Source organism: Ovis aries, chromosome 5, assembly GCF_016772045.2.
Source record: "Ovis aries strain OAR_USU_Benz2616 breed Rambouillet chromosome 5, ARS-UI_Ramb_v3.0, whole genome shotgun sequence".
Taxonomy (NCBI): domain Eukaryota; kingdom Metazoa; phylum Chordata; class Mammalia; order Artiodactyla; family Bovidae; genus Ovis; species Ovis aries.
In genome coordinates, this window is record NC_056058.1 from 85,363,628 (window position 1) to 85,507,806 (window position 144,179).

General features: G+C 37.8%; 1 protein-coding gene across 10 annotated transcripts; it reads right to left on the reverse strand.

Moving 5' to 3' along the window:
* Positions 1-29,077: 29,077 nt before the first annotated feature.
* Positions 29,078-101,687, reverse strand: TMEM161B (transmembrane protein 161B). 10 transcript variants are annotated; one of them, XM_004009075.3, is made up of 12 exons: positions 101,564-101,687; positions 78,494-78,597; positions 64,823-64,906; positions 62,629-62,726; positions 59,036-59,192; positions 40,551-40,702; positions 40,079-40,139; positions 39,441-39,581; positions 36,688-36,801; positions 32,908-33,082; positions 31,551-31,647; positions 29,078-30,374 (listed from the first exon to the last, which is right to left on the reverse strand). In XM_004009075.3, exons 1-12 carry the CDS (start codon positions 101,564-101,566, stop codon positions 30,097-30,099), a joined length of 1,464 nt encoding a protein of 487 aa, XP_004009124.1. In that variant the 5' UTR covers positions 101,567-101,687; the 3' UTR covers positions 29,078-30,096. The 10 variants fall into 10 exon arrangements, with proteins under 10 accessions (XP_004009124.1, XP_042106670.1, XP_042106669.1 ...); XM_042250736.2 differs by having other exon boundaries at positions 92,096-101,687; XM_042250735.2 differs by having other exon boundaries at positions 82,709-101,687.
* Between the last annotated feature and the right edge of the window lie 42,492 nt (positions 101,688-144,179).

Here is a 144,179-nt window from a genome sequence, read left to right on the forward strand (position 1 = left end):
AACAAGAGATAGGGCGCAAAGCAATGTCCTCTGGCGGAAGCAAGAAAGCCGTCCCCCTTTCCCCGGGTCCCACCGGGTCGGGGCGCGTGGATGGAGGCCTGGACCCGGGGCCGAGGGCGGGCGTGCCTGACGCCTGCGCCTCTTCCCTAGGCACCGGGTCGGGCCCTCCCAGCCCTGGGATCCGAGAGGCAACTTCACCCTCCCCTGCTCTCCGCAGGACAGGGAGCGACGCGAAGCTGTCCCAACTTCCAGGAAGTGGAGGGCCAGTCCCCGCGCTTCCTTCGGGCGACGGTCCTGAGTCTTTGATCCCGTTGGTCACGCGGGCCCGAGTTCTCCGCAGCGAGTTGTACTCAAAGCCTGGAGCCCCAACCCTGAGATCCCTGGCAAGGGCGTGGAGGGCGGAGAGGGGTGGCACCCTGAGCCCAGCTCTGGGCCCAGGGTGGCGGGGCGCGTGGGGCTGGGGGCGCCCAGGGGATGGTCCCTGCACTTACAAGTGGACCCCAGCTTTCTGCAGGGCCTCCAGAGTGGGACTGCATCAGTGGCAGTAACACCCTCCCGAACCCAGACTTCTGGAAGAAACTTCAGGTCGGAACAACACCGCCTCTTCCCAACCGCTGAGTATAGACCATGAATGAAGTTGGGGATGACCCTTCTCAGAAGTGCCCCTGTTTTCCAAAACAATAGCAGTTCTAGAGGAGGCAACGATGCCCCCACGGGACAAGCTGAGAATCTACGTCTGGGTTTCTCAGAGTGTGAGCCCCAGACCAACAGCCACACCCGCAGAGGCAGAGATTAGGGCCCCCCTCCATCCACAGACGACTCTGCACAGAAGGTTCTCATACACAGGAAATGTTGCAATATTAAAATCCTTCCTAATAGCACCTAATTTATTTCCTATTTGTTCTGCTTGTTGGTGTCTGATTCATGGACTGGAAACCATTTGATTTTTAGCAAATTGATCGATTTAATAATTCAAAAATTATTTGTTTTCAACTAATCTTTCCTGGAAAATGATGTCGAAATTGTTTCTTGAAGTTAAAGCTTCATGAAAATTGCTTTGAAAATTCCTTGAAAAAATAAATAGACTCTATTTTTACACTATTGAATTAGAAATTGATGACGTTTTAAAATGTATAGATATTAGGAATATTTATACTAAAGAGGTTTTCTGATTTGACAAATATAGTTATAAGCATTTATTAATTTATTTCCTTATTTTGCTACATAATGCCCTAATATTTTGGGGTAGAAATCAGAGTAGATGTTATTGACAGGGAATGGTGCCCTTTCAAAAGTTAAATTTGTCCTTTAAATCTACTCTTTTCATAAAGCAGTTTGAAAGCTCAGTGCACACACACACATATATATGCATAAAATATAAAATTTTCTGTGCTGTAAATTAGCTGGATGAACTCAAGTCTTTATGGAGATTGAACTAAATAATCTACAGTTCAAACTGTAGAGTTTATGAAGTATTTTACTTAAATGTAACTTGTGGTTACATAATAGCAAAATATTAATACAAAATAAATATTTTACACAAATAGCCTATATTTAAACTGGCTACTCTATGCAATATTCTGTTTTAACAGTCTAAGAGAACTTTCTAACATGATCCATTCCCCTTAACGGTCTAAGGGACCATGAATGTACAGGAAGGATCATAAAGAATTTTATATATTTATCAATATATCTGCTTCCCAGGTGGCACAGTGGTAAAGAGTCCACCTGCAAAGTAGGAGACACAGGTTTGACCCCTGGGTCTGGAAGATCCCTTGGAGTAGGAAATGGCAACCCACTCCAGTATTCTTGCTTGAAAAATTCTATGGACAGAGGAGCCTGGTGGGCTACAGTCCATGGGGTCGCAAAGAGTTGGACACAACTGAGCTGTGCACACATGCATATATCTACTCTTCTGTAAATGAGGCTATATCTTCCACTAAATTCCCAAAGAGATCCATGATTGTAAAAAGTTTAAGAATAACTGATCTACCCTGGAAGCATTCATAAGCAAAAACACAGCCACCACCGTCATTGCATTTGCATTCCTTTGCATGTATGAACGTGTTGCTTTTTATAGTCATTGAAGAGCACCAAATGTTATGTGAACTTCTAAAATAGCACTCCCTCTCACTGTGGAAACCATCCCGGGAATGATGTTATCTCTAAGACTTGTATGCCCCTAAAAAGAGCTTAAATCTTTCCTCTAGCTATTGAAGTTAGTGAATTAATACCTTTGATAACTTTACAGCAATCTCTGGAAGACAGCTAGTTTATTATAGCAATTATGAGAATCACAAACTACACAGAAACTACGGTCTCTAGAAAGTTCTCAAAGTTGTCTTTTTCTCCATCAATAATCTTTTTTCTCTTCCTCCTCTTCCCCCATCTCTCCTCTATTCCCAACACCCAGTCCATACTTGGGCCCATTCTTCCAGGCTGACATGAGCTTATTTAATCTGAGCAACATTTTCAGGACTCACCAGCAGCAAATTACACCAATGAGTTTCTTTTTTTTTTTTTTTAATTTGACCCCAAGTCTACAAAATTAATTTCTGTGCCAACCATTACAAGACTTCCTTTGGAAATATCAGTGACTGCACAAGCCATAGACAGATCAAGTGTAGGTGCTCCATATTCTGAATGGGGTTGGGTTATGTTTTCAATTGGAACAAGGTATTAAGTGATTAAACTGTGCCAAAAGACACAGCACTTTTATAAATCAAGCTCTTTTCTTTCCAAGCAGGCACAGAAATAGTCAATCTCTGGCCTGGAAAGTCTCTGAGGAAAACTTGGAATGCTTCAGGAAATCATGTTTGCAATTAAAGCACTGGCATTTTTGTCCTCATCACAGAATAAAGGCTGAATACCATTTTTGAAACTTTACACCCCCCCCTTTTTTTTTATTTCAATAAGCTGCTTAAGATCGTCTTGCATTCATTGACAGGATTTTTGGCACCATTCTGCTACACTAGTTCACAACCATTTAATTGTCAAATGTTAACAGATTACAAGTGACTTAACAGAGGCACAGTCAGAATTCCAGACACCATTATCTTAAATCCTACCACTGCCAGATTCACACAAGACAGAAGATCAAATACCGATTTGGGCACCATGTTTTGCCTGCCTTTTTGTTGACAGAGGTAGAACGCTGGTATGTCTTCACCTTATTCCCATCACCTTACCTGGCACATAGCTCAGAGAATAAATGAAATTAGCAAATTTTAAGGAATAAATGTGCAGGCCAAGCTACCTAATGTCTATCTGACTACTTGGAACCATAGGAGAAGTGGCAGCTTTTTAGTGATTCCTATTATGGTTCCTGTATGGTAAGTGCTCTCAAATGAAAAATATAAAATGAACACAATAAAATACTAAATACATATCATAAATCTGAAATAAAATTGTTAAGCAGTTCATTATAAAATTCTTTTTAAAAGTCTTCCTACTGATGGAAATGAGGTAAGTAAAATCTAAACTTCCTTGGGAAGATCAGAAGGCAATAGCGTCCAGCATTGTTCTTAGAGCTTGTGTGGATTATCTCAATCTCCCGGGAAAACCCTCTGAGACATGGACTATTATGACCATTTTACAGGCGAGGGAATTGAAACCGGTAAAGGCTAACTTACTGCTCAGCATTTGAGCATTATTTGATCCAGATGATTGGTCTATGTTGGAGCCAAGATTCAAAATAGAGGCACTTTAATTCTAGAGACAGAGCTCTTAGCAATTAGACAATACCTTGTTGATAGAAATATACAAACATGAAAACTACATAAATATTCAAAAATAGCAGATACTTGCTTCCAAGACTCCAAGGATCACACTTATCCTACTAATGGTAACTAGGTAGATAGGTAAGTAGATAGATTGGCAGAAAACATAGCATGGACTGGAGAGTCAGGTGAGCTGGGTCTACATCATTTTTTTTTTTCCTGCTCCATCATGCAGCCTACAGAATCTTTGTTGCCTGACCAGATTTTGAACTCTGGCCCTAGGCAGTGAAAATGCTGATTCTTAATCACTGGACTGCCAGGGAAATCCTATAATAATTTAAATTTTTAATCAAAGTAAAGCATATACCTGGTTCTACAAAACAGTACAGAATGACTTAAAATGAAAAGCCACAAGTCTCCTGTCCTAACTTACTCTACTTCCATTATAGTCCCCCATCAAGAGTCTCTTTAAATGTTTTAAACTCTTCCCAGTTGTTCTTTTTCTGATGATTACCACCATACTGTTAAACAATATGTTTATATAGCTATCATGGGAAATGCAGATATGGGTTACCTATACCACTTCCCATACGTTTCCCCATTTGTTTCTACATTGCCTTTTAAATTAGAAATAATAAATTTTCACATATATTTCTTGATACAAGCACCTCAGATAATATCCTTTGATTTCACACTTTAGCTCTCCTCCCGTCTTTCACTACCCAAAGAGAATTCTTTGTATTTTGCATGTCTCTTGCCAAAATGGATGACATTACCTTCTGCTTTATTGTTTATAAACTTTTTATGTTAAATATATAAAATTCAAAATCAATAAAGTTTTTAAATCATTGTGACAGTGTAAACATTATTAATTGTACAACCATAAGGATATTTCATCTTATTTTTGTTTATCTTGGAAGTTCTATTGTCTTTTTTTCTTCAATTATCTACTGCCTCCAAAAATTTTGCAGTATCTAAGATGGTATCGTATCTTTGGAATCTACTCTGTCTAAAACCTCCCTCCATAAGCCGCTCATTTTCTACTCCAATCCTGACAAATTTCTCTCCAAGTTTTCTGCACAATTGCCAGGCTAAGGCTAAGCAATTCTTTCATTACTTTGTGGGCTGTAGCCAATGTTTTCCACATAGGATGTCAAGTCATTCTTTTTATACCACTCCTGTTTGCTCAAAGTAACCTCCTCATTTTACCCCTCTCATTTTGCTCAAGTAACCTCCTAAGCTTGAGAATGCAGGAAACAATTTTTCTGAGTCCTTTCCTGTCTGAAACTGTTCATTATTAATTAATGTATCAAATATGAGTTTGCATTTATTCATTGTTCTCAACATTGAGTGGATACTTTCATGGCCTTCTCATACTGTTCGTGGGGTTCTCAAGGCGAGAATACTGAAGTGGTTTGCCATTACCTTCTCCAGTGGACCACATTTTGTCAGAACTCTCCACCATGACCCATCCATCTTGGTTGGCTCTACACAGCATGGCTCACAGTTTCACTGAGTTAGACAAGGCTGTGGTCCATGTGATTAGACTGAGACATTACTTTGCCAGCAAAGGTCTGTCTATTCAAGGCTATGGTTTTTCCAGTAGTTATATATGGATGTGAGAACTGGACTATAAAGAAAGCTGAGTGATGAAGAACTGATGCTTTTGAACTGTGGTGTTGGAGAAGACTCTTGAGAGTCCCTTGGACTATAAGGAGATCCAACCAGTCCATCCTAAAGCAGATCAGTCCTGAGTGTTTATTGGAAGGACTGATGTTGAAGCTGAAACTCCAATACTTTGGCCACCTCATGCAAAGAGCTGACTCATTGGAAAAGATCCTAATGCTGGGAAAGATTGAAGGCAGGTGGAGAAGGGGACGACAGAGGATGAGATGGTTGAATGGCATCACTGACTAAATGGACACGAGTTTGGGTAAACTGCAGGAGCTGGTGATGGACAGGGAGGCCTGGTGTGCTGCTGTTCATGGGGTCACAAAGAGTCGGACACGACTGAGTGACTGATCTGAACTGACCTGACTCATGGCCTTCAATTCTAGCTCCTGTCTTTCATCTTTTGTCCTTTGTTTCCGAAATTCCTATTTTGGGGGAGTTGGTTTTTGAGATTAATTCTTTCTTCCTTGCATTTCCATTGTATTTTCCTACTTGCTTTACTTTCCTTTAAATTCACTTAATCTTGGGACTTCCCTGGTGGTCCAGTGGTTAAGACTGCAAGCTTTCACTGCAGAGGTCATGGGTTTGATCCTGGTCAGGGAACCAAGATCCTATATACCATGCAGCCAAAAAAAAAAAAAAAACAAAAAATTCACTAATGTTCAACCAAATTTTTTTAGTCTGAAAATCACATTTTCAAATAATGAGACCATTCAGTTGATGCATAATTTCTTTTTCATAGCATCCAAATCTTTTTTATAGCATCTTGTTCTTATTTTATGGATGTATTACGTTTTCTAACCTTTCTGTGGTATGAATTAGAATGTTTAAGTTTTTGTGGCTGTTCTTCCGAGTTACCTGTTTCCTTCATAATACTGCCATTTCCCTGCCTGTTTCCCTTTTTTTTAATGACTGGTTTTCTTGGCCCTTTTCACTCATATTGCTGGCTTTTCTCAAGCAATTAGAGATACTTGTTTCTGTGTATAATTAGGAAATACTAAGATGACTCACTGGTAGCTCTCTGAACACTTTAGGATCCTGTTTACCAGCAGCTCAATAAGTGAACTGTGATTGGAAAGCTGGCTACTCTGTGGAAACGCACACACCTGCCACAATTGACGGGCCTTGTTCGGGGGTGTCACTGCCTTGTTCTGGGGTGTCACTGCCTTGTTCTGGGGTGTCACTGCCTTGTTCTGGGGTGTCACTGCATGCTTCCCTAGAGCCATTCTGGCAACTGCTCTTGAGAAGGCATCGTACAGCCTGAAAAATGGTATAATTTCCTGTACTCTGTGCGCTGGGAATGGGGGCTTTAACTGTATCCTATGTAATCAGTCAGATGCCTGGTTTCAGTTATACATCTTACGCCCACCCTCCCTCACACCTGCAGGTTCTGAGTTCTGAGCCTGTCAGGGTTCCACAGGGCAGATTTGCCCCTCTTTGCCTGCGTCACTTCTGCATATATTCTAGGTAATGGAGGTTTGCTCCCTGGAAAATGCATCAGGCCACTCCTGCATCTGTTTTTCAACTTTTGGAACATTTCAAAATCTCTCTTTTGCAGTTAAGACTCTTAATTTCTTTACTTTACACCTTTAAAGATGGTTTTCTATAATCTATTGTTTTAGGAGGGTCAGACTGCCATATTGAGTTGGATGTTTTTGTTTAAACATTTTAAAGCCTTTTCATATTGTTTATACTTATTTTGTACTACACCTGATTTATTGCTTTTTATTGGCAGTTTCCCATTAATCATGAACCTGAGTCTAATTTACAGTATAAATTGGAAAGTTCTAAGAAACAAGCTTTGATGATTTAAATGGCCAAACGTAACTCTTTTTCAAATTTATGCTTTGTAATATAAAATGGATATGAATGTTTATTTCTAGGGGATCCTATGTCAAGAGCCTAGAAGAGATAATGTTGGATTTATTAAAATCTATTTATACCACGCATATTTTCAAAAGCTACTTAAAGGAACTAAAAATCCTACTTGTAGCAAAAGCATATACACCAACAACTGGCGTACCATTACTAGACAGATGTAAATTTGCCTAGCAACACAAAATATTAAGATTCTTCCTCAAAAGTATCTTTAGTACCTTGACAATGATCACAGCATTTTACTTGATAATGCAAATGATACACATTCTTTGGCCCTCATTCATTTATTCACTTCACAGATGAGCTCCGCAGAGGCTGTGGTCACATCTATTTTTCACCACTGCTCCTCCAGTGCCTAGTGGATAAACATGCATCAAGTAAATGCTGAGTGAACTATGTGTCCAGACGAGGTTCTAAAACTGACAGTCAGGGTTGGGAAATTAGATGTATTAAGATGTATTAGGAATAAGAGTCTGCAGTGTGTGATAAATATCATAGGGGTCACCTGAGCAAGTGCAATAATAGGCATTCAAAGGAAGGAAAGATTGCTCTAAGCCAGGATGATTGCAATATCAAGCAGAAAATGAGGGATGAGATTTTGATAGGTAGAAAGAAGAAAGGAAGAGCTTTACATGGAATAAAGGGTTTAAGTCAAAATAATAATCGAGCTTATAAAATGTTTGTATTCATTCAATATATTTAACTTAAAAAACAAAACCCTGACTTACAGACTTCAGAAGTAATAGTTTCATAAAGAAGCACTGAATTCAGGCAGATCAGATTTTCTTCTTTAGATCAAAGTTACTGACTAGACATTTATACATAATCATTTTGGTATATAAAACCACATTCTTGAAGCAAGGGGAAAGAGCTTCATACCACACCTGCTTGGCTTTGAAGCTGGTTTAAAGTGAAAGTGAAAGTGACTAATTCAATATTCAAATGTCCCTTACTTAGGCTTTTTTGTCCACTTTTTGGAAATAAGAACAAATATCTCTAAGTATTCATTACTAATTTTTGGCAGTTTCAATTTACAACTCTTAAATTTTCTTAATAAAAACAGAATGCCAGGATGTTTTAATATTTGTTTACAAATATCTGGGTGCTTGCATTTTAATCAAATAAAACACAAACAGGGATCAGGCAGAGCTAAATGAAACTGGATGAAAATCCCCAGTAAAGCACTGCCTGCAACAAACTCTGACATTCAGAGCGGGTGGGTACACACACTTGCCACAGTATTTATTATCTGGTGCCCCCGTTGGAGTATAGCTGAGAGTCATCAGCAATTTCAATTTTTCTGATAAGAGAAAGTCGCATGTCAAAAAGACAGGCATACACATGGCTGTTTGGGGGGAAAAAAAACATAAAGAGGAGGAGGACATAAGAAAACAAATAATAGAATGGTAACAACAGTCAAGCATTGTAAGCTCTTTACATGTATAAATTCATTTAAGGAAAGAAGGCAAGCAGAAAGAGGCAGAAAATAAACTTATTTTCCTAGAGAGCACCGATCTTCAAACAACATATAATCTTCCCACTCATGTCCATAAGGCAGTATGAGGAACTGGGCCCTTCCTTACCTGTACTGTCATTCTGAAGTCTTGGAGCTTGTCAGAAGTCAGTCCTGCTTCATATTTTACAGGATAAAAGAGGCAGAGATATTCACTGGAAATTCCACCAAGACGGATGCGAAGAAATACTTAGTGCCTTTAAATTTGGGGGTCATGGGCACTCAATTATATGAATAAATCCCAATGCAAATTCTATTTCTTACACATTAAAAACTAGAATAGCATGCTGCTTTTTAAAAAATCTATTTATAGGCTATATTCTAACATGTTAAATCCTTTTCTGAAAGAGCTACCTCATGCTCTTAAATAGAATGAAGGATCAAGAGCATGGTGGTAAAAAGCAGACTGGTGAGAGAAGAGTCTGAAAAATGTGGACTCTACCCTTAGCTTTGGTTAAGAATCACCTGTGTGAAGTTACCACGTGGACAAAGGTTTTTTCAAAAACTTAGTGTTGCCAAATATTTGCATACTAAAGAGCTATTTAAAGGCCACCCTCCCCCCACTCCACTGTTGAATTGGATACGCTTTTAAACTGACTTCTCTGCATTTAGCTTTGTCCTGATGTAAGATTATGCTCTTAATGAACTAATTGAATTCTACAACTCTAGTTCTAAAGAATTAAATGTTGTGCCATTTATAGTCATCACATGGAGAAAATGTACTAGGCAGGACATCTCAGCTGCCTAAACCCATGTTAAAGGGCAGAATTATCCATGTGTTTTACTAACCCCACATTACAAGTCAATATCCAAACCACCTGGTCAGTTTAAATTTCAAAGATGATGCCTTATCTTTCCTATTTTCACATAAACAGGGCTTACTGACACTCTAAACATGCAAATTAAAGTCCAGCAAAACAGTGCACATTAATGGCAAAACAGAAAAATATGGTAAAAACCTATTACAGTTACCCACTCTCTCAAAAGTACTAGCTGTTTAAACATGAGTCTCTATGTGTCTCAAAGAACTAAAAGGTTATCTTCTCGTTTTTCAGTGTCTCAGCCACCTTGTCCACTCTTATCCCACTTGTTTTTCCACTCCTCATACACCTACACTCATTCAGACACCAGTATTCCAGTAGTTTTTTATACCCCCATTTTATAATTCTGGTAAAGCCGCACAACAGAAGGCTGCTATGGGGTTTGCAGCATTGCCAAAAGGACACCCATGTGTGAGCGCTTCTTTCGTGGTGTGCAAGTCTCTAGAACACAAGCTGTTAGCAATACAGTACCTCTGGGCAGAGCACTCAGAGCCCCTGCGGGTAAAGGAGCTACACCTGGGAAGACTAGGAGCGCATTTGAGGGCTGTGCATAGTACTAAAAGCTCTGCCGAATCCTTCCACTGCAGCTGTAGTCAGTAACAAATTGAAGCACTTTACAAAATTTGTCGCTCTTCAATAATTTTGAATCACTTTAAAGTGCTCATGCTCCAAAACCATAAAGTCTTTCTTAACCATTGCAAACTTATAAAAGGCACATCATCAGAATGACAGTAATCAACTCCTTCAATTTGAGGTGTGAAACTGTTCTGTGTTTTTTTCTCCTTGTTTTTGTTGTTCACCAAGTTGGAGGGAAAAAAAAGAGGTCATAAGGACACGATATAAAAAGCTTCTCTGTTTTTCAACAGCACCAAGTAATCAAAATTCTAAGATGTTCTCAGATTAAGAAAGACTTGATTTTAGGTAAGATTCCCCAAAAGGGAGAGAGAGAGTGTGTGGGTGTGTCTGTTACGTCTGTCCAGGAACCTAAATGAACAGAAAGAGGCCATTCACAGGTACAAAGAAGATTGTTGATGAAGTTTTGGGGCATGATCCTGCAATAACATGCTCCATGTTAGGGAGAGTAAGAGGTGAGATAGCAAAGGAAATGGGTTATGCACTTTACAGGGTATGAGTTTCTTTTTGAGTTAAAATTAATTTCCTACGGCTTAAACCACTAACTGAAGAGCATTAAAAATGTCATGTCAACACAATTTTCTAGTTTACTTTTGTCTTTATATTCTGGAATGGATCCCATTCAGATTACATCCTTCAAGAATACTGGACTGTATCAGCCCCAGTTCAAAGTTATTCAACTCCAAACCAAGTAAATCTGCACATTACTTTCTAAGTGAGGGCATTACACCAGACTAGTGTAATACTGTCTTCCATGACCTGGGACAGCTGGAAATTATTTTAGTTCCCTGACTAGGGATTGAACCGGTGTCCACTGTGATGAGAGCACGGAGTCTTAACCACTGGACTGCCAGGGAAGTCCCCATCACTAATTTTCTAAATCACACCAAGTGTTCGTATAGAACTTACTCTCGAGTCTAATATGATTTTTTTTTCAAACATAACGTGTTAAACCTTATTTTTCCTTCCTCTGCTTATATAGTTGGTGGAACTAGGAGAATTTTTTTCCCATCTAAACAAGAGCTCAAATTCATAAGGGCAAGACACAAGCAAGCTTTTACTCTTTTGAATCCCAATGTGCAATGGACTAAATATGTCCCCCAATTTATGCGGAAATCCTAACCACCAATGTGATAGGAAGTGGGAACTTCGGGAGGTGGTAATTAGGTCCCGAGAGTGGAACCCTCATGAACAGGATTAATGCCCTTATAAAAAAGATCCCCGAGAGCTCTCTCGTCCCTTTTCCCACAAGCCTGTGATAGGATACAGCTCTAGATGGCTGTCTGAAATTCCGTGGGAGAGCCCTCATCAGAACCCGACCACGTAGGTATCTGATCTCAGGCTACCAACCTCCAGAACCATAAGAAATAAATCTATTGTTTATACATTGCCACCCACTCTGTGGCAGTCTGTATAGCAGCCCAAATGAACTAAGACACAGTAGGAAAGATGGCTAGCCGAAGGGCTTAGCTTCTTTCTACTGCAGGTTGGCTACTGTTTACACCAGTGGTAAGGAAGGGGGATGACCTTATTTCACAGCTTGTGGAGCCTGGGGAAAACGTGACCCTTCCATGTCCAGTCAGAGATGGAGTACGGGCTTCAGCACCTCAGTAGGTATGACAGACTTGGGCCACCCAGGAAAGAACTTTCTCTACGGATAAGCCTGCTAAGTGTATCTCTGGCTCTTAATCAGAATTTGACTTGCCCAAACCCAAGTAATCTACCAATGTTCTGAACACTATACAGCTAACAAGCCAATAACACACATTTTATTTATGGTGTCATGCTGTGGCTTCCCAGGTGGTGCTAATGTTAAAGATGTGAAAGTCACTCAGCCGTATCTGACTCTTTGAGAACACACCTCCAATGCAGGAGACATGAGAGACTCAAGTTTGATCCCTGGATTGGGAAGATCCCCTGGAGGAGGGCATGGCCACCCACTCCAGTATTCTTGCCTAGAGAATCCCATGGACAGAGGAGCCTGGTGGACTACAGTCCATGGGGTTGCAAAGAGTCGGACATGACTGACTTAGGAGCAGCTGTGCTGTGCTCAGTGGTGTCTGATTCTCTGAGAGGCCATGGTCGGTAGCCTGGCAGGCTCCTCTGTCCACGGGATTCTCCAGGCAAGAATACTGGAGTGGATGGCCATGCCCTCCTCCAGGGGATCTTCCCAACTGGGGACTGAACCCCTGTCTCTTGCATCTCCTGCATTAGCAGGTGGATTCTTTACCACTGCAACACCTGGGAAGCCCCCTATATATGGTATTGCGGCCTTAAAATTAACATTGATAACCCAGGTGCTTCAGGCAGCTTTGTGTTTATGGCTCGGCATACTTCTTAAGAGACATTTTGATAACAGAAGAAAACCTCTTTTCAAAGCAGCATTTGGATTTGGGCCTCTGAAGCCCCCTCCAAAAATCAACAGGGGACATTTACCAACCCAAAAGCATGTAATTTTTCTTGATCAAAAAAGAACATTGATTTGACAAGGCTAATACACTCAATATAGAACCGACTGATGTAGTGGAACTGTTCCATGTGTTTCCATGTAAGTTAGTGTGAACCTAAGAATATAGCAGAAAACAGCTATTACATAAGTTGCAAAGAGCTCCAGGGGTTCTCAACTGTGGGAAGGGTGCCTTCCTAGGAGGCAGCTGGAAATGTGTAGGAGTTCTTTGGTTTTGCTCTTTAATCATCCCAAGTTTTTTTAGCAGGGGACCTTCAGTGGCAATAGTGAGTAGGGAGTCAGGGATATCAAATATCTTGCAGTGTGTGGGGCAGTCCTACAGTAAAGCATTTCCTGCCAAAAATACTGAACTAAACACATGCAAGATCTCCTGGAGAAGGAAATGGCAACCCACTCCAATATTCTTGCCTGGAGAATCCCATGGACGGAGGAGCCTGGTAGGCTACAGTCCATGGGGTGGCAAAGAGTCAGACACGACTGAGCGACTTCACTTTCATTTTCACTTTCAAACACATGCAACAACTTAGGATAAAATAAATCAAGCAAGGACTCTATTATATTTTTCTTCCAGTGAAGCAGAACTCTCCCTATCACATATCCAGAGAAATGCAGATTAGTCTGGGAGATAAAACACATCAAGAGACTGGAGAAACTTGAGATAAAAGTTAATAACATCTTACATTAGTGTTTAATTCAGACATTTAAAAAGTAGTCTTTGATCCCTTCCTCTTCTCAAATGAAGGCATTAGGTGGGCAGAGCAAGGTAGGCATCCGTGCTGGTAAGAGGGGGAGCCCTGCCATTGTCAGCATGTATCGACATATATTGATGGATATGAAAAGAAGTGATTGCATGTTGTGTATGTATGAATGTTTTCAAGCGTTAATGTCCTCATACTCCTACAGTCATACCTCTATCCCTTGTCCACTGAGAGAGCTTGGGGAAGATGACAATCCCAAAGCTAATGGTTTCCAAATACCATTCTCCACTAAAAGAAACCGGGAAGGTCCCATATGCCGGAGGACAACTAAGTCCATGAGCCACAACTGTTGAGCATGTGCTCTCGAGGCTGGGGGCCACAACTACTGAAGCCCGCAAGCCTTCGAGCTGGGTCTCCGCAACAAGAGAAGCCACTGCAATGAGAAGCCCACACAGCAACAAACACCCAGCACAGCTGGGAAAAAAAAAGAACAGTAATAATAATCTTTTTTTAAAAAGGTTTGTTATAAACTAGGCTATCTGCTAAGTCCTAGGGACGCAGTAGTAGGAAAAAAATCTGTTTTCTGCCATTTAATGTTTCTAGGCTGGCAGGGAAAATAAGAGTTGAACAAGTAACTATAAGTGCAAGAGAGGAAGCTGTTCAACTGCAGAGGTTGGAGGAAGGTCCCCCTAAGAAGGTGATCTTTATGCTAAGGATGTAATGATGAGCAGGATTAGCCAGGTGATGGGTGAATGAGTGTGTGTGCGTGCTGTGGGGCATGGAGATTTTTGGACTTTGGCAACAGGATATCGCTGATATGATAAAGCTGTGTAAAAATCACCAGACGTGCAGCAAAACTGATTTTTTATGATATCTACTACTAATACCAAAGGACTTTAAAGTGTAGATACCAATAATTTAAGCTTTTCAATAAATGATTAAAATGAATTTGAGATATTATTATTGTTTAACAATAATATAAGTAAAGTGAAAAAGTGAAGTGGCTCAGTCTTGTCTGACTCTGCAACCCCATGGACTGTAGACCACCAGGCTCTTCTGTCCATGGGATTTTCCAGGCAAGAATACTGGAGTGGGTTGCCATTTCCTTCTCCAGGGAATCTTCCTGACCCAGGGATCGAACCAGGTCTCCCACACTGCAGACAGTCTCCTTACCATCTGAGCCACCAGGGATATAACACATGTGGAAAGAGTAGATTAAATTTTAAAAGAAAAATGTTATGACATCTTGATCTTACGTAGCTCCTGCTGTCAAAGGAATTCAACATATTTTCACAAATTAGTCAAATTTTAAGCATTATTGTTAGGGAGTGGTTTATGTCTACTATTTTACACTTGGGAACACTGAGGCAAATGACTTGCTCAATTTTCACATAATTTTTCAGTTGCAGGGCCAAGACTATGTCCTTAATTTTTAACCTCCCACTCCAATGCTTTTTAAAATTATTTGTGTTTGAAAATATATCAGCCGTGTTATCACGGCAGGAAAAAGAGGAAATTATTTTCTATTCTTTTTGTCATAGAACTAAATATATTTACAAATTAAGAACAGTATTAAATACTCAGTACAAATATAGAATTACTTTAATCAATGTCCACTTGATTCCCCACCCCCATCCCCCCCAACTAGAAGCCTCATTCTCTTCTGTCCCAGTTCTTTTTGATGACTATTCTAGAGAATTTCAGACTTTTCCCTTTGAAACTCATTCTCAAACAGAAATGAGCTCCTACTTCAATGATTCTTAATCTATTTTTAGTCACAGATCAGAGAATTTGATAAAGTTACAAACTACTTTCTCCTCAAAATGTTCACACCCAGAAACATTTGCATGAAATTTTAAGAAGTTTGCTGAGCACTCTCCCTTCTCAGGGAGAAGGCAATGGCACCCCACTCCAGTACTCTTGCCTGGAAAATCCCATGGATGGAGGAGCCTGGCGGACTTCCGTCCATGGGGTCATGAAGAGTCGGACACAACTGAGCGACTTCACTTTCACTTGTCACTTTCATGCATTGGAGAAGGAAATGGCACCCACTCCAGTGGTCTTGCCTGGAGAATCCCAGGGACGGGGGAGCCTGGTAGGCTGCCGTCTATGGGGTGGCACAGAGTTGGACACGACTGAAGTGACTTAGCAGCTCCCTTCTCAAGGTCATTCATGTACCTCACACTATGAAGCCATGATCTCCTAGGTGTCAATCACTGATAATTTCATCTTTATTTTCTTAACAACCCTGCATGGAAGGTATTGTTTTTTTCATAAAACAGATGAGGAAACTGGGCCATATGAACTGGTATTGCTGGGACAGGAATCAATGTGTCTTTCTTTCCCCAGGTCCTTTCACCTACATATTCTTACCTACAAAAACAGGCTTCAAAACTCACTCAACTAAATCTAAAGGCTTACATTCAGCCTTCATCCATCCATCCAGTGTCAACATGCCAAACCATTTAACCATTTTCTCACTCGTCTGAGAAAAATCAAGTTGAGAAAAGCTGCCTGGCCTCACGGGGGCTACAGAATTATTATTCTAAGTTATCCTTGCGCTCTGTGGTCTCTTGCGGCAGCTTCCTAAAAACCAGTCCAACTTCTAGGTTTCTGGGAAACTATTTTTAAAAGTTCCTGTGAGGAATGGTTCCTTTGTCCACAGTTCCCATTCATAACTACCACACTGATGATAACTAGGGAAGTGGTTGGGCTTGGCTTTCTCAGCACTCAGCCTCCTCCTCCTGCCCTGTTAACCCCCTGGGTGACAAAGCACCCTCATCTCTAGAACCATTTCTGCACCTTTCATCCTCTCTCAATACTAAACAAAGAAGGAACTATATGGCAGTCAGGAAGAATTTTGGAGTAACTGGCTACACATAACTGAAAGTCAATCAGGTGAAAACACTACTTCAACCAGGCATTTCCTTTTTAAAGATTTGTATGTCTAAATGTGGAATAAAATTTTTTACCTTGTATTTCTATGTTTTAGCAGGCAGATAGACAAATGATTGTTGTTTGATTGGTTGAATACTGGAGCAGAAGAGTGAATGGTCTGCAGTCCCATAGATAAATTTAACATGGGTAGATTCAAGTTTTGTGGATTCTGAAGCATAAACAATTTGGGGGACTCTCTTTAAGAAACATATAAAACTATATATAGAAAATTAGATTTAAAAGTTAAATTATTGAGAATGAAAAATCATATCAAATCACTACTACAACCTTGAAAATAATACAAATGCCCCCAAATCCAGAAAAATCCCATTTCCATCAGGTGACATACCTCTGGCTGACATCTCATGCTGGATGAGTCAGCATAGTAGGAATTAGGAATATTCTAGAAGCCAGGCCTAGAGATGGCCAGCAATAGCTGTGCATGGAACAGACAGAAAGCCACATAAACACCCCCCACTAAAGCTGAAGGGTGTGTATCTATAATTCAGCTTCCCCTTAATTGGATGTCCCAGCCACTCCAACACCATTCAACCTCAGGTACAGTACAACCAAGGGAAGTCTGAGTCTGAGCCAGCCATCTTAAACAACTGCACATTTTGCAGAGAATGTTAACATTAAAGAGATAAAGGAAAACAAGCTGCTACAACTTTCTTTTGTCTATTAGCAAATAATTGTCTTTATCTCAAACTGTCACATGATTTTTGCCTTGGCAATGAATGCAGAAAGAGGCTCTGCTATTCCATTGCTCCTCTCTTCTGTTCAGGGCTCTGCCTAGACCCACCTCTAGGCTCCACTAGCTTTGTCTCTGGACAAATGTATGCCCTGTACATTTAGTGTTTTTTGCTCTGTTTCCTAAGCAACTACAAAGAGATTTATTGACTGATTTTCATGGAAATAAAATTTAAAAATCTAAATTTATATGGGACCACAATAGACTCCTTTTCTTTCTTTATTTTTGCCATGTCACAGCACATGGGAATCTTAGTTCCCTGACCAGGGATGGAACTCACATCCCCTGCAGTGGAAGCTCGGAGCCTTAGCCACTGCACTGCCAGTCCCTGAAAGACCCCTTTTCTGAGAAGAAAAAATAAAATAAAATAAAGCTGGAGGTAACATACTCATTGATTTCAAATTATATTACCAAGTTGTAGTAGTAAAAACTGGCTTCCCTGGGGGCTCAGCAGTAAAGAATCCATCTGCAAGGCAGGAGACTTGGAGACACAGTTTCAATCCCTGGATCAGGAAAATCCTGAGGAAATGGCAACCCACTCCAGTAATCTTGCCGAGAAAATCCCATGGACAGAGGAGCCTGGCAGGCTGTAGTCCATGGGGTTGCAAAGAGCTGGACAAGACTGAGCGACTCAACAACAGTACTCAATACAGAATGGTACTGGCAGGAGGATAGACATACAGATTAACAGAACAGACTCAAGAGCCCAGACATAAACCCACGTGTATAGTCCATTAATTTAGGACAAAGGAACAAAGAAGATACAATGGAGAAAGAATACCCTCTTCATAAATGGTTAGGGGAAAACTGGACAGCTACATGCAAAAGAATGAAACTACACCACTACTTACATCATACACGAAAATTAATGCAAAACAGTCTGAGACCTGAAATCATAGAACTATTAGAAGAAAACATAGGCAGTACTCTCATCGACATTGGTCTCAGGCAAGGGAAACAAAAGCAGAAATACATAGGACTATGTCAGATTAAAAAGGTTCTGCACAGCAAAGGAAACCATGAACAAAGTGAAACACAGCCTACTGAATGAGAAAAGATACTTGCGAATCATATATCTAATAAGAGCTTAATATCCAAAATATATAAAGAACTGATATAACTCAACAACAAAAAAAGCCAAACGATCTGATTAAAAGATGGGCAGAGGATCTGAAGAGACATTTTCCCAGAGAAGATACACAGATGCCCAAACACATACATGAAAAGATGTTCGATATCATCAGAGAAATGAAAATCAAAACCACAATGAGATACCACCTCAAGCCTTTTAGAATGACTATTATCAAAAAGGCAAGAAATAACAAGTGTTGGAGAGGATGTGGAGAAAAGGAAACCAACACACACTGTTGGTGAGAATGCAAACTGGTGTAGCCATTATGGAAAACAATATGGAGAGTCCTCAAAAAATTAAGAATAGAACCACCATATGATCCAGGTACTCCATTTCTGGCTTTTATACAGAGAATACAAAAACACTAATTTGAAAGATATATGCACCCTTATGTTCAACACAGCATTATTTACAACAGCCAAGATATGGAACAGCGTAAGTGCCCGTTGAAGGGTGAATAAAACAGAGGTGGTATTTAAGTATGTAATGGGCCACTACTCAGTGATAAGAAAAGATGAAAACTTGCCATTTGTCACTTGAAGGTATTATTTTACGCTACATATAACAAGTCAGACAGATTAAGACAAACATTACAAATTCACTCATATGTGGACTAACACCAACAAAATTTAAAAACCAAACAAAACACACACACAGATACAGAGAAAAACGTAGTGATTACCAGTGGGAAAAGGGTTTTGGGAGAGGGTGAAATGGTTAAAGGGGGCCCACTGTATGGTGACAGATGGGAACTAAACTTTCAGGGGTGAGCACACTGCACTAAATAAATACAGAAGTTGAAATAGAATGTCATCACACACGAAACTTACATAATATTATAAACCAACTTTACCTCAATTGAAAAATAAAACAAAATAAACAAAATTGACAAATTAGAAAAAAAAAAGTTTCAGGAGAGGGATTCTGAGATATATCATCTACTTTCCCCCCCTTCATCTTATAAGCACTCCTGCTCAAAGCAGGAATTAATTCAGATTCCCAGACTTCTCTAAGAGTCGTGTAAACAGTATTTCATATTGCTATCCCTCTCTCTGATTCTAGAATATATCTTTTCCTTTCAATATTATGCCAACTACTACGTTTGAGGTTTCAGCCCTGATTGCTCTTAACATTAAGAGAATTGATAACTCTTAACATTTTGATTTGCTTAACATTCAGCAATTTAGCCACACAAACTCTTTCAAGGCAGATTTTTGTCCTCCATGAAGTTTTCCCTAAAAATCAAACTTACATCAATCCTTAACAAAGCACTTACCATCCTGCATGGCAATCATGTCGTCCAACTAGATTAGGAGCCACTTCAAGGCAAAGACTATATTGTTCATTTAAATGCACAGCACACATTCCAGTGGAAAACAGTAACCACTAAATGTTTGCTGTGTAAACAAATACACAACTGAATGAAAGATACACATCACAAAAAAACATACACTCAGTTTATAGAGGTATGACTATTAATGAGAACACTTGAAACCTTGCCTTGTTTAACTCTCTATTGCCACATGCTGCTAAGTCACTTCAGTCGTGTCCGGCTCTGTGCGACCCCATAGATGGCAGCCCACCAGGCTCCGCTGTCACTGGGACTCTCCAGGCAAGAACACTGGGGTGGGTTGCCATTTTCTTCTCCAAGGCATGAAAGTGAAAAGTGAAAGTGAAGTCGCTCAGTCGTGCCAGACTCTTAGCCACCCCATGGACTGCAGCCCACCAGGCTCCTCCGCCCACGGGATTTGCAGGCAAGAGTACTGGAGTGGGGTGCCATTGCCTTCTCCCATTGCCACGTAAGGAGGTTTAAATTATTTTCAGATAAACTCAAAAGATTAGTCAGTGGAACTTTCAACTCATGTAATCCAGGAAGAAAAAAAAACCAAACCAGCTCATTCCATCCTAAAGCCCAACTAAAAACCCACGATTAATGCTTCTGGGGTTTCACTATGGGGAGATTTCTACCACTCACCTTCTGAATCCATTGCCTCCAGATGCCGTACTCTCTAGAGTCTTCATTTCCTACCTCACTGAGAGGGAGCTGATAATGCTCTTTTCTTGGACTCTGAACTTTGGAAGATTCTGGTATTTCCTTTTGCTGCTAGAGAACAGCTGAGACTGTGGGAACTCGGCTTTTATTTGGTTCTTCTGCTTTTAAATATCTCCTCTGCTCAAGAGTGCTAGAAAATGTCAGAAACCTATCTAGACTCTTAGAAGTATGTAGAGATAGATGTAAGAGAAACACCATAAAATGAGAGTATTTTGGTTCTATCCAGGAGGAGGAGCAAACTTCTGGAACAGTTTTCAGGAAATGAATTGGTGAAGTTTATGACTCTCAGACTTGGGGACTAATAAACTTTTTATTGTGGTAGTATAGTAAGTAGACCAAATCCACTATCAGCATCATTTCAAAGCAAAAGATATTTTAACATCACAAACTCAAGAAACAATCTTAAAATAAATAAAAGTTCTTTAAATTTTACCAATTCTGCTTCATGAAGAACATACTGCATTGTCAGTTACATTCTGAAACCTAACTGGGAGCTCTGCTCTTACTCACTTCTGGATTCTAATATTTATGTTATTTTTAAACAAACACTTAAATTTTAGAGCAATTTTAGATTACAGAAAAATTTCAAAGATGATACAGACAGCTCTATATACACTAACCCCAGTTGCTCCTATTATTAACATCTTACATTAGTATGGTACATTTATCACAACTAATGAACCAATACTGTACATTGTAATTACCTAGTAAAGTCTAGACTTTGTTCAGATTCTATTAGTTTTTACCAGCTGCCATTTTTCTTTTCCAGGATCCCAACTAGGACACCACATTTCATTTGCTATGTCTCTTTAGTTTTTGCTTGGTTCTAAGTTTCTCATAATTACCCTGGTTTTGGTATTCTTGACAGTTCTGAGACATACTGGCTAGGTATTTTGTAGAACTCTCACTTGGGATTTCTATGATGTTCTTCTCATGATTAGACTAGCGTCAGAGATTTTAGAGAGGAAGACCACAACGGCGAGGAGGCAGCTAGAAATTGTAGAAGAGTATCAGAATATCAGAGAGGAGAGCTGCAAAGAGAGTGAGCTCTAGAGACTGGCAGAGTTCTTTCTCATCTTCATCTGAGTTCTGATCAATAGATGTATCTGAGGAAATTACACAATGTTGGCAGCATAATCACCAGAAAGGAACAGGCAGAAAAATCCTTAGGACTCAAAGAGAGGTAGGAGTAGTTCCTGTTCCCATCAGACCAAAGTGAAAAACTGCAGCCATGAAATTAAAAGACGCTTACTCCTTGGAAGAAAAGTTACGACCAACCTAGATAGCATATTCAAAAGCAGAGACATTACTTTGCCGACTAAGGTCCGTCTAGTCAAGGCTATGGTTTTTCCTGCGGTCATGTATGGATGTGAGAGTTGGGCTGTGAAGAAGGCTGAGCGCCGAAGAATTGATGCTTTTGAACTGTGGTGTTGGAAAAGACTCTGGAGAGTCCCTTGGACTGCAAGGAGATCCAACCAGTCCATTCCGAAGGAGATCAACCCTGGGATTTCTTTGGAAGGAATGATGCTAAAGCTGAAACTCCAGTACTTGGCCACCTCATGAGAAGAGTTGACTCACTGGAAAAGACTCTGATGCTGGGAGGGATTGGGGGCAGGAGGAGAAGGGGATGACAGAGGATGAGATGGCTGGATGGCATCACTGGCTTGATGGACATGAGTCTGAGTGAACTCCGGGAGATGGTGATGGACAGGGAGGCCTGGCGTGCTGCGATTCATGGGGTTGCAAAGAGTCGGACACAACTGAGCGACTGAAATGAACTGAACTGAAAGTGAAAAAGCTTTTTAACATGTGGGGCATTGGTAGAGTACTCAACAGAGTACTTCCTCAGTAACAGGTAAAAATTATCACTAACTTAAAGGGTGCTCTCATTTTAAAAGCAAGTCTCAAAAGAATCAAACTACCTCCTAGGTTTCCAAGATCTTGGCTACATTCCAGAGCAAAGCTCAGAAATATTTAAAGGAATATAAAAATATCCAGCACCCAACAAGACAAAATTCAGTGTCTGGCCTCCAGTCCAAGATTTTCAGGAGGCAAACAAGCAAGAATATATGAACCCCTATGACAAGAAAACCCAATCAATAGATACAAGTTCCAGAGTGACACAGAAGATAACATTAGTAGACACAGACACTGAATCAACTGTTATAAATATATTTTATATGTTCAAGAAAGTAAATATGAACATGTTAAAGAGAGACAAGGAGAAAATAAAGATCCAAATTGCATCTCTGGATATTAAAAAAAAAAATCTGAACATGAGATAAAAAATACACTGGGTGAGTTAAATACCAGATTAGACACTGCCGGGGGAAAAAAAAAAGTGAACTTCAAGACATAGCAATAAAAACTATCCAAAATTAAACAGAGGGGGAAAAACAAAACTAGGGGAAAAAAAATGAGCAGGGTATCAATGAGTTGTGGGACACATTCAATTTTTTAAAATAACAGATTAAAAAAATTTTGTTTTGCAAGCCAGTACAAAAATGATACTTTCAAATTCTCAAAGAAAGTGACAAGATCACAGCCGTCTTCCATTAAAATGCTGAAACTGAAATCTCCTACTTCTGCCAAGAACTTTAATATTCTCAAGCAGAATCAATACTTTAAAAGGCAAAGAAAACTATTATAAAATTTATTGCATATGTTTGACGATGTAACTGAAAAGCCTTTTGTGGTTGACCCAGGTAACTTGTAAAGATCTACCATACTTTTCTTTCAACACTTTTTTCTGCAGAAAGAGCTATCAAAAAAATTATTATAAAATCCAACAATGCAATGCAACTGCATTCCTACTTCTTTCCTTAGTATGGAAAAATTAAGTCAGTTTTTAACTTGGCCTGAGGTAAAAACCTAGTGATCTAAGAAGCTCAACTGAACTCAAGCAATAAATGTAAGAAACGATAACAAGGGAGCATATTAACATTTTTACAGATTAAGTACTTTTTCACGTGCTTTTTAACTGTGAAGTTATCTATATTTCTTGCCCATTCTTTGTTAGTAGTTCTTCATTTATCTTGAACATGAGTCCTTTGTCTAACGTTTTGCAAATATTTTACCAAACTATGACATGCCTATTTTCTTAACACATTTTTTAATGAGCAGAAATTTAATCTCTATGAAATTTTACCATTAAACCTTCTGGTTAAAACAGTGTCCTAAGAAACCTCTACTTCTAAAATGATCAAATATTCTTCTATTTCCTTTAAAAACTTTGTATCTTTTACAGTGAAAACTATGGTCCCCCCTAATTTTTCTGTGTAGTATGAGATATAGATTCACTTAAAAAATGAATAAACCGTTTTATTCATTATTTTAATGTGGATACCCAGGTACTCTAGTGACAACAGTTAAAGTTGCATTGTTGCTCTTTGAAAATTTTACTATTAAAAATTGTTATTAAATTTTAAAAATAAATTTTTTGTTTATTACTATAATTCATTTTGATGGGATCTTCAGTTTCAACAGACTATTAAGTTGACAGGTCATCAACTTTACACATCAGTCACTTACCCAAAACAGGTACACAGACCATGGACTAGAATGACAGAAATTTAAATATGTGGGAAAAAACTGCATTTCATGTTTTAAGTAGTTGTTAAAAATAGAAAAGAAACAAGTATATACATATAAACAAAACACAATTACAGTAATTCCTAATCTTATCATTGCCACTTTTTTAAAGTAAGTCAACTAACAGGGTTTCATTTGTTTAGTCTTTTGGAATTTCCATTAAGTATACACTGTTTCACTGTAGAGTTTCATAAAGAGAATGCATTTCAAATAAACCAAATAGATGTTAAAGCCAGGTTTTGTATATAGAGTGCTCTTTTAAAAAATATATCTCCCTCATACTTAATTCTTTAGCAATGGGTACTTAATATACTCAAACTGTGCTCTATATTTAAAAATTTGATATTATTAATCCAAATTCATCATTAGCTATGTTACCTTTGTGTAACAGTATCTGATACTATGACTTTTGGGTAAAATCTGTCATACACACATCATATTGTCTACCAAATGGACACATCTTCAACTCTTTAGAAACCCTTTGCGTCTTTTAAGAAGTTCTACTGAAATAAAATGTTTACATGTCCAAATTAAGTTAAAAAGCATTTGACAGGAAAACTAGAAAAAGTAGACTCAGAAGATTATACTTATTGCGTATTTTAGTCCATTAGCAAACAAGAGGCATTTGATTAAATGGTTATAATCCTTCCCGTACCATGCACCAACTGAAAAGGGGAATATACAATACTGTTCATTTCTTATAATATTTCTTAAGTGACCTCACACTTAGCAAAATCCAAGTAATCAGGATGTTTTGTTGACCAATGAACCACAGCGATATAAGAAAAACACTATGATGGTGCTCATTTCCTTCAAAGCATTATTTAGAACTTTTCTTCTCCGTGAGGCTTTCCCTCAAGACTCTTTACAATTTTAACCCCAGCCCTCCAACTTCATATTCTTCCTTCCCTGATGCCCTACCCCCGATCCCCTACCCCCGATCCCCACCAAACTCCTGCTCAGTAGCTCAGTGAGCTATCACTCACTGTCTAACCTATCCCACATGTGATTCATATTCATCTGTTTATAATCTCCTAGAGGGCAGAATTTTGATGTGTTTACCGATGTATGTAGGGCAATTTCTGGAATACTACCCACTCACGCCTTTCACTGTGTGGATCACAATAAACTGGAAAATTCTGAAAGAGATGGGAATATCAGACCACCTGACCTGCCTCTTGAGAAACCTGTACGCAGGTCAGGAAGCAACAGTTAGAACTGGACATGGAACAGACTGGTTCCAAATAGGAAAAGGAGTACGTCAAGGCTGTATATTGCCACCCTGCTTATTTAACTTATATGCAGAGTACATCAAGAGAAACGCTGGGCTGGAGGAAGCACAAGCTGGAATCAAGATGCCGGGAGAAATATCAATAACCTCAGCTATGCAGATGACACCACCCTTATGGCAGAAAGTGAAGAGGAACTAAAGAGCCTCTTGATGAAAGTGAAAGTGGAGAGTGAAAAAGTTGGCTTAAAGCTCAACATTCAGAAAATGAAGATCATGGCATCTGGTCCCATCACTTCGGGAAATAGATGGGGAAACAGTGGAAACAGTGACAGACTTTATTTTGGGGGGCTCCAAAATCACTGCAGATGGTGATTGCAGCCATGAAATTAAAAGACGCTTGCTCCTTGGAAGAAAAGTTATGACCAACCTAGATAGCATATTCAAAAGCAGAGACATTACTCTGCCAACAAAGCTCTATCTAGTCAAGGCTATGGTTTTTCCAGCAGTCACGTATGGATGTGAGAGCTGGACTATAAAGAAAGCTGAGCACCGCAGAATTGATGCTTTTGAACTGCGGTGTTGGAGAAGACTCTTGAGAGTCCCTTGGATGCAAGGCAATCCAACCAGTCTATCCTAGAGCAGATAGATCAGTCCTGGCTGTTCATTGGAAGGACTGATGTTGAAGCTGAAACTCCAAAACTTTGGCCACCTGATGCGAAGAGCTGACTCACTGGAAAAGACCCTGATGTTGGGAAAGATTGAAGGTAGGAGGAGAAGGGGACAACAGAGGATGAGATGGTTAGATGTTATCACCGACTGAATGGACATGAGTTTGGGTAGACTCTAGGAGTTGGTGATGGACAGGGAGGCCTGGTGTGCTGCGGTTCATGGGGTTGCAAAGAGTTGGACATGACTGAGTGACTGAACTGAACTGAATTCATATTTATTGAACAAAGAATTAAATGAGAAGAAACCTAAATACTCCTGGAGAAAATATTCTTTGTAAAGTCATTCTCAACTAACAATAAATGAATGTCTTCTAACTAATATGATATATAACCATTCCTGAAGCCAAAAGTAGTTATTCATTTTTCTCATGCTAACATAAACAGAAGTTAATATCAGATTTAGAAATATACAGTTATATATTTAATGTAAACTATTTGCTTTATTTAACATATGATTAACCTGAGGTTCTCCCTGGTGGCTCAGACAATAAATAATCTGTCTGCAATGCAGGAGACCCGAGTTTGATCCCCTGGAGAAGGACATGGCAATCTACTCCAGTATTCTTGCCTGGAGGATTCCACGGACTGAGAAGCCTGGTGGGCTACAGTCCACAGGGTCGTAAAAAGTAGGACAAGACTGAGAGACTAACACACACACACACACACACACCCCTGAGGTCAACAGTGATGATAATTCAGTTTTATTTAATTAGTATGGATTGAATGTCTAGTAAGTGTAAAAAAAAAACACAAACAAACAAACTAATTGCCGGTAGAAATGGGATGTGAAGAAATGCTTCCTGATTCTAAGGTCAACATTCTTGCTACAAAATCATGCTACTTCATTTAATAAAATGGGTAGCTTTCTGCCAAATGGGAGAAAGGGGAGGAATAACTACATACAGGGAGTTTTAAAAGAAATAAAAAACAGAACAACAGAACAGAAAAAATGCAAACTCTCTGAATCATTAAAGATTAAAAAAAAAAAAGAAGAGAAAGGTTGACATCAGCTCTTTGATCATCCTTAATGCCTAATGTCCATGTTGGAGTTTTCATGGCATATAATCAGCTCAGCTATAAACTCAGAGTACAGACATAATGAGACAAATGGGAATTAGATGATGAGAATGTAGGACTATTTGAGACACTGGGTTCAATCTCTAGGACAGTGTGTTTAAATCTGATTCTTTAAGCCACCTAAAGCTCTGTGAAGACACAGGATGATCGACATTCAAAAATGACTTAGTTTTATTTTGCTGAATAGCCATATACCATGACAGACCATTTTCAATTATAAGATAGTTCAGAAAGTGTGTATAAATTCAGAGAATGTTGAGACCCCAAGCTTTCCAATACTGAGAATTTAATCTTTCACTTGAAAGAATAAAATCCACCCAGTTAAGTTCCCATTACAGACTTCATAATGAATTCTACTTATTGCTTCCTGGACCTATCAATTCCACTAATAGATGAATATCTCTTCTGAATCATAACTTAAGAAATGTCACTATTTTACCAATGATATTTATATCAGAAACAGTAAGACAATGAGTCCACACTGCAAGGATACATTGGTCATTTATGCATAACAATTGAAATTCTGGGGAAAAACCAAAGATTATCAAAATAACTACAATATTAAGATAGAGTTATATGCTTTTCATTTTGGACAAACCAATGGGAGTAGAACAGAGCTCTAATTTTAACAGTGCAATGGCAGGGGCTGGGGGCAGGAACCAACAAACTGTCAAGTAACATTATACAGATCATAGGAAGCAAGATTTTATGGGTTCCCAGTTAATCTGGCAAAAATATAAAATAAAAATAACTGATTTCTGAAGCATTTATACCGATTATAGAGTCCAATGTAAAAGATAGTTCTATTGACCTAATTTGAGATATTCAAAAATATTACTTGCAGTCTCTTTGCAACATGTTCATGTATCAAAAAACCACTGTTATACTACAACTTTCTATGAATTATATCTCGACTTAAAAATATCACTCAGTTTACATAAAGTACAAACCCTTTTGCATTTAATACAATCTTTGATACAAAGACAACAAGCTTAAATTAACCAGTTAGTAGTTACAATCATCTTTCTCTCAAAATTTGCTTTAAAAGGCTAAAAAAACTAAGTCCACCACTTCAGTTAACCAGTGGCTTCTATAAATTCATAGTATACTCAGGGAGAATTCAAGTTTAAAAAGAGTGAAATAAATAGTATTTCAGAAATACATGCTAGTCCATCTAATAATGAATTCTATTCCTTTCCCTCCATATAACTCCACTATACAATTTTTGAAAATCAAAATAACTTTAATTATAACTTTCATAATATAGCTTTTAAAATAAGAATGGTTATAAACAACAGGAGAGATTTTTTTCCAAGTCCAACATGTGAGAACTTTCATATACAAAATATGTGTCATACTTCACTGTAATCTTGTTATAAGATACTTATTTTAGTAATGCTGATATCTCAAGATATATTTGGTATGCTTCTTTTGGAAACACACATGAACTATCACTAGGCTATATTCACAATTATTCAAGACCTTTATCCAACTTAAGCACTTATTTTATTACTTAGTCTTATTCAAATATCAGCTATTTTAAAAATATTTAATCTATACCAAAAGATAGGAATTTGCTATACTGAGATTATTCAAATGGATATGAACCACAAGGCTTGAAAATAATGCCAAAAGATGGAAGAGTCTCAAAACTGCTTTCAACAGTGACAACAGCACTGAAACATAATACAAGCCTCACAAGATAGTTAAATGCAAGAATATTTACCAATATCTAGTCTTTTGAGGGGGGTTGGAACCTGTTTATCTTTTATATTCATCCCTATGTAAAAAAGCATTCAAAAAAATTTACTGTTTTTCTCCATTTTTTTGAATTTCTCAAATTACTTCAATTTCTGTCCTATTAAGTAAAAACACTGCAAATAAAATCTCTACAAAATTAAAACAAAGCAAGTCCTATATAACATAGGCTTAAATGACACCAGATTTGTCTAGAGTGGGAAAGGTTCTAATTTTTTTTTTTAATGGTAGAAAAAGAATTTTAGTTGGGGAGCAATCGCCTAAGTATTTATAAAATTGGAAGTACTCTCACACATGTGTGTGTGCTAAGTTGCTTCAGTCGTGTCCGACTCTGCGACCTTATGGACGTTCTCCAGGCAAGACCACTTCCTTCTCTAGACTCTCACACACAGGCAACATAAATAAACTGCTTACTCGGATGAATTTTCAAAATGTATTTTAATCTCATTCCAGGAAGAAAGAAAATTTCTAGATACAAACGCATCTCATTCAATCACATTTTGACATACATTCAGCAACTTAAAATATTATAAGAATCCAATATTTTCATCTTTTATAATCTCAATATATTATATATTTAATATATAATATATATATGTACAATACATACAGGTAGTCAGCAGGATTACAAAGTAATTTTTTAAAAGTCTGATCAACATTGATAAATACTTTTGGACTATTAAAAAGAACTATACTTAGGATCATAGAATAAAATAAAATATGGGAGGTCCAAACCTAATGGCAAGACTGCAAATGTTCATGTAGCCAATCATTTAAAAGATCCCTCAAGTTGGACAGAATGGATTTTAAAGCAATACTCTCGCTACTCTCAAGCAGCAGTACTTGTAAATATTAAGCATGTACATCTCCATTTAATTTAAAATTTCTATGCAGCTTTCTTTACTGTAATATACAGTAGCTATTTCTTCCTTTCTGTTGGATTTTGCCATTGTTGCTGTTTGAAGAGTGACTGGTATATTACCAACAGAAGTGACTTTAACTCCCTCTCCTCCCCTAAAGCATGGCTCAGTTTGAAGATTGTTCTATAGGCAGCTATTATGAATATCAACAGTACCTTAATACCATTAACAGAACCAATCAATAACTGGAGTCATATGAGAAGTTTCAAAGATTGATGGAGGTTTCTGTAAACCAAGGTCATCGGAAGTATTACACCTGCAGATAGCCCTCTCACATCCCTTAATGCGAGGAGTTAAAATTTCAACACCATAGTATAGCAGTTAACAACCTATTCTATAATTTAAAATATTAATATCATTAATCCACCCTGAGAATACAGAGGAAGTATTTAAAACAAGATATTCTGATATGGTTTCTTTCCTTTGTATTTGCTTTCTTCTGGTTTTAGTTGGCCCTTCAAGGGTACGATATTTGAATTCAAAGCGTGACTTTGATATCCATTTTTGTTAACTGAGGTTCATGCCACAGTGAGATACTGGTGATAGAAAAGCCCAAAAAGGCTTGTAGAAAAGAGACAAGCAGCAATCCACCAGGTCAGAAAAGACAGCAGTCCTCGAAAAAGCAGAGGAGTGAAAATGTTTTTTAAGCTGCTCAGTGCCACTGTTATTTGTGTAACAGTTACCTTCATCTTCCCATCAGCAGATGGTAATTCAGAGTGAACAGAACTGGAGGGTAGACTATTATCCACCGGCAAGGCAGACATAGATTCTGGATAAATCCCCCAGGAATGATTACCTAGAGAATTAAAGATGCAAATAAAATGTGAAGAGTAAGTAATTCCAAAGCTTCTTATTAAAAAAAAAAAAATTCCTTAACTTATATTTCAAATTAAGAACAAGAAGTTTAGTGGCACAACAAATTATTTTATGTTGAAAATAAAGTAAAATAATAAGCTTTCTACATATTTAGGGAAAATTCACTTAACTTGACCAGACTATAATCTAACCTTCTCAGTAGAACTACACATAAAAGCCAAAAACTAATTTATTTTTAATTAACTGCATTAAAATCTGGTAAAATAACAAAAACATTCTCTTCCCTGTATAATGCATGAATCAACTACCTCTACTGGAGCGACAGAACAGAGTCTGTAACTTCTTAGAATCTTTTCTACCTCTAGAATATCAGAGTAATTTCTTTCTCAGAAACTATCTATGATCCCAATGTGAGAGACTATTAATAGCTTCCAGAAATTTTTTCATCATACACTTTCCTAGTTGATAGGATATGAGTCATATAATTCACCAATGAGCCACTCTTTTCCATAGATTCCTGAAAGAGTATTTACATCTGTCATCAGCTCTACAGTATCTGTAAGTCCACGCAACAATGCTTTCAATTCTCTTGGGCTTCTAAAACCCCTACACTGGCAGACTGCCAGATCTAAGCAAAGAAATACTCAACTCGGTAATAGATAATTCTTGAGTAACACCACAGAGGGGCTTGATTGTTTAGTGAATAGACTTATAGAAGAACTTTGTTCTGCAACTGAGAAATCTTACTCTATCCAAGTTAAGTTATCTGAAGTAGAACCCACCAAAAGATCCAATTCATAAATTTAAAAGTACCTCATAATAATTTAAACATTATACACTAACACAATTCTAAAATACAAAATATTAAGACTAAAAAGTGCTTACTCAAGTTACTCAGAATTAACCTTTAGCAAACAATTCTTTTAACATTATAAAGATTTTCAAAATCTTTATAATCTTGATTTTGATTTTCAAAATCAAGAAGATAAATCAATGAATCAACTTCTAGAGCTTAAAGGTTCCCATGTTTCCTCGTAAAACTTCTAAAGACAGAATCAATTTTAAGAGGCATATTTCTTTGTAGGTAACAGAAAACATTATGAATTACAGGTAGAAAGTAGAGCAATGAGCTTCCCAGCTGCCAGGATATGCCTACCTAGAGTTTTCAAAAGCAGGGTTGTGTGAAGCAGCATGACCAGAGGAGCCACATACTGCAGCGCAATGACACAAAGGTAATAAAAGACTCGAGCGACCTGGAACAACATTTTTAAGTTTCTAACACAGCTGACATGTTATGAATGAGTTAAACTTTTGTATCAAACTTTTGAATCATCAAACTGAATCGCTTAAAAGATAAATAATCCTTCCATGGGAAGAAAGCTAACTGGAAATAAATTTGTACTTCATTATAAACACCCCCAGACTGACTTCAGAAAGGCTCAGTTTGAAGATTCTTTAAAATGTGAAAAAAGCATTAAATCCCTTAAAAATTGTTAAGTGATTAATACAAATTAGAGAAAACAAAATCAGTGAAATTCAAATGGCATATATTCACTTATTTCAAATATAAAACAAAATGCTAAAATTTCTGAAGACACCTAAAATATCAAAGTAAATAACAATAAAAGTCATAGAGGAACATAACCCCCTCATAAATAAAAATATTAATCCCTATTTACATTAGACTGAAGTAAAATTCAAAGTATGAAAATACATGAAAGGTAAAACATAAAAAGTTATTTGAATCTTGACAGAGTCAAGATGAAATTCCAGAGTAAAAAACAAAAGAGGATCTGACACCATGTTTCTTTAAAAAGACTTGATCAGCTTGTGGGTCTAGTTCATTACATCGGTGGATGGATTCCTAGCACGTTCCTTCTCTGGGCTCTCCATTAAGTTAAAATTTATGTTCCATGTTCAAGTACTTGGATTAACGTTAAAAGGAATACATTTAGTCACTAAAACTAGTATTTCCTATTCTTTAAGTCACAAAAGCTATACAATATACTGTGATGTCTTTCAGATCAGTTAGGGGAGTCCCATTTAGCAAACGTAGATATACCACAGCTTTGTAACCCAAACTGTCTGATACTTAAAAGTACTTAAGGCAGGAAGGGGAACTGAGACCCTTTCTTCACCTAACACCAAAATCAGATCAATGTCTCTGACATCTGTCAGTTTAAGATTATTCTATCTGTTCATAATAAGAATATCATGGAATGAAACTACTACTGAAGGAAATCAAACACTTTTATTTTTGTGCATGTGCATGCTAAGTCACTTCAGTCGTGTCCGATCCTTTGCAACCCCATGCGATCCTTTGCAACCCGCCAGGCTCCTCTGTCCATGGGATTCTCCAGGCAAGAACACTGGAGTGGGTTGCCATGCCTTCCTCCAGGGGATCTTCCTGACCCAGGTTCAAACCTAGGTCTCCTGCACTGGCAGGTGGGTTCTTTACTGCTAGCGCCATCAGTATTTGCTATTTTTCATTTTGGCAACAGTGTAAAACTTACCATTTTCTGAAGCTCAACTGTGCTTATTCGCCCTGCTTCTTTCTTCATTTGATCCACACATTTCTGGGCTAAGTTTAAGTAAGCTTGCAGGTGACTACGCATCATGGCCAACCGCAAAGCACAGAGCACGATTATTAACCAGAGTCGCAGAGTATCAAACGTAGCTTCTGTCATTCTACAGATCAAAAAGTTGATATGGTGCTCTCAAAGACCAAAAAATGCTAGCATGCTAGTTCTATGTGTTAATGTTCACTGGATAAGATATTTAATACAAGTAAATCTAGACTTGGTTACAACTGGAGACATGGAAAGTGTCCCACTCTATCACAGACTTACAGGATACTTTCATTTGCATAACAAATAAATGCATCATGAAAGGAAGAAGTACCAGATAAGTCTAAAAGAAAAAAGTAGAGCAATACTTGGGATTCCTTTCTCTATCCATCCTCCCAGCGTGGGGGTAGGGGAATGACTCTAAGCAAAAAGGGAAGTTGGGAGTTCTTAAACTGGAGACTACAAGAAAGAAGGAAGGAAACCCCAGGAGCTTGCCCGTGAACTATTGAGTTAACAACCCATCTGTTTCTGGCTACAGCTTTGTTTGATCACATAAACACCTGAGTAGGATCTTTCACTCTGCTGAATTCCTGACTGGGATCAAGAATTCTGATATAATACAATAAAATCAGATGCTCTTTAAAGGACTTTAGAAAGAAGAGGTAAACTCTGATGTCCTTTAGGGGTTTAACATTTATAAAAGACCATGGTTTCTGCTTAGATAAAAGATAACATTGTAATTTGAAGACAATGCTTATACCGAGCCTGGCTCTATTTAAATTTCTAGTACTATCAGGTAGTTAAACATGTGACTGTTGAAATGTGTCTAGTGATCTGCCAGACAGGATGTGGAACTTACAAGTGTCTCCCCCAAATTCTTAAAGACTATGAGGGTAGACTGGATGGCTATAAAGAAGAATGAGTGGGAAGAGATATAAAACCAACACTTTGTTCCCAAAATGGGCTCTATTATCATCCCCGTCTTCCGTCCAGTGTAAGCACCTAGGAAAGGGACTAAAACTACAATACAGAAAAAGCTGCCTGTGGAAATAAAGTTGAAAAACAGTACAGGAAACAGAAAAGGCAGAGAAGATGAGAAAGGATACAGTTTTGGTTGAACTACTTATGAAACAGAGGTGATAGAGGGATAGAGCAAAGGCTTTATTATGCATGCTCTTTACTGGTTTCCTTTTTACAAGGCCATGAGAAATGCACATTGGTTAGCAAGCATAAAGGCAAACTTTTATCAATACATTTACATTATAATAAACAATAAGATTAAAGCATCAGTCATGTGAGAATGAGAGTACACAAAGATTTAGGACCATCCATAGCCTTGAACCCTTCCAGGGCCTACAGACAATACTGTGCTCCCTGGTGTGGTGCAACCAGGGGGCTTGGCTGGTAGAGTTCTGAAGACAGCTAGTATATACACTTTGAGGATGACAGGTAATAGAAATGAAGGGAATGGTACGAGGCAGTGAATCAAAAAATATGTGCCCTGTTTACGAGGAGTTCAGGATTTAGGTAACAGTTCTGCTGCTAAGTCACTTCAGTCGTGTCCGACTCTGTGCAACCCCATAGACCGTAGCCTACCAGGCTCCCCAGTCCCTGGGATTCTCCAGGCAAGAACACTGGAGTGGGTTGTCATTTCCTTCTCCAATGCATGAGAGTGAAAAGTGAAAGTGAAGTCGCTCAGTCGTGTCTGACTCTTAGCGACCCCAGGGACTGACTGCAGCCTACCAGGCTCCTCCGTCCATGGGATTTTCCAGGCAAGAGTACTGGAGTGAGGTGCCATTGCCTTCTCCTTACAGTTCTACTAATAGTTACCTAATTAGTACCTCTAATTCAGATTGCTTACTTAACTTCCTAAGGATTTGGTCAGTTGATATGATAGGGTATCTCAGGAAAGAGTCTGAGCTGGGGCAAAATATGCAGGTAAAGAAAAGGCAGAAGAAATTCCTCCAAATTCTAGAAGACATTCTAGGTATCACTGTACAGGTTCTCTTTTGGTTTTCTTAAGAGGTTATAAGCACACATGGACTCTGCCTGCATTTCATTTCTTGATGCCCAAGCAGAACACATGGATGGATGAGTTTAAATACATTTCTGGGTGGAAACTACGTTCTCACCATTTTTGCCTCTCACTACAAATAAAGGCCTTTGACCAACCATTTACTCCATGTGACAGACAAAGGACCTGGGTTAATGGGCAGCCGTTCTTTCTCAATCTACCACATGGGCTTTGGATTTTAAACAAAAATTGAAAACCACTGCTGTCTAATCACTTAATGTAATTATCTAACAAATAAAAAAGGAATAAAATGGAGCACAGATAAGACTATAATTTTGTTTCCATCATTTACCAAGTAAGAATACTGGAGTGGGTTGACATTCCCTTTTCCAAGGGATTTTCCCGACCCAGGGATCAAACCTGGGTCATCCACATTGCACTGCAGGCAGATTCTCTATCTTAGTCTAGAACCCTACAATCCTTAGGATTAACTTTTAAATACTCAGAGTGAACCTGTCAAGTTGAAATTACCATTAAAGCTTACTTATGTGGGGAAAAAATGTTATGACTTCAAAGTATACTTTCTTAGTTCAATAAGGTTAAGTGTTAAACAAAAAAAAACATGGTCATCACTGATTCTATACTTATTCCAACACAAATCTGTACCAGGGTCTAAAAGAAATGCATAATGTAAAATGCATACTGTGGAATCAATGACTAGTCAAGTTTTTCTATTTTAATTTTGATAAGGCAAAGCAGTGGAAGGAACAATTATTAAGCACTTACTTCTAGCCAGTTGCATTACATGTGTTCTTTCATTTAATTCCAATGATAACCTTGTGAGGTAGATACTATTATCTTCATTTTCCAGATGGGGAAACAGAGGCTCAGTGAAGCTAAATAATCTCCCTCAAGTGACAGCTTTAGTGAGGATCAGAACTGGGGTTTGAACCAGCTCTGCCTGAATCTTTTTATTACTCTAATAGTTCCATAAGGCTAATGAGCTAACATATCAAGTACAGTTACTAATGCCTTTTAATAAACTGTTTATTTTCTTCTTCTCCTGTTAAAGTACAGTTGTCTAATTGGGGAATAAGGCCTGCTATTAGATAATAATGTTAAGGCTTTATTTTTAATTTTGATAGGTATGACAACACTGTCATGTAGAAAAATATCTTTATTTTTTAGAGAGGCATACTGAAGTTCTTAGGGGTAAAAATGTTATGCTTCTGGTTTACTTGAAAAGATACTTTATCAAAAAATAAAACAAAAAACTGAATACGGAAAATATTAATAACTCTTAAGGGGCTGAATATATGAACTTTCATTTATAAAATTTTCCCTTTATAATTTTCACAATTAAGAAAAAATAACAGAAATGTACGAAGTGTCTTAAAAACAAGTGCTATCAAAAAAAAAAAGAAAAATCTCAGATATCAACTGGACATCAAGTGAAAAAGCAGAAAAACTTACAACCGTATAAGATAATATAAGTGCAGAGTAATAATAATTCACAATCATACTGAAGATCACCAAAAGTTTAAATGATGACCTGTAATTTCCATTTTATGATATTTTAAAACATTTCTATTAATGTTTTAAAAATACACTCTTAATATTATAATTAAAAACATGAACACAGTAAAAAACATTTCAGAAAAGTTTTGATTATATAATAAAATAAAAATTAGCCCCCAAATACCCATACTTACAAAGGGACACTTTCTTTACCCAATGGTGGGTTCATAATGTAGTCTTTGGTGATGGGTTTTACCCAGAGCAGAACCATAAACAGAGGTGCCAAGAAGTTGATATGAAGTAATGTTCTGAAAGTATGTAAGAAATAAACATAAAAATCCAGAAGCAAAATACACTAATAAACTACAGAAACTTGGAACTTAAAAAATGAAGGTAGGAACTTTAATTTCAGTATTCTATATTAAGGTATTGTTGCCACCATTATTTTATATTAATCATTATCACTCAACACTAATTTGAGCCCTTATAAAAACACCTTATTATTTTAATGTTTCAGATGAGAACATTTAGATTGAGGAAAGTTAAATGATTTGCACATGGTAATATTACAGGTGAGAAAGAGATTATGCACTAAAATCTAAATCTGTTCACTCCCACTCTAGGGTTCTTTAACAATCTCCTACTGTATCCCTGATTTAATACACTGGTATTTAAATGATTCTCTAATCAATGAATCCAGTGGATTTTCAGGATAAGAGTCATCTTCTGATATTTTTCAGTCCAGCAGACACAAAGCAGCTTCTGATTACTTACAAATAAGAGACCTATTACAAGGTCCAAAATACCAGACGGGATATGGCAGGTGGAAGCCATTGCATTTGTAATGATCATGTATAATGTTTTAATTAATTGTTAAATCATAAATGATTCACATTTTTATTTCTTCTTGAAGAATTATGAATGTATCTGAAATTAATTTCCCTATCCTATACAAACCAGGAGAAATTCACGATACTCCCACAAGGCAGTATACCCAATACAGCAAAAGGTTTCAGGTGTGAGATGCAACGTCATTCTTAACTGTTGCCCCAAGTCTGTACCCTACAGAGACAGATGACTGATAAAAGACTGTCCTTGTTTCAGAAAGACGTTCTTCAGACTATTACCATGTACTGTTTTCATTACAAACCATGCGAGGAAGAGAGACTAAACTGCAGGGTTTAAATACACACACACACGCACACACTTTAAAATACCAGTGCAGTGCAAGTGATAGTGATTTCTGTGAGTAAGCGGCTGGCTCAGGAAACCATGAAGACCTACCTGACCAGGGAGAGGCGGAACTCTGGCCCTGAAGCGAGTACTACTGCCTGGCCCCGGGGTGACGAGAACGCAGCTCTTTGAGCCAGTCTGCTGCCCTCACTACAAAACTAGCTCGCCACACCCTGTATCCGGGCAGAGTGCTACAACACAATGTGTGTGTGTGAGGGGCCGTTTGTAATACACGGAAAATAAAACTCCAGATTCCCAAAGGGAAAAATTGGAAAAAGCTATATTTTTCTGAGAAGGAAAAGAAAATGTGCCCCCCCACCCCCCCAACCCTCAGTGTCTCCAATCCCAAACTACCACTAAATGCTTTAAATGTTTTCATAAAGTGATTCTTTCATCCCAGAGCCTGGGTAAACCATCGGGTGCGGGGGGGAAGAAAGCAGCAGTATTAGGTATGCAGTGTTGCTAGGGAACACTCTAGTATCAAGGAGCAGCCCACAGCGGTTTCAGTAGCTGGTGAAGGGCTCCCCTCCACCCACCCTTTCAGCTTATTTAAATCATAACACTGGGGTTAGTGGACTGAAGTGTGTGTGTGTAGAGAGGAGGGGGAGAACCAGGTTTTGTTTTAAAAGAAGCCATTAGAGAGACGGATGGTGGGAGAAAAGCAGGATGTAGCCAAGAGCATGCTGAGTAAAAGGAGCGGAAAAGAGGAATGAAGGAGTGTGTACTAGGAGGTGAGAATAAGTAAACACACACAAAGCATATGCAGGAAAAAAGGGAGGAGAGGAAAAACACAGAAACATTTTCAAAACTAAAATAAAGGAAAATGACAGAGGTAGGAGAGAGAAGAACGTGAAAAGACAGAGAATCAGCATCATTAAACGTAGGTTTTTAAAGAGCAGAAATGTTAGGAAAATGACTATTCAGAGAAACTTAATGCCTATATATACATATATAAAAATGGAATATTCCCAACTTGGGCTTCTATTGCAAAACAAAAAGAGGATTTGGAAATTTGGATCTGGATATGAAATGATGAAGATAAAAATCTGTTCCTCTGCCAAGGTGTCTACACCAAGAAAAGAATCTCTGACAATCACAAAGAATATAGTAAGTGGGCTCTGACTTACATGTAGAGATTCAAATACAATTTCTCTGTATTTGAAAACTAAAATAGCAAACTGTAATTTAACACCATACAGTATTAGTAATCCCAAAGTAAAATAAGCTTACAAACAGGTCAGTAATATAAAGAAAACAAACATTTCTTATGTGCACAGATTTAATTTCAAAACATTTTAAAATAAAATGCTTTAAATACAAAATTAGGTTAAATCAAATCATTTATATGAAATGTAAATAAGTACTTTTAACTTGAAAATTCTAATTTAAAGAAATTCCCATAGATCCTCAGATCAGTGGTAGAGATTATGATATCATAAACATTGAACTCTGAGTTCAAAAGAACATAAATATTAATATTTCCATTTTAACAGGAAGAAAAGAAATTTAATAATTAGTGCTTTTTTCTTATACAGGACTTAAAGTTTAGAAAAGAATGGAAGAAACTTGCTTATAGTAGAAAGAGGAAGCAGTGTGACATCAAATGGTTATTATTTTCAATACAATAATTTATGATTTCATTACAATAATATACCTTCATTAAGATGGAAAACATATATTTATCTGCATGTGCTTATGTACATTTTCCGCTTACTGTGTAATTTTTTCTGTTGCCAAATTCAGGGCATCCAGATGCATTTGAGCCAGCCGTAATCCAGGAAATGTCAAAAAAGCCCCAATGAGTGAACAGAAAATAGCCAGGAAAAATTTGAAAGTAAGTTTTGAAACAGGACCCCTAAAATTAAAAATTTTTAAAAAGCTGGTAAGTTTTTGAAGTGAACCTTCTAGAATTTTTCTTTTCTTCTAATTAATTACTTTATAAATCACAATAATACAAGTAATACAAAGTAAACTCCTACAGAAAGACAGTTCTTTATTCCACCACTGTAAGGGATTTTAGTGAATTATGAACTTAATCAGACATCTCTTAAGCAACACTTTTAACAATATTACCTACATATTCGGCAAAAAATAATGTGACTCATGAATTTCATTTACTGTCTGATGGAAGAGGAATTAAGTTAAATAAGAGCAAATTCAAATCCGAATTCTATAAAAGATACTAAGTTTATACAAATGTAAAAAATATGAGGATATTGCTAAAAGAGACAGTCCTACTTAAAAAAGAATTCTTTTCACTGATTAAAAACAAAGAACTACTTACAGTAAGTGCTATTTTACTAAAAATGGAAAAATTTAACTTGAATAATACTTAATTTTAAAAAAACTTACTGAGATTCTAAACCTTGCTTTTCAAGAAACTGCATCGCACTGTCTGAAAAATTTGTAAACCCTGTAGGGGGAAGAAAATTTACTCTTATCATAGGAGTAAAATACAGAATCTTCCTTTGGAAATAAAATGCTAGAGTATCTTAAATTCTGAAGTGACAAGCTTAGCTCTTTTATGTGCTAATTAGTATGTCATAATGCAATAAAATTTAGTTATTAGGAGAAATAGCCTTTGAAAACATCCCTTTGATATATATACATTCCATATAATTTGCATTAAAATCTGCATCTTTATCTATGTGAGTAAACATTAGCATTAGAAACAATTATTTAAGGAAAAAATGAGGAGGGGAGAGCATTTTTGGAAAAAGCTAGGAAAAACTTAGCTAAAAAAAAACACCTTAAGAATAATAAAGGTTATTTAGAACATTTCAGAATATAAACCTAATTTTAAGAACTTATATTAAATTATTACCTGTTTCAAGTCCGAATTCCAGATAGTTTTCTGTTACAATCAAGACAGCCATTGCTTTCACAAAGAAAAAAAATCCAAAGGTAACACAGACTGATCTTTCACCACCATCTTCTACTTTAAAATAGTGTGTAGTTAATGAAAATAGAACTTTGCTGCAAAAGGAAAAGTTCAGGAAAAACAACAAATAACTTTGTGGAAGTTAAACACAACCATCTTTACAGGACCTGAACTCCAATAAAATCTGACTACAACATTCATTTTGATTCTACAATATTTCTCTACAAGGTGTCTTTTGGAAGAAGTGAAAAACTAATGAAAATCTGATTAGTCTTTCAGAAAATAAAAACAAAGCAAATCTAAGAGAAGTTTGTAACATTTTAAAATAAAGCATGCACATATACTACACTGTAATTAGGAAAACAATGTATTTCCAGTTTCTCTAACTCAAATTCAGTAGGAGGTTATTACAATAATTTTATGAAATAGGGTCTTGGTGACATGAAAAGCATCTTAGGGAACTTCTTTTTATTGGGTGTGATTGTCAAGTTGTTTATATTTAGAATTAAACACACAACACAGGAATCATCTGTAAATCATCCACTAATTTAAACTTTGAGAACTACAAAAAATTTTTGTAACAGTCATTGGTAAGCTTCAGTACAAAAACTGAGCATCTGGGATCACCATTTCACACTACAATGAAACAAAAAACAGGTTTCTGTTGAGTACTCAAAATCAACCAAAGACTCAACATGCTCACCTATTTTAAAATATTTAAATTTTATATGAAAATACCAAATACATTATTTTATCTGAACTCCCTCTTAATTAATCAAGATCAATCAGTGGATGATTCACAGCTAGAATCCAGATTTCTGTTATATCAAATTGTTCTCCTGGGAAGCATAAACCCACCCAACAAAATAAGTTGTTTGGCCAAAAAATCTAGAAAAGCAACTTTAACGTAAATTATATGTCAAGCATGAAAAATAATAACAGCTGTCATTTAGTACTTGCCAAGTGCTAAGCATTAGCAATTATTTCATTTCATCCCTACATTAGCCAACTATTATCACTACTTTTCCAGATTGAAAAAAAATGTGGCAGACAGGTTCATACTTCTCCGGTGGTACCAGTGGTAAAGAACCCGCCTGCCAATACAGGAGACATAAGAGACAAGGGTTTGATCCCTGGGTTGGGAAGATTCCCTGGAAGAGGGCGTGGAAATCCACTTTAGCATGTTTTTATTTTTTAACACCAAAAACATTTTGTATTGGGGTATAGCAGTTAATCCCAATTAATTATAGCATTATCACAAATGAACAATGTGATAGTTTAAGGTGAACAGTGAAGGGACTCAGCCACACACACACACGTATCCATTCTCCTTCCCACCCAGGCTGGCACGTAACATTGAGCAAAGTTCCATGCGCTATACAATAGGTTTTTGCTGGTTATCCACTTTAAATAGAGCAGTGTGTAGTGTGTATGTTACCTTTCCAAAGTGCTTAACTATGTCCTCCCCACAGCAACCATGAGTTTGTTTTCTAAGTCCATGAGTCTCTGTTTTGTAAGTTCATTTCTACAATTTCTTTTTCGATTCCACATATAAAGAATGTCATATGATATTTCTCCTTCTCCGTCTTACTTCACTCATTCAGTATGACACTCTCTAGGTCCATCCATGTTGCTGCAAACAGTCTTTTTTCACTCTTTTTAAGGGCTGAGTAATATTCCATTGTGTGTGTGTTTGGGGGGGGCGGTGTATTCACACATCTTCTTGAGAACTATAACAAAAAAAATCTCAAAATCTGTATGGAGACAAAGAAGACCCTGAATAGTCAAAGCAATCTTGAAAAGGAAAACGGAGCTGGAACAATCACGCTCCCTGACTTCAGACTATACTACAAAGCTACAATCATCAAAACAGGATAGTACTGGCACAAAAACAGAAATACGGGGTCAATGGAACAGGACAGAACACCCAGAAATAAGCCCATGCACCAAAAAAGCCAACTAATCTATGACAAAGGAGGCAAGACCATACAAATGTGGAAAGACAGTCTCTTCAACAAATGGTGCTGGGAAAACTGGACAGCCACATGTAAAAGAATGAAATTAAAACATTCCTTAACTGCATACACAAAAATAAGCTCAAAATGGATTAAAGACCTAGACATTAGTTGGGCACTATAAAACTATTATAGGAAAACATAGGCAGAACACTTAGACATAAATCACAGCAAAATCTTTTTTAATCCACATTCCAGAATAATGGAAATAAAAGCAAAAATAAACAAACAGGACCTACTTAAAACTGAAAAGCTTTTGCACAGCAAAGGAAACAATAAACAAAAAGACAACACAGAGACTGGGAGAAAATATTTGCAAATGATATGACTGATAAGGGATTAGCTGCATAATCTTGGGCAGGTGCGTGCATACATGCAAAGTCACATCAGTCAAGTCTGACTCTTTGTGATCCCATGGACAGAGGAATGGATAAAGAAGATGAGGTATATACATATCCACTCCAGTATTCTTGCCTACAGAATTTCATGGACAGAGGTGCCTGGTGGGCTACAGTCCATGGGGTCACAAAGAGTCAGACATGACTGATGTGACTGCATGCACACACTTGACCAAGATCATACAGCTAGATTAGAGGCAGCTGGGATTTAAATCTAAGTTGTCTGGATCCAGAGTACATTCAGCTAACAATTTTGTATACTGTGTCTATGGAAATGCTTAAAGCACCTACGGTACAGGATAGTTTAGCAATAACACATGAAATCATTTTAAAAATAGAGCTGCCTTGGCAGCAGTAAATGGTTTGTTCAAACATTCTCATAGTCAGAAGAATTCTTATTCAGGATCAGATAAGCAAGGATAAGGACCCTTGTCCTTCCACTTTAAAAGGAAGCTGTACTTTGATTCTATTCAAAATATGCTAATATAGTTACTACCCATTCTCTATTAGGATCCTACCTAGGATACTGGATATAAACGTAAATAGAGTCCCAGCTGCTCTAGCTATGGGCATCTACCCTAAGTAAGCCAACCTGAAGGTAATAAAGACAGGTGATTTTTTTGATCTTCCAAATGCAAGTTGAAATAAATCTCTGCTAGAATGTAAACTTCGTATCAGTAATTCTTGTCTCTTGTTCTGCTCAGATGGAGCACCAAAAAGTGACTGGCACATAGTAGGTACTTCAGTTCAGTTCAGTTGCTTAGTCGTGTCTGATTCTTTGTGAACCCATCGACTGCAGCACGCCAGGCCTCCCTGTCCATCACCAACTCCCAGAGTTTATTCAAACTCATGTCCATTGAGTCAGTGATGCCATACAACCATCTCATCCTCTGTCATCCCCTTCTCCTCAAGCCTTCAATCTTTCCCAGCATCAGGGTCTTTTCAGAGTCAGTTCTTCACATCAGGTGGCCAAAGTATTGGAGTTTCAGCTTCAACATCAGTCCTTTCAATGAATATTCAGGATTGATTTCCTTTAGGATGAACTGGTTGGATCTCCTTGCAGTCCAAGGGACTCTCAAGGGTCTTCTCCAACACCACAGTTCAAAAGCATCAGTTCTTCACTGCTCAACTTTCTTTATAGTCCAACTCTCAAATCCATACATGACTACTGGAAAAACCATAGCCTTGACTAGACGGACCTCTGTTGGCAAAGTAATGTCTCTGCTTTTTAATAGTCTGTCTAGGTTGGCTATAACTTTTCTTCCAAGAAGTAAGCATCTTTTAATTTCATGGCTGCCGTCACCATCTGCAGTAATACTGGAGCCCCCAAAAATAAAGCAGGTACTTAAACAATAACAAATTCTGCCACAGAAATAATTTTTACATGCTAATCCAGGTAAGCTGAAACAGTATTAATTCTATGCTTTAATAGACCTTTAAATTGGGAGATATCCAGGGTTCAAACACTTGATCATTATACATATATATAACCTGAGTTACGGTGAACATAAGAATATGTATTAGCTCCTCTATAATTACCATTATTACAGCTCTTAGAGGGCTTCCCTGATGGCTTACACAGTAAAGAATCCACCTGCAATGCGGGAGACCTGGGTTCGATCCCTGGGGTGGGAAGATCCCCTGGAGGAGGGGATGGTAACCCATTCCAATATTCTAGCCTGGAGAATCCCCATGGACAGAGGCACCTGGCAGGCTACAGTCCGCAAGGTCACAAAGAGTCAGACACGACTGAGCAAATAAGCACACAGTGCAGGGGACATTTATTTCATCCAAGGATGGACATGAGAAAGGACAGAAAAGGTAAGGAACTAACGGAAGCAGAAGAGATCAAGAAGAGGTGGCAATAACACAAAGAACTATACTAAAAAGGTCTTAATGACCTGGATAACCACCATGTGGCCACTCATCTAGGACATTCTGGAGTGTGAAGTCGAAGTGGGCCTTAGGAAGCATTACTACGAAAAAAGCTAGTGGAGGTGACAGAATTCCAACTGAGCTATTCAAAATTCTAAAAGATGATAATGCTAACGTGCTGCACTCAGTATGTCAGCATATTTGGAAAACCCAGCAGTGGCCACAGGACTGGAAAACGTCAGTTTTCATCCCAGTCCCAATGAAGGGCAATGTCAAAGAATCTTCAAACTACCACACAATTGTGCTCATTACACATGCTAGCAAGCCAGTCCCAACACTTAATGGCAAACAGATGGAGAAAAAGTGAAAACAGTGACAGATTTTATTTTCTTGGACTCCAAAATTACTGCAGATTGTGACTGCAGTCACGAAGCAGAGATATCACTTTGCCTACAAAGGTACATACAGTGAAACTTATGGTTCTTCTAATAGTCATGTGCAGATGTGAGAGTTGGCTGAATGTGAAGAATTCATGCTTGCGAATTGTGGTACTGTAGAAGACGCGAGAGTTCCTAGCACTGCAAAAAGATTAAAACCAGTCAATCCCAAAGGAAATCCACCCTGAATATTCACTGGAAGGACTGGTGCTGAAGCTGAAGCTCCACTACTCTGGCCACGTGATGCAAAGAGCCAACTCACTGGAAAAGACCCTATGCTGGGAAAGACTGAGGACAAGAGAAGGGGGCGACAGAAGATTAGACGGTTGGATGGCATCACTGACTCAATGGACATGAGTTTGAGCAAACACTGGGAGAAAGTGAAGGACAGAAGAGTCTGGTGTGCTATATAGTCCATGGGTCGCAAAGAGTCAGACACAACTTAGAGATTGAACAACAACAATAAAGACCAACAACTCTCTGGGATAATATACTCAAAGTGAAAAACAATGAAGAAGAAGTTTTACTCTAAGATCTGTTTTCATCAGTGGTAATAACAAAAATATAAATTATTTACCACTCGGGGTTATAAATTTAAAGGATGTTCTAAATTTAAAGGCTTAGGCTTTGTATTCTTAAAGCTTATTTAGAAGACATTTCCCCCTTTTAAATGTCAAAAAAAAAAGTGAAGTACAAGACTAGCTCATTTTTATCCATCTATTCCTGGGGCAATCAACCCTTCAGAAGTGTGTGATGGGAAGCATCACTAATAACCACCCGAGTCACTTTTCAGGCAGTATTATCCCCTCTCCCAACTTTCACTGTTCACACCTCGGTTAATTCCACTCTAGCTAATCTTCCTTTCACATGAACTTCTCTTACTTTTTCTCAAATACCATGATTCAAGATAAACACTTGCTCATATTTATTTTCCTAACTACTTACTAGCAAAAACATTATTTTCTTTGAAAAATAACGTGGCCATGTGTGCTAGTTACAGATCAAATGAACTTTCATGGGCTAATCTGGGAGGAAATTCCTTTTTAGCATTATTTTTCTTAAAAGATTATTTTATTTCCAAGCATTTCAGAATACAATCTATATGTAAGTTGGAGGTACCATCTAAAAACTGCAGTCTTAACAATTTATCTGAACTCATTTTTGGCCATACTACATGGCATGTGGAACTTTCTGGACTAGAGATTGAACCTGCGCCCTCTGCAGTGGACGTGCAGAGTCTAAGCCACTGGGGAACCAAGAAGTCCTTATTTCAACTTTTTAATATATTTCCTTACAGACTATTATAAAGATATTAGTTATATTGCTACATTCTATGAAATACCTGATTTCCTTTTAAGACAAGAGAAAACCACGCATGAAAAGCTAGATGACAACTTCTGAACTTTTTGATTAAAAAGATCTCAACTTTGTAATAACAAATACATGTTTTAGGACACATATAATCAGAAATACATATACTGTAGAGCTCCAGCATATACCTTCTGAAGACATCTACCAGGCACATTACTTTCATTCTAAATGTCTTATGTTCACCATAACTCAGGTTATATGTATGTATAATGGTCAAGTATTTGAGCCAATTACTTCTTTAAAGTAAAAATTAAAACTAATAAACAAGCAAATGCCACTGGTTTACATTAGTTCCCCAACCAAATACTCAGCGCCCTGACAGTCTTGCTCAATTTAACTCTGCAGTACTCTTGGTTATAAATCAATACACAGATATCTCAAACCGTACTAAAGAGGCTAAACCTCGTAATAACAGATGTCAGTTTTTCTATGATACTGAACATTAGGAGAAAAGGGAAGCCAAATTATTTTCTAATAAGGGAAATAAATTTACAAGTCTTATATATCTGCAAAACTAACAATCTTTGCAAATTACAGTAAGAATTTAAAGAGTGATATTTACACTCTAGTTCTTACTTTGTAACGTAGAATTCTGTGCTATTCCTTCAAAATGCTTTCTTAAATCATCTAACATTATTATATAAGTTTTCCCTAAACATAGTTGTCAATCCTCTTCCTATTTTGGCTAATAGCTACTAAACCATTTATAAGCACCAAGAGTATACTGCATCACTGTAGAAGTTGGCATGATTTTGTTACATTAAGCCTAAGCAAGGTTGTCAAATTGATAGGATGTTAATTTCAATTAAAATGATTAATGGGTATTTAACAAAGCACATTTGGTTTCCATGTCATTTAAAGATTAAGTGAACTTCTAAAACTTCTCTATAACTTAATCATTGCATACACATCCTATTACTATTTTTTCTCCTTTTCAATTAGAATATCATTCATTTCAGAGTTCTTGCAGTTATGCTCTTACATGAAAGACACTGATAGTCTACAGTTGCTTAAAGTGGAAAGACTCTAGAGGGGGAAAAAAAATTAGGAAGATTAGGTATCCAGGAAGAAAATGACAGTAAACACCAGTTCCAGCTAGAGGAGATAAAGGCAGGACGTGCCCCACCCTCAGTGCAAACCCATCCCATTAACCTGGGTGAAGATATATTGTCTGTAATGGAAGATGCTTCTAAGAGGAGTTAGCTGTGAGTGCAGGTAGGAAAAAAGGTTACAAAGCATAACTCTAAGCCCTCTTGCATAATCTAAGCTCTTGAAATAGTTTCCTATTCCAAATTTTCTAATTAACTAAAGTAATAAACACTGCAGTTTAAATTTACATTATGATTGATTTTTTTTGGTAATTCAATTAATAAAGAAAAACTACAAAGTTAAGACTTCCCTGGTTAATATTCTGAACTCCTCAGAGGAGAGACCAGCATTATAAGAGTCTATACACAATTATTTTTGAAATTATGTAACTTTAAAGCACAACTTAATTTTACTTATGATTAAGAAGTGATATAAATCACTTCAGTAAGAATTGAAGCCAGGTTAAGTGTAAAAAATATGAAAGCAAATAACAAAGGGAAAATATCTAATTTTTAAACAGAGGACTACAGGATCTTTCCCTCATGCAAAGTGTAGCTTTTCTTATAACAAAGTGAAGTACCCAGTTTTCTAAGATAGCAAGTTAAGAACAATTTCACAAGTCTTAAACTTCATCTAACTTTTAACACGCAAGATGGAGTTTTATGAAAGATGAAACACTGTTTAAAAGTGGAGACATGGGACTTCCCGGGTGGCCCAGGGGCTGAGAATCCACCTACCAATGCCTGGCTGGGGAAGCAAGGCCCCACGTGCCAACAGCAGAGGCTGCCTGCCACAACTACTGAGCCTAAATATTCTGGAGCCCGCACTGCACGAAGGATCCTGCATCACGAAACTAAGATCCTGTGTGCTGCAACTAAGACCTGACACAGTCAACTAATTAAAAAAAAAAAGTGGTAAAGACATCCCAGAAAATAGATGCTCAAACTTTTCTCTCCAGGATATTCTGAATCCCATGCTCCTTATCTATCTCTTCGCCACAACTTAAAAATAAAACAAACAAAGCTAGTGGTTCATTTTATTAGTATCAAACACTATGGGTCCATCTCTTTCTTGGCATTCTAAAGAAGGGCTTACATATAAGGAGATAATAAGGGAAAAGGAGCAATATTTAAAATCACAACATAAAAACTCCAAACACCACACACAAAAAAATGCTTCTGAGGCTTAGCTATGATTTCTCTCATTGCCTGGGGGGCCCCAAGTCTAGGTTGGAAAAACATTGCTTCATTTTTACTGAAAATGGATACTAGAGTCTATAAAGAAGACAATTTCAAACTCCTTCACTTACACTAAAAAGCAAAATAACATCTTCAGCCAGAAGTGATATCAAATGACCAAAAAGAAATTTTTCAAAGATTATACCTACTGCCAAATTTTGATACCACAGAATTATTAAACAACTTATAAGGTATGTCAACGCTAAAGGAAGAAAAAACAAAATTAGATGCAATCAAATTCAGGTGGGAAGTATAATCATATATTGTTAAAATGTTAATACAACCCTATACCTCAAACACCTAAAATGTTATAATGCCTACACCCAGAATTCATACTAGATAAATCTTCAAACCGGTTACTTATTGAGCCCCATATTGGAACAAAACCTTTCCATAACCCATAATGTAAACACACAAACAAATATTCTGATGTAAAATACCATGCTCTGCCTAGGGCCAAAGGTTCAAGCTTTCATTCAATAGTTCACAAGCCTCCACTTAAATCAGAACAGTGTATTTACAATCTCCTAAGTGTAAAGCCTTTGACTGTGTGATCACAATAAATTGTGGAAAATTCTTAGAGATGGGAATATCAGTCCAAATTACCTGTTTCCTAAGAAATCTGTCAAGAAGCAATACTTAGAACTGGACATAGAACAGCAGACTGGTTCAAAATTGGGAAAGGAGTACGACAAGGCTGTGTATGAGCATTTTGCTTATGTAACTTATATGCAGAGTACATCATGCAAAATACCAGGCTGGAAGAAGCTCAAGCTGGAATCAAGATTGCCAAGAAATATCAATAACATCAGATATGCAGATGATACCACTCTAATGGCATAAAGTGAAGAGGAACTAAAGAGCCTCTTAATTAACCCCTGAGTTCTACCTGAATGGAACACCTCCTTTAAATGCTAGCTTATTTTGCTTTATAAGATCTTCATTTCTGAAATAAACAGAATGTTCAGTTCAGTCACGTCTGACTCTCTGCGACCCCAAGAACCACAGCACGTCAGGCCTCCCTGTCCATCACCAACTCCTGGAGTTCACCCAAACCCATGTTCATTGAGTCATTGATGCCATCCAACCATCTCATCCGCTGTCGTCCCCTTCTCCTCCTGCCCCCAATCTCTCCCAGCATCAGAGTCTTTTCCAATGAGTCCGCTCCTCTCATCAGGTGGCCAAAGTACTGGAGTTTCAGCTTCAACATCAGTCCTTCCAATGAATATTCAGGACTGATTTCCTTTAGGATGGACTGGTTGGATCTCCTTGCAGTCCAAGGGAATCTCAAGAGTCTTCTCCAACACCACAGTTCAAAAGCATCAATTCTTCGGCACTCAGCCTTCTTCAAAGTCCAACTCTCACATGCATACATGACCACAGGAAAAACCATAGCCTTGACTAGATGGACCTTAGTCGGCAAAGTAATATCTCTGCTTTTGAATATGCTATCTACGTTGGTCATAACTTTTCTTCCAAGGAGTAAGTATCTTTTAATTTCATGGCTGCAGTCACCATCTGCAGTGATTTTGGAGCCCAGAAAAATAAAGTCACCCACTGTTTCCACATCTATTTGCCATGAAGAAAAATGTCTATTTCTGCTTTATTGACTATGCCAAAGCCTTTGACTGTGTGGATCACAGTCAACTGTGGAAAATTCTGAAAGAGATGGGAATACCAGACCAACTGACCTACCTCTTGAGAAACCTATATGCAGGTCAGGAAGCAACAGTTAGAATTGGACATGGAACAACAGACTGGTTCCAAATAGGACAAGGAGAACATCAAGGCTGTATACTGTCGCCCTGATTATTTTACTTCCATGCAGAGTACACCATGAGAAACGCTGGGCTGGAAGAAGCACAAACTGGAATCAAGATTGCTGGGAGAAATATCAATCACCTCAGATATGCAGATGACACCACCACCCTTATGGCCGAAACTGAAGAGGAACTAAAAGCCTCTTGATGAAAGTGAAAGAGGAGAGTGAAAAAGTTGGCTTAAAGCTCAACATTCAGAAAACGAAAATCATGGCATCCGGTCCCATTCAGTTCAGTTGCTCAGTCGTGTCCGACTCTTTGCGACCACATGAATCGCAGCACGCCAGGCCTCCCTGTCCATCACCAACTCCCGGAGTTCACTCAGACTCACGTCCATTGAGTCGGTGATGCCATCCAGCCATCTCATCCTCGGCTGTCCCCTTCTCCTCCTGCCCCCAATCCCTCCCAGCATCAGTCTTTTCCAATGACTCAACTCTTTGCATGAGGTAGCCAAAGTACTGGAGTTTCAGATTCAGCATCAGTCCCTCCAAGGAAATCCCAGGGTTGATCTCCTTTAGGATGGACTGGTTAGATCTCCTTGCAGTCCAAGGGACTCTCAAGAGTCTTCTCCAACACCACAGTTCAAAAGCATCAATTCTTCGGTGCTCAGCTTTCTTCACAGTCCAACTCTCACATCCATACATGACCACTGGGAAAACCATAGCCTTGACTAGACGGACCTTTGTTGGCAAAGGAATGTCTCTGCTTTTGAATATGCGATCTAGGTTGGTCATAACTTTCCTTCCAAGGAGTAAGCATCTTTTAATATCATGGCTGCAATCACCATCTGCAGTGATTTTGGAGCCCCAAAAAATAAAGTCTGACACCATTTCCACTGTTTCCCCATCTATTACCCATGAAGTGATGGGACCAGATGCCATGATGTTCGTTTTCTGAATGTTGAGCTTTAAGCCATCTTTCCTCTTTCACTCTCCTCTTTCACTTTCATCAGGAGGCTTTTAGTTCCTCTTCACTTTCTGCCATAAGGGTGGTGTCATCTGCATATCTGAGATTATTGATATTTCTCCTGGCAATCTTGATTCCAGCTTGTGCTTCTTCCAGCCCAGCGTTTCTCATGATGTACTCTGCATAGAAGTTAAATAAGCAGGGTGACAATATTAAGCAGAGTGACAATATACAGCCTCGACGTTCTCCTTCTCCTAATTGGAACCAGTCTGTTGTTCCATGTCCAGTTACGGATGGAATACATTTTTGCTATCATGTGCTGGATATTTTTAAACTTCTAATTTAATGTCAACATTTTTCATACTGTAATTAGGCCGTAATTTATAGATACTGATACAAAAACAAGAACAGAAAAGAAATATCAAGGGCAGGTTGGAAGATTTACTTAGTAGGAAGTATTTTCAATAGACACATCTTTAAGCTGGAGATAAGAGCTTTCAAATAGCGAACAGGCTTATTTTTTGTTTTAAAAATGGTGAATTTCTCTCATCTAGGATAACAGCTTTAATAACATAGATGTGTTAAAGTACTACCATGTTTTAACTTAATTTACACCTTCAAGACCCAATTCTCGGATTAAGAAAATGTATCCTACACCCTAACCTCATATTGTTATTAAACAATATATTTAGATGCTCTTTTGAGACGGAAAGAAATACCAAGAAATCATATTCTGATACGAAATGTTGCTAGTTTTTTTTGCCAATACACAAATCTATTGCACAGTATCCAAAGGAATAAACAGAGAGGTTTTCACAGATGTTTCTCAAGTTTTTCACAAAATGTGTGATTATCTTTTAAAAATAGATCACATTTCCACTGTAAGCAATTTGCATGTACACGAAAAGTTTTCCTAATCTGTGAAAGATTATATTGTTGGGGAACACTAACAATAACCTAATGTTTTTTCCTATTCAAATGAGTAAACTTATCACATCTAGTTTTCCATAAGAAAAGGCAAACAAAATACTCAAAAATCACATCATACTTTGCATTCTTGCTGTAGAGAAATCGAGAAACTATACTAAGGTTCTGCTATAGAACATATTAAAAACTAAATTAAGTAAAGCAATAATCCTTAAGAGCTACCAAATAAAATCCTCTTATAATAACCTGATCGTATCTTCAAATGTTTAAAAAAAACAACAAAATTTCGATAAATTTTTAACTAAAACATTTTTTCATATTTTCTTAAGAGACAAAGCTTCAATTACTTTATTTTAGTTAAAGAGAAAAGAAACGAACCTAAAATTCTCAGATAAATAAAAGCCAAAAACTATTATGCAACTTTAAACCCATCCTATAAAATAGTTTACAGCCAGCCTCAACTTAATCAGACTGCGGAAAAATGATGACCAGATTTTTGAAAGCATAAAGATATTGGCTTAAAAAAAAAAAAAGCAAACAACAAAAAACTATTAACTAATCTTCCGATTAAAATAAAGCAAAACAATGACAGTTAGCCTTATATTTTTAGATTCGTAAGAAAAACTACCATTCCTAGCTGAAAGAATTTGACAGTATAAATGTCATAGAAAATCTCCAAGTTTGTTAAAGAATCAGGTTTTGACAAACTATGTATTGTCCAAATTTTCAAGACAAAACAAGTACCCTGAGTCTGTTCCTTTTTCACTGGGAAACATGATATCTTACACAGTTCACTGCAAGGTTTAGTGCTTCATTTTTCCTATTAATCTAAGGCAGAACATTTTTGTAAAGAATAATTTAGAGTCGTTTAAGGAATTCAGAAGTGGTGACTAAGTCATACTACTTTGTTGCAGTTGTCTATTTCCTATAGCAAACAAGTATAGCATTCAATCTGTAGACCTTTAGTTTACAAATCTACATACAGAACTGGATATTTAACACAGAAAACCTAAGAATTTATTTCAATTTAAACCATTCACAACTTTCTGATTTGCATAAAATCTGCATGTCTGGCAACCAAGGCAAATTCAATTTTAAAACACAGTCTTAAAAATTTATATCATGGGGTTTTGTACCTTAAAACATCCACACTATAAAATACAAGCTCTGTGGAAATGTGACTAATGATCCAGTTCTTTAACCAAATATAACAGGACTACTGAGAAGCTTTACCATTCTTTGTAGAACAGCTTTCTTCTCACTTAAATTCACGTAATTGACTCAGTATTACTCTGCAATACAGCTTATTCATAAGAAAAGGTTTTTTAAAAAAACCATCAATTGTACAATATTTTAATTTTTAAAAGTTTTATTTCTACCAAAGGATCTTCGAATTCTGCAAGCACCATTTTTACCTTTATACTTTTCTCTTTTTCTTTAATGAAAATATATCCTTCATATTATGAAATCAGTGGACATTTCTCCAGCAACTAAAACTTCAAGGGTCATCATATAGGAAAGACAATTACTACAACTGCTCCATCCTCATTATAAGGCTTTCTTTACCCTTTATCTTCTACATAACATAAACTTGGCATAAATGGAAGTAGAACATACAGCCTTGGATAAATTGTGGTTAGAATTACAAACTGGCAAGAGTGTAGAGCTGAGGATTAATATGGGCTTTGGAGGAAGACTGGAGGTAGGTGTGATAGCTTAGATGCGTGTACGTCTCAGTTGAGAAGAAAGCAGAGCTGACAACAAGAGATGAACCAGTTTTAAGTTCCAGGGCTCAAGATTTGAGTGTCACATATTTTTAAAAAATCATTCTTTTGTTTTTCAAAACTTTCAAGATTCTGTAAATATTATAATTGTTGTCCAACACAAGAATGTCAAATAGAAACTGATAAGAAGGAAAATAAGCACAAAAGTTAAGACAGTTTTCTTCCTAACTTTGAAGTGAACCAATTATTTAAGTTATATGGGTCTAATTTGCAGACCATTTTAACAAAGGCTATTTCATCAGTAACAACTGCAGAGAATTTCTGAATCGACTGATGTATGTGTGACTCTGGAATTAAGTGGAGCCATTGTCCTATGTAATCAATGGAGACATGTGTTTGACTAATAAGTAGGCACACACAATAAGAAAATAAAGAGAAGCCAGACAGAGGTCACTGCAGTTAGACTGTTCATAGGGTGTGAAAGGCATACCAGATATGTTATAACTAAGATAAAAGGCTATTAACAGACTCTTCTTTGGAGTTAATCTGGATATCAGGCATATAATTCTGGTTTCCTGCATGACACTGAAGGTAGCAGGTCATTTTCTCACATGCTACACATTCGAAAGAAAATCATGTACCCAAGCATATATACAATTCTACTTTCCTTCTTCTTCCCTACCCGCTTTGAGGAGGGTCAAAGTTGGCAGAAAATAGCTTGGATTATAAAGCCCTTCACCACTTTCTGTCCTCCCTAGGATGGAGAGACAGCCAGCGACCAGATCCCTGCAGGGATGCTATTGTTCGGAGCCTTCCGCAAGTGCACTACTTCAAACTGAGGAGAGCCAGTTCAGTGCTGAAGACTGCTTAGGACCTTTGCTCTCACATTATGGGGCATTACTGAGTGAAATGAAAGGTAAAAAATTTATTCACATAAACAATACTTTGAATAGCTATTAAGAAGTACATTTTTCTAATTTCTCTGGTAAGTAGACATTAAAGGCTGTATCACATTAAATAAAACTGGGTATCAAGATATGCATTTTAACATAAATTTGTCATAGCAACAAAAGAGAATGAAACAAAATCAAGAATATATCATAATAAACAATATTTCAGAGAATATAAAAACTCACAGTATGAAAAAAGTAATGACATATTCAGCTAGTGCTAATTATCATAATATTTTTAGTATGTTTAATATGACAATGTCTAAGGATGCTGTTCATTCTGACTAAATGATTTTTCACTTATTTAATACTATAGAGCTAAATAGTAATATTGTAAACCCTTGAACTTAACCTGCTCTTCAGTAAGTATACCACTGAATATCTGGGGGTCTTATTCAACTAACACACATGATCAGTATTTATATTCAGTACAATATAAATCTTGTGAAGATGTCAACTCTTGAGGCTTTGTTCTGGCTATTCTACTCTAAATTATACCTAAATCAATCCAAAAGAGTCAACAGAAGGATAGCACAGTGGTACTGAATATCAAATGGCATCATGTATTTTAAATGGTATCCCCTAACAAGTTTAAAAGACAGTTCAGTGGTCACTGGATTAAATAAAAAATGGAAAACATCTATTAATTCTCTTACTCCCCAACTCTAACTAAATAAACCACACAAGGAAGAAAGCAGAACTCCCCAAAACAAAGACTAGGAAAAGAAATGACAATAGAAAAAAATTACAACAAATTTTGGAAGACATTAAGTAAATGGACAAGTAGTAACTAATTTAGGCTTCAATTTTCTCTACTATGTGAGATCTACAAGGCAAGGAACCCAGTGAGAAGAAAGCCAATTCATTCATAAACCATGGTACAAAAGTCAGGAACTAGAGACAGCAGGGACCTCTAAAGGTAAAGCTGCAAAACGTAGGAAAACAAGATGGTTGGTTGAATGAACAGTCATTATTAGTAATAACAACAGTCTGTATTAGTATAATCAGACTTTCCAGATCTTCTGTTTTGTCGACTTACAGAGATTAAGGTGATGGCTCTCCCCCAGTTCTGGCAGAACCCAGAAGAATTAAATTTTAAAGATATTAAACCAGAAAAGACTGGGCTTGGGGGTATTAGGTAAAACTTCAGGTGACAATGAAGAGCTCAGAACAGGGGCAGGGGGAAGACCCAGACATGCATTTAAATCAATGCCTGCACACTGAATGTTGAGTCTCTGAGCCTTCCCCAATCAGCTCTCATAACACTAGTTGTCAGGCTTAGATCCCACAGATGGGACACGGCCAGCCCTTCACTCAATTAGCCACTAAAAAGCCTACCAATCAACAAGCTCCAGCCATCTGCAAGAAACTTCCAATTTTTAACCCCTCCTTCCGAATATAAATAGATACTCAAAGACCATAAGACATTCCAGAACAATTTTGAACACGACAGTGATTAAAACAAAAAGGGAGGAAGAGGGAGACTCAGAAAATAAATAATGCAAAGTACAAATTGAAGCATAAAAGCTATTAATGTTCTTAAAAAGATATTACACAACCATGACACATGACTGCTATGAAAATGGAGCTTTCAAAGAAGTCTTAATTTTTTTTAAGTTGATATAAAAATTTAACAAAAGGGTTAAAAGAGAAAAGTAAGAGAAAAATCAAGAAAACTGGATAAAATAAATGGAAAGGGAGAGATAAAAGTTAAAGAATCATTCAGAGAAATCCAACATCTCACTAAGTAGAGTTTCTTTTTACACTGTAGGGAGTCCTGGTCAGGGAACTAAGACCCTGCATGCCATGTGGCATGGCCAAAAAAAAAAAAAAAACAACACCCGACAGAAAACAAACTAGTGGTTATGAAAGGGGAGGAGCGAGGGAGAGAAAATTAGAGGTATGGGGTTAAGAGATACAAGCAAACTACTATGAATAAAATAGATATGCAACAAGGATATACCTGTTAACCAGACGTGGTTCAAGCCCACTCAGGGATGCGTTTCACCCTTCAGGTTTCTTTGGTGGCTCAGACAGTAAAGAATCTACCTGCAATGCAGGAGACCTGAGTTCAATCCCTGGGTTGGGAAGATCCACTGGAGAGGGGAATGGCCATCCACTCCAGTATTCTTGCCTGGAGAATTCCATCATCAGAGGAGCCTCATGGGCTACAGTCCATGGAGTCACAAACGGTCGGACACGACTGAGTGACTAACACTAATCTAACTAACCTAAGGATATATCACAAGGCACAGGGAATCATACCATTACCTTATAACAACTTCATACCGAATCACTATGCTATAAATATGAAACTAATATTGCAGATCAGCTATACTTCAGTTAAAAAAAAAAGAAGAGATGTATCTGAACTACTAAGGTTTAGAATTCTATAGAGAGTTTAGCTTCTATACAATAAGAATAGAAAATTGTTTGAGGAGGGTAACAAGATACTACAATGCTGAACTATAAATAATATTTTCATCAGTGTAACTGAAAGCAACTACTGATTTAAGTAAAAAGTTGTCTCCTAGGGTGGGACGAGTTGACAGGGTAGCACAGAAGCACACACAGTATCACATGTAAAAGACAGCTAATGGGAAGCTGCTGAATAACACAGGGAGCTCAACCTAGTACTCTGATAATCTAGAGGGGTGGGATGGGATGGGGAGTGGATATGTGTATGCCTATGGCTGATTCATGTTCCTATATGGCAAAAAGCCAACACAACACTGTAAAGCAATTATGCTCTAATTAAAAAAAAAAAAAATAGAAAAACGTATTATGTTAACTTTGATGTATATCTTCGTCTGAGAGGAGTCTAATACGACCAAGAAACCAACCTACGTGACACTATCAATCTGCCCAACTTCTTATTCTTAGAACATCTGTTAGGAATCTGAATATGGTAAAGTCCTCAGTGTTATTAGTAAACCTAGAGGTTTTATTGGAAAGTAAAAAATTCATTAAAAGTTTCTAGGAGGTCCAATAATGCCAAATATTCTTAGACACTAACTTCAACAATTCCAGAGTCAAGAAATGACCATATTTTTCCTCTATTTTGTTCATTTGATGTCCTAATTTCTTCTTCTATATGAACCTCCCAAGCACAAGCAACAAATTTCCCAAGCACCACTATCAGAATAACTTCTGTGTGTGTGTGTGTGTGTGTGTGTGTGTGTGTGTGCGGGTGAGTGTGCACACAGGTTCCTGCATTTAAAATAACTATTGGGCAAAATTTTTAAGTCCACATAGAGTATATTTTATGATTTCTCAAAAAAAAAAAAAAATCTCCGTATTTAGAAAGAAAAGAAGGAAAGGGAAGGAGGATAAAGGTGCAATAATATCTAAAATTTAAAAAACACCATTATCATGCATTATATAAACATGAGTAAGGAAAGCTGCAAAGAACTAACTAAAAGAGGTAAAAGGGGCTCCCTCTGTGACATGAGTCAGACAGAAAATGAAGGGGAGGGAACTGCTTTCTTTCCTTGTATTTCACTTTTTAAACTATCTACCTCCATTAAAAAAACTTTTTTCCAAGTATATAAAGAGGATTTCAACAAACATTCTCTAATGATCTAAAACCCTTTCTAAATCAGAGATGAGATCTAATAGTGTTAGCTGTAAAAGGAAAACAAATTCATAATTTAATATTAATGATGTTTTGAAGGATACATTGCAAAAGACAAAACAAGCAGGCACCAGACTAAGCTGATATTCATTTCTTGTGTGGGCTTCATAAAACTGTAGTAGACTTCAGTTACTAGATAGACAACTGTAGCAGCCACTGTGAAATCCACCAGCCACTGGTATTCTGGAAAGTAATGCAATGCTGAAAAATAAAGGTTTAAGAAAGAAAGTTTTACTTAAACTGAAAAACAACTTTAGGAAGATTTATCTATAATTAACTTCAAATGTGAGATTTTATTGTTTGATGATTTGCCATATAAGGTGTGCAAATATGAGAATCCAAAAATGTGAGAAATAGATTGAGAATATTGGCATCCAAAACTAAACTTTAATACACTGTAAATTAAATAATAAAACTGAAATGATTACCAAAAATTATTTAAATGGTTGTTAAAAATATGGTTGCAAAATGAGTTGGTATTTTTTTTAAATGATTAGCTTTCACAGAAATTATAAATCATTACTTTAAAAAAAAAGAATCTGAGCAATAATATTTTAGCTTTAGAATATAACTTGATAGAGTACTATACAGATTTACTTATATTCATTTCTATGAAACAAGAGAGTTGGGCTTCATGTCACATATTACTAACCTTACTAACGGAGGATTAGTAATTTTGTGAGTTACTGCAGGCTAAAATAATAAATTAAGTAAATATACTTTTTATTCTCTAGAAGAAAAGTTCAAGAAATGCCTGTCAATTCTCCATAAAACCATACTCCTTCAACAAACTATTCCATCCTTAAGGGTTGACATTAAAATTAACATTGTCTCAAAGTATAATTCCATTCCCTTTTCTTGGATATTCTGGTTTATTTCTGCCAGAGAACAGTCTCAAAGATCAATATCATTTTGCAAAAGACCTTCTAGAAATGTGGAAGTATATCATGGACCAGAACACCATTTCCCATGTTCTCACTGGCACATAATAAAATGATCTACATTACTCTGGGAAATTTTTAGTTGTAAAATGTAACACCTGAGGATATTTTAAAATCAGAATTTACAAAGAAAAAAAAAGGCTTTTAAAAATAAAATACCACTCAAAATAAGTTATTTAAAATATGAAAATAAACCAAATTTACATCTTCATGAGGTGACAGCAAAACTTCCACTTCCTTTCATAATTAGGTATATTCTTTAGTCATGTCAGTTTAACACACTTACTTTGCCTTCAAGCTATTTTAACTGCTTTAGGTTTTTTGTTGTAATAGACCTAATAACTTCTGAACATCAGTGTGAAAGATTTACCCTTAAGTAGTTGAAGAAATCCTACTCTGTAGAACCCTCTCCTCCCCTGTAGTCATTCAGTTGAACTTTTTAAATAACCTTCTGGAAGGACGGCAGAGAAAATGGATGGAACAGATAGACAAATATCTGTTTATCTACAGATAAAGTTATTTCAGTTTTCACTAACAAAAGTTAAAGTAAATGTTCTAATTCTCCATGCCTGCCCACATTCACAAAGGCTTCCCCCAGGGAACTCATTCACAGCAAACAGATAGGTGATGTTCAAATGTTCTTATGTCCTTTAAGAGATTTGTCTAACAGATAGCTAACACAAACTGAAAGACTTTTAAGATAGTTATTAGGCTATCAATAATACATACATTCAATAAAAGAACAAATTATATATATTCTTGGTTATATATATAACTCAAGTATTACATTCTTCTTTCTGTATTCAATAATGTAATTATATACATGCCTCTCAATAGAATACTGCACTAAAAACTGACGATTCATCAATTCCAGTGATTTGTATTAGCCTCCTGAGAGCACCTAAAGGGCAGGTAGAAAACCCTCTACTTTTACCTAAACAGAGAAACAGAGCATGCATTCACAAATGATTACATAAATATAAACATAAATAACATCTCTCTCTCTTACTCTGATTAGTATAATCTTGATGTTACACGATCAGTTATTTAACAAGTACGATTTGCAATTTATTGCTCAAAATTGTAAAACAAAATACTGAATAAGTATTTTGAATACTGAAGCCACATTACCCCTAACTTCAATTTTTTTAAGTTCATTAAGTAGCCTTATTCTCGCTAAATGTCTCTATCACATTCAGAGTTATTTAACTCCTTTATCTAAAAAGTTGGAGGAAAAAAAGTCAGTAATAGTTACATACCTCATAGAACTGTGAGGGCAACATAATACAAATAAAGCACATATAACAATGTCTGATAAGTAGTCAATTTAAACTATTATTAAGGTTGATTAGCTGATAATTATCCATTAAACATCAGTTATTAGTAAGAGCAGCAAAATTCTGTTTTAGAAATCAGGAAATGTGTGTAAGTATTCTTGTACAAGTACCCACACCTATCAGATTAACAAAACAAATGGGATAACTAATCAAAAAGTTCAAGTGCTTTTACATGTTTTAAATTCTGCATGAAAAATAGTTAAAAAGAAAAAAAAAGGGGATGAGGTAACCAGTCTCAATAGTCTGAATAACATTAGACAACGAATGTATATTGTTCATCACTGACACTTTGTAGGATACCCTTTCCATATATATATACACACATACATACAATCTTGTAAATGTAGCATCAACTTTCAAATGTATTGAAGCCACCTTGTTTCACGAAGTAATTCTTTATGAGGTGTGAAGTGAATCTATATATTAAGATTTTTCTGTGGTGGTGTGATTTAATCCAAGGACCAAATTACATAATGTTACATTATACAGCATTACCAAAATTACTTTTTAAATGTCATTTTAATTTCTTATCATGTAAAACTGTAGTTCTTAAACCTAGTCAAAAAATCAGAACCATGTGGAACATTTTAAAAAATACAAATTCCCAGAAACCACTCTAGATTTACTGAATCATCAAGTGTAGGTATAAGAGAATCTTTATCTTTAAAGAGCTGCTTAAGTGGTTCTGATATACAGCCAAGTCTGAAAACTAGTGTTTTAAACAATATCACATTAGATGCTTTTCACTTCTAGGATTTGAATAATTTCATATAAATTTCACTTTAAATTTAAAATCATTATAGTTATATAATTTTAAACACTAATATACAGGGGGAAAATTGATTGACTTATTCAGAGATATCCAATAAAATCTTGAATAAGTAAAGTTTCCTATTTCTAATCCAATTCATCATTCTAAAACCATTTTCCTTCCTACTAAATATAACATAAAGTTGAATTGCTTTAAATATAGGTAGCTTAATACAAACATACAGATGCATTTCTACAAGCAACATTATAAAACATGTAAACTGATACAGATGGCAACTTAGAATTTGAGATAGTAAAAACTGTAACCTCAGCATATACAAAAACTGTGTAACAAACTTGCATAAGACAGCCTCTTCTGAAAAATGGGGAAAAATAAGGCTTACTATAAGTTAGGTGGATAGAAAAACAAATTCAATTCAGATGAAGTCATTTTGAGCTTCTTAGCTCTGAGAAAGATTTCAGAGTCTATATTTGGACTTAATGATTAGGAAAACAAAAGAATCTAACAACAAAAGATAAATTCAAGTACTTTCACTAGCATAATATAAAGCTGAGATTTACAGAACACTTTACCCAGATTTCCCTTACCTAAAGTATCCACTTCTGTAACTGACTTTGTTTCTAGATGGAGATCAATATCCTTTGGAATGGTTAGTGGCTTACTTTCAATGTGACCATTATATTTCCTATAAAAATCAGACAAGTGACACAAAAAACAAGTTACCCTCACTGTTATTCAAGTGTTTGTATCAAACTAACTACAAATGAGGTTATATATTTCACAGCGAAAAAGAGGTAGAAGTTCTAATATTTTATCAAAAAGGAGGTAAGGCACTAAAAAGTAGTTTTCAAAAGGGGAACTACAAAATACGGATGTAAATTATTAAGATAACATACAGATTACCAGAAAAAGAGTTACCTATACTAGTGACAGAAACAAAACCTTGACTGCTAGCTTACCATTTCACCCCATTTTTCCTGCTCTCTTCTGGAGATTTAAAGATAGCCCTAACATCTCTTTCCTGAGGCACACAAGTAAAAGGAAATGAAGACAAAATGCATTTCACTTTGAAATTATACACGTACACACATACATACATATAAACAGACCTGTAGCTATAAACAAATCAGAACTGAAAAAAAAATATATGAAGATTTATGTGCATGAGAAATTCAGAAATGTGCAAGGCCAGTTCAGAGCTGCTTTTACAAAGAATCATGGGTGGAGGAAAACAACAGAATTCTTCAGGTCATGTGTATTATTTCCAAATTTAATTTTAAACACAATCAAACATAAATCAAAAGCAATAAACTAAGTTTCAGTAACAATAATTATAACACCAAGAAATGACTTTGTATTTATCCTTTAATAAGTATAAACTGGGAAAACCTCAATAAAAATTTTAATTCATGTCAATAAATCAAATAATAATTACTGCTACTAAAACAGGACAGTGTTGTTAATGTAACTTTTTGTAAATGTAAAGCATTTTCAACATATAAATATTATAAAAATAACAAAATTATTGGATACAAGGCATATAATAAAAATTCAAATGTTTATAAAATAAATACTATACTACCTAAGCTCACAAATGTTGACCATGGTAGCTGTGAGAGGCAAATGCAGAGCAGTTAAAAAGAAATGCAGAAACTAAAAATTGACCTGGATTAAAATGTGAACTTGAGCAATTCATTTAACACCTCTAAGCAACACCTTCCTTATTAGCAAAACATAAATTAAATTAATAATGAATATTTAGGGTTATTGCACGGATTAAATAAGACTGTATAAAAGTGCTCCGAAAATTTTAACATTTGACAGAAATATTTTATTAAAGAATATAACCAGTGGAATACAAAGGAGGAGGATTTACACTTAATATTCCAATGACCTTCATGGTGTATTTGTAATGATAAGTGAAAAAGAAAATGGTGGCCAAATCAGAAAAGAGACTTTCCAAATTTCCAATTTCATTTCAAATAATCATTAATGTTCAAAAAAACTTTTCAGTACCTATAAATCCATTCACCAACATTAATATAATTTTTATGATATACATGAGGAATTGGAGATAATAGGTTGTCACTGACATTTTACAATATATTAGAATCACAGATTCAGATCCTAAGACGTTCTCCCCAGTTAAGGAAACTAAGGCCCGTTTAGAGAGGCTAACTGACATGTACTTTCTATTTAGATTCAATATAAATAAGGACATAAAATTTTAAAGCTGGAAGAATCTTTCGAAATTACTATGTTTGGTCCTTCCCCTTCATAGATGAGGCTGCTGGAGTCTATTCAGTGAGGTTTATTGACAGGCAATTGTCTTTATAAACTTGGAATATTTAAGAACCTGTAAGGATCTAAGAAGTTACACTGTTCACCCTTTTTATTAGGGAAAAAAAATGAGAAAAGAGGTAAAAAGCAAATGAATTTGCCCAATTTCTGGGTGGTAGCAAAATCTGGAAAAGAACCCAAACCAAATGGTATCTTTAAATGAGTTGCAAAAACATGGGTTATGGGTCTCTCAACCCCCCATTAACAATTTCAAGTAAAATTATCATTTTTGTGCTTATATATTAGATTACTACATATTGGATGCTCAATATTCAATATATTGGGCAATTCAATATTATTTTAGATCATGGATTTTGATTTCAGATTTTCCAATTGTTTATAGCATAATCAGTATATGTTACTTTAACCAAAGTACCAAAATAGATTTCCATAAATTCTGTAAAATATTTAATACTTTACAAACTGAACAATGTAACTTACCTGTCTTTTCTGCTTTTCCCTTTTTGCTGCTTTCCTGCAAGAATTCTTAATTCTTCTTCTGTAGGATGTTGATACCATCTCAAACTAAGAAAAAAATTTATTCTTTTTAAATAAAGAATTAAGACCACCAGAATTATTCACTTACTCTACAAACATTTATTAGGTTCCTAAGTGGGAAGACACTGCAGGGAAATATCAGGTGAAAAACTCTAACCTGAACAGATACGACTGCTTAAGCCTTAAAAGGTTTAGATTCAAATTCAGCAAACACCCACCAAGCACTTACTAGATGCCAGACTCTACAATGTTGTTTGTACGTGTTTCTCTTACAACTGACACACTATTAATATACATTAAGATCCTACTGTCTTACTTTAACAATAAATGGTGTGAACTCTGCAGGCAAGCTTGCAGGAATACATTCAAATTCTCTACCCATCCCTCATTTATACAGAAGGAATTGTTATTTGTCTTAAAAAGAGTCCTCTGAATGCCCCCAAAACTACAAGTAGTCTTTGCTTTTCTTTCCTTCCTTAATTTAGCTGGAGAATTTTCAAACTTGATGTAAGAATTAGAGTGAATTGCTGTATTAACAAAACCCTTTACTCTTAACCATATCTAACCCTCTTTGGTTAGGGTTCCAGAAACATCTGATTGTATTTACCTCCACTACCCAGTCAAAATATCCAGACAAGTCATTTATTCCTTCCCAAGCACCCACCTGCTCATTCACAATTTCCTGTCTCACCTGAACTTCTGTCAGCCACCTAAGTTTGATATTTGGGTTTTACCTTCAACATGCCCTTTCCATATATTAGCATTAGTTCTGTTCTTTACCTCATAAAAGTTCCAAACTTCCTGAAAGGACCTCAGTTCAGCAGATCTTCCTCTCTAGCTGACTATAGCAAAACTCCTCGTCTTTTCCCCTAGACTCTCTCCTAAATGCATTCTAATCCCACATATATTTTTGTCCATAATGCAGATCCTATCAAGGCATATATGCTTGCATAAATCCTTTCCAAGACTCCTCACAGAGTAAAGAAGTGAGTAAGGAAGCTAAGCAAAGACACCAACCAATATCCTGTTGTGAAAAAGAAATAGACACTTTCATACTGAAAGATCTTCCAATTTTTCAACCACAAAAATTTAGATTTTTAAAGTGAAACACCTCAATTTAAAAAAAATGCTACTGCTGATTTTCTGTTTTAAAAATATTGCTGAACTGGCAATGTGAGTAATGAGCGAATATTTAGTGATACAAAGAAACTGTTAAAATTTTTTAGCTGTGATAATGGGATTACAGTAACTTTTTTAAAGTTCATATATTTTAGAGATATACACTGATATATCTATGAATGAAATAATATTTGCTATAAACTAATGTTGGGGGGAAGAGAGGAAGGGAGTACAGATGAAACAAACTGGCCACCAGCTATTGTAATGACTACATGGGAGCTCATTATATTTGTTATATATTCATGGTATCATTCTGTCTGTTCTTTGTATATGTTTAAACATTTGCATTAAAGCTAAAATACACATTACAATGCCAAATACAGAGTTTGTGACCTCTTATTTTAATAGCCTTTCACAATCTACTGTCTACTTCATCAGATTCAAGAATTCCCTTTTTGGGGGTGGGAGGTTCCAGAGGGAGGGGACATAGTACACTTATGGTTGATTAATGTTGATGTAGGCAGAAACTAACATGATATTGTAGAGCAATTATCCTCCAATTAAAAAAAGAATCACCCTTTTGAACATGACCTTCTACCTAGACTAAGTGACATTTATTCCACAAATTCTTTCATCCCTTGGCATTTTTGCATATATCCTTCCCTCTGCTTGAAATACCTGTGCTGCTACTGGCAAACTTCTAATTTACTTTTGATGCTTTATAAGGTAGTCTCTCTGTGGTATAATAAAGAATACATCTGGTTACTGCCCCACTTATAGCTTCAGGATGGAGGCGGGTCACCAGAAATACCACCCAATTAGAACTGGAACTTTCGGCCAGCTGACCTCCAGGAATGGGAAGGGTGTTGAAGATTAAGTTTCAATCATGGGGCCAACGATTAAAATCATGCCTATGTAATGAAACTCCATAAAATCTCTAGACACCGAAGCTCCAAAGAGCTTCCTAGCTGTTAAACATACTGAAGTACCTGGAGGGGGACACACCCTGATTCCGCAGGGAGAGGACATGGAAACACTGTGCTCCTTCCCAAACCTCATCCAATGTGTAATCTTTATATTAATAAAACTGTGATCACTGCACTTTCTTTGGTTCTAATTGTTATACAGAATTACTGAACCTGACAGGGTCATGGAAATGCTGGTTGTCAAGAGTATGGCCCAGGGATCCCAAGAACTTGCAGCTGGCATCCAAAGCCTGTGCATTCTTATGGAGGATTTTGCCTTTAACTGATAGAATCTGAGCTAACTCCAGGTAGCTAGTGTCAAAATTGAACTGCAGTTGGTATCAGACTGATTGGGGTAAAATGGAATATTCTTCTAGCTGACAGATCTTTGGAGTAAAGATTCTGTGACTTACTTGTTCCTGTACACTTCAAAACTAGTACAGTTACTGGCATATACTAAGTGCTCAAAAAGGATCAATGAATGAATGCAGTTCTCCTCTTAAGGGTTTTAAAATAAAATACAATCCCAACCCAAAATGCCCTAAACTATACTTAACATGGATAAGGAGGCACTTCCTGAAATTTCAGTCAAAGTCCAGAATTTTAACTTACAGTCGATTCTCGTTATTCGCGGTACTTATGCTCTATAAAGTCGCCGCGAACACTGAACCATTGCTCCTAGGGGAAATACACAGTTAGGTTCCCACGAGCCTCCAGTCACAACATCTTCAATCAATCAGTACAGACCCTTGTTTTATGTGTGTTTCTGTTTAAAGATACCTTAATATATACTGTTGATTCATTAATATTAAATTCACAGTCACCAGTAATAAAACTCGGGTGTGAATGAAACTTATCTAATGACTGTAATCTTAAGTATAGTATTTTCCTGGTATCTGGGAATATTTCTAGTGAATTGTCTCCATAGGGCACATCATAACCTTCTCGAGCTTAGGAACACTAGATATCAAGCACCGCAGCACTATACTTGGGGGCCATTTTGAATAGCAAAGTCACCAAAAAAGAAAAATGTGAAAAGGTGGACTAGTTAGACCACAAAAAGGACACCTGATTACAATATGAGACGTACAACAAGAGGCTTCAGCTGGGAACCTAGGCCTCAACTGGGAACCTAGACCTCAGCTGAGAACAGCCACTCAAATTTTTTACCACTCTGCATGTATTTCTATAAATGACTTCAAAAGCACCACAAGTATGACTTTGGGGATTACAAATAAATTTGCAATTAGGCAAGTCACAAGTACAAAATCCACAAATAATGAGGACTGAGTATGTAACATTTAGGAGAACACATAAGCAATAACTCATTTATAAAACCTAAAATTAGTTATTTTTTTGAGGAAATAATTCTCAGTGAAAGAATCTTAGTACTACAGGAAAACTTAAGTTATATTTAGAGTCGTACAATAACGAAATATTTTAAGACCCTACATTTTCTAGGATCTATTTTCTTCTAAAATATTCTCAGATTTAATTGTGTGAATCCATTTTTCTAAATACCTCTAATTTTGGTATTTAAATCCATAGGCATTAATAAGATCACCTAACAGGAAAATAAAACATCAGTTCAGTTCAGTTCAGTCGCTCAGTCGTGTCCGATTCTTTGCGACCACATGAATCGCAGCACGCCAGGCCTCCCTGTCCGTCACCAATTCCTGGAGTTCACTCAGACTCGCGTCCATCGAGCCAGTGATGCTATCCAGCATCTCATCCTCTGTCGTCCCCTTTTTCTCCTGCTCCCAATCCCTCCCAGCATCAGAGTCTTTTCCAATGAGTCAACTCTTTGCATGAGGTGGCCAAAGTACTGGAGTTTCAGCTTTAGCATCATTCCTTCCAAAGACATGCCAGGGTTGATCTCCTTCAGAATGGACTGGGTGGATCTCCTTGCAGTCCAAGGGACTCTCAAGAGTCTTCTCCAACACCACAGTTCAAACACATCAATTCTTTGGCGCTCAGCCTTCTTCACAGTCCAACTCTCACATCCATACATGACTACTGGGAAAACCATAGCCTTGACTAGACGGACCTTAGTCGGCAAAGTAATGTCTCTGTTTTTGAATATGCTATCTAGGTTCCTCATAACTTTTCTTCCAAGGAATAAGTGTCTTAATTTCATGACTGCAATCACCATCTGCAGTGATTTTGGAGCCCCCAAAAATAAAGTCTGACACTGTTTCCACTGTTTCCCATCTATTTCCCATGAAGTGATGGGACCGGATGCCATGATCTTCATTTTCTGAATGTTGAGCTTTAAGCCAACTTTTTCACTCTCCTCTTTCACTTTCATCAAGAGGCTTTTTAGTTCCTCTTCACTCTCTGCCATAAGGGTGGTGTCATCTGCATATCTGAAGTTATTGATATTTCTCCCGACAATCTTGATTCCACCTTGTGTTTCTTCCAGTCCAGCGTTTCTCATGATGTACTCTGCATAGAAGTTAAATAAGCAGGGTGACAATATACAGCCTTGACGGACTCCTTTTCCTATTTGGAAACAGTCTGTTGTTCCATGTCCAGTTCTAACTGTTGCTTCCTGACCTGCATACAGATTTCTCAAGAGGCAGGTCAGGTGGTCTGTATTCCCATCTCTTTCAGAATGTTCCACAGTTGATTGTGATCCACACAGTCAAAGGCTTTGGCATAGTCAAGAAAGCAGAAATAGATGTTTTTCTGGAACTCTCTTGCTTTTCCATGATCCAGCAGATGTTGGCAATTTGATCTCTGGTTCCTCTGCTTTTTCTAAAACCAGCTTGAACATCAGGAAGTTCACGGTTCACGTATTGTTGAAGCCTGGCTTGGAGAATTTTGAGCATTACTTTACTAGCGTGTACATAGTAGAAGGCTAAACAGTTAATAAGGAAGTGGGAAAACTGAGTTTATGAGAACAAGTATGTAATAAATTCAGCACTGAAGGAAAAACAGAGAAATAAGCCAAACCTAAGGAATGGATATGGGAGGGGCTTTGTTATTTAAAAAGGAAGGGAAGCAGAGTTGTGACTCCTGTTTATTTGTTATCTTTAATGGGAAACATTTTAAAAATGTGTGTGTATTAATAGAAATAATCCTACAGATATAAAGCAATTAATGGCATGGAAGACGGGAAATGGCCAAAGAAGCAAAGTCTGGGTGAAGGTAGAGGGGATGGGGTATACTTCACAAATGCAGCTATTGGGTCTTGATAGCAAGAGATTTCCTCCATAGGCCAAAATTAAAATATGCAAACACTAAAAAACAAAAAACATAAGTGGCATGAAGATGAGAGGGAGAACAAAAATAAAAAAACAAAGAGAGGCTGCACATGCAACTCGGGCTAGGGGTTTGATGGCATGAAGATGAGAGAGAGGGGGGGGGGGGGGGGGAGAGAGAGGTTCCTACTTTAAGAGTTTAGAGCGAGGCTGAGGCAGGAATGTGTAAATGAAGAGAGGTTTGGGGCTGAAAAGCTGTCTGAGAAGTACAACACACAAAGACCTCCAAGCTGCATGGAGTAGCCATCTAAGGATGTGAAAACAAAGGAAAACTTATTAATAAAGGTATAGTTACATACTTTTCTTCAATAGTCACTGCTTCGTAGAATTTGATTTCATATTATATGATTCCCATCTACCATACTTTAAGTTTTGGCCTAAATTTTTGGTCTTTTCCTTTGCAAAGAATGACTTGGAACCTGCTTCCCGTGATGCACTTTGTTGTCGTTCGTCAGCCGTGAAGTCATGTCAGACTCTTTGTGACCCCATGAACTGCAGCATGCCAGGCTTCCCTGTCCCTCACCATCTCCCTGAGTTGGCTCAAAATCATGTCCACTGAGTCACTGACGCCATCCAACCATCTCATCCTGTTGCCCCCTTCTCCTCTCACCCTCAATCTTTTCTAGCATTAGGGTCTTTTCTTCTTTGCATCAGGTGGCCAAAGCTCCACAGCTTCAGCTTCAACACCAGTCCTTCCAATGAATATTCAGGGTTGATTTCCTTTAGGATTGACTGGTTTGATCTCTCTGCAATCAATTCTTCAGTGCTCAGCTTTCTTTATGGTACAACTTACATCGACACACAATTACTGGAAAAATCATAGTTTGGCTATATGGACCTTTGTCAGCAAAGTAATGTTTTTCCTTTTTAATACAGTATCTAGTTTTGTCATAGTTTTTCTTCCAAGGAGCAAGCATCTTTTAATTTCATGGCTGCAGTCACTACTGTCCGCAGTGATTTTAGAACCCAAGAAAATAAAATCTGTCACTGCTTCCACTGCTGCTGCTGCTGCTGCCAAGTCGCTTTAGTCGTGTCTGACTCTGTGCGACCCCATAGATGGCAGCCCACCAGACTCCCCCGTCCCTAGGATTCTCCAGGCAAGAACACTGGAGTGGGTTGCCATTTCCTTCTCCAATGCATGAAAGTGAAAAGTGAAAGCGAAGTCGCTCAGTTGTGTCCGACTCTTAGCGACCCCATGGACTGCAGCCCACCAGGCTCCTCCGTCCATGAAACCGCTGCTTCCACTATTTCCCCTTTTATTTGCCATGAAGTGATGAGACCTGATGCCATGATCTTAGTTTTCTGAATGTTGATGTTTAAGCCAGCTTTTTCACTCTCCTCTTTCACGTTCATCAAGAGGCTCTTTAGTTCCTCTTCACTTTCTGCCATTAGAGGTATCATCTGCATATCTGAGGTTGTTGATATTTCTCTCAGGAATCTTGATTCCTGCTTGTGAGTCATCCACCCCAGCATTTCATGCATCACCGGCTCAACAGACATGAGTTTGAGTAAATTCCAGGAGTTGGTTATGGACAGGGTGGTCTGGCGTGCTGCGGTTCATGGGGTCGCAAAGAGTCAGACACCACTGAGTGACTGAACTGAATTCTGTATATAACTTAAGTAAGCAGGGTGACAATATAGAGCCTTGATGTACTCCTTTCCCAATTTTGAACCAGTCCGTTGTTCCACGTCCAGTTTTTTGTTACTTCTTGTCCTGCATACAGATTTCTCAGGAGGCAGGTAAGGTGGCCTGGCATCCCCATCTCATTAAGAATATTGCAGTTTGTTGTCATCCACATAGTCAAAGGAGGAGAAGCAGATGCTTTTTTGGAATTCCCTTGCTTTTTCTATGATACAGTATATATGGCACTTTGATCTCTGGTTCCTTTCCCTTTTCTAAATCCAGATTGTATCTGGAAGTTCTCAGTTCATGTACTGCTGAAGCCTAGCTTGAAGGAATTTGAGCATAATCTTGCTAATATGTGAAATTAGTGCAACTGTATGGTAGTTTGAACATTCTTTGGCATTGCCTTTCTTTGGGATTGGAATGAAAACGGACCTTTTCCAGTTCTGCGGCCACTGCTGAGTTTCCCAAATTTGCTGGCATACTGAGTACAAAAGGGATTTGATTTAGGTCATACCTGAATGACCTAGTGGTTTTCCCTACTTTCTGCACTCTGAGCCTAAATTTTGCAATAACTAGCCTGATGCACTAGGCCTTTCAAATATGGGCTTAGAAAACAGATATAAAAGTTTATTAGTCTTAGATTTGATGTTAAGGATAATGGTTACAAAAATACAATTAAAGACAAATGCTTCATGTTAAACAAAAGCAGCATGAGGTAAAATTACACATAAAATAATCACATCCATGAGGGGGAACTATGAAAAGATTAGAAGGAAATACAACAAAATTTACACAGAGACTGTCTTTAGCTGAAAGGAATACAGTTTGTTATCTCTTATTTTTTCCTCCTTATTAATTTATTGTCTTTTTCTACATCACAAGCATGCATTGTGCTAATAATAAAAAAAAAACCCAGAGTCAGTATTAATAGAATTTACAACAAAACCGAACCTCCTGCATTTTAAGTTAAACTGTATCCTCTGACATTTACTTTGGCTACTTTCACTGTAATTCAGACGGTCAAAAGTGTGTCAGATAACAAAGCCAACTGTGTCAAACGCCACTAAATCACTGAAATAATTTTTCAGTAATTTTCTTGCATAAACCTCTTACATAAGATATCAGGCTACAAACTTTCTTACGAAGGCAGTTTCAAGACCACTAAAAAAAAATACTAGAAAATACAGAATGTCTTGACCTAGATTCATAAAAACAAACAAAAATTTAAACAGTAATGCTATTTAAAGTGAACTACTTAAAAATTTTTTTAGAAGTAAAAATTTCAGAAATTTAAAATGAAAATCTAAACATGAACAAATATGGAAAAGCTGGGTACTGAGAGAAAGCTAAAAACAGCTTTAATACATAAATAATCATACAAAACTCTTTAACAAGATAGGTCATAACACAGTTTTGGTTTCTATTCTAAATCTCAAAGTAATAAGATGTGAAAAAAAAAAACTTAAGAGAAAACAAACACCACCTAAAACCTAGAAAATCTTTCAGTACAAGTAACTAAAAAATTGTTTATTACATATATATTAATACATTCTCTTGTTACTTATTGGAAACTTTACTAGATATCATGACATTCTGGAACAGATTAAGACAGCTAAGGCAGGAGAGCAAGGACCAGGCATTCCGTAAGGGTAGTAGCTGAAGGTTTGAACCTTTCCCTTAGGTCATAGGTCCCACCTACTGTGCATTTGAATAGTAGGTTTCTCTCACCAAAGGGAATTCGCAAATTCTTGGATCAGGCAACATTCGAAAGAGAAAAGGCAAAAAGAATTAAGAGCAATTGAACAGGGTGTTGTCACATCCTCTTTACCCAATATAGGGATGAGACAAAATCAGAATAAATCCAACCATAATATATTTTGAGTCAGGGACATATGAAGGGAAGTATCAGACCAAAGTGAGAGCCTAGGGGGATGAAGGGGTAGAGAAAGTGCATAAGGTTTGAGCTGAACAATCAGGAGAACAGAAAGCAGGTTCAGCAAGGAAGCTATAAAGGACAAAAAGCCAAATCTTGCTCCTCATGCAAAACCCACTATTCAAATGTACAAAGAATATAACCTAACCACTTACCTCTCCATGAAAAGAGGGGCCAAGCAAACTTCAAAACAAAAAGGAACTTTAATTACAATAGAAAGTAGAGAACACTCTGGCTACAAAGCAGTGGTATACTGGACACGATAAAGAACTAACATCTGCAGGTGATCTGAGCAATGGTTAGAACAAACGATCAGAGCAAAGGTACAGAGAAACCAACTTCCCACAATCCTTCCTTCCTTTGGAGAGGAAGGGATGGGAAGAGCAACCTGAGCACTAGACTCCACATCTGAGTTCTTCAAGGTCAGTAATTTGCTCACAGGTAACAGCAAGAAAGATGCTGTTTCATAAATTCTTTTTAAAGCAGGAATGCCTCAACAGTCTAATAAAAAGGCATGTAAAAAAAGGAGAATAACATTTTCTAGGAGAAAAACATTTTTCTATTATAAAAAAGTAGAAGGATGGAATACAAAATAATTATGACTTAGTAATGCGGAACACATTTAATCTCAAATGGTGAGGAGAGGTATAATTTTAACATGATATTTCTTAAACTCTAGTTCACACTTAGCATGCTTTTGGTAATCAGAAAAATGCTGATGTGCCTTTAAATTTAGAATAAAAGATGACTATAGTCCTAGAGAAGCCAGAAGAGTAAGTAAAGAGAAACCATATACTTCCTGTAACCTGAGGATATCTTCTAGAAGGTTAAGCACACTAGGAAAAAAGGTAGAAAAAAGAAAACCTGAAATAAATTACTCTGTAAACCGCCAGCAGAAGTCACAGTGGTTGTAGAAAAGTTTACCTCCACCAAATTCAAAATTCGGTTTAAGTACATTCCAGGACGAGGGTCTGGAGTTTGATGAATAACCATACATCAAATAATTATTTGACTATGAGTCAGACTTCCAGGGGAAGAGGCTGGATCTGTTTCACTGGGTAAGAGGCTGAATCTGCTTCACTTTTCAGTAAGTGAACATGAGTAAAGCTGCAATTTCTCATCTAAAAATGGAGACAATATTACCTACAACAAAGGAGGACTAGGCACTCATCAATCCTGCTTTTACTTTCCAAGCACAAGGAAAAGTGTATTTCCCAGCCTGCCATGCACTTTTGGTCTGAACCAGTCACAGGGCTCCAGACTATATAATGTGGGCACAAATGATGTATCTACTTCTAAGCCTGGCCCCTAGAATCTCCTGAAAAAAAAACAGAGCCCATTCTCTCTTTACTTGCCAACTGGCACAGTTCAGTTCAGTTCAGCTGCTCAGTCGTGTCCGACTCTGTGACCCCATGGACTGCAGCACACCTGGCCTCCCTGTCTATTACCAACTCCCGGAATTTACTCAAACTCATGTCCCTTGAGTTGGTGATACCATCCTGCCATCTCATCCTCTGTCGTCCCCTTCTCCTCTTGCCTTCAATCTTTTCCAGCATCAGGGTCTTGTCAACTGGCACAGCATCTAACAAAAAGGACTCCAAAGCAGCAGAAGGAACAGAAAAGCCACAAGACAGAAGCAGCAGCCTAGAATCCCTAAGTAACACTTGAATCATCAGTTTGTGAAGGAGCTACAGGGAGAGTTGCCCTACCCCTCTCAGGTACCCTCATTTGACCTTGATTCCTGTCCTGTCTGTGACTGACAAACTTTTATTAAGTTCGGACACTGAGATTTCAGAGGTCGTAAAATACCCCAATACATGTCTTCTTCCAAGTTCAGAGTGCAGAGATGCAAATGGGGTAATAGAAATAAAAATTTTACCAATACAAAGTTTTTTAACGTTGTAAGGGTAATATTAACAAAAATAAACCAGGCTAAAGATTATGCACTTAATAAAAAAAATACTTAGATATCTACAATGTTCATTGCAAAATAAAAATGTTATTTAACCAAGAACCAGAAAACTAGTCAATTTTTTAATATAAAAAATCAACAGGCTAATATATAAGCAAAAACTGTGAATTTCTTCAAGGTACTGACTTCAGGAAATTAGCAGGCTTACTTGTTAAGTCAACATAATAGAAACAGGTGCCACTTCACACCTTCCATTCTAAAAGAGACAGAAGTTGATGAGAGATATGGATAGAAACTAATTAACATGATAAAAAGAGAAGCCATAACTTTTAAGAAAAACATGAATACTTACAATCTGAATATATGATAAAATATTAAGTCAACAGATACCAAAACTAAAGTTTCTTCTGTCATACTTGTGATTGAACTACCGTGGTATCTACACCATCTATTCACTTGAATCTCTTCACTATAGCCACTCCCAAACCATCCTACACTATCTATAATTTCGAAAGTTCTCTCATAAGCTTCTCCCTTCAAATTTCTTCAAGCATTTTACAAACGACAAAGAACGCCCTCAGATCTTCTTCCCTTTCTCTTCCTTCGACTCAGCAACAACACATCGTTTAAAATATAAACTGTCATTTCTGATCAATATTTTTACATGAGCAATTTAGAAGAGATTTTAGATTGTCTTAATATTAAAATGGTGTCATTTCATGTCACAAAAGGTTTGTAAAACAGTAATTATTTCAAAATGATAAAATCAACATTCTTATTCAACAGAATTAGGCAACAACAGTCAGAATATAGCTTCATGACCTAAAAACTTCAGATTTAATATTAAAGAAAAATATCAATAGATGATCTTAAGAATAAAGAGCAAAACAAACAAAGAGGAAATGGAACTATAGCAGAAAAGAATCACTAGAAAATCCTGATTGGTATTCCTTGGAACTTGATTTGGAATTAGAGACAGCATTAATTAATATTAAAGTTAATCTATTTACAAAAGAAAATCAAGATCACAAAATTTATCAACTTCATGTTTATTTTTGAAGGTTGAGCTCCTCTTCAAATTAGCAATATGTATACTTACATGACAGATAAATTGTCAAAAGAGCAGCAATTTTAAATATAACATATTGTTTCAAAATTAACAAAGAGAATCAGTTTTCAATCTCTGGAAGTTTTAGTTTTAAAGAAACAAATGGACTGCAGATTACAGAAAACAGAAACTACCTAATGACTAAAAAGGGATAAGACAGCCAAGATCTTTAAAGCCAAAAGGGATAGGAAGGCTCCCTGGAGACAAAACCAGAAATGTGCAATTCTCAACAGAAAATAAGCTATCTTAATATGTATTTTATCTAGTTTATTAATTCAGATTCTATTTATTTAGAATTATTGGTACCTGCCCAGCAGATATTCACCCTTTCATGATCTACAAAAAAGGGTTTTTGCTAAGCAAAACAAGTAAGTAAGACTACACAGGGCATAACCCTACATAGTTAAAAACTAGTCACTGATGATTTACTTTTTTCACTTATGAATACCTTTGATGAAGTTTTAACTTTACTAAAACCTTAGTCATTATTTACTTTGCTAATAAAAAAATATATTTCTAAACCACTGTTCTCTCACACTTTTCATACACATGCGTGTGTGCGCATGTCAGTGTTCAAAAAACCTTTTCCGACAATCTGAATAGTATTTTCCTATATTTAAGCACTGATACGGAACACGCATAAAGCACAACAGAGTATACTTAAAACTGGAAAATAAATTAAGCTTTGTGGATAGAATGGCTTATTATTGGTCTTGCAGTATATGAAATCATTAAGCAGATAATAGCTGTCCATTGCTTTCTAACTTAAAGTGAAGGGAAAGTCGCTCAGTCGTATCCGACTCTTTGTGACCCCATGGACTATCCATGGAGTTCTCCAGGCCAGAATAGTGGAGTGGGTAGCCTTTCCCTTCTCCAGGGTTCTAACTTAAAAGGTCTAAATAGAAAACTGATATACAAATCAATAACAGAATCTATTTATTTATTAGAAACAAATAACTGTAGTAAAACTATTGTCATGGTACCAAACCTGTAATTTGCCTTTCATAATCACACAAGATTGCGGCATGTATTTCTATATGCAGTGTTTTACTGCTTTTGCCTCCTGATATCTGTATTTGACTGTATTTAACTTCTGTACTGTTTATTTTATTCTTTAACTTTCAGCAAGGTAACTTAGTTCTTCTCCATGAGGGGACAGCAGTAGTAGTAAGCTTACAGTACACTAAACAAAATTAAACGCCTACAAAACAACTTCACCCCCTCTTTGCTAAATTAAAGTTTAAAATTATTTATTAACAGTAAAACAAAGAACTCCTAACTCTCATAATACTCTCAACTAAGTCCCCAGTAATAGGGCAGGTGCTTTGAGTCATTTTTTCCAACAATGGTGAAAATTTAAGCACTTCAATTTACAGTCACTTCCTCTTATTGACCAACTTTTTTTAAAAAAGGTAACTAGAAAAGTCATGTGATAATTCCAGTGGCCATGTTCAAAAAGGGATAGAGAAAGAAGAGACTAATTCTTGACAATGATCATGCTATTATCTTTGTACTCATCAAACTACTACTGTCTCAAGTAAGAGAAATAAGGAAGCTGGATTTTCCCTGTAATTTTCCTTTTTCATGTTTTCAGAAAACTGGAATTAGCACTTAACTTCTAGGAGGTTAATCAGGCTGGTAAACAGAGAGGAGAGTGCCAGTCAGAATTAGCCTGTCCTTGTCTTACCTGCCATTACAGAGTAGCCATCGAGCAAGAGAATAGTGAGGTAGAATCTTCTGCATGGCACTGGCCATCACCATGGTAACAACCAGCTGTATACCTATCACACCCTGTGCAAAGAAACAAACAGAGGAGTTTAACAATGAATGAATTTAGATTTGAGGACACCGCTGAAAAGCTTTCTATACGTTCTGAAAATTATACTTTGTAAGAAAAATGGGTTTACTATCAAAACACCCATTATTCTGCCATATGGGATCTCACCTCATAATCCTCTACAAGTTATCCAAGGGTCACAACCATATTAACAAAAGTTAAATTAGGGAGCACACACATTCAAAATCTATTTCCAAGAAATCTTCTCCATTACCTGAGTGTACCAAAATGAAGCAGAAAATAGTGATTTTTTTCCCCCATCCTTTTCCAAATTTACTCTATTCAACACACTTAGATCACCAGCTTGGCTAGTTCTAAAAGCAGTATGCCTGTTTTTTAATTCTAAGGTGGCAATGAACAACTCAAGAGCATTAACTATACTAAATGTGATGCTGGAAAGTCACTAGAAAAAAAAATTTAATTCATCCTATCATCACGAACTTTCAATGGGTGGGCTTTTAACACGATCCAAAAATGCCCAGTTTATTCTCATCAGTCCCTCTCCTGTTCTCTGCAATACCTAATTCAAATCTTCTCCCATCTCCCCACACCTCCAACCTCCCTCAAACTTCTTCCTTCTTAAAAAAAAAAAAAAAAAATTCAATCATAGCAAAGTGATTCAGTTTCACACACATATATATACATGTACTTTACACACATTCTTTTCCATTATAGGTTATTACAAGATATTGAATATACTTCCCTCTACTATACCGTAGGACCTTGTTTTTACCTATTTTACATATAGCAAGTTGCATCTGCTAATCCCAAACTCCTCATTTATCCACTCCCTCCAAACTTCTCTTGACTCAGTAGAGGACAGCTTCCAGTTCACAGAGAATGAAACAACAGCATCAAATGAGAACTCTCATTTGACACTAACAAGCTCACAATCACTGGTATCTATACCTGTTTTCTTCTTCCACACCCTCTAGAAATACAACAACAGAGTATCTCCGGTGTAAAGCAAATCCCTCGGTGCTTCAGAGCCCATCCTCTCACGGATTTTCAGGAACCTCATCCAGTGAACAGCTTCCCTCCTGTTGCTGTTTGGTTGCTAAGTCGTGTCCGACTCTTTGCGACCCCACAGACTGCAGCACACAAGGCTCCTCTGTCCTTCACTATCTCCCGGAGTTTGTTCAGACTCATATCCATAGAGTCAGTGATGCTATCTAACCATCTCATCCTCTGCCGCCCCCTTCTCCTTTTGTCTTCAATCTTTCCCAGGATCAGGGTCCTTTCCAATGAGTTGGCTCTTCGCATCAGATCTCTTCTCTATTTAAATCCTTCCTATTAGTATTTTAATTTCACCTTTCTAAAAAAATAGCAATAATTTCTCCTTATTCTTAATTTTCTCTTCTATAAAATGAAGCTAATAATTCAACCGACCTACTAATCAAGCTGTGCCTGTTTCAGAGAACGCAGCCAATACTTGTTATTATCATAATTATCATTCTTATTAAGGGATAAGTTTTTTTTCTTTAATTTCAAGGAGAAGGCTTTTCAAAAAAGAACCAACGTTACTTCTATAAGAAATAAATTTAGAAAACAAAATAAATGGAATCATACCATAAAAAATAACATCAGTCTCCGAAGGGATAAAAGAACACTAAAAATTTTTTTGAAAAAATCAGATTTCACTGATTTTAACAAACTGTTCAATCAACCGTACATCACTATAACAAATGTATTATCATGATGTGGGATACTGAAAGTATGGGAGGTTATTCACATGCCAGGACAGGGGATATGGAACTCTCTACTCTGATCCATCCTGCTGCAAACCTAAAAGTGCTCTAAAAACATGAGATTTTAAGAAAAATCAAATCAAATTTATTCATAGAGAAACAGTGTAAGTAATGTCAAAATAATTGGAAAAGACATTTGTAACTCATATCATAAAGGGATAGTTTGTTGTTGTTTAGACTCCTGCAACTCCCTGGACTGTAGCCCACCAGGCTCCTCTGTCCATGGGATTTCCCAGGCAAGAATATCAGAGTGGGTGGCCATTTCCTTCCCAGGGGATTTTCCCGACCCAGGGATCAAGCCAGTGTTTCCTGCAGTGGCAGGTGGATTCTTTACCACTGAGCTACTTGGGAAGCCCAAAGGTATTATTTACTTGTTAGGTATTATAGAGTTCTTACAAGTCAATTAGTAAAAGAACAAATGCCTTCTTTTGTATGTACAGAGAGTTCTTTAAAAAGGGGAGCAAAATGGCTCTTAAACAGGACTGTTTTTAAAATGCCTTTGAAACCTGCCTCAATTCTGGTTTCAATGTGGATATTTTAATGCCTTAAATTCTACCAATTGGGTTAAGGTTCAGACCATTTTTATATTCTCCTAACATCAAAGGTTACATTTTTGTCTTTTTTCTTTCACATTTCCTATCACTTGCTTTTACTATCTTATTTTCTATATAGTTTGTGATAGAAGTTCTGCAATCTCCATACAGTGAATGCCATTACAAAGAACGCTTTCAGGCAGAACAAGGCCAAGAAATACATTAGCAAGTATGTCAGAAGGTTAGTCTATTTGAGATTACAGACGTAAAAGCAAAAGATAATTTTTTTAGTCAGGGAATCAGGGAAAGTTTTGTGGAAAAAGTGAACCTCCATCTAGCCTTGAAAGAAATCTGATAGTATCATAGAATCTTCAAGGTCATCTAGTACAATCTCTCACAAACATATATAACAATTTATTAGAGTGTAAGCTCCTTAAGGGAGAAGGCAATGGCAACCCACTCCAGTACTCTTGCCAGGAGAATCCCAGAGACGGCGGAGCCTGGTGGGCTGCCATCTGTGGGGTCGCAGAGAGTCGGACACGACTGAAGCAACTTAGCAGTAGCAGCAGCAAGCTCCTTAATAGCTGAAACTGTATCTTAGTCATATCTAATAAATGTTACAGGTATTAAATGGCATTTCAGAAAGACTGATCTGGAAGATATATATATATATATGATGGATTGTGATGAACTGGGGAAAAAAGTCATCATACCAAATTCTCTCCTCTTATTCCAAATCACTAAGCATAATGAGATACTGCTGATAAAACCAGGACTAAAGAATGTAAACCATGTGAAGTCCAAAACAAATAAAAATCAGTAAACCGGACTGACTAGCATAACAGCAACTAGGCTTTGCGATGATCCACACCAAAAAAGATAACGATTTAAATTACAATGGTATCTCTGGTTGTAAGAAGAAAAATGTATTCTAAAGATATTGTTGAAGAATTCAGAGAATGATGATATACTGAAGCAAATGAGGAACTAAAGAGATCAACCTCGTGAAAGGCAAACATCATTCTCAATGTTGTAGCTAATGTTTGACTAAAAAACATTCAAAAATGTAATTTCACTCTATTCACTTATCTTACTATGCCATTTCCATCTTTTTAAAATAAAGTTGAAAGTACTTTCTCAAAACCTCATCTGTTTACTGTTAAATATATAAATTTTCTTCCAACTTTCTAACAGAAGTCAATAAACCCTTCCAAGAATAAATCAGCTGTTAGGTAACTGTATATGTGGACTTAAAGAAAATGTTGTTTTTTCCCAATAGAAGAATCCACCTAATTTTTTTGAGAAATAATTTTTAAATTATGTGGGAAATATGTCCCCAAAGTTAATCCTTTTCATACTTATTTGGAAAAGAGTCCTTGGAATATATTTTCAAATGACAACCATTTTACAGAATTATGTATTATCAACTTAATATGTTGTTTGTACTAAACTTAGATCAACTTTTGAGACATTACTATACAACTGACAATCACAGTGTACATGCCAGGGATTAACATATTAAAATATATTCAACTCATTAATTAAGAGACACAATTATGTGAAATTTAAAAACAAATTTTAATAACCTGCTTTCACTGATCATCTTAAGTGCCCATGTATATCTAAGTTTATACAAAACAGAATTTTTGAAATGTTTAGTGTAAAAACCAAATTCCCTGAATATCTTTCATCATTTTTAATTAAAAGCTAATGCTTAAGTAAATTTAACCATAAACAAACATAAACTTCACACAAAAAAACTATTAAACTGAGCAGATACGCACCGATACAATAAAGTCCATCACGGCTGAAGTTTCAAGCACACAACCTTATGGGTCATTGGCCAAGTGGCCTTAATGGTTTTATTAGGCCCTCAAAACAATATCTTGACCAAAGAGATGGCTTCTGTCCAGATTGGTTGCCCCTAGGCTTCAATTCTCTTGATAACTGGAACTGGGAAAAGTCATTTATGAAATAGCTCGTAAGCTCCCAAGAAGGGTGAAACACTGGGGCAACTGAGGTTTCAACCTTTCCACATCTATTAACCTGAGGCCATGAAGAGCAAGAAAAAGTTATCTGCCTTTAGTTTATAGAAGAATGATCATTTCAATTTTTGTTAGTAATCATTTTTGGGTAGGTTAAAAAAATTCTTACCAAGGAAAATTAACCAATTCTCCAAGAAATAAAATATATCAAATAGCAGTATTTTATCTTGCTTGACAATACTGACAATAAAACCCCCAACTTAGAGAAAAACATGTTGTAATTTTAAAATTCAAACTTGGAACAATATTATGTCAACCTCAGTGGAGCTGACCTTTTGTTTCGTTTCACTAAACTTTTAGCTCTCCTGTTGACAAACAGACTGAAAGCAAAGTATACACTGTTTACAATCAGAAGGCATATCAGCAACATACTTGAACTCAAACCACCCCAGACGGTTTTAATTATCACTCACCCTCCAATAAATGAGAAGGGGGAAAAAAAAAAGAAAGAGGATATTACCCAATGACCTTCCCATTTTTGGTTTTTTAACTTTTTACATATTTTAGTGATAGCTAGACATGTTGAGACAGACTTCTTAGAGACGCTTAAATAACTTATACTACAAAAGAAGGTGTGAACTTCGTTATTTCAATCTAGATATACATAAAACTTAGAATTCACACATTGAGCATTTAAGCAAACCATCTCCCAACAATTTACAAATGAGGTTATCAGGGTCCAAACAACAAACACCATAGAACTACCCAGTCACAAACTTATCCAGAACCCAGATTCCTAATCCAACCTAATGTGTTTTCCTCTAAGTTGTTTCAGTGCATTCAATGAACATTTACTGAGCAACAAACTACATGCACTGAACCACTTGCACATAATAGGGAGAAACAGCACAGTCCCTGTCATCAGTGAGAAGTCAGGCCAGTAGGAGAGTAAACAGTTGCTGGTCAGTCGCTCAGTCTTGTCTGACTCTGCAATTCCATGGACTGCAGCCCGCCAAGCTTCCCTATCCTTCACTATCTCCCGGAGTTTGCTCAAACTCTTAACACAAAGGGATGAGAGCATAGGCAGAGGATTCTACCAGAATGCAACATGCATACTAAGGGACAAGAGCTGTGAAAGGGCATCATGGAAAGTAAAGACGAAGTTAAGACTCCGTGGACTCAGCTTGGTGAACCACCAGAGATATCTGCTTCACACAGGATGACAAGCAGGCCAAAACCAGATACTGAAGGGCAAAACCTACAGACTTAAGTTCAACCTGAAAACAATAAAGAAATCCATGAAAAGTAATACCACCACATCAGAACTTAAGAAAAGTCACTCTGGATACCTTGTAAACACCAGATGAGGGCTAGGCCAGCGGTACTAAGACAACTGCTCGGGTATGAAAGAAGGGCCTGCACTAAAGGCAGCAGCAGGAAGGAGGGGTGCAGACTCTCTTATTCTGGCGGCAAGAACTATATAGAAGCACTACTCATCATGTCACAAATGAGATAGGGTCTCGATCAAACAATGTTAAAAATCTATAAATTCAAATTACATCACTACAGAAATTATTTATATCTATAAACAGGAAAAGCAAACAAAACTTTAATTAACAAATACAGGCTGTCTGCCTAATACCCATCCAGTATCTTGCAGGCTAGTATTAGAAACTTGCCAGAGGACTTTTCTGTCCCTCTGACTACTGTTTATCTCAAATACTCAGAGCAACGACATTTAGAACAATTCGAAGGCACACAGCATGGCTGAATGGATGAATGACACTACTACAAAACAAACCGTCTTGACAGAACTTAAAACCCAAGATTATCGTATTAGGCAACAACAAACACATTAAGACAACTTTGGAGCACAAAATTGCATAGTACTATGAACAAGGGTTCAGGGTTATATAAATTCAAAAAATTGAACAGAAAAGTTTCAGAGTAGATGATTAAAATGAAACCAAGGAAGGTAATTCCAGGTTAAATGACAAATGGGAACAGAGTAACCATGGGACCACTAGGAACTTCCTTCAACCAAAGCAGACATCAATATGTTACAAAGAACTGTGAGATGTCAGACGAAGACAGAATTTTAGATTGTTAAAAATCTTTAAAATCAAGAGGATGCATTGATCTGAGGTATTTGCAAATGTCACATTGGAAGGCTTTTAAACAATCAAGGGTAGGAGAATAAAATAATTCAAGTAACATAGATGGAAAATTAGACATAATATACTGAGCAATCAAAGAGTAAACCTAAGACTAATAAGGTAGAAACAGTTGAAACTAGGAAGGAAAGAACAAAACTAAAAAGTATGTCAGTAGGAAACCAATCAACTTTGAGTATGACCGAACATGAAAAAGGAAAACAACTACAGAATAACACAGGAACGTCTCAAAGGTTATTTAAGAAAATAGTTTAGTTTTGGTGACTGGGAGAATCCTGGAGTCACCGACAGGAAAGCTGCAGACTGAAGGAAACTCAAGGAAGTGGACTGACAAGCCTCCCACAGGCCTCCCACTTAGGCTGTGCCCTCAGCCATTGAGAGCACACACAAAACATGTTTCTCTGGCACAATCGATCTACATCAGACAGACTGGCAATAATCAGGTTGGTAAGAGTTCTAACAATTAATATACAGTGAAAGCTACCAAGTTACCAAGTGGATCAGAGGTTCAAGTTCACTAACTGCACCACTCCATTACTGTCTTAATAATATGCTGGAAGTCAAATAATAAGCAGGCTGCTTGGTAAGGAGTGATTGAGAGCAAAAGGCAGCATTGAGGGACATTTCACTCAGGCAGTGATAAAGTCTGAAGAAATACACAGAACAGTCGTCTAGAACATAAAATACTCTCAACCCTAAATAGATCTGGATAAGTTATGTTCAATTCTGATTCTTAAAACGTGTTTTCCTAGACTTTCAAATGACAAAATTACTTTCCAATCCTACTTCTTCAGACAAAACCCTATCTAAAATTTTATCTATCTTTTGACATGTGAATATGATTGATTTGGCCACAATCTAGTCTAGCTTAAGTCTTGCAAACAATCCATATTTAAGTTCAAGGTGAGAGGACAACTTCTTCCATCACGAGTTGATCTTATCAAACTCTTGAAATGTTAACCACCATTCACTACCACCTACAAATAATATGTGATAAGTGATACGGTAGAGGTCAGTGCCCAGTATTATGGGTGCATTCCAACAAAGGGGGAGAATAAATCTACATGGGAGAGGCAGGACAGACTTGTTCACAGAGGTGACATCTAAACTAACGTTACAAGGTTAGAGTACTATCCCACTGTCAGAAAGGAAAGAAATACAAGATCTGATACATCCATTTGTACCAAAGCTAATGAAGGTGATGGAATTCTAGCTATTTCAAATCCTAAAACACAATGCTGTTAAAGTGTTGCACTCAATATGCCAGCAAATTTGGGAAAATCGGCAGTGGCCACAGGACTGGAAAAGGTCAGTTTTCATTCCAATCTCAAAGAAGGGCAATGCCAAAGAATGTTCAAATTACCACACAACTGCACTCATTTCGTATGCAAGCAAAGTAATACTCAAAATCCTTTAAGCTAGGCTTGAACAGTACGAGAACCGAAAACTTCCAGATGTTCAAGCTGGATTTAGAAAAGGCAGAGAAAGCAGAGATCAAATTGCCAACATCTGCTGGATCATAAAAAAAGCAAGAGAATCCCAGAAGAACATTTACTTCTGCTTCATTGACTATGTTAAAGCCTATAATTGTGTGGATCACAACAAACTGTGGAAAATTCTTCCAGAGATGGAATATAAGACTACCTTACCTGCCTCCTGAGAAACCTGTATGCAGGTCAAGAAACAACAGTTAAAACCGGATGTGGAGCAACGGACAGGTTCCAAACTAGGAAAGGAAGCTGAGAGCCGAAGAATTGATGCTTTTGAACTGTGGTGTTGGAAAAGGCTCATGAGAGTCCCTTGGACTGCAAGGAGATCCAACCAGTCCATCCTAAAGCAGATCAGTCCTGGCTGTTCATCGCAAGGACTGATGTTGACGCTGAAACTCCAATACTTTGGCCACCTGATGCGAAGAGAGGTCTTTTCATCTGAAAAGACCCTGATGCTGGGAAAGATTGAGGGCAGGAGGAGAAGGGGATGACAGAAGATGAGATATTTGGATGGCATCACCGACTCGATGGACATGGATTTGGGTAGACTCCAGGAGTTGGTGATGGACAGGGAGGCCTGGTGTGCTGCAGTTCATGGAGTCACAGAGTTGGACACGGCTAAGCGACTGAACTGAACTGAAAGTTGTATATTGTCACCCTGCTTATTTAACTTATATGCAGAGTACATGATGCAAAATGCCAGGCTGGATGAAGCACAAACTGGAATCAAGATTGCCGGGAGAATTATCAATAACTTCAGATATGCAGGTGATGCCACCCTTATGGCAGAAAGAGAAGAAGAACTAAAGAGCCTCTTGATGAAAGTGAAAGAGGAGAGTGAAAAAGTCAGCTTAAAACTCAACATTCAAAAAACGAAGATCATGGCATCCGGTCCCATCACTTAATGGTAAACAGGTAGGGAAACAATGGAAACAGAGACAGACTTTATTTCGGGGGCTCCAAAATCACTGCAGATAGTGACCGCAGCCATGAAATTAAAAGACGCTTGCTCTTGGAAGAAAAGCAATGACAAACCAAGACAGTGTATTAAAAAGTAGAGACATCACTTGCTGACAAAGGTCCGTCTAGTCAAAGCTATGGTTTTTCCAGTAGTCATGTATGGATGTGAGAGTTGGACTGTGAAGAAAGCTGAGTGCCGAAGAATTGATGCGTTTGAACTGTAGTGTTGGAGAAGACTCTTTTAGAGTCCTTTGGACTGCAAGGAGATCAAACCAGTTAATCCTATAGGAAATCAATCTTGAATATTCATTGGAAGGACTGATGCTGAAGCTGAAGTTCCAATACTCTGGTCACCTGATGTGAAGACTCAACTCATTAGAAAAGACCCTGATGTTGGGAAAGATTGAAGGCAGGAGGAGAAGGGGATGACGAAGAGATGTCTGGATGGCATCACAGAGTCGATGGATACGAGTTTGAGCAAGCTCTGGGAGTTGATGAAGGACAGGGAAGCCTGGTGTGGTGCAGTCCATGGGGTCTGAAAGAGTTGGACATGGCTGAACAACTAAACAGCAAATCTGTACCAAGAATGCAAATGGCATGAGCTGAATTACACATGGCTAGATTTTGCTATGGTTTGCACACATTGGATTCTTCTGTAGGTACTTAGAAGTCCAGGGTCCTAAGCCTGGAAGCAACTAAATCATATATATTTTGGAAGAAAAACTGCCACTACCATGGAAAACTAAAGAGGTGAGTAAAAGTAACTGGAGGCAAAGAGCAAAATTACAAATCCTCTGAAATAGTCCAACAAACATCATTAAAGCCTGAACTAAAACAGCTTCAAAAACAAGAGCAAAATTAACATTTGTAAGGGGGGGGGGGGAGGAAATAGGCTTGAGATTAATAGTTATCTCTGCAAGTAGGTAAAGATTACACTTAAGTGGTTACGTAAAGATAAAAAGCAAATAATGGGCATAATTATTCTTTGGAGAAATTAAGCAATAAGAGGAGAATCTGACAGTTACTAGAATGGCTCACATATAAAATATATATATATATATATATATATTTGTAGTGGGGGAAATATATATGCATAAGGCAAGAGCGAAGGGACCAATATAAGGAGGCTGCTAAATATTCTAATCAAGAGTTAACTGTGAATATTAAGAATCAGAAATAGATGAAACCAAAGGCCTAAGCTGAAAGTAAAACTTCATGAGACCTTGTTTTACCTAAGAGAAGTACACAAAAAGGTAAAGAGATGTATTAAATTTAAAAACCAAGGTCTTCAGAGTTTACATAACTTGGTGGAGGGGGTGGAAATCAGGTCAATATCTATGATGCCCTGCTTTCCACTGGATATAGTCATTTTGGAAAACTCATTATACATCATTTCAAAGTCCTCAGATTGTTCCCTAAAAACCATGATGGGATGGGGAGTTGATCTATAAAACAAAAGAGGGGAGGGAATTTTGTGAGAAATTCAAAAGTCCTGAGAATTTTGACAGAAATGTAACAGAAGAATTGAATGAATAATTGCCAAGCACCTTTGTCTAAAAGACGAAGCTTTAGGTACAACATCAGAGAAATAAGATCTGGAGTTAAAGGTTAAATCTGCAGGATAATTAAGTAGCTGGTCAAAAGAGCCAAAGAAAATCACCGAGTGGACAAAGTTTGAGAGATCTTGAAAAACAACCACACCAAGGTCAGGATCTTGGCAATGTGACTGTGGGAAGGTTCAGAGACTTTAAAAAGTGGCTAAAGAATCTGAATAAAGTCACCTATTGATATTTAATACAGATTTATTGATTGAATCATGTGAAATCATATACTTAACTATTTTGACCTACAAAATAGCAATTTCATACAGTTCAAACTGTTACTACAAACAGAATTATAGATACATAATATGTAGGGAAACGTAAAATGACAGGGAGTTGAAAAACACAATGATCAACAACTATGACCTGAACTCAAACAACATGGGTTTTCAAATTTAAACATTTACAGAATGAGTTCAGTTTGGAAAACATCAATGTTTTGCGCCACAAAATATTTTTTAAATTTCCTTAAAGTTAAAAAATAGAAGCAGAAATTTTTGTCTCCCAATTCAGAATAAGATGTCTAATGTACTTTAAAACTAAGGTCAAAACCCACTAACCAATAAAATGCCTAGGTAAATATCACCCTAAATATCTTAGTGAGAACCACAACATAGTAGAATGCATGAATTTCACATAACTATATTCAACAACATCAGCTCCAGACTTTCTGCTAAAGGTGATGATATAAAGCCATTTTTCAGAATTTGATTAAACTTAGAAAAAAACTTCAGATATTTCCCCAAGATATAAACTGATAAGGCAAAGTGGAAGATCAACAACAAATAGAGGGCAAGGATAAAAATACTTTCTCACAAGAACAGAGGACATTCTAATTAAACATAATTTATAAAACATCTTAATGTATTAGAGTTGAAATTAATAGTTGTTTATCTTAAAAGATCATTTTCCAGTTACAGTAGGTTGAATAAATTATGCAATATTTCATATAAAGCAATACCATAGTCATTAAAATGTTGATGAAAAATGAAGTATTTTTAAAGATGTTAGCAACTTTATCTCTAGCCAAAGCAGGCATAAATGTTTTATTATAATACTGATAAGTAACAAACAAAAGGTTCAATAGAAGAAGACATCCCTAAATTCTGCTACTCTTCCATAACCGTAATACTTCCTGACAATATAAACAATATCCCTATAGATCTATATTCAAAAGAGCTATTAGTCAAAACTAATAAATTTACATTTGACATTTACAAATCATCTTGCTTATTCAAACCAATTCTTTCTCATCCTCAACATTCATTTCCTCCATAAAACCTTCCTTGCTACAAAAAAACATACACGTAATTCCAAAACAGCCTTTATCATTCTCAGCTGTAATTTAAGGGTCTCTCCCCTTCTAGAACTACAGTCATCTCATTTTCACTTCTTCAGCCTCAAACTCCAATCCTAGGAAAGAAAGTAGAATATTTACTTTTTAGATGAAATAAAAAGATAAAACATAATTTGCCCACAGTTCTTCACTACATTCATGTTCCTATACGTGCTAAATACTGAACTTTATTTTCAATAAAGAAGAAAATTATTTAAGACTGAAAGATTTCATGTTTTCTGCATACCTCGGAGTAAGATTCGTAGCAAGTTTTACAAGATAATCCTCTCAGTTTAATGCAATAAGTGTTGCAAATACTTCCTTTCAAACTTTGTAAATACACTGATAAAGCTTTATTAAACAAATTTAAAATAAAAATTTCAGCTTATCTCTAAACTTTAAGCAAAAAAAGTCAAGAAAACTTAACGTGCATCCTTAATGTTAACTGTTAGAAAATGCTTTCATTGTGAATATTTTAATATGTTGAGTAATTAAACATCACAATCAAGACAGTTCTGTCACTAACTGGTGACAGCACCGCAACCAGACAAACCTTCTCTGGGACTCATTCCTTATCTACAAAGACAAGAGTTGGCAAATGATCTCCGAAATCTTGAAAGAGCTTACTGATGATGACTGCAATTACTTTAATTAAATAAACAATAGATTGTTTGCAGTTACATATCCACCATTACTAAGCCATCATCAAATCCTGTGATAGGTAGTCATTCCCAGTGGGAAAGAATAACTATTCTCTCCTCATTAAGAATTAAATGAGCTACTATTTGTAGGAGAGCTGAAAGGAAATCAGAGCTCCATCCAAGTTAATGTAAAGAAGTACACCTAGCCCACTGCCCAGCATTCTTATCTCAACAAGTAGTTTGCAGTATTTCTCTTAGGAGACTTGTGAATGTCAAAAGTTCTAGTCTCTCCTTTTTTTTTTTTTTAATTTATCTCAGCTATGTGGTCAATTCTCTCTTATTAAATGTTTTATTTTCTTTATTACCTGAAAACATTTTTAGGAACTATGATAATCTTAACAACTTCTGATGGGAATGACTGAGAAACTATCAAAATCAAAAATAAGTGTTAGTTCAAATCAAATTTAAAAAATGGCTTTAAAGAACAAATATCACAGTTAAACTTACTACATATACTACAACAAATTTTAACCAAAGCTTTCTTTTCTGTCCCTCCTGACTGGAAAATTTATTTCTTTGACATTTAATTCTAATTGCAGTTATTCTAGATTCCTTTCAACTTCCTTTCTGTCTTAAAAATTGGAATAGGGAAAGATTAGTATATTCAACATGAAACAACTGACCTATCCAAACAATGAAACTGTCTAGGAATAAATGACACAGTGAGGCTTCACTGTCTTAATGTTAATTAAGAAAATAGGGAACAGAGCAGGAAGGCAGTAGGCACAAACTTAAATGGAAGTAAAATTCTACTAATCAATTAGCTATTAATAAAAGCAAAACTTTTGAGGAAAATAAGGCATGGCTTCTCTTTTAAACAAGCCTGTAACCAGAAACAAATGACTGCAATCACGGAACACAAATACCTACGCCCATAAACCATAAAGAACTGGAACTATTTTCTAGTCAGTCATTTATACTCACCATAAAAATAGCCAAAATCTTCAGAAATGAGAAAAATACTTAATAAACACTCAAGTTAATGAAGTTTTGGTCGAGCGGAATCTTCCACTTTGACTTTTCTGGAAAAGAAAGCAGGAAACTACGGCACTGCTTTTTCTAAGCAGATCACTGCATGAAGGCAAACAGTGGCAATCAACAGGTAGAAGATAGCAAAAGTCAGCGAACCACTGTGTAAAGGGCAGACGTTAAAAACTATATATAAAAATAGGATTCAAGACTGCTATTTCAAAGGGTTGTGTATTACTTATCAAAAAGATTAAAAGTATAAGGTTATTTAAAAAACAGCCATAGCCTTTGAAGTGCCTTATCTGTGACATTAACTGATGGCAGTCTATAATCATATATTTATACTATGGGGCTTATTGAACTTTCTTCTTCATAAGTAATTTCTACTGTTGGAGAAAAGTCTCCCAAGGCCTCTAAGTATTTCCATGTCATCCCTCACAATCCAAACCTCCCTACTCCCAAGAACTTATTGCAAAGATTGATCACTATCATCAAGGACTTCCATTTTTTCCCCTAAAGAATCTTTGTAATAAATAGCTTACTAGCTAGCTAACTAGTTTATGGTTAGTCCAAAGTTACATGGGGAGGTGACTTCCGCAAATTCTACTAGCAATAAAAACGTTTACTAGAGTGTGCTGAACATCTGCAAAGGAAGGCAAGATACTCTACAAGACTACGTTCTTCTCTGCAGCTCCAGGGGGAAACACAGTTCTAGGTGCAAGCAGTAGGTAATCCAAGTGAAAAGAAAAGGAGCAAGCCAGTCCTGAGAGCCCTCAAGAAAAGTGGGCTGTGACACACGAGACACACCTGGAAGAAACTTAAAACACTGCAGGCTCACACTGAAGAGACTCTAACTCACCAAAGGTCCTTATCCCCAGTTCTCTAATTGTTCCTCACTTCATCAGTGTTACTGGAAGTTCATCCCCAGGCCTAAGGGAAATTCATGCTCTGGTGTGAAGGAGTGCCAGTTAAGATAAAAGGGATATGAAAGAATCCTTCTTGTGACTTACTACAGCAGAGTCCGATGTATTTAGCATCTGAGTTAGAAATGCCAATCATTACAGCTTTCATGACAGTAACAATTAATTTCTCTAATACCATGAGATGTGATACTGGGTAGTAACTAGGTTAGAACAATTTTCTAGAAATATAATCACTAATTATAGTAATACTTCTATAGGAGAATGTTTTTGAAATTCAATCCTTTCATTAAGCTAAAATTTATCAAAGATAAACAGTAAGATTGGCACAACAGTACAGTGGTCAAATAGCCTGATTTAGAAGTCAAATTTTACCACCGCTGGATATACAATTTTGGGTGAGTTACTCTAATCTCACTGTGCCTCCATTTATGTATCTGTAAAACAGAAGTTAAAAAAAAAAAGTAGGTAAAATATGGAGATTAAAAAAAAATAGTAGGAGGTTAGGGGGGAAAAAGCCCAAGAGTGATTACTTCAGAAATGTTTAGTTGAGTGAAAGTGAAGTCAGCTCAGTCGTGTCCGACTCTTTGCGACCCGTGGACTGTAGCCCACCAAGCTCCTCCATCCATGGAATTCTCCAGGCAAGAATACTGGAGTGGGTTGCCATCTCCTTCTCCAGGGAGATAAGGAGAAGTTAAGTAGAGCAGATAAATATTAACTCTAAATAAACGTAGCTACTATTGCTATTGAGGAAAAGTACTTAAAATTCAATTTCTTATCCACCCAACATACTTCTACTTACACTTAAAGTCCTAGACCAATCAATCCTTTATTAAATCCTTCTTAAACTCCATACACATTGAATATTCCCTCCTTGGTCCCTTCAATGTACATTCAACTAAAAGTACATCAATAATATTCACAAATCCACATACTGAGAGTCACAGACTTTGAAACAAACTATAGAGGTCATTTAGTTCTGGTTCAAGTAGACTTTCAATGCCATATACTTATTGTACTCTTCCCAAAGTCATTCTTAAAGATACGAATGTTTGAGCAGCTGGTTTTAACACAACTTTTAAAAAATAAATAAAACACTACAATCAGCTATCAAGATTCTGAACTTCAATACTGAAGTATCAAAAGCTGAAATTATTTCAGGTTTTTCTAAATCTTGTGTTTATGGTCAAAACACAAAATATACTTAATTTAATTTAACAACTGAATTACTAAGTCTGTTTAATGTAAGTAAAAGATACTCTGTAAGCTCAGAATACTTATGAGTGAACAAGTTGTATTCTCTCAAGATCTGTAATAACTTAAAAGACTAACAATATGTGGCATAAAAAATGCAATCTATTAAGTAAAATGTAGTACCACCTATTAATATAAGATTTTTAAAAACACTTTTCTATCATTTTTCTGTTCACTATACAGAAAAGTAATCATACATGACTTTACTGAAAGATTCACACTATAGTTAAAGACACTATGAACTTTGTACCTGATACTACAACACTTTTTTGGGTGCAATCATAAACAGATTTTCAAAGACAGCAGGCATACTGAACTCAAATGTGTCCCAGTGTCACCCTCTCTCTGTGGCTTTCCCTGAATGCCCTATCTAAAATCATCACCCCAATCATTTCCTTAACTCTGTTCTATCTTTTCTTATTGTATTTACCACGACTAACAAACATTATATCTCAATTACTTATCATCAGACTCTCAATATAACCTAAGATCCGTAAAGACAAGAAAGTCTCTGTTTTATAGAGTTATGTCTCTGTTGCCAGGAACAGCATGTGACATACAGATACTGCTTAACAGACAATGAATAAATGATCAGACAAATACTTTTGAGGTAAGAGCACGAATTTTAGGTGTTTGGTGAAACAAAAGGGACAATCATTTCAGTTAAAACCAAGAGAATGTTCATTTTACCGGGACTTTAGAAATTTTCTTTTCCTGTAACTCAAGAGTAGGTAGTATACAAAGAGTAGGAGCGCAATTTACAAATCAGGTTTATTTCTTCAAAGTTCCTCTAACTATAGTTTTTCCAGTAGTCATGCATGGATGTGAGAGGTGGACCACAAAGAAGGCTAAGCACTGAAGAATTGATGCTTTTGAACTGTAGTGCTGGAGAAGACTTTTGAGAGTTCCTTGGACTGCAAGGAGATCAAACCAGTCAATCCTAAAGGAAATCAGTCCTGAATATTCACTGGAAGGACTGATGCTGAAACTAAAACTCCAATACTTTGGCCACCTGAAGCGAAGAGCCAACTCATTAGAACACACCCTGATGCCGCGAAAGATTGAAGGCAGGTGGAGAAGGGGACGACAGAGGACGAGATGGATGGATGGCATCACCAACTTGAAGGATATGAGTTTGAGCAAACTCTGGGAGATGACGAAGGACAGGGAAGCCTGGTGTGCTGCAGTCCATAGGGCTGCAAAGAGTCAGACACAACTGGGCGACTAAACAACAGCAGGGCAAGCTGGTGTTCAAAAATCATAACAGGAAAATAATAAATTCTCTCTTAAAAAATGAACACTTTAGAATATGGTCTGATTTTCTAAAATCAACTATATTTAAGTTTTTATCCCAAAGCAAACAAATTAATTATCTAAAAAGTGGACAGAGACAAAGGCATAAATCAGTCTCAAGAATCAACCTTCAACCAACTAAATGCTATCCAAGAAAACAGTATCTACTATTAATTGAACTAAGCCTCTTTTGGAAAGGAGTGAAGTGGAGGAAAAGTCAGGGAATTGAGAAGAGACCCAAATCTCTGCCACCATGTGGCAAACTGATGAAACCTGACCAGAATCCATCCTTCAAATTGCACATTCTGGGCTATAAAACATTTAACAAATCTAAAAGGATAGAAATCATACAATGTCTGCCCTCAGAGCAAAATGGCATTATACTAGAAACCAATAAGAGAAAATAACTGGAAAATCTCAAAACACACAGAGCCCAAACAACACATTTCTAGGTAACACATGGATGAAAGAAGAAATCAAGAGAAAATATATGAACTAAATGAAAATGAAAACACAACTTATCAAATTTTCTCGGATGCAGCAAAAGCTGTGCTTAAAGGGAAATTTATAGCACTAAATACATGTATTAGAAGGAGTTTTAAATCACCTAAGGCATCACCTTATGAAGCAAGAAAAAGGGCAAACTAAATCCAAAGTAAGCAAAAGAAAAGAAATAGTATGAATTATCTTCAATGGAATTGAAAGAAGAAATCAACAGAGAAAAATCAATGAAACCGAAAGTTGGTTCTTTGAAAAGATCTATAAAATCGGTAAATTTCTAGCCCTATCAAGTAAGGAAAAAAGAGAGGACACAAATTATTAATATCAGAAATGACAGGGGGGATATCACTACAGATCCATGGACATTTAAAAGGATAATAAAGAAGCACTATGAACAAGTTTATGCTCACAAATTTTATAACCTAGATGAAATGAACCAATTTCTGAAAGAGAACAGGCCTATTATCTACTTAGAAATTGAATCAATAATAACCTTCCTAAACAAAAAGCATCAGGCCCAGTAGGGTACACTGGTGCTTCTATCAAACATTTAAGGAAGAAATTATACCAAGTCTCTACAATCTCTTTCCTCAGAGGACAGAAGCAGAGAGAACACTTCCTAACTCATTCTAAGAGAAGTACCCCAATACCAAAATCAAGCAAAGGATTACAAGGAAAAGCAAAAAACTACAGACCAGTATCTCTCGTAAACATAGATGCAAAAACCCTAAACAAAATACCAACAAATCAAATTCAACAATGTATGAGAAGAATTATACACCACAACAAAGTGGAATTTATTCCAGGTATTTGAGGCTAGTTCAACAATCCAAAATCCATTAATGTGATCCAACACATCAACAAACCACATGTATGATTATCACTCAGCACAAAAACCTCAATATCCCTATCAAAGTTTCTAATGGCTACATTAGAGTTCCTTCAAAGTGCTTTCAGGACCACAAGTTTGAGGCTTAATTGTAAAACTCATTAAAAATTAAATTATGAGACTCCACTCCCTCAATAAGGCAGCCCAGATAAGCATTTTTATCAAGTATCACAGGTGAATCCTATGTGAACTTAAATTGAGAATTAGTGTCCTAATTATTAAGAATTAGTGTCCTTATTTCTTGGAAAGAAAGTTATGACCAACCTAGATAGCATATTCAAAAGCAGAGACATTACTTTGTCAACAAAAGTCCATCTACTCAAGGCTATGGTTTTTCCGGTAGTCACATATGGATGTGAGAGTTGGACTATAAAGAAAGCTGAGCACAAAAGAACTGATGCTTTTGAACTGTGGTGTTGGAGAAGACACTTGAGAGTCCCTTGGACTGCAAGGAGATCCAACCAGTCCATCCTAAAGGAGAACAGTCCTGGGTGTTCATTGGAAGGACTGATGCTGAAGCTGAAACTCCAATACTTTGGCCACCTGACACGAAGAGCTGACTCACTGGAAAAGATCCTGATGCTGGGAAAGACTGAGGGCAGGAGGAGAAGGGGACGACAGAGGATGAGATGGTTGGATGGCATCACCGACTCAATGGACATGAGTTTGGGTAAACTCTGGGAGTTGGTGATGGATAGGGAGGCCTGGAGTCACAAAGAGTTGGACACTCTAAGCGACTGAAGTGAACTGAGTGTCCTAATTTAACTTTTCAAAACTCAGTTGAAGCCACCTATTGTGTGTCTCCATCCCCCCACCAGAATTTCTTTCCCCTGTGTTAGTCATGTATTTCTAACTTCTATCCCATTATCTCTTCCCAACAGCCTTCTCCATTTCCCAAAAAGAAAACTCATTAACTCCAATTAAGGCAGAGATTCACTTTTTTTTTTAACCAACCAACATACTGAGCACAATCCCAGCAGTAAAGTTACAACAGGATGCTACATAGGTAAAATAAGCCATGAGATTCCTATAATTCTAGGAGTTTGATCTACTTTTCACCCACAACCAACCTAAATGGTTTAAAAATCTATTTGATTAAAGTTGGTCTGTAATATTCAAAAAGTATAATAAAAACATAGCTTCATTCCTTTAGTAAATTTTCTATGGACTCATTATGCAAACCAAGAAGTTCCAGATACCAAAGCTGGGTTTAGAAAAGGAAGAGGAACCAGAGATCAAATTCCAACATTCACTGGATCACACAGAAAGCTAGAGAATTTCAGAAAGACATCTACCTCTGTTTTATCAACCACGCCAAAGCCTTTCACTGTGTGGATCATAAAGAACCGTGGAAAGCTCTTAAAAGAGATGGGAATACCAGACCATCTTACCTGTCTCCAGAGAAACCTGTATGCGGGTCAAAAAGCAACAGTCAGAACAGTATAGAACAACTAACTGGTTCAAGATTGAGAAAGGAGTATGACAGGGCTGTCTGCTGTCAGCTGCCTGTTTAATCTATATGCTGAACACATCATGATTAATGAGTTACAAGTCAGAATTAAGATAGGCGGGAGAAACATCAACAACCTCAGATATATGGATGATACCACCCGAATGGCAGAAAGTGAACAGTAACTAAAAAGCCTTTTGATGAGGGTGAAGGAGAGTGAGAGCCAGCTTAAAACTAAACATTAAAAAAAACTAAGATCATGGCATCTGGCCCTATTACTTTGTGGCAAATAGAAGGGGAAGAGGTGGAAGCAATGACAGATTACAGGACTTCTCTGTAGCTCAGACAGTAAAGAATCTGCCCGGAATGCAGCAGAACAGGGTTCAATCCCTGGGTCGGGAAGATCCTCTGGAGAAGGGAATGGCAACTCACTGTAGGACTCTTGCCTGGAGAATCCCTTGGACAGAGGACCCTGGCAGGCTACAGTCTATGGGGTTGCAAAGAGCTGGACACGGCTGAGCGACTAACACTACTTACTACTACACTACACACGACTACTAGTGACAGATCCACTCTTCTTGGGCTCTAAAATCACTGCGGATGCTAACTGCAGCCATGCAGTCGGAAGACATTTGCTTCTTGGCAAGAAAGCTATAACAGGCCTACACGCCTAGACAGTGTGTTGAAAAGCAGAGGCATTACTCTGCCAACAAAGGTCCATACAGCCAAGGCTATAGTCTCCTAATGGTCACGTTCGGCTGTGAGAGCTGGACTGTAAAGAAAGTGGAGCACTGAAGAACTGATGCCTTCAAACTATGGTGTTGGAAAAAGACTCCTCAGAGTCTCTTGGACAGAAACGAGAAACGAGATCAAACCAGTCGATCTTAAGAGAGATCAACCCTGAATACTCGTTGGAAGGACTGCTGCTGAAATTGAAACTCCAGTATTTTGGTCATTTGATGTGAACAGCTGACTCACTGGAAAAGGCCCTGATGCTGAGAGAGACGGAGGGCAAGAGAAGAGGGTTATCAGAGGATGAGACGGCTGGATGGCATCACCGATGCAATCAATGTGAACCTGGGCAAACTTTGAGAGTTGGTGAGGGAGAGAGAGAGACCTAGTGTGCTGCAGTCCATGGGGTCACAAAGAGTTGGACATGATGAGACAACTGAACAACTGACTTTCACAACATAAAAACAATTATGAGTCAACACTCAGTATTTTTGATCTGGATCATGAGTTTATATTGATTAAAACAAAAAAAATCAAGATGTAAAATAAAAAAGGCTCTGCTTTCCATTCTGTGGTTTGGCCAAACATATTGACAAAGATTCTAAGTATTACCTACTTGATATGTTAAAAAATGAAAAAGTGCCAAACTACTGCTACTTTAGGTAAACCACTGCCTCTTTCTAAACCTCAGATTTTTCCCTCTGTAAAACTGGGGGTTGGGGGGAGAGAGGAAGGTGGTTAGGCAGTCATTATCTTTGGTTCGTTCTAGTCCTTCTGTTCCTTATCTTTGTCTAATTTCATTGTACAAAAGGAAGAAAAAACAACAAACTCTTAATAATTACAAATTGTACTATTCACTGAGGTTTAAAGAATACACACCCACTACTGCCTCAAAGGAGTCAAGAGGTTAGCTGATACAATTAGGAACCACATTATTTTGAAGTCCCTTTGTTTCACAGTCCGTTACATTTCTGTAAGTCATTCAAAAGTGAATCATCATACACAACTGAACAGTGTCAACATTTGATCCTGAAAAAATACAGCAAACTCCAAATACCAAGGCAGAACGTCCTCCAGATGAGGATTTGAAGTAACTTGACAAGTCTGAACCAGACCCCTGTCATATTGGAAAACAGCAAAGGTTAAGAAATCCTTCCACCACCACCTTTCTGGAAACAGCTTACTGCAAAGAACCAACAGTCTCCATAAGACTTAGGGAAGCAAGATGCAAGAATTGGCTGCCTGTGTGCTCCGTGGCATTCGACTCTTTGCGGTTCCATGGACTAGAGCCCACAGGGCTCCTCTATCCATGTGATTTTCCAGGCAATACTGAAGTGGGTTGCCATTTCCTCCTCCAGGAGATCTTCCTGACCTAGGGATCCAACCTGCATTCCCTGCACTGGCAAGAAGATTCTTTTACCACTGAGCCACCTGGGAAGCCCTGTAACAAGGCCAGACACAGTGCCTGCAAATTACCATTCTTTGCTTTAAAAATGACTAGTTGAACTGCTTGTCCCCATAGATCAACTGGAGCAAGATATTACCCAAACTATATGATCTCTTCCCCCAGATTCCTGAACTTTGGCCCACCCTCACTCTGAAACAGGATATACCTCCAACAGTTTTTCCTCACAAGTCTGATCTAGAGGGTAAAACTTTCTCTGATTTATAGTCCAATCATACTACCCTTTCATCTCATTTCCCCAAACTCAGTTCTTTCTAGCCTTGCTTCCTCCTCCTCCTAAAAGAAAACCCTTTTTGCCTAATATTTGAGGCTCTTACAGATCTTATGGTCAAGGTACTCTCCCTACTCCAACAGTTCCCTCGCCCACGCCCCTGCACCATTCCTTTCCAATCAAGACCCTCCTTATTCAGTCCAGACCTTTCTTTGAGACCTTTTCCAATTTCCCAAGGGCCAAGTCTGAAAGATAAACTGACTTGGCCGTTTCTTTAAGTGACACGTGTTGATCCTTTGTAAGAAGGGGAAGTATTGGGTCCACCCGGAAAAGCCAGGAGCATTTCTGAGATCTGAAGTTCTTGGCCACTGCCCTACAGTTGAGAGGAGGGAGGAGGTGATCAACCGGGCAAGGTCAACTCTGGGACCACCTGACCCCACGGCCGTCCACAGTGAACGGGCCATGAATATTCTAACTACCTATTTCGAACTCCTGGACAGACCCAGCGGCTGGGCTGGACAGACGTCGCTTCCTCGGGGGTCCTAGAGCCCCGGGGAAGGTGGTAAGGTCCTGCCCTACCGCTCATCTCATTGCTCCCGCCCGCTCCATCCTCAGCTGGCCACCCGGCCGGCTTCCCTGCACAGGACTGACCTCCTGGGCCCGTCTCCCCCCCACTGCTCTCACTCCAGCCCTCACGGGAGGACTCACCATGGCGCCAAGAAAAGGTCGTGGACCCGACGCCCAGGAGTACACCGGGGTCGTCCCGGACCTCCCCTCCCAGCCCTGCAGCCGGGAGCCACTCGACACGGCGAGGGAGAGGATCTTCCGGCTCGGCCGGAAGTTCTGCTCGGCGCGACAGGAAGTCCCTCCCCTCTGCCGAACGCCGGCGACCCCACGCCACGCAGAGGTGAGGCGACGCAGGACGTCCTCTATTGCCACTTCCGTGGGTGCTAGGTTAGAGGCCGGGGGCGGCGCTGACCTTGAGAGCGCGGGAGGTGGGGGAGGCGCAGGCGCAGCGCAGGTAGGTGGGCGGGCGGCGCGCTAGTGCGGCGTCTGCGAGGATCCGGAGGTAGATTGGGTGGTGTGGGCCCTACTGGGTGATGGAGATACAGGTTCGTGGACACGGGGAGAGTCGACTCCAGACCCAGCGGATTTCGAGCGGAAGAAAACCCCAGTTAAGCCGCACTCTTTCTGAGACGACATGGAAAGTGCCTTAGCTCAGCCACGCCCTTTCTTTCTCCTACCTTCTCATTTTTCTGGCCGTCCCTTCTGGGAGACTCGAATCCTTACAGACCCGTCCCTGCGTCGTCTCTGCTCTTTGCTTTGTGGGTGCTCCAGCTCTGTCCTTCCTCAGGGCAGTGGAATTTGATCGTGAGACGTTTCTGCCCTGTTCAGATACCAGCCGAAGTCAGAACTGCATCCACCAAGAGCAGAGAAATTCGCAAGAGAATTCTGCCTATTTGATACATTCCAGTATGGACGATTTCCTTTTAGATTGAAAAATATCCATCGCCAGTCAAACTTTCGGATTCCTTGTAATATTGTGTCCCCCCCCTCCCCCAAAGACAACTTCCATATACCTTCAAAATGTTGTGTTAAGTGTACCTGTCAACTCTCTCCTTTTGTTTGGTTATACATAGTATTAGTGGCAGACTTAAAATGGATATACAGAGTACTTTCAACCCAGAAATTCACCTCACCGCTCAGGGATCCCTGACTGTATCTGCAGTTTCATCTGGAGGATGTCTTTTTGCCTTAGGGTCTAGTTTTGTCGGAAAAGCTGGAATTGGAACAGGAATCTAGGAACCTTCAGAAGAACTTAAAGTTGGGTTAGCAATGGTGGTTAGAGATGTTAAGTTTCACCTTCCTTACCAAAGTCCCTGAAGAGCATGATACCCAACCTAAACATGGTCGAAAGATCCTGGGAATCATGAAAGTTCTGAGTCATCTGAAAGAAACATGCACAGGGCATTTGCTCCATATTAGTTTTCACTTTAAATTTTGTTTATTGGGGAATGCATAGTGTGACAGAGAAGATACAGATATCCTAAGTACTAACATTGGAAACAGGTGGACAGGGGCTGGGAAAAATTTTGTGAAACAGGTCCTATTGAGGACGAATCCAGAACTTCTCGGAGGGTTCCGCTTCTGCTGTTTGGGACAAGGTTGTAAACAGACAAGCCCCTGGGCATCTGCAGATGGTAACTGTGGGAGAGAGGAATTGGAGTCTGTCGACTGGGGTGTCTGTGGAAAGCAGCTGCTATCCTTAGGGAAGAAAAGGTGGAAAAGGGAAGTGGCTATAAGTCTATCACTGACAACACATCCCGTGAAGTCTTAACTCATTTCTGACGCCGTGAGTTTTACTGTGCTAGAACTAGCAGCCTCGTTGAGGTTCACAAAGCATCACCTCCTATGTGGCAATAAGATTGAAATTATTAGGGTGGAATTTATTGCTGCCAGAATGAAACCACGAAAGAAAATCACAGTCATTATTCATTATCTGCTAATCATTTTTAATAGATCATGTGACTCTATGTTCCTTATTTGGTGTAGGGCAAGTTGATAAATAACTTAGTTAATATCCTTGAATGTTCCTAATTCTCTTAGTGTGAAAGATCTGTTACAAGCAGTATTTTAATAAGATTATAAGGCATGCATGTTTTAAGGTTGCAACAGTTAAAATGTTGTGTAAGGTTGCAAGCCTTGAAGAAGAGGAATTTACCTATTTTCGTTACTTAGATGAGAGTCTGGCAGAGGAACAAAAAAGGGAAGAATGAAAGAGGAACAAAGATGTGAATGATGGAGATTAAGAAGAAATTTGGTTGTTTCTGGCAAGGAAGTTAGGAGTCCAATCTTTGATAAAAAATCAAAGTTGCTCACTATTCAGGCTTTGTGATGAGTTGTCCTGAGTAAGAACTGTTCTCTGATACTTAAGAACACCAACAAATAGTTATCTCCTTCAACACCTCCACCTGTCTGGAACATTTTCAAACATTAAGACCTATCATTTTTTCAAAGTCCAGCTCCATATTTTTTCCAAAATGTTTTCCAGATTAGCTCCTATAAGAAATTTCCACTGCTTTTTCTTTAATTAATATAATAACTTACGCTTATGCAGTCAATGCCTTTGTAATCTCCACACCTCCCTGCAAGGTATACTGTTTTCCTAATTAGAGGTAAATGCCTGGGACCCTTTTGTGTTGCCCACCCTCTCCCCCTTGAGAAATACCATTTAAATAAATGTTATAGACCAAAATCACTTCAGTTAAACTGCCCTTAAAATGATTTATGGACAAAAATGTTAGTTGTAGGACTACTAATCATGATTTTTAAAAAGTAGGAACAATCTTTAACAATTAGAGATTGGTCAAATTCTGTCATATACACTTAGTGGTATATTATCTAGCTATTTTTTAGAAGCCATTAAGCTAGTCTTTCTAATGGAAAATGTGACCGGTGTGATTGCTTTGATGTGAAAAACTGAGTATAAAACAAAGAGTAAAAAAGGAAGTAACCAAGATATATAAATCATCATTACTGGAATTACCACTCTAAAACAACTGTAAGAAGGTAATTTTTTTTTTAATTCAATGTTTTTTACTTAGGAGTGGATGAAAGGGGTTCTCCCCCCTCCCCATAAAAAATTATGTTTTATAACATTCACCTATATTACTCTCACCTTTCTAATGCGGGAAAAACATACAAACAAACATGTTCTCCAGAAGTGTATTGCAACTTTTTAGTAGTTCAGGAGCTTTCCTTTGAAGCTTTTCTTTATTTACTTGTTATTCTATTTATATCTAAGACTATGCTACATATCTGACTTACTGGTGGAAAAACTCCTATGAATTTTACACATTATAGTGCATACTTTCATGGATCACTACCATACATAAATGGGATCTTGATATCTTTGATACCTTTTGGGATCAGGAAAGTCTTTAAACAGCCAGAGGCTTCCCTGGTGGCTCAGACGGTGAAGAATCCACCTGCAATGCAGGAGACTCAGGTTCGATTCCTGGGTCAGGAAGACTCCCTGGAGAAGTAAATGGCAACCCACTCCAGTACTCTTGCCTGGAGAATTCCATGGACAGAGGAGCCTGACAGGCTATGGTTCATAGCGTCGCAGAGAGTCGGACACAAATGAGCGACTAACACTTTCACTCTTTTAACAGCCACCACCAAGAGCAATAAAATTGTAAGAAAGGTTTAAAACCTAAACTCATTTTATTCATTCTTTAAGTATTTATTGAGTATCTACTGTGTCCCAGTCACTGTTCTAGACTTGGGGAACCTGTGGTAAATAGAGCAGACATGGTCCCTACTACATTTTAGTAATAATAGACCATAAGTAAACTATAAGATCGTGCTAGATAGGGAGTTAAAATGGGTGAATATTTTAGAATATGTGACTAAGGAAAACCTTTAAGTGAAGTCACTCAGTCGTTTCCCAACTCTTTGGGACCCATGGACTGTAGCCTACGAGGCTCCTCTGTCCATGGGATTATCCAGGCAATAGTGCTGGAGTGGATTGCCATTTCCTTCCTTCTCCAGCGGATCTTCCCAACCCGGGGATCAAACCCAGGTCTCCTCCATTGTAGACAGACACTTTACCATCTGAGCCACCCAGGAAGTCCTTAGGAAAACCTCCAAAAGAGTGTTATTTAAACTTCTATTTGACAGGAGAATCCAGCTTTGCAGAAATTGGGGAAACAAATGCTTGCAGAGGGGACAAAAATGCAAAACCCAGAGGCATGAACTATCTTGGAATATCTTAGGGACAAAAAAAAGGCCTGCCTGGCTGAAGCATAGTGACTACAAGGAGAGTAAGTTTGCAGGTAGGAAAGAGCAAAATTAAAGCAATTGAAAGCAACCATAATGTAGATTTTATTCTAAGTGTTTTTACATTTTTTAAATGAGTTATATGCACAAATTTATTTTTTAAATCTAATTTGCTAATATTTTTGTAATTAAAGTTTAGTTGACTTGTATGTAACACAATTACTAATATACATGGAATTAAATGTATCATTATTTGCTATTTGTCCCATCTCTCTTTTATTGAGTTTCTCCTTTTATTGCCTTCTTTTAGATTATCTTTTGTTATTCCATTTCTTCCACACCATAAGCTTGACACTTACGTATTATTTAGTAATTTATATTACACATCTTCCTAGACAATGTAAGGACCCGAGAACACATCATTTACTGCCTCACTGCATGTTCCATACATTGTGTCTACTTAATATATATTTCCTTAAGACATTATATGATTAATATGTGTTTATATTTACTCAAATATTTACGTTGTTGTACTTTATGACTCCTTGAGTTTCTAAGCTTCTATCTGGCATCTTATTTATTCTTCCTGAAGAACAAGTTTTAGTATCTCCTTTGTACATGGGTGCTGGGGACAAATTCCATTTTTGTATCCTGAAAGAAACTTAGAAACTTATTTATTTCACCTCATTTTCAAAAAACATTCTTGCTGAATTAGCAGCTATTGTATTTTATCATTTTGAAGATATATTCCATTGCTTCTAGCTTCCAAAAAAATTTTTTTGAGAAATAATGTTGGTTTTATTTTTGCCCCTTTAATCTGTTTTTTCCTTTGGCTGTTTATAAGATGTCCACCTTAAAATTGAAACAGTTTTATTACAATGTAACTAAACATTTTTGTATTTTTTAAAAATATAATTTGTTTTCTTTTTGAGTTTGTAGTGCTTCTTGAAACTGGGGTCTCATGTTTTTTCTGTTTTGGAAAGTTCTCAGCTCTCACCAGTTATTGTTTCCACCCTACTCCCTTGCCCTCTCCCCTCCTGGTACTCCACTTAAATGTATAATATATTCGATCATTTCAATTTATCCCTTATGTTCCATTTATTTGTCACTGTGGTTCATTCTGGATAATTCTTACCTGTCATTTCATTCTTCTCTAATAGTCTCTAAACTCCTATTAAACTTAATTTGTTGAAACATTGACTTCAGTTATTATGTTTTTGGTTGTTACCAGTTCAAGCATTTCTCTTTGGTTCTGTTTTATAGTTTTCCTGTTAGCTATCCAGTAATCTATCTCATTCTGATCTTTTTTTTTTTCTCAAACATTAAGCATAACTACTTTAAAACTCATGTTGAGTGACGTTGGGATCTGCTGTTACCTGAAACTTCTTGTTTCTTCATTGTGTATCTTACTTTCATGTATTTTTGTTTATTTTATATCTTTTTGTTTATAAAGTTTTGTTCATTTATGTTATTTTTGTTTAAATGCCAGAACTAGCGAAGGAAACTATACTTTGAGGTTTAGGATGTTGATAGGAAGGATTTCAGAGAAGGCAATGGCAGCCCACTCCAATACTATTGCCTGGAAAATCCCATGGATGGAGGAGCCTGGAAGGCTGCAGTTCATGGGGTCGCTGAGGGTTGGGCACGACTGAGCGACTTCACTTTCACTTTTCACTTTCATGCACTGGAGAAGGAAATGGCAAACCCACTCCAGTGTTCTTGCCTGGAGAATCCCAGGGACGGGGGAGCCTGGTGGGCTGCCGTCTATGGGGTCGCACAGAGTTGGACACGACTGAAGCGACTTAGCAGCAGCAGCAGTAGCAGTAGCAGCAGGAAGGATTTATGTCTCCTGGCAGAGGCTCTGGCCACTGGTAATCCAGAATCACCCTAGTGTGGTTAGATGATTGGAAGGTCTGCTTCTAGTTCAAACTTTTGCCTCAGTATAGACGTTTGAGATCTCAACTTGAAGCCTGTAGAGTTAGCCAGGGCAGTCTCTGAAATCCAGTCTTTGTCTAGCTCACTGAGTTAATCAGAAGCTCTGTTCAGCTTCTCAACCATCTTCTCAAGAATCATCAGGTACCCCAGATAAGCTATTATAAATGCTGGATTCAACAACTCTGGGATTTTCTTTCTCTGGATTTTCTACTACCTCATTAGCTTTCTCTGATGCCTTCAGATATGCATTTTATATTTTGTCCAGCTCTTCGAGTTCTCAGAAGAAGGACTACAGGTATACCTTGAAGATATTGTGGGTTTGGTTCCAGATTGCAATAAAGCAAATACCACAATAAAATGAGTCACATTATTTGTTTCTCAGTGGCTTAAAATTTATGTTTACACTGTACTGTACTCTATTAAGTGTGAGATAGCATTATGTCTTAAAAAATAATCTACAGTCCTTAGATTATTGTTTATATTTAGTCATAATTTTAATAAGCATTATTAATATTTAAAGGAATATTACTATCCCTTTAAAAATACTCTATTGCTAAAAAGTGCTAATCTTCATCTGAGTCTTCAGTTGAGTTGTAATCATTTAGCTGGTGGAGGGTTTGAAATATTTTGAGAATTCCCAAATTTGACACACAGACATGAAGTGAGCAAATGCTTTTGGAATAATGGTACCAAGAGACTTGCTCAAAGCAACATTGACACAAACCTTCCATTTGTAAAAAATAAAAAAAAAAGAAGAAACTATCTGTAAAGCACAATAAAGAATCAGTGGAAAAGAATCTGCCTGCCAATGCAAGAGACGTAGAAAGTATGGCTTCAGTCTATGGGTCAGGAAGATCCCTTGGAGGAGGAAATGGCAACCCACTCCTTTATTCTTGCCTGAATAATCCCATGGACAGAGGAGCCTGACAGGCTACAGTCCATGGGGTTCCAAAGTGTCAGACATGACTGAGCACGTGCACACACACTTAACACTATACAGAAAAAATCAGTTCCAGGTGAGTTAAAAGATTTAAATGTGAAAGGAAAACCTGTTAAACCTTCAGAAGACAAGACGGTGAGATATCTGTATGCCCTTATAGTGTGTGTGTGTGCGCTCAGTTGCTAAGTCGTGTCTGACTCCATGGACTGCAGCCTGCCACGCTCCTCTGTCCATGGAATTTCCCAGGCAAGAATTTTGGGGTGGCTTGCCATTTTCTTCAAGGGATCTTCCCAACCCAAAGATCAAACCATCTCCTGCATTGGCACGTGGGTTCTTTGCCACTGAGCCACCAGTGAAGCACCATGCCCTTCAGTCGCAGAGTCGTGTCCAACTCTTTGCGACCCCATGGACTGAAGCACGCCAGGCTTCCCTGTCCAACGCCTACTCCCGGAGTTTACTCAAACTCATGTCCTTTGAGTACGTGATGTTGTCCAACCATCTCATCCTCTGTCATCCCCTTCTCCCCACACCTTCAATCTTTCCCAGCATCAGTGTCTTTTCAATGAATCAGTTCTCATCAGGTGGCCAAAGTATTGGAGTTTCAACTTCAGCATCAGTCCTTCCAGTGAATACCCAGGACTGATTTTCTTTAGCATTGACTGGTTTGATCTTGCAGTCCAAGGGACTCTCAAGAGTCTTCTCTAACACCACAGTTCAAAAGATATGCCTCTATACTAGGTAAATGCAAAATCTATTTTTAAAAATTACATTCAGATACATTTTTAAAACTCTGTTCAGAAGACCTCATAAGCCCTTAGAGTAGTAGTTAATTTCAGTTAGGTATAGGAAATGTACACAGTGAGCCTGAAACATTTTGTTGTTCTATTTAGGAAGGAAATTGTCATAGTCTACCAGGATCACATCAAATGATTCAGGAGCCAACTGAAAAGCATCCCTCTGGCCAGAGATGGAATGACTGAGTATCAATAAGGACACGCAGGTTTATAGAAATCCTGAAATCCCCTTGAGCACACACTGGGACATATTAAATGCAGTGAATTGGAATGTCCGTAATTATCTAATGTCCTCAAATTCATGAGTTCTTAATAATAAAACCAACAAAGAGCATCTAATTGGTCAACATTGAAGGGTGTTACAGAATCATGCATTATTTTGAAAACAAATTTTTAAAAAGTGAATTATTTGTCCTGTCTTTCCTATATGAACTGTACCACAGGTAAGCAAATAGCAAATGAGGGGAAGTTTTTCTATATAAATGTATTAATGAGTGAACAATGAATAATAAAATTAGAACATTTTAAGATTCCTAATGAATAAACAGGTTTATTCATTGTATAAATATATCAACAGCTACTAACGTGACAAATGAGGAAACTATATGCCTCTTAATGGAAAAACACACCACCACCTATTAAGAATTTTTGCCAAAAAAAATCAAACCTGACTATTAGGAAATACAGAGAATGTTAAACACAGTGAATGTGCAATCAGAAAAATTTTATCTATAGAAGTCATGGGACAGATTAACTCCAACAAATATGTTGCCAGAGGGAGAGAAGATGGGGAAAAAAATGTAGATTAAAAGAGACACACCTAAAAGACATATGAAGCACTGTGTGAACTTGTGTTAGTTAACTATTGCTGTGTAACAGGTACCCTAAGATTTAACAGCTTAAAACTAAAAAGATGTATCACTTACAGAGTCAGAGGGTCAGGAATCCAGGAGTGGTTTAGCTAGTCTCATGACCTAGGGTCTCATGAGTTTGCAGTCAAGCTGTTAACTAGGCTGCAGTCTTCTGAAGACTTGACTGTTCATAGAGGATTTACCTCCAAGATGGTTCATTCACAAGGCTACCTGAGTGTTCTTATAATATGGCACCTGGCCATCCCCAAAGCAAGTAATCCAAGAGAGAGTGATCCAAGACAAGCTAAAAATCACTCAAAATGGTGTACCATTCTTGTCAGATGATCCCTGAAACAGTGTGGGAGGAAATTATGCAACAGCATGCCCACCTGGAAGCTGTCTACCAAAATCTGACCTCCAAAGAGGCACATTCTTCCAGTATGACAAGTACACTCAGCCTCCACCAAAGCTCCCCCAAACTTTCATCCTATTACAGCATTAACTCAAAGTCTAAAATGTAAATTCTAGGTGTGGATGAGGATTTTCAGGTATACTGCCTTAAACACTGATCTTTAGAGTTCCTCTTGATCCGAAAGTGAAAGTGTTAGTTCTTTAGTCATATCCAACTCTTTGCAACCCCATGGACTAGCCCACCAAGGCTCCTCTACCCAAGGGATTCTCCAGGCAAGAATACTGGAGTGGATTGTCATTCCCTTCTCCAGGGGATCTTCCCGACCGAGGGATTGGACCCAAGTCTCCTGCATTACAGGCAGATTCTCTACCATCTGAGCCATCAGGGAATAAAGACACAGTTTCTGCCTCCACAACTTAACATAGAATAGGATAACCACTACAGATGTGTGTTTAAAAGGAGGGAAGTTAGGTGCATAAGTTAGGTCCACAGGTTCACAGAAATTCTGAAATCCACCGGGGAACAGGTTGGCAGTTTCTTGTATAAGATTCAAGATGTCAGAGTAAATCTTCAGGGCTCTTAACTTATTTCTGGTCCTCAGATCCACCCACTGAGTTATCCTCCATTTTCCATATTTCCAGCTATATACTTGTGTGCCTGTAGAAGCTTGTATGTCCAAAAGTCTCTTAATTTGGTGCTCTATCCTTTCCAGTTCAGGCTGGCAAACAGCCGACTAATATAATTCTCTTTTAAAAGTCTCTTTTAAAACGTTATATTCTGCTGATATAATCCCTTTATAAACGTTGTGGATCTCCTGTGAATTTTATTTGAATTCTCGCCATTAGACAAAACAATGCCCATAAATATCTTCCATATAAACCCTTCTCTACTTTGGGCTTTTGATGCACCACACCCTCAAAATTCTTAGAAGCCCTGTAATTTGAGAGATTTTGTCAGGTACACTCTTTATGTTAAATAAAACACTGCAGCCCCACACTAGATCTTTCTGAGCTCTTAAAGGGCTTTAAAACTACATCCCCAACTTCATATTTTCCTGTTAGTGCTTTGCATTTGTTCTTGTACCGAGCCATTTACTAATTTTAACATCATTTGTCACCTACAGAGACTGGGAATCTTCAAATCCCCAAAGTTCTGGCTCCTTTTTGTTTGACGGTTCTTCCTTTAACTTCTCTCTCCCCTCTCACATTTTACTATAAACAACAATGAAAAACCAAGTGACATCTTCAACACTACTCTGGCTGGAAATTGCCTTAACCAACTCACCCTGTTCATTAGGCATATTTTCTACTTTGCACATAACCGCAGTTGACAAATCTCCTAAACCTTCTGCCAGTTTTGCTCTAATTTCCAATAAGATATTTTTAATCTGTTAAGACCTCATCTGTAGCCTCCTCAAAGTTATTATGCATTTATAAATAATTTCTTCAAACCTCTTCAGACTTTCACTGCTGCTGCTGCTGCTGCTAAGTCACTTCAGTCATGTCCGACTCTGTGCGACCCCATAGACGGCTGCCCATCAGGCTCCCCCAAGCCTGGGATTCTCCAGGCAAGAATACTGGAGTGGGTTGCCATTTCTTTCTCCAATGCATGAAAGTGAAAAGTGAAAGCAAAATCGCTCAGTCGTGTCTGACTCTTAGGGACACCACTGACTGCAGCCTATGAAACTCCTCCGTCCATGGGATTTTCCAGGCAAGAGTACTGGAGTGGGGTGCCATTGCCTTCTCCACTAATGCTTTCCAATTTCCTCCAGCATTTGCCCACTGTATTTTAAAGCCACTCCCCCCTTTTTTTTTTCATCTGCACCAATGGCATTTAGGACCATATTTCTCCAACCAAGGATCGAACCTGTGTCCCTTGCAGTGGAAGCACAGAGTCTTAACCGCTGAACTATAGAAGTCCCAGTCACTATTATATCTTAGGTTTTTGTTATGTCACAACCCCACTTTCAGGTACGCAAATCTTTGTTACTTTTGTAGCACTTTATAGCCAAACTATCCACCAAACATAACTTTTAAAGCAACAAACATTTCTGCCTCATGCAGTGTCTGAGGGTCAGAAACCCAGGAGTGACTTAGCTGAGTGCTTGTGGCTCACTGTCTCTTATGATGTAACAGTCCAGATGTCAGCTGGGGCAAAAATCATTTAATGCCTTAAATAATGCTAGATGCTAGCATCTAGCTGCCACAATGCTACTACTGCAGGCAGGAATCCCTTAGAAGAAACAGAGTAGCCATCATGGTCAACCGAAGAGTCCAAAATGCAGTATTTGGATGCACTCTCAAAAACGACAGAATGATCTCTGTTCATTTCCAAGGTAAACCATTCAATATCACGGTAATCCAAGTTTATGCCCCAACCAGTAACACTGAAGAAGCTGAAGTTGAATGGTTCTATGAAGACCTATAAGACCTTTTAGAACTAACACCCAAAAAAGAAGTCCTTTTCATTATAGGAGACTGGAATGCAAAAGTAGGAACTCAAGAAACACCCGGAGTAGCAGGCAAATTTGGCCTTGGAATACAGAATGAAGCAGGGCAAAGACTAATCAAGTTTTGCCAAGAAAATGCACTGGTCATAGCAAACACCCTCTTCCAACAACACAAGAGAAGACTCTACACATGGACATCACCAGATGGTCAACACCAAAATCAGATTGATTATATTCTTTGCAGCGAAAAATGGAGAAGCTCTATACAGTCAGCAAAAACAAGACCAGGAGCTGACTGTGGCTCAGATCATGATCTCCTTATTGCCAAATGCAGACTTACATTGAAGAAAGTAGGGAAAACCACTACACCATTCAGGTATGACCCAAAACAAATCCCTTATGATTGTACAGTGGAAGTGAGAAATAAATTTAAGGGACTAGATCTGATAGCGTGCCTGATGAACTATGGACTGAGGTTTGTGACATTATACAGGAGATAGGATCAAGACCATCTCCATGGAAAACAAATGCAAAAAAGCAAAATGGCTGTCTGGGGAGGCCTTATAAATAGCTGTGAAAAGAAGAAAAGCGAAAAGCAAAGGAGAAAAGGAAAGATATAAGCATCTGAATGCAGTGTTCCAAAGAATAGCAAGAAGAGATAAGAAAGCCTTCCTCAGTGATCAATGCAAAGGAATAGAGGAAAACAGCAGAATGGGAAAGACTAGAGATCTCTTCAAGGAAATTAGAGATACCAAGGGAACATTTCATGCAAAGATGGGCTTGATAAACGACAGAAATGGTCTAGACCTAACAGAAGCAGAAGATATTAAGAAGAGGTGGCAAGAATACACAGAAGAACTACACAAAAAAGATCTTCATGACCAAGATAATCACGATGGTGTGATCACTCACCTAGAGCCAGACATCCTGGAATGTGAAGTCAAGTGGGCCTTAGAAAACATCACTGCGAATAAAGCTAGTGGAGGTGATGGAATTCCAGTCGAGCTATTTCAAATCCTGAAAGATGATGCTGTCAAAGTGCTGCACTCAATATGCCAGCAAATTTGGAAAACTCAGCAGTGGCCACAGGACTGGAAAAGGTCAGTTTTCACTCCAACCCCAAAGAAAGGCAATGCAAAAGAATGCTCAAACTACCACACAATTGCACTCATCTCACACACTAGTAAAGTAATGCTCAAAATTGTCCAAGCCAGGCTTCAGCAATACATGAACCGTGAACTTCCAGATGTTCAAGCTGGTTTTAGAAAAGGCAGAGGAACCAGAGATCAAATTGCCAACATCTGCTGGATCATTGAAAAGCAAGAGAGTTCCAGAAAAACATCTATTTCTGCTTTATTGACTATGCCAAAGGCTTTGACTGTGTGGATCACAATCAACTGTGGAACATTCTGAAAGAGATGGGAATACCAGACCACCTGACCTGCCTCTTGAGAAATCTGTATGCAGGTCAGGAAGCAACAGTTAGAACTGGACATGGAACAACAGACTGGTTCCAAATAGGAAAAGGAGTCCGTCAAGGCTGTATATTGTCACACCACTTATTTAACTTATATGCAGAGTACATCATGAGAAATGCTGGGCTGGAAGAAGCACAAGCTGGAATCAAGATTGCTGGGAGAAATATCAATAACCTCAGATATGCAGATGACACCACCCTTATGGCAGAAAGTGAAGAGGAACTAAAAAGCTTCTTGATGAAAGTGAAAGAGGAGAGTGAAAAAGATGGCTTAAATTTCAACATTCAGAAAATGAAGATCACGGCATCTGGTCCCATCATTTCATGGGAAATAGATAGAAAACAGTAGAAACAGTGTCAAACTTTTTTGGAGGGGCTCCAAAATCATTGCAGATGATGACTGCAGCCATGAAATTAAAAGATACTTACTCCTTGGAAGGAAAGTTTTGACCAACCTAGATATATACTGAAAAGCAGAGACATTACTTTGCTAACAAAGGTCTGTCTAGTCAAGGCTATGGTTTTTCCAGTGGTCATTTATGGATGTGAGAGTTGGACTGTGAAGAAAGCTGAGCACCAAAGAATTGATGCTTTTGAACTGTGGTGTTGGAGAAGACTCTTGAGAGTCCCTTGGACTGCAAGGAGATCCAACCAGTCCATTCTGAAGGAGATCGGCCCTGGGTATTCTTTGGAAGAAATGATGCTAAAGCTGAAACTGCAGTACTTTGGCTACCTCATGCGAAGAGTTGACTCGTTGGAAAAGACTCTGATGCTGGGAGGGATTGGGGGCAGGAGGAGAAGGCGATGACAGAGGATGAGATGGCTGGATGGCATCACTGACTCGATGGACATGAGTCTGAGTGAACTCCGGGAGTTGGTGATGGACAGGGAGGCATGGTGTGCTGTGATTCACGCGTTGCAAAGAGTCGGACACGACTGAGCAACTGAACTGAACTGAACTGAACTGAATGCTAGATGTCCGAGATAGCTTACTGTCATTGGTAGGATGCTTCAGTTCTTTATTAGTTATTAGCAGAATGCCTCAGTTTCTCACAATATACCTCTCCACAGAACAGCCTGGGTCCCCTTTCAGCAAGAAATCCAAAAGAAAGAGACAGAAGCCACTATACCTTCTACATTAAAGGAATCATTGGGTACCATTTTTGAAGGCTGCTACCACAGGACTTTATCTGGATCATGATTCAAACAAAGTTTAAAACACACACACACACACACACACACACACACACACACACTTAAGATAACTGGAAATTTGTAGGCTTAGTGAATACTAGACGATGTTAGGGAAGTATTGCAAATTTTTTGTGTTATAGGATTTTTAAAGATCCGTATTTTTTAGAGATGTATATGGAAATACTTAGAGATGTAACAATATAATGTCTGGGATATATGTTAAAATATTAAGAGAGAGAAAGTGAGTAGTAGTATAAATGAAGCTGAATTGGTTATCAGTTGATAACTATTGATGCTCAGTGGTAGATAAATCAGAGATCATTATTCTACATACTTTTATACTATTGTATATGCTTAAAGTTTTCCACAATAAAAGTTTTTTAAAGACATCCTAAGTAGAGTAGAAGACAAGACATAGGCTTTGTTATCTTTACAACCCATATTACTAGGAAAGGAATTAATACTCAAACTGTATAAAGAATTACTACAATTTAAATTTTTAAAAAATAGATAATGCTCTTAATAACCACCCTATAAACACAACTCATAAAGGAGGAAACCTGAAGACGTGCTCAGCCACATGCTTGTTATTATTTCACACCCACCACATAAAAATTTTAAAGTCTGACAATATTACCAGAACACTTCTACATTACTGGTTGGAGAACAAATTGGTATATCCATTTGGAAAACAATTTGGCATTATCTAGTAAACATTAAAAAAACACGTGTTTTTTATGACTCAGGAAAAATGTGCATCAGGGCATATGAGCAAGAAAATTCCTAGCATTATTATAACAGAAAAAAATGGAAACAACCCAACTGTCTGTCAATAGTAGAGTGGTTAAATATATTACATATACAGTAGAATACAACAGTGGGGAAAATGTATCACAAATCCATGGACATGGATGACTGTCTAACAGCACTGAATAAAAGAGCAACTCACAAAAGAATAGTACAGAGGATTTCACGTCTATAAATCAAAGAATCAATAAAAGTAAACAATATTTTGAGTACTAGCATAAGAAGCAAATCTATAAAGCAACAGAATAATAAGCTCAAAATCAAGGTAGTGATCATGTCTTGCTACAGAAAGAAAGGATGGACTAAGGCAGGGGAATGCAAGGAATACAAAAGTAGTGTGATTATACATGCGGATTTACTCATAACGGTCCTGTTTGCCTATTTTCATGGTGTAATAACTAAAAGCACTCTTTCACTCTCAAAAGTGTCCCAGTTTGGATAATAAAATATATGTTCATCATTTTTAAAGTATCTTTTTTCCCTTTAACCTAGATGGAGGGTATTGCATAATTCTTCCTTATGTCATACAGTTCAGTTCAGTCGCTCAGTCATGTCCAAATCTTTGTGACCTCATGAACCGCAGCATGCCAGGCCTCCCTGTCCATCACCAACTCCAGGAGTCCACCCAAACACATGTCGACTGAGTTGGTGATGCCATCCAAATATCTGATCCTCTGTCGTCCCCTTCTCCTCCTGTCCTCAATCTTTCCCAGCATCAGGGTCTTTTCAAATGAGTCAGCTCTTTGCATCAGGTGGCCAAAGTATTGGAGTTTCAGCTTCAACATCAGTCCTTCCAATGAACACCAGGACTGAACTGCTTTAGGATGGACTGGTTGGACCTCCTTGCAGTCCAAGGGACTCTCAAGAGTCTTCTCCAACACCACAGTTCAAAAGCATCAATTCTTTGGCGCTCAGCTTTCTTTATGGTCCAACTCTCACATCCATACATGACCACTGGAAAAACCATAGCCTTGACTAGATGGACTTAGTCGGCACAGTAATATCTCTGCTTTTCAATATACTATCTAGGTTGGTCATAACTTTTCTTTCAAGGAGTAAGCATCTTTTAATTTCATGGCTGCAATCACCATCTGCAGTGATTTTGGAGCCCCAAAAAATAAAGTCTGACACTGTTTCCACTGTTTCCCCATCTATTTCCCATGAAGTGATGGGACCAGATGCCATGATCTTCGTTTTCTGAATGTTGAGCTATAAGCTAACTTTTTCACTCTCCTCTTTCACTTTCATCAAGAGGCTTTTTAGTTCCTCTTCACTTTCTGCCATAAGGGTGGTGTCATCTGCATATCTTAGATTATTGATATTTCTCCCGGCAATCTTGATTCAAGCTTGTGTTTCCTCCAGCCCAGCTTTTCTCATGATGTACTCTGCATAGAAGTTAAATAAGTATTGTGACAATATACAGCCTTGACGTACTTCTGTTCCTATTTGGAACCAGTCTGTTGTTCCATGTCCAGTTCTAACTGTTGCTTCCTGACCTGCATACAGATTTCTCAAGAGGCAGGTCAGGTGGTCTGTATTCCCATCTCTTTCAGAATGTTCCACAGTTGATTGTGATCCACACAGTCAAAGCCTTTGGCATAGTCAATAAAGCAGAAATAGATGTTTTTCTGGAACTCTCTTGCTTTTTCGATGATCCAGCGGATGTTGGCAATTTGATCTCTGGTTCCCCTGCCTTTTCTAAAACCAGCTTGAACATCTGGAAGTTCATGGTTCACGTATTGCTGAAGCCTGGCTTGGAGAATTTTGAGCATTCCTTTACTAGCGTGTGAGATGAGTGCAATTGTGCGGTAGTTTGAGCAGTCTTCGGCATTGCCTTTCTTTGGGATTGGAATGAAAGCTGACATTTCCAGTCCTGTGGCCCCTGCTGAGTTTTCCAAATTTGCTGGCATATTGAGTGCACCACTTTCACAGCATCATCTTTCAGGATTTGAAATAGCTCAACTGGACTTCCATCACTGCCACTAGTTTTCTTCATCGTGATGCTTCCTAAGATCCACTTGACTTCACATTCCAGGATGTCTGGCTCTAGGTGAGTGATCACACCATCGTGATTATCTTGGTCATGAAGATCTTTTTTGTACAGTTCCTCTGTGTATTCTTGCCACCTCTTCTTCATATCTTCTGCTTCTGTTAGGTTCATACCATTTCTGTCCTTTATCAAGCCCATCTTTGCATGAAGTATTCCCTTGGTATCTCTAATTCCCTTGAAGAGATTTCTAGTCTTTCCCATTCTGTTGTTTTCCTCTATGTCTTTGGATTGATCACTGAGTAAGGCTTTCTTATATTTCTTTGCTATTCATTGGAACTCTGCATTCAAATGAGTATATCTTTCCTTTTGTCCTTGGCTTTTCCCTTCCCTTCTTTTCACAGCTATTTGTAAGGCCTCCTCAGACCGCCATTTTGCTTTTTTGCATGTCTTTTTCTTGGGGATGGTCCTAATTCTTGTCTCCTGTGCAATGTCACAAACCTCCATCCATAGTTCATCAGGCACTCTGTCTTTCAGATCTAGTCCCTTAAATCTTTCTCACTTCCACTGTATAGTCATAAGGGATTTGATTTAGGTCATACCTGAATGGTGTAGTGGTTTTCCCTACTTTCTGCAATTTAAGTCTGAATTTGGCAGTAAGGAGTTCATGATCTGAGCCACAGTCAGCTCCTGGTCTTGTTTTTGCTGACTCTATAGAGCTTCTCTGTCACAGCTGCCATGCTTCTGCCCAATCATACTGAAATATAGTAATCAAGTTATTCAACAAAAATATCCTGTACATGTGCTTCTTTATTAACACATTGAAAAACAAATGTTTCAAAATCTAGCAGAGGGTCAAATAATACCCATAAAGTACTGAATACTGATTACTTCTTGAGATGTCTACAGCTATAGTAATGCAATGGGGAAATATTTGTGATTTTTATTGGAAAAATCACTGGTACTTCTGATAACACTGGTTTGTTGCCTATGTTCACAATTGAAAGAAATGCTAAATTTCACTTAAAGCTGTGCAAAAATTAAGTTATAATATTTTTGTCATCAAAATTCATAGAACTCTGTTTTATGACCTTAATTCATAGACTTCCTGACATCTGTTTTACTCCAGAGAGGTCATATTCCTTAGCCTCTCACTTTCTGGTTTGGGATTACACTCAAAATGAGATACAAAACCTAGTTTGCTAGAAATAAAAAAATATTTCTCCATGTGATGAACTTGAATGTGGAATATGTTAGAATGACTAGGTATACACATAGACAATGGGAAGCTCAGAACTGCTTTACATTGTTTTATTTAAGAGGTTCAAAACTGATTCCAAACGTGTACTGCCACATGCAGTTATTCATAAAAGGATTCATTATTGATACCACAATACCCTACAGTATACTATTTGTCAATACCTGCAGCAATGCAACAATCAAAAAAGAAAATTCAAATAGCTGGATACCTGAAAGTTTCATTGCCTAAAAGCAAAACATCTGACAACTTTTTGATTTGACTTTCTCATGATTTGATGTCCCAACAGAACAACTGGGGAACCTGATTCTGACCAACAAGGAAGAATTGCTTGGCTAATTGGAAGTGACAGAAACCTTGGGAGTAAACCGCCACATACCAAGGATAATTATAAGAAGGTAACATGGGCCTTAAAATATAGTGTCAAGAAACCTGAAACTCCCAAATGAAGTGAGACTTGCAACAACAAAAAAAATTGCTAAGAGAAGGCAAAGAAGGGGTTTTTAAAAATTCTATTCAAAGGCAGAAGATCAAGAAAGGGAAAACCCACTTACAGCTTCTGTTGTAAGGTTAGAGCTGAGAGAGAAAGCAGACTCCTTAAATATTGTTTTCTTCATTCTCTACAAAGGAAACTTGAGAAGCTGGTTGACATAGCAGAAAAAATTTTGTATATTTGTGAGGTCAGGCAAACTTGGATATAATTTTCTGTTTCAATACTCAGTTAAATTAACCTGGGTCTCCTTGTCCCTATCTGTAAAATGGAGATAAGTATTTCTTTCTCATAGGATTGTTCTGAGTAATGGAAGTAATGCATTCAAAACACTGAGCCAGGCTGATAGTAGTGACTCAAGTAAATAGGACCTTACTAATATTAGTCAAAAGAGTAGTATAAATAGTGACAGGAAATAGTACTCTTAACAAATAGAAGGAATTATAAGAAAGTACCTAACAGTTCCAATTTAGAATCCATCATCTAATATGAATTGCTTGTATTGTACATTTTGGGGATGGAAAGGCAAGGGGTACAAATAAGACCTGAGCATTTTTCCCATCTTTGAGGAATTATGGAAAACAGAATATTGCTAGAACGACATGGGCAAATGTCTGCTTTCAGGGTGACACGTGGAAATCTGAAACCTGGAATTTGGGGGGCTGTTTCTCCCCGTTAGTGTAATATTCATTTGCCCAGGGAAGGGGGAATTAAAAAAAAAAAAAAAACAGAAACAAGGAGTAGATTGAATTTTCCAAAGAAGTGTACAATGTGAAGCCACAGTCTTCAAAGCTAAGGTGATGAAGAAAGAACAGATTTCTTGAATTTCCTCAAAACTTCAAGAGGTAAAACTTAAAACAAGCGGGAAAAAAACTGTATCCTTAAGCAAGATGTAGTGGGTTGAATAGTAGCACCCAAAAAGATAATGCCCATGTCTCAAGCCCTGGAACAGTGTGAATGTTACCTTATTTAGAAAAAGGGTCTTTGCAGATGTAATTAAGTTAAGGATCTGGAGATGAAGAGATCAGTCACCCTGGACTGTCTGATCGGCTGTAACTTCGACAACGAGTATCTTTATGTGACAGGCTGAAGAGGGGACACAGGGAAGAGGCGGCAGTGTGACAGTGAGGCTGAGATTGGAGTAATACAGCCACAAGTGAAAAACTGCTGACACCTCCCAGGCCCTGGGAGGGGCGAAAAGCAGATTCTCTTCTAAGTCCTCCAAAAGTGCATCCCTGCTGACACTTTAATTTCAGATTTCTGGCCTCAGAACGGTAAGAGAATACGTTTCTATGGTTTTAAGCCATCAGTGTGTGGTAATTTGTTACAGAAACCCTATGAAGTTAATACAAAGAGTTTAAAGGGAATCTCAGTATTAGTCTTCCCTGGATTGGAGGGAATGGGGGCTTTTGAAATGGATTGCTGGAGGGTGAAGAAGGTCTAAGGGACTCCTTGGAGGAAATACATGAAGCAGGATGGAGTTAGCAAATTACAGATCCCACAGTCTGCTTTGACAGTGTATGTCAGAGTTTGGAAGAGACCTGACAGGGTTACCATGCTTTAATAGAACCAGAAAACCATGTGGCAGAATATTCTAATAGTCAAAGAGTATTTCATGTCCTCAGACAGTCTGTTGGATTGACAAATGCTTCTCCCTCCCCACTCTCTTGATCTGTAGCAGGAGTTACAGCTGTCTATATGCCAATACTTTTCATAATCGTACATAGTACAAACTATTCAGAGGAAAAGGTACTCTTCAATAGTCGCTGGCAGTCTCAAACCCTCAGAAATAGAGAAAAGATCATGGACAACTAAAGGAGTTCCAGGGATATAGTATGGAAATCCACATGATTTGGAAACCCTGCCTTCAATCTTGACTTGATTGGGACTTTATTCATTCAGTTGAGAGTCCCTAACACATCTAACCCTCCACCAGGAGTACTCTGATCTTAGGCAAGAATCTAAAAGGAAATAACAGGACGCTCTGGGAGCATCTATAAGAGAAAACAGTGAAAGTGAAAGTCGCTCAGTCATGTTTGACTCTATGCAATCCTACTGAAGTGGATAGATAGCCTTTCCCTTCTCCAGGGGACCTTCCCAACCCAGGGATCGAACCCAGGTCTCCCCTCATTGCAGGTGGATTCTTTACTAGCTGAACCACAGGGGAAGCCCAAGAATACTGGAGTGGGTAGCCTATCCATTCTCCAGTGGATCTTCCCAACCTAGGAATCGAACCGGGGTCTCCTACAACGTAGGCGGATTCTTTACCAACTGAGCAATCAGGGAACACCATAAGATAAAGCTGCAGCCAATCAAATACAGTATGGGTTTATCAACCAGACTTTCTCTAATTTTATTTTCTTCCTGACAGGGTTTCTAGACCCGCGCACCAATAAAATGCAGTACACAATATTTATCTGTGCCCAACAAGCATTACTGACATTTTTCATCATAAACTCACAAGTAAATTGGGGAGGAAACAGGGCTACAAGATAGCACCTTCAGGCAGTGGCTTAATACTCAAAGGGTACTGACTCCTGGAGGCACTCAGCCTCTCCAGAGGTTTTTAGTGTAGAACTACTGTCCCTATATGGCTCAACACTGTATTTCACTGACTTGAGAAAACCCATACTCATCAAATTTTTATCCAATTCAAAGTTGGGAAGAGTAGGGGCTTTAACAAACTTTAGAACAGCTTGATGTTGACTCTGGGCTAAATTCTAGATAGTCATAATTAGAATTTTAAAAATTGGGGGAATGCATAACCATACAGACCCAGCAAACTAATACAAAGTTTTTAAGTTTATTTACTCATTTAGATATCATAAAATTAGGGAACATCTGGGACTTCCAGTGTGTGAAGTGGCTAAGACTCAGTGCTCCCATACAGGGGGCCCAGGTTCAATCCCTGGTCAAGGAACTAGATCCCACATGCCAAGGAACTAGATCCCACATGCCGTGACTGAGAGTTCACATGCTACAGCTGAATGATCCCACGTGGCTGAAACTAAAGATCCTACGTGCCACAGCTAAGATCCAGTGCAGCCAAGTAAATACATTTAGGGAACATCTATCCTCTGTATATGTCTCCGTCAGGCTTCAGAAAGCTGATGAAGGTATTGCCCTCGGATTACACTAGTTTGAAATCTGGTAGGTGAAACAGACTTGTAAAGAGATAAGATATATTACAATAGTTTAACAAGATGGACGAAACAATATTTGTTAAGTATCAATGGGCAGATACTCTTCTAGCTCATACAAGTTTATCTTCTAAAAATTAGCAATGATTTAAACACCCTAAGGAAGAAACACAAATAGCCAATAGAGATGTGTGCATGCATGCTAAGTTGCTTCTGTCGTGTGTGACTTTTTGTGACTTTATGGACTGTAGCCCACCAGGCTTCTCTGTCCATGGGATTCTCCAGGCAAGAATACTGGAATGGGTTGCCATTTCCTACTCCTAGGGATTTTCCCAACCCAATTATCGAACCTGAATCTCTTCTGTTTCCTGCATTGGCAGGCAGGTTCTTTATCACTAGGAAATGTTTACTACTAGAAAGTAGAGATATAAAATAGAGATATAAAAACATTAAAAAATTCATTCTCAATTAAAAGCAAATCAGAACAACAAATTTGAAAAAATCAATAAATGATAGTATTCTATGCTTGTAAAGGTGTGGTAAAATGGACACATAAACAGCTGGTGTACATTTATAAACATTTTAAGTATATAAAGTGGCAACTTTGTGGAAAGTTATAGTAAGACAAGTCATACTATGTAATGCAGCTATTTTCTTCTAGGAGTCTACTTTTAGAAATAATCTGAAATATATACATAAAATATACATAAGGAAGCCCACAATAATATTAATAAAAAATTAAGATAAAAATTTTAATGTATAGTCATAAAATGGAATGTCATAATTAGAATCATGTGTCTTATGAGAATGTAATATTGATATTTTGTTTTATATATCAATATTATATTGTTTTATATAATATATTATATTCATAGGAGGCTAGGGATCATGACTTCTCACTGTAAACCTTCTTGGGTGCTAAGTCGCTTCAGTTCAGTTCAGTCGCTCAGTCGTGTCCGACTCTACAACCCATGAATCATAGCACGCCAGGCCTCCCTGTCCATCACCAACTCCCGGAGTTCACTCAGATTCATGTTCATTGAGTCCGTGATGCCGTCTAGCCATCTCATCCTCTGTCGTCCCCTTCGCCTCCTGCCCCCAATCCCTCCCAGCATCAGAGTCTTTTCCAACGAGTCAACTCTTCGCATGAGGTGGCCAAAGTACTGGAGTTTCAGCTTTAGCATCATTCCTTCCAAAGAAATCCCAGGGCTGATCTCCTTCAGAATGGACTGGGTGGATCTCCTTGCAGTCCAAGGGGCTCTCAAGAGTCTTCTCCAACACCACAGTTCAAAACCATCAATTCTTCGGTGCTCAGCCTTCTTCACAGTCCAACTCTCACATCCATACATGACCACTGGGAAAACCATAGCCTTGACTAGACGGACCTTAGTCGGCAAAGTAATGTCTCTGCTTTTGAATATGCTATCTAGGTTGGTCATTACTTTTCTTTCAAGGAGTAAGCATCTTTTAATTTCATGGCTGCAATCACCATCTGCAGTGATTTTGGAGCCCCCAAAAAGAAAGTCTGACACTGTTTCCACTGTTTCCCCATCTATTTCCCATGAAGTGATGGGACCAGATGCCATGATCTTTGTTTTCTGAATGTTGAGTCAACTTTTTCACTCTCCTCCTTCACTTTCATCAAGAGGCTTTTTAGTTCCTCTTCACTTTCTGCCATAAGGGTGGTGTCATCTGCATGTCTAAGGTTATTGATATTTCTCCCGGCAATCTTGATTCCAGCTTGTGTTTCTCATGATGTACTCTGTATAGAAGTTAAATAAGCGCTTCAGTTGTGTCCAACTCTTTGTGACCCTATGGACTGTAGCCCTCCAGGCTCCTCTGTCCATGGGATTCTCCAGGCAAGAATACTGGAGTACATTGCCATGCTCCAGGGGATCTTCCAGACCCAGGGATTGAATCTGCATCTTTTATGTCTCCAGCATTGGCAAATGAGTTCTTTACCACTAGCACCACCTGAGAAGCCCATAAACCTTCTTAAATATTTCGAATTTTGTGCCATATGAATGTAACACATCCGAAAAAGAAACAATTTAAAAATAAAATATTTAGCCTAAATTTTTTAAACTACACTTACAAATATTTCTAATGATGGAAGGAAATACACTAAGTGAAAAGCAAGAAAAATTTATTAAGTCCTGTAGTGAATTCATATAATTGGAAAATGCCTATATAATTCTGGTTGTGTGACTACAAACATTTTGTTCAGTAGTTTTCACTCTAAGAAATCTAGGACAAGTTTACACACAAGCAAGGTTAGTAAACAAGCTCATCTAAGAACGACTGGAGGAAATGTGAATGTTTGGCCTGGAGTTTATGTGTGAGAGCATAATGGCTGTCTTCAAGTATCTGAAGTGCTGTCATAAGGGAAAGGGTCCATACTTCCTTAGGAATGTCTCAGAGGATGAAACTAGACCCACTGACAAGAGCTATAGTAAGCCATTTCAGGTCAACGTCAAACAGTAACAAACTTGTTTATTTGTTTATAGGCCATTTCAGCTCAATGTCAGGAAACACTTTCTAATAGAATGGGGTGAATTTTCAGTCACTTGAAGGATTCAAGCATAAATTGTCACCTACTTCACTGGACATTATGGAAGGGATTCAAGTATCAGAAGTGTGGCTTTTGGTAAAATTCCAACTGTGTGAGAAGTCATTTAACCTTTCTGGGACAGTTCTCTGTAAAATATCTCCATGTTCCTTTTGAGTTTTAAATTGTTTTGATTCTGCATTGGGGTAATTACATTTGACTGATTTTTCCAGATTTACTTTATATCAGCCTCTTATCACTTGAAATACATCACACTGTTCCTGTAAGAATTAATTTAGATGTTTAAAAAAAATTTATAAAAATGCAAAACTTTATGTAAGACATTATTGTGGTTCAACTTCATTGGCCAGTAGGAAAATGCAGGTTAGCACCACAATGAAATAATGCTACACACCTATTAGAATGGCTAAAATAAAAAATACTGATTATCCCAAGTGCTGACAAGACATGGACTAGCTATGTCTCATACTTTGCTGAGGGGAATGTAAAATGGGACAGCCACTCTAGAAACAGTGGGTAGTTTTTACAAAGTTAAATATATACTTATCATAAAACCCAGTAATCCAACTACTGGATATTTACTCTAGAGAAATGAAAACTTACATTCACTCAAAAATCTGTACATAAATGTTCAAATCAGCCTTATTTGTTACAGCTAAAAACTGGAAACCACCCAATACTCTCCAATGGGTGAATTAATAAACTATGGTACATCCATATCATGGAACACTATTCAGCCATAAAAAGAACAAATTTGGTACATGCAACAGTTTGCAGGGATCTCAAGGCCATTGTGCTGATGAGAAATCAGCCTCAAAAAGTTATGACTCCATTTATATAACATTCTCAAGATGGCAAAAGTACACTGATGGAGAACAAATAAGTGGCGCCAGGATTTAGGGTTGGGAGAGGGTATAACTATAAAGGGGTAGTATGAGGAAATTACTTTGGGAATAATTTTAAGAATTTTATATCCTAATTGTGGTGATCACTATGCTAATCTATTACACATGATAAAGTTTTATACTGCTGCTGCTGCTGCTAAGTCACTTCAGTCGTGTCCAGCTCTATGCGACCCCATAGATGGCAGCCCACCAGGCTCCTCCGTCCCTGGGATTCTCCAGGCAAGAACACTGGAATGGGCTGCCATGTCCTTCTCCAATGCATGAAAGTGAAGAGTGAAAGTGAAGTTGCTCAGTTGTGTCCAACTCTTAGCGACCCAATGGACTGCAGCCTATCAGGCTCCTCTGTCCATGGGATTTTCCAGGCAAGAGTACTGGAGTGGGTCACCATTTATGCAACTATACACCAAAAAGAGTATTATGTTTATCTTCACAGTTTTAGAAAGCAAGAAAATTTGTTTCATTTTCCACTTTTTGTTTAAACTTATTTTTTATGTTTAGCTTTGGACTGTCTTATAACCAATAATATTAAATGGTTTTCATGTGAAACTTTTTTTATTGATACGTGCCATAGAAATAAAGGTGTGAGGTATATTTCTGTTCAGTTCAGTCGCTCAGTTGTATCTGACTTTTTGACCCCATGGTATTAAGTAAATTAATTATTTTCTTAATAGTACTTTTATTCTTTTTATTTAAAAGAATACATAGTTAAACACGAAAGTAAATTCAGGTAAAGCTCATTTTTATTTGTATTTCATTCGTATTTTAAAAGTTTACTATCTCGTTTTTAAGGAAGCCTCTGAAAAAATATTTTAACATAAATTTTCACAGCTCACTCAAATGTAATCTGTATTTAAACTATTTATCTTATGATTTGAGAGACTGTTTACACCTTGCTGGGTTCTACTTTAGCTGCAAATTCTCTCTGTTTATACTGAACTAAATTTACTTCCAATCAAATTGTACACAGAATTCCAATCAAATAAACACAGAAACTTAAAATTAACTCCTCTCCTAGGATAAGATCTACACAGAGAGTTTGTCCCAAGAGTGAATTTCTTGTGGATGTCTGTCAAACAGAATAAAGTAAGTCAGAAAGAGAAAAATATATATTGTATATTAATGCCCGTATGTGGGAAAATGGTACAAATGAACCTCCTTGCAGGACAGGTACAGAGACGAGACGTAGAGGATGGACTTGTGGGCACAGCGGGGAAGGGGAGGGTGGGCCAAACTGGGAGAGGAGCATCGACATATACACACGACTGTGGGCCAAAGAGAGCTAGTGGGAGCTGCTGTCTATCGCAGGGAACTGAGCTCGGTGCTTTGTGATGATCTGGAGGGGTGGAATGGGGCAGTGACTGAGCGGGAGACTCACGAGGGCGGGGATATATGTACACAAATAGCTGATTCACTTCGTTGTACAGCACTAACACAACACTGTGAAGCAATTATACTCCAATTTAAAACATATATATGAATGTACATACATATATAATGAACACAAATATAAACACAATTTTTAAAGGACCTAAAAATTATGTATGCTGTGACCGCATTTACATGTATATGTTTACATACAAATACATTTTAATATAACAAAAACAATAAAAAAGACTAAATGTCTCTCAAACAATGATCCTTATGGACACCAAAATATTAGCGTCTCTCACATAGTGTAAATGTGTTCTTGTGGCTAAAATGACCAGTGTTCAATATTTTCATTTTTTTTTTCCTAGATATGTAAAAGTTTATATTTCTTAGTTCTGCAAGTGAGGCAGAACCGTGTGGCTAGTTCTATCAATGAACAGTGGCCAGAGGTGGAACGTTACTTCTACACCAAAGCATTTACAAGTCAGCACGGGATTCACCACGCTGTCTTTCCTGGCACAAAGAACCCTGAGGCATCATTAAGAAGGAGTTACCAGAGAAAGGAAGCAGTCTGGAATGTTGAGTCACTGCATAAAGTGCTGCCCTGGAGAAACTCCTGGACTCTTAGCAGATTTGCCCAAGTAAGAAACTTTTATGTGAGATGCCTCTGAGATTCTGGCATAGTTTACTACTGTAGCATTCCCTGCTGCTGCTGCTGCTGCTGCTGCTGCTGCTGCTGCTGCTGCTGCTGCTAAGTTGCTTCAGTCGTGTCTGACTCTGTGCGACCCCATAGTCAGCAGCCCACTAGGCTCTGCTGTCCCTGGGATTCTCCAGGCAAGAACACTGGAGTGGGTTGCCATTTCCTTCTCCAGTGCATGAAAGTGAAAAGTGAGAGTGAGGTCGCTCAGTCGTGTCCAACTCTTCACAGCCTCATGGACTGCAGCCTACCAGGCTTTTCCATCCATGGGATTTTCCAGGCAAGAGTACTGGAGTGGGATGCCATCGCCTTCTCTGGCAGCATTCCCTAGCCTAAACTAAACAGTTGAATCTGTATACTAACTCCGCCTATATCAAAGGTTGTCATGGCCTTTTCTGTTTTCCATACATCAGATAATAGTTATAAATTACAGCTTTTCTAATAATATTTAATATAATTAGGCTTTTAATTACAAACTTATTCTATTAGTCTCTACCACCAACTTAATGGCTCAGATGGTGAAGAATCTGCCTGCAATGTGGAAGACTTGGGTTCGATCCCTGGCTTGGGAAGATCCACTAGAGAAGGGAATGGCAACCCACTCCAGTATTCTTGCCTGGAGAATTCCATGGACAGAGGAGCTTGGTTGGGCTACAGTTCATGGTGTCACATACAATCAGACACGACTGAGTGACTCACACTACCAACCTAAGATCACAAATTTCAAATCTAAATGAACAACGTTTTTAATTATATAGACCTACTCGGCTGGTAAAGAATCCACCTGTAATGCAGGAGACCCGTTAGATTCTTGGGTTGGGAAGTTCCCCTGGAGAACGGATAGGCTACCCATCCAGTATTCCTGGGCTTCCCTGGTGGCTCAATATGCCTGCAATGCAGGAGACCTGGGTTCAATCCCTGGGTTGGGAAGATCCCCTGGAGGAGGGCATGGCAACCCACTCCAGTATTCTAGCCTGTAGAATCCCCATGGACAGCGGAGCCTGGTGGGCTACAGTCCATGAGGTCACAAAGAGTTAGACACGACCAAGCTACTAAGCACAGCACATATCTCAAACTTACACTTTGTGCTAATGATTATCAACCAATAAAAGAGGATACATTTGCTTATGCAGTATTTTAATTCATTAAATAACCATCAATGCTTTTAGTCATGTTCCCTGGGAAGCAGGCCCTGAGACAGATTTGCATGCAGGAAGATTTATTAGGAGGTTCTCTTGGCATTAACACTTCCGGTGATATGCAGAATTGGATAGAGGGAGAAGCTGGGCTGTGAAAGCTTACAATAATTCCTAAACCAAAGCTATGGGTGGCTCTGAAGCTAGGGTGGCCCTCAGCAGTGTTCCAAGTTGAGGCAAGCGTGCTGGGCCCTGGTATACCCTCCAATGATCAGACACTGGATAAAAGACTGCCCCCAGGAAGTCGGTGTGACCTTGGGTAAGACAGTTTCTCGATAGAGCTGACATCTTGAGAGCAGTGAGCCACAGCATTCCCAGCAGCTAGACAAATAAGTCCTTCAGTCCTAAAGAGTAATATGGTGTCAGTGGAATCTACCCCAGTGTACAGTATACCTCATAATCATGAAGAGGCATTTAACTATCTGACATTGTTAGACGATCACCGCTACCATCATCATTGTCCCATTACTAACAGTTTTACTACGTGCCCAGGCACATGTCTTAATGACTTTGAAACTGCTAACTTACATAACTCCCCAAATAACCCTGTAATAACTCATGTAATTCCCCCAGATAACCCTACAATCTAATTTTAAATGCCTTTTGTCTTCAAAATTAAAAATCAATATAGGTGCTTTATGCAACATACCCTAATCCCAGAAATGCATCACTAATGACCAGTCATTTGCATTTTAACTTACTGTATCCAGTATGAGCAGTATCATTCAGGAACTGTCATGGGCCAGGATAGTTACTCTTTTCATGGGCTATACCTTCTAAACCATGGATGGTATCATGATGTTTGTAATTTACTTTAAAGTAATTGAGCATGGATAATGTGACAGTATGTGTGAATATATATGTGTGTTGCTTTAGGCTATGTCCTAAGCGCTATTGCTTGCCATAATTAGGAATTCACACTCCCAGGTATGGTCAGCTGATATTTCCCCACAAAGCCACACTCCAGAAGAAGCTATTGCAAGTGCTTTCGTCATACTTATCTTGATCAACACCAGAATTTTGCTAATTCGCATAATGAAATATTAACAATCAGTTTTCATTGGTGAAATTAGTGTTGTTCAAGGTATATGGTTTGGCTTATATAATTTAGACATTCCACTTTTGCTGAATAGGGTATAACAATCTAGCAAGCACCATAATCTGTATCTCTAGGAAAGGTACCAACCTGTATCTAGCTATTGATTCGTTGGATTCTGGTTGTCTGAATCCTGCCTCCAAATATTACTGCATCTACCTTAAGCGAACTTTTCATGCATGTTGTAGTCATACGTGGCACATGCATGCTCAGTTGTGTCTGACTCTTTGGACCCCACGGACCGCAGCCCACCTCCTCTGTCCATAGGACTTTCCCAGCAAGAATACTGGAGTGGGTTGCCATTTCCTTTTCCAGGAGATCTTCCTGATCCAGGGATTGAACCCATATCTCCTGCATTGATAGGAAGATTCTTTACTGCTGAGCCCCTGGGGAAGCCCTCATTTGTGGTAGCCAGTCTTCAAATTGATCCTTAATGCCCTTAATATTAGTGATTGTTAGTATTCATCCCTTTGTGTAGTTCTCTCCACCCTTGCACTGAAGAGAGATGACCTGTGTGATTAAGACAGTCTGGAAATGAAGATAGTGCCTTCCAAGGCCAAGTCCGAAAAGATATTGCAGACTCTGCCTTTTTCTCTCTTGGATTATCTATTCTTGAGAAAGACAGGCACTGCTGTGAAACTGTTACGGAGCCACCCACATTGGGAGGAGCTTGGTCCCCTGCTGGCGGTCAACACTATCTTGCCAGCGCTAAAGTGAGCCATTGTGGAAGCAGATCCTTCAGGTCTAGTCAAGCCTTCAGCTAACAACGGCCCCAGGCAGCATCTGGACTCATGAGAGACCCCAAACCAAAACCACCCAGCCAACTTGATTTATCCCTGATCTACAGAAACGATGAGTTAATAAGTGTTTATTGTTACTTTAGGTCACAAAGTTTTGAGGTAATTTGTTACGCAGCAATAGATACAATACACCATACTACTGATACATAAAAGGACATAAAAGGGAGGTGGAACCTAATTGAATTTATAGAAGAGACTGGATGAACTATTGTATATAAACCTCCTTGCTAATAACCATTTATTTTAAAAGGTCTGTTTATATGATAGAACTTGGTTAAATACGTGCTTTCACTGTAACTGAGTAGCAGGGCTATGTCAGGGTAACCACCCTCTTCACTTACATCAAAAATTGGTGACTACTTCTAACTGTCAAAAAGAACAAAATAACGTACGTGACCAAATTGACTTAGATAATTTTGCAAGACAGGCCTATTGATTTTTCTGCCTACTATAGCTTGGCTCTTTCCATTTCTCTTTATCACCACCAACAACCCAGTCCAGACTACCTTCATCTCTCTCTCTGGACCACTACAACAACCTCCTCACTCATCTAGTCATACCCGCACGTCCTCTTCTATCCCATTATCAATATTAGTGTTAGAGTGGCCCTTTTAAAACACACATCTATTCAAGTAATTCCACCACCACCTCTTCCCCTATTTAAAATCTTTTAGGTCTCAGAAAAGATCATAAGGCAGAGATATAGCCTAACATAGCCCTACCAAACTCCTGGCCGATTCGGTCCTATTGACTGAGTGTTGTCCTGAACTCTTCTCACTCTCGCTCTCTTTGATTGCCCGTCACTGGCCTTCCTTCAATTATTCTTTTCCTGTTCCCACTCATAGCAGGGAATTTGCCGGGGGCATTTCCTCTGCCTTGAAATCTCTTCCTTTTCCCCTTTGTCTAGTTCACGTCTGCCTACCCTTCATATCTCATGCGTAAGTCAAAACTTTCCCCAACCTCCCCGACTCGCTCAGCCTCACACATTGCCTCCTTTGTGTACCTGTCACACGGCAGTTTTACATTTGTTTGTGTAACCAGTTGACCAATGTTTGTGTTTCCTGCTGTACATTCTGTAAGAGCACACACCATATCTAATTTAACTCATTTATGTATGCCTTGGAGCCCAAGAGCACAGTGCATATTTGGTAGATATTTGATTAAAAAACCGAATAACTGATTAACTCATTGAATGAACTCAGGCGGGTGTAAATGTCGCTCCAAGAGCCAGAGTGCCTAGGTTCAGATTCTGGCAGTTCCTGACTGTGTAAGGTTAAAATTACATCACCTCGCTGTCCTCTCTAAACTGGGAATAATAATTACCTTGTAGGGTATTGCAAGGAATAAATGAATACTGTATGGCAAGTACAGTCTTTATTGCTATTGTTATTAACATGCTTAGTCATTTTGTCATGCTAGTTCCTTTAGGCCATGGCTACTACTTCCTTGGATAAATTCATTCTTTTTTTATAGATAACAAATCCCAAGTGTCTGTGTAAAAACAAGAAGCTATATCAACGACACAAAGTGAGGGCAGAGTCTCTAAACCTTTTTGATTGTCCTGTTTTGACTGAGGTATAAGGACACTCATATTAATCCTCATATCACGGTGTTTCTTTGGTAGTATACTATTTATACGAAAAGACAAAGCAGGATTTGGATTATGAGAATTTCAAAGAGTTCTATAGCTATCTTTTACTAGGGCACCAAAAAAAAAAAAAAAAAATTGAGCCTACCATCTCTTTGAGTTTTTTGCACTGATCACCTTGTACTTCAAATAACGGCAAGATATTAACATAATATATATAATAATACTACCAATCTCTTTGGATTATAAACCTTCCATACTTTGAGGCACTGACTTTAAAATATTAAAGCTGCAGGTTTGTAACTTTTCAACACTGCATGTTATAAACGATTGAAATGGTGTCCACTTACTTACAGTGGAAATATTGACACTCAGGGCAAAGGCAGCAATGGTTGGATCTTGTTTAGCAAATACTTCTTACAGAAGTTGTGAATGCTTACATTTTATTATATTCAGAGTCCTCACCTATGGATAGGTCTTTGTAAACGGCCATTCATTTGGAGAATAGGTCATAAACTGAAGGGTTGTTTTAGGTATGTGTTGCAAATGATGTGTTCTGTTCTTTGTTTACTAACAACCATGAAAAACAACACTGTACTTTCCAAAGAAACTGAGATCATCCAGTCCTTGCAACTTAGGTCATTTTAGCTTGGGAGGGAAAAGAAAAGAATTCTTTTCAACTCCTTGCCAGTTCCTCCTGGCTTTTTGAGAAGGCGATACCTCTGAAAGAAAATAGATCAAAGTTACATGGGACTAAGGGTGGATCAGATAGCTATACTTTGTAGTCTGTTGAAAACAGAGCTAGCTTTACTGGAAAAGAGATTATTATGTGTTAGAGTTATAAGGAGCAGAGGAAAGGTTAGAGGGGTTGCTAGCCTAAAAAACCAACCTCCATTTCCCTGCCACCTTGTCAGAACTTAAAATTCTACCATTAGAAATTCATTTGTTTGCATTTTAAACAGTAATTCCTTCAAGCAGTTAACTGTGGAAAAAAGTGAATTGCCTATCAGTTCTTTTTCCTGAAAGTGAATTTTGAAAGCACTGAGAGAGGTAACACTAGCCCCTAAAAGCTCTGATTTGACTGTAGGACGGTATGGAGAGAAAAGGTTGGAAGAGTACATTTTTTCATTTGTTACTCTGAGCATCTACAATAGAAGAAAGAAAATACATCACAGTATGATGAGATACAATGAAAATGACACAGACACCATAGGAGAGTCCTGTCATGCCTAGAATGTGATGACAACTCCACTTTCTTAAATATCCTGGTCTTTACCACATGTAAAATAGAGAGCCAATGGGAATTTGCTGAATGGCTCAGGAAACTCAAACAGGGGCTCTGTATCAACCTAGAGGGGTGGGGTGGAGAGGGAGATGGGAGGGAGGTTCAAAAGGAAGGGGATATATGTATACCTATGGCTGATTCATGTTGAGGTTTGACAGAAAAGAGCAAAATTCTGTAAAGCAATTATCTTTCAATTAAAAAAAATAAATTTTTAAAATATCCTGGTCTTTAGCTTTTTTTCTGACCATAATCATGCTAAATTCATCCCTCACTTATAGAGTGATTAGTACATATAGAGCACCTTGAGGGTAGTACAAGAATTTGAAGTTTTCTTACAGAAGTTTTCTTAAAGAAGCTCTCCACGTGTCCTCTCGCCAGTAGCTCATCACCAGTGCATAAACTGCTTACCTGCTAAGCTGTGTCTGTTAGATTGAGACCCTGTCCACTAATAAGTGAGGAAATACAGGTCCCTTTGTCTTATAACAAGGAACCAAGTAATATACAAAAAGTAAAGGTAAGATGGACAGATAAGGAAGGAGGCTGGTACACATTTATACACTTAACTATTATTATGTGCCTGATATCTGCCAGTTGAACTAGAAAGGAAAAACTACATGTGAGAAAATCTGTCTCCTTGTGATGAGCAAAGAGTTTGTGGCAGGATCACCATTTGCTGGTGGGTGTAGGAAAGATGGAAATGGTAGCAAAGGAGTTGTCCTAATTTACACCAGCATTGTAAAAGAGTAGTAGTATCCATTTTCAAAAATGTTAGGGTGTAGTGGTATCTGATTATGGTTTTAATCTACATTTCCCCCATAAATAATGATACTGAATCATTGCCATATGCTTACTGATCATTTATATATCTAGATTTATGAAATGTACATTCAAATCTTTTGCCTGTTTTCAAAAACTCGAGTAGTTTTTCTCTCTTATTGACATATAGTGGTGCCTTATATATTTTGGATGTACGATCTTTGTCAATAGCTGTTTCGTATTTTTCTTTTCTTATTCTGTGTATTATTTTCTCATTCTCTTAAAAATGTCTTTTGATAAATGAAAGTTACTCATTTAATGAAGTCTATTTCATCAGTCTCTGTTTTTCATGGTTTGTTCTTCTGTATTTAAGAAAACGTTGCCTGTCTTAAAGTCATGAACGTAGTTCCCTATGTTTTCTTCTAGAAGTTTCATTGCTTTACCCTTCACTTTAGATCTTTGGTCCATTTTGAGTTAATATTGTGTATAATGTGAAGAAGGGGTCAGGGTCAAAATTTGTACATATTCAATTGATCCAGAACCATTTATTCAAAAGATAATCCTTTCCTCCACTGATTGCACCTTTGTCATAAATCACACAATTCTTAAAGTGTGATGATTTAACCTAAATATTCTGCTAAATGTACTATTTGAGTAAACAATACATTCAATTGATAAGAAAATCAAAGCAAATTAATGAAGAGACTAAACTCAAAGAGGTTCAAAAATGCAGATGGTGAAGAGCAGAAGAAAATGTACCTTCTATCCTGTTCTTCCATACTCTATTTCTTTCTCTAGAAGCAATGAAAGTGTCAGTGCTCACATACGCAAACAATACTGCGTGACTTTCTAGGGTCCTAAATAGAGAAACCCCTTATCCCAAAGTCTACCTCCCTGATTCTAATGAAATGGCATCTCTAGGTGATTCTGATATTGTTTCTAGGTAGTTCTGATACAAGTTTGTTCCAACATTATTTAAAATTCTATTTCCCTTTACTCTTAAAAAGCATACGACTGATTTTTCAAAGCCCAATGAGACACTTTATTTTATTATAGGGGTTCAACTTACTTATAGTTATTGTGATTGTATTTATTCCTGCCATTTTATTTATAGTACTTTTTTTTCTTTTTTGCCTTTTGTGGAATTAATGAAGCTTGCTTTTTTCTTATTTTAGTAGTTTAGATAGTATACATCTTATTTTTCATTCTGCTCCTAGATATTTTCGTTTTAACTTTCATTTAATGTATATTTGGTCTTAAAGTGTAGAATTAAGCAGCATCTATATCCTGCCCTTGATCCTGCCCTTCTTTCACACTTTCTCCTACAACTCAAACCGGGAAAGATTCAGTTTTTTTGTACAGCCAGAAGCTTATACAATCTAGGGATCCTCTTTAAATAATTTTAAATTCTAAATTTAAAAATTGAGTCAGAAAGTGAATGTGTACTTAGAATGAGAAGAGAAATCAGAACAAAATGTAAATTTTTGGATTTTACAAATTTACAAAAGTATGGGCTTCTCTGGTGGCTTAGTGGGTAAAGAATCCACCTGCAATGCAGAAGGCACAGGAGATGCAGTTTTGATCCCTGCATTGGGAATATCCCTTGGAGAAGGAAAAGCAACCCACTCCAGTATTCTGGCCTGAAAAATCCTTTGGACAGAGGAGCCTGTCAGGATAAAGTCCAAAGGTCACAAAGAGCCAGACACGACTGAGCAATTAAGTATGCACAAGCACAAATCTTTAAAGAATGATAGATTCAAAAACACAACAGGATCCAGGAAATAACATAATATTTCTCTTAACTGCCTAGGGCACTTCTATAGTGCTTTTTTCCTACATTTTCTCTTCAGTTCAGTTCAGTTCAGTTTAGTCGCTCAGTTGTGTCTGACTCTTTGCGACTCCATGAATCACAGCACGCCAGGCCTCCCTGTCCATCACCAACTCCCGGAGTTCACCCAAACCCATGTCCATCAAGACAGTGATGCCATCCAGCCATCTCATCCTCTGTCGTCCCCTTCGCCTCCTGCCCCCAATCCCTCCCAGCATCAGAGTCTTTTCCAATGAGTTGACTCTTCGCATGAGGTGGCCAAAGTACTGGAGTTTCAGCTTTAGCATCATTCCTTCCAATGAACACCCAGGACTGATCTCCTTTAAGATGGACTGGTTGGACCTCCTTGCAGTCCAAGGGACTCTCAAGAGTCTTCTCCAACACCACAGTTCAAAAGCATCAATTCTGTGCTCAGCTTTCTTCACAGTCCAACTCTCACATCTATACATGACCACAGGAAAACCAGAGCCTTGACTAGACTCACCTTTGTTGGCAAAGTAATGTCTCTGCTTTTCAATATGCTGTCTAGGTTGGTCATAACTTTCCTTCCAAGGAGTAAGCGTCTTTTAATTTCACGGCTGCAAACACCATCTGCAATGACTTTGGAGCCCCAAAAAATAAAGTCTGACACTGTTTCCACTGTTTCCCCATCTATTTCCCATGAAGTGATGGGACCAGATGCCATGATCTTCGTTTTCTGAATGTTGAGCTTTAAGCCAACTTTTTCACTCTCCTCTTTCACTTTCATCAAGAGGCTTTTTAGTTCCTCTTCACTTTGTGCCATAAGGGTGGTGTCATCTGCATATCTGAGTTTATTGATATTTCTCCCGGCAGTCTTGATTCCAGCTTGTGCTTCCTCCAGCTCAGCTTTTCTCATGATATACTCTGCATATAAGTTAAATAAGCAGGTAACAATATACAGCCTTGACGTACTCCTTTTTCCTTTTGGAACCACGTCCAGTTCTAACTGTTGCTTCCTGACCTGCATACAGGTTACTCAAGAGGCAGGTCAGGGGGTCTGGTATTCCCATCTATTTCAGAATCTTCCACAGTTTATTGTGATCCACACAGTCAAAGGCTTTTGCATTTCTGATTATTGGAAAGTTAAACCAGCTGTGTACATTTCATGCGTGGTCCCTCTGTCCCCACAACTACCTACAGAACCTCTGGGTACTGTGTGATATACCTACATCACAATACATGCCTCAGTTCTGTAGCTTCACCAGGTGAATCAGCACAGTTGGAAGCAAGGTTCCTTAGACCTTTTCTTCATTGAGGGCACTATGGAGAAAAGTTAACTGTTCACAAATTGACCATGAACCACCTTAATATATTCCCATAAATTTAAATTAAATTATTTTCTCAGTCCAATTCCCAAAATATCCATAGCTATGCAATACCATCTGTTTTAAGAAGTATAGCAGAGAGGAATTCAGAGAAGAAACAAGAAGTGATGAAATGATTATTTTAGCAAATAAATATATTTTAATATTTTCAACTAATTTACATTTTAAGGACTTTTTAAAAAAAGGATAGGCATATAAATCATATGATCATCTCAATAGATGCAGAAAAAGCTTTTGATGAAGTCCAACACTGATATATGATAAAAATTCTCAACAAAGTGCATGTAGAGGGAGCATACTTCAACACGATAAAGTTTATATTAATATGTGATAAGCCCACAACCAGTATCATACTCAACAGTGAAAAGCTGAAAGTATTTCCTTTAAAATCAGGAAGAAGACAAGCATACTCATTCTCATGATGTTATCCAGTATAACAGTGGAAGTCCTAGTCACAGCAATCAGACAAGAAACGAATGGTCACTGGTTGAAGATGAAAAGATATTATATGTGGAAAATCCTAAAGACAACACCAAAAAACTATTAGAACTGATAAATGAATTCAGTAAAGTTGCAGGATATGAAATTAATATACAAAAAACCTGTTGCATGTCTATACAAAAATGATGAATTAGAAAGAGAGATTAAGAAAATAATCCAACTTACAACTGCATCAAAAAGAACAAAATACCTAGGCTAAATCTAACCAAGGATGTAAAAGACATGTACTTGGAAACTGTAAGACATTGATGAAAGAAACTGCAAATGACACAAACAAATGGAAATATGTATCATAGACTGGAAGAATTAATATTGTTAAGATGAACATACTCTCCAGCAATCTACAGATTCAATACAATCTCTATCAAAATACCAAAGGCATTTAAACAGAACTAGAACAAATAATTCTAAAATTTGTATGAAAACACACAAAAGACCTGAATAGCCAAACAATCTTGAGAAAGGAGAAGAAAGTTTCAGATATCATCCTTCCTAATTTCAAGCTATACTGGAAGGCTACAGTAACCAAAGCAGTATAGTACTAGCATAAAAACAAACACAGAGATCAATGGAATAAATTAGAGAGCCTAGAAAAAAACCCATGCTTTTATAGTCAGTTAATCTATGACAAAGGAGGCACAAATATACAACAGGAAAAGACAGCTCTTTAATAAATGGTGTTGGGAAAACTGGACAGCTGCATGCCAAAGAATCAGTTCAGTTCAGTTCAATCACTCAGTCATGTCATAGTCTTTGTGACCCCATGGACTGTAGCACGCCAGGCTTCCTTGTCTATCACAAACTCCCAGAGCTTACTCGAACTCATGTCCACCGAGTTGGTGATGCCATCCAACCATCTCATCCTCTGTTGTCCTTTTTTCCTCCCGCCTTCAATCTTTCCCAGCAACAGGGTCTTTTCAAATGAGTCAGTTCTTCACATCAGGTGGCCAAAGTATTGGAGTTTCAGCTTCAACATCAGTCCTTCCAATGACTATTCAGGGCTAATTTCCTTTAGGATGGACTTGTTGGATCCCCTTGCAGTCCAAGGGACTCTCAAAAATCTTCTTCAACTCCATAGTTCAAAAGCATCAATTCTTTGGCAGTCAGCTTTCTTTATAGTTCAACTCTTAAATCTGTACATGACTACTAGAAAAACCTTAGCCTTGACTAGATGGACCCTTTGTTGGCTGTATAGAACTTCTCCATCTTTGGCTGCAAAGAATATAATCAATCTGATTTCAGTGTTGACCATCTGGTGATGTCCATATGTAGAGTCTTCTCTTGTGTTGTTGGAAGACGGTGTTTGCTATGACCAGTGCAGTCTCTTGGCAAAACTCTATTAGCCTTTGCCCTGCTTCATTCCGTATTCCAAGACCAAATTTGCCTGTTACTTCAGGTATCTCTTGACTTCCTAATTTTGCATTCCAGTCCCCTATAATGAAAAGGACATCTTTTTTGGGTGTGAGTTCTAAAAGGTCTTATAGATCTTTATAGAATCATTCCATTCAATTTCTTCAGCATTACTGGTCAGGGCATAGACTTGGATTACTATGATATTGAATGATTTGCCTTGGAAACGAACAGAGATCATTCTGTTGGTTTTGAGACTGCATCCAAGTACTGCATTTCGGACACTTTTGTTGACTCTGATGGCTACTCCATTTCTTCTAAGGGATTCTTGCCCACAGTAGTAGATATAAAGGTCATCTGAATTAAATTTGCCCATTCCAGTCCATTTTAGTTCACTGATTTCTAAAATGTCGACGATCACTCTTGCCATCTCCTGTTTGACCACTTCCAATTAGCTTTGATTCATGGAGCTAACATTCCAGGTTCCTATGCAGTATTGCTCTTATAGCATTGGACTTTACTTCCATCACCAGTCACATCCACAACTGGGTGTTGTTTTTGCTTTGGCTCTGTCTCTTCATTCTTTCTGGAGTTATTTCTCCACTGATCTCCAGTACGTTATTGGGCACCTACTGCCCTGGGGAGTTCATCTTTCAGTGTCATACCTTTTTGCCTTTTCATACTGTTCATGGGGTTCTCAAGGCAAGAATAATGAAGTGGTTTGCCATTCCCTTCTGTGGTCCACGTTTTGTCAGAACTCTCCACCATGACCCATCCATCTTGGGTGGCCCTACATGGCATGGGTTCGTTGGCCTATGGGCCTATGACTTTCATAGGCTCATAGTTTCATTGAGTTAGACAAGGCTATGGTCCATGTGATCAGTTTGTTTAGTTTTCTGTGATTGTGGTTTTCAGTCTGTCTGCCCTCTGATGGAGAAGGATAAGAGACTTATGGAAGCTTCCTGATGGGAGAGACTGACTGAGAGGGAAACTGGGACTTGTTCTGATGGGCAGGGCCATGCTTAGTAAATCTTTAATCCAATTTTCTGTTGATGGGCGGGGCTGTGTTACCTCCCTCTTATTTGACTTGAGGCTAAACCATGCTGGAGGTAATGAAAATAATGGCAACCTCCTTCAAAAGGGCCCACACACGCACTGCTGTACTCAATGCCCCCAGTCCTGCAGCAGGCCACCGCCAACCCGCACTTCCACCAGAGAATCCTGGACACTCACAGGCAAGTCTGGGTCAGTCTCTTGTGGGGTCACTGCTCCTTTCTTCTGGGTCCTGGTGCACACAAGATTTTGTTTGTGCCCTCCAAGAGTCTGTTTCTCCAGTCCTGTGTAAGTTCTGGCGGCTCTATGGTGGGGTTAATGGTGACATCCTCCAAGAGGGCTTATGCCATACCCAAGACTGCTGCACCCAGAGCCCCTGCCCCTGCGGCAGGCCACTGCTGACCCGTACCCCACAGGAGATGCTCAAACACAGCTCTGTCTCAGTCTCTGTGGGGTCTCTGGGTCCTGGTGCACACAAGGTTTGGTTAGGGTTAGTGTTATAGCATCTCTGGCATGTAAGGGGTTTGATTCTAAACTCGATTTTGCCCTTCCTACCATCTTGCTGGGGCTTATCCTTTGCTCTTGGACATGGGGTATCTCCTCAAAGTCATTCTAGTGCTACACTGGCGCCGCTCGAGTACCTGGCACTACAGACACATGAAAAGGTGCTCAACATCCTAATTATCAAGGAATAGCAAATCAAAACCACAATGAATTATCACATCATACTTGTGAGAATGACTGTCATCAAAAAGACAGCAAATTATAAGTGTTAGCAAGGATGTAGGTAAAAGGAAACCCTCACATGTAGAATATATATTGGTACAACCATTATAGAATATATCATGGAGATTCCTCAAAAAATTAAAAATAGAACTACCATCGTGCTCAACATGCTCATTTGTGTCTGACTCTTTGCAACCCAATGGACTGTAGCCCACCAGGCTCCTCTGTCCATGGGATTTATACAATCTAGCAATTCCAATTATAGATATTTTTCTGAAAACAGACAAACGAACAAACAAAAAACATTAGTTAGAAAATATACATGCACCCCAATGTTCTTTGCAGCATTATTTACAACAACCGAGATATTGTAGGAACCTAATGCACATCACTGGATGAATGGATGAAGAAAATGTGGTACATTTATATAATGGAATATTACTCAGCCATATAAAAAATGAAATATTGCCATTTACAACAACATGGATGGAGACAGAGCAGTAAACATTAAGCCATGCAGCTAATACTTGTTATATCTCTTCCTGCTCTTTACTTGTAAATTGAAAAAGATCCTGCTACGGTTTGAATGTTCGAAATTCTAGACTTGAGAGATTATGGCATCAGGAGATGGGGCTTTGGGGAGGTTGCTTAGGTTATGAGGGTGGAATCCTCATGAAAAGGATTAATGTTTTTCTAAAAAAGACCCCACAGGTCTGCTTACCCTCTTCTGTGAGAATGCACAGAGATGTCACCAGCTATAGGCTAAAAAAGGCCTTCACCAGAATGTTACCATCCTGGCACCTTGATCTTGGATTTCCCAGCCCCCAGAAGTGTGAGAAATAAATTCGTGTTGTTTACAAGTTTCCCATCTGTGATATTTTATTGTAGCGGCTCAAATAGACCAAGACATATTTTCTTTATTTTAGGCTCGAATGTTTAATGCTTTCTCAGTTTAGAATTACATTGACCTACTTCAAAAATGGCTACCATTTATTTTATGTTTTTAGGAAGTGTTCCCTCCTGCTACATTTCCTAAAAGAGTTTGCATCTGACAAGGATTGTTTCTTTAAATGTTTGATAGGATTCACCAATTAAATCATCTGGGCCTAGAGCTTTCTCTGCTGGGAGGTTTTTCATTTAAAAAATTTAATTTCTTCAAGTAAAGAGTTATTGAGATTTTCTGTTTCATTTTTTGTCAGTAGAATAAGTTATACTTTTCAAAGAATTTGTCATATAAATTGATGAATTTATTGGTATAAAGATACTCATAATATTCCCTTATTATCCATTTAATTCTTTAAGATCTACACTGAATGTTGTTGTTTAGTTGCTAAGTCTAACTCTTTGCAACCCCATGGACTGTAGCACACCAGCCTCTTCTGTCTTCCACTATCTCTCTGAGTTTACTCAAATTCATGTCCATTGAGTCAATGATGCTGTCTAACCTTCTCATCTTCTGCCGCTCCCTTCTCCTTTTGCCTTCAATCTTTCCCAACATGAGGGTCTTTTCCAATGAGTTAGCTCTTTGCAGTAGGTGGCCAAAGTATTGGAGCTTTAGCTTCAGCATCAGTCGTTCCAATGAGTATTCAGGGTTGATTTCTTTCAGGATTGACTTATTTGATCTCCTTGCAGTCCAAGGAACTCTCAAGAGGCTTCTCCAGTATCAAAACTCAAAAGCATCAGTTCTTCAGCACTCAGCCTTCTTTATGGTCAACATCTCATTATCCATACATGACTACTGGGA

What these genes read in the sequence shown, in the direction of transcription:
- TMEM161B (XM_042250735.2), bottom strand. An exon ending in CTTGTTTTGTCTTTTGCAAT is followed by an intron (nt 40,703 to 59,035) that starts GTATCCTTCAAA and finishes TTCCTTTTGCAG; the next exon opens with CAAAGTTCTATTTTCATTAA. An exon ending in GGAATTCGGACTTGAAACAG is followed by an intron (nt 40,140 to 40,550) that starts GTAATAATTTAA and finishes TTCCCCCTACAG; the next exon opens with GGTTTACAAATTTTTCAGAC.